The sequence below is a fragment of the Microcebus murinus genome, chromosome 4 (assembly GCF_040939455.1).
Source record: "Microcebus murinus isolate Inina chromosome 4, M.murinus_Inina_mat1.0, whole genome shotgun sequence".
Taxonomy (NCBI): Eukaryota; Metazoa; Chordata; class Mammalia; order Primates; family Cheirogaleidae; genus Microcebus; species Microcebus murinus.
Window position 1 is genome coordinate 40,107,628 of NC_134107.1, and position 144,179 is coordinate 40,251,806.

The 144,179-nt window shown below is 35.3% G+C and overlaps 1 long non-coding RNA gene across 2 annotated transcripts; it reads right to left on the reverse strand.

Moving 5' to 3' along the window:
- Nucleotides 1-6,807: 6,807 nt before the first annotated feature.
- On the reverse strand, nucleotides 6,808-75,099 carry LOC105854899 (uncharacterized). Of its 2 annotated transcripts, none has more exons than XR_012918836.1 (3): nucleotides 74,984-75,099; nucleotides 40,346-40,460; nucleotides 6,808-7,162 (listed from the first exon to the last, which is right to left on the reverse strand). It is a non-coding gene; the product is annotated as an uncharacterized LOC105854899 (long non-coding RNA). The 2 variants fall into 2 exon arrangements; XR_012918835.1 differs by lacking the exon at nucleotides 6,808-7,162 and adding an exon at nucleotides 17,744-18,003.
- Between the last annotated feature and the right edge of the window lie 69,080 nt (nucleotides 75,100-144,179).

Genomic DNA, 144,179 nt, shown 5'->3' on the forward strand with positions numbered 1-144,179 from the left:
TTATACAAGCTGGTACTCTTTAAATTTCCTCCAATTGTCTTGTATCATTGATGCTGATACTAAGATTTTTTTTTCACAATTTTGTTGATGGTGTATTAACAATTAAATTAAAATTTTCAGATACATAGAATTGTACTTTCTATCTATCTATATTATGCTTTCACGGAGAATACAAAATATCTAAACCCTTATCTAGAGAACCTGGACAGATTTCACACTATCTCAGCATTTAAACCTATTCATTAAGTAAGTTAGATGCACAATCTACTCCACTTAACTCTCTGCTTAATTTTCACTTTCATAGAAACTTCCCTCAAACCTTATATAACATAGCAAATTCTCCGAACTAGCTACAATCTCCTTATCTTTTGCTTCATTTTGTCACCATAGAACATAAAATAGTGTGTATGTGTGTGTATACATACATATATATGTATATATACATATACACACATACATTATATATATTTGTTTCCATATTTATTGTCTGTCATACCTCTGGAATGTAAGCCTTTGTTTTCCTTATTATCTGCTACATACTTAGAGTGTTAAAAAAAAGCTGGGCTTATAGTAGGTCCTCATTAAATGCTTAGTGAAATAATGAATGAATGTATATTCATGATTTCTTCTCTGAACAAAATTGTTCAACAGTGATACTAACTATATATTTGTAATGGCCCAGTCATCTTATTATTCATGTAAAATATAGACATCACAGGATTTAATGAGCATTTTCTTCTAAAGAAGTCCACTTCTCCCTTACCTGTGATATCATGGCTTACTTTGAATAATATAAATACAATTATTTGTCACATTCAATGCCTTTTCATAATTATTTTGATAACACAAAGTCATTGACTCTATTCTGAAAGAAATAAGCATTATACTCATTATGTTTTATTCCAATATAAATAACTTAACAAGTTAAGTTATTTATAATATTAAATATTATAATATATTAAAATATAATATTATAATAACAATATAATATAACTTAACAAGGACCATATAGCTGTTATACAGAATTTCATTTTAAAAGTTTACCTTGAGGACTAGGACAATGTTTACTGGAATAATAGTTCAAACATGGGTGGAAAAAATTATCTTTATTCTTTTTTATTCCTTTGTAACTGTAATAAAAATAATCCTTTCTTTATGTATAATAACAAGGGAAAATAGTAAAAGTGATTAACAGATAACTTTGTTGAGTGCTGAAAATTGGTATATGATGGAAATTATAAGATCATTTCTCCATACAGTGAAATATAAACCCTGTTTGGCACTGAACAGGAAATATAATACAATCTTAGGTATTGTATTTAATATTTAAAATATATATCAGAGGAGAAAACAAAACTTTTCAGTTAAAGAGAGGTTTCACAATGCAACAACAGAGCTCTTTCTCTCTCCTCTGTTGAATCCTGACCCAGAACCATGGGCCCTCAAGGTACAGTTAAAGGGAAGGCACTTTGGGTCAAGTTTGATCATGTGCCACACATACTTCTCCACTCCTGCTTTGGTGTGTTCATGATAGCTACTCATTCCTAATTTATATTTAGGTGTTGTGACTATTTCCGGGTTTTATTAAAAATGGGTAATATTTTTTTAAAATTTTGCTCATTTTTAAAAAATATTTATTTAGATGGCTTTTGATTCTTTCAGAGATGACAACTGAGACTGAAATTCCTTTTCTGTGCTCTGATATATTAAATATTTAACCAAAAGTTCATGGGTCTTATTTGATTTAAATTAACACTGAAAAAATGATTTGTCTACCAATACATTGAAAATGACTGTTTATTTTGATTAGGTTTGAACCTATATCTATATTTAATATAGATTGAAAGTTGTTGGTATATTTTCCCATTTAATCAAAATGCTCATGAAAATTAATACTTTTAAGCATTTTAAAACTCAGCTTTTGTTGTTTTTCCTGTGAATTTAGTTTTTTGTTATGTAACAAAATAGTAAGATGAGAGCAAGTATTTCAATTTGTTATAGATATATTCCAAATATTCTTTTCATTCACAGAAATATGATATCCAATTCAATGTAATTATCACTTCATGTTATGCTTTTGACAATGTTTCATAAGGAATTAGAAACATACAGATGTTAAGTTCAAAACCAATACCTTGGGTAGCTATATTGAAGAGTGTTTATCTAATTTCCCCTAAAAATTCTTCTCCAAAATGTTGCTCACACTATTAGATTCAAACATAAAAGCATCCAAGTATTAAATTTCAAAGGGCAAATGAAGTTATTCTTTTATTTAATGATTTATGGAAATAGCAATGCAAATATATATTACCAATGTTTTTAAAACAAGGTGAACAGAAGAGACTCTAGTCAAGACACATTAAATCTCCTTCCATTTCTCATGTTCTATAACCTAGCATTGTAAACACAAATATATACAGTGGCCAAGCAGGTAATGCAAGTGAATAAATTAGGTGAAGACAGGCATTCAATTACACAACTAAATGAGTTTATCTTTTATTTTCTATTTTCTGTGGGGTTCTGAATACACAGGAAAAAAATCTTTACTATAGAAATGCAATAGTACATGTTTCATTAAAAATAACATGTCTTACTTATTGTTATTTTTTCCTAATATCAGGAAAATAATAGTCAGTAGCGAGAACTATAGGAAACTAGAAAGAGGAATCCTATGTAAAGAGAGAATCCATTACTCTGCTCCATTTCAGTATTGTCACGCGGAATGGTGTTCCAGGGATTTAAATCTTCAGCTACTTCAGGAAAAGCTAAAATTCCTCAATTTTAGGCAAAATTCCCTGATATATTAACTGCTGGGAAAACTTAAATTATGTGTGCTAATGTTGTGTCAAACAATGCATATTTGGTCTGAGCAATTTAAACTCTGGATTTTTGAAACCAAAGTCCAAGGACTTCCCTTTATGGCTTTCATCAGAACAATTTTATTATTTAATTGAAAATTATGCATATAGATACCTAAAAGTATACAGAAAATTTTCTCAATAGTATAACATTTACAATTGGCTCACAAAGGAAAAGCAATTCAAAGTGAAAAGACATAAAAGGATACCACATTGTAGGTAGGCATTGATGGATGTGCAAGGGAAGGAAAAAACTAAAAAGATAAAAATTGAGAACCAAAAATAATACTTAAGAAACTATGCGTGTGTTTTTCTGGATAAAGTGAAAGTAAATTGGGAAAATGTCCTCAACAGAAAAATAAAGTTGGAGGACTTTGAATGATGTTGAGTATTCTAGCTGCCTAAACTGGAACAGTACTTAAAATAATGAGGATTTAAATTAATTAGTATTCTATGAGCAAATGCTCATAAATCTTCAAAGTTATGAACATTACATATAATATTATTAATAAAATATTTATTCAAAAAGCACTGGAGTTGAAGCTGTATGGAGTTTATCTGATGATTTTCCAGTCTGTCCACTTTCCTTGGTGAGTAGGAAATAATCTTTTACCAGATAAACAATTTAAACCACTTGATATTAAAAGAGAAAAATTATTAAAATTTTATCAAGAATAACTTTTTATTGGACTGTTTCACTGTATAATAATGTATATTTATAATAAAAATATATGACTTGAAAAAAAAAACAATATTCAAGAGTAAATTGGAGAGATAGAAGTGTGAAGATTAGGTGGTAATTTATAGAAAAGTAGGGAGTTTAGCTTTAAATTCAAGAGAAACCACTGAAGGGTTTTGATCACAGGAAAGATGCAATGTGTTTGAAATTCCAAAAGAGGCATCTTGTCTGTTGAGAATAGACACAGGAGAATACATTCAGGGAATAGAAAGAAAGAATTACGAGGATCAATTACGAGGCTATAGCAATATTCTAGGTAAAATATATGAGCAGATTGGACTAAGGATATAGCAGTGGAAATAAATATTCAGGTTCTATTCACATTTTAAAAGTTCTTCTCATAAGGTTAACTGTCACTTGAATTAATTCTGGGTTTAAAAGAGAATTCAAATGTAGCTCTGAATATAGGTGTATGTGAGGTGGAAAGGAAAAATAATAGATTGTGGGACTAGGGCCTGGAAATCATTTTGTGCATGAGGTTGATATGGTTATCACATTCAAGTGGAGATGTGAAATAGGTTTTCTAGGGAACAGGATTTCAGATAAGTCTTCCCAAACACATTAATTTTAGAGTCTTCAGCAGAGGTGGTATTTAAAACCATAAATAAGGTCATGTACAGCATTGACCAATATAGTTGCATGATGTGGCTTTTGAACATTGGGAATGTAACTTGTCAGAATTGAGATATACCCCAAGTATAAACAAAGTGAATTTTGAAGATTTGGTATGAAAGAAGAAAGCAAAATGTCTCATGAATAAGTTTATATTGATTGTTGAATGTTTTTAAAAATATATATTGTGTTAAATGTATAGTAAAATTTAAATCACCTATTCTTTTTATTTTTATAATAATGTGAAATTATACATGCAGCCCATATTTGTTGCTGGCTACATATTTTTATTGAACGGTACTAGTTTAGAATTTGGAGTTAGATAAGAGAAAATATCTTGATTAATGAAATACCCCTTTATTTAGAGGTAGAGTATTAATTTCCAAAACCAAGTGAATATGGTATTTCAAGGAGAGAGTGATCAAATATATAGCAATGCTAATGAGTTAAAGTAAGATTAGAGCTGAGAAATGGCCATTAGTTTTAGTGATGTGGAGGTCATTGCTGACTTCAGCAAGAGTTAGATGAGAAGAGCTGCAATGATGAAATCTAAATTGAAGTAAGTTCAAGAGAGGTGGAAGGTGCCTTCAGCTGGTGGCTAGGTTTATAGCAGCACAATTCACAATTGCAAAGCTATGGAAACAACCCAAGTGCCCATCAATTCATGAGTGGATTAATAAAATGTGGTATATGTATACCATGGAATACTACTCAGCTTTAGGAAACAATGGTGATATAGCACCTCTTGTATATTCCTGGATACAGCTGGAACCCATTCTACTAAGTGAAGTATCTCAAGAATGGAAAAACCAGCACCACATGTACTCACCAGCAAATTGGTATTAACGGATCAACACCTAAGTGGACATATAGGAGTAACATTTATGGGGTGTTGGGAGGGTGGAAGGGGGATGGAGGGGATGGGTATATACAACCACAACAAGTAAGATGTGCAATGTTTGGAGGGTGGACATGCGTGAAACTCTTACTCTAGGGGGCAGGGGAGCATGGACAATATAAGTAACCTTAACACTTGTACCCCCATAATACGCTAAAATAAAAATAAATAAATAAATAAATAAATAAATAAATAAATAAATAAATAAATAAATAAATAAAGGTGGAAGGAAAGGAATTGGAGTGTGGACAACTCTTAAAATGGGTCATGGATATCTGGCTTTAGCTGAACGAGTATGTGGGACTATCACAGGTGTTAAACTTTATGTTTGCATATTGATAATATAAATTGATAACCGGAAGGGAGAAGAGACAATTTCTATAGTGAGGCCATTGGTAAAAAGAGCAAGACATTGAGTTTTAATGGATTTAGCAACCTAATTTTGATATTTACCTATTTCAACTTGAAGAAATATTGAAGACAAGAAAGTTTTTGAATATTTGCGTTTAGAAAAATGAGCATGAACTTTGGAGTCCTAAACATCCATTGCTGGACTCTTAGTTTGGCCACTCTGTCACTGGGCAAAACGTGGGTAGGAAATTGAACAACTAAATAGGAGATAGGGGAAGGCCTAAGATAGATCAGATAGTTCATCCATAGTAACTGGAAAAAGAATATGTAGGAATAGAAGCAAATATATGCTAAATCTTGTAGTAAAGAATTGAATGTTCTCTTAATTTCATTGGCTGCTTAATATTACATTTTGTGCCTGAATTTTTTAACCAATTTGCTACTATTTACTCTTTTAAGAATGCTGTGTTCAATAGCCTTCTAGATCACCTTGGTCGTATTTCAGTTTTTAGGGGGAATGCTTTCAACTTTTCCCCATTCAGTATGATGTTGGCTGTGGTGTGTTTTATAATTTTGCCTAATTTATTGAGGGCTTTTATCATGAAAGGGTGCTAAAATTTATTGAACGTTTTCTCTGTATCCTTTGAGATGATCATGTGGTCTTTGTATTTGCTTCTGTTTAGGGGGTGAATTATGTTTATTGATTTGCATACATTGAACCATCGTTGCAGCCCTGGGATGAAACTCACTTGATTATGCTGAATTATCTTTTTGATGAGCTGTGGAATTTAGTTTCCTAGTATTTTCTTGAGAATTTTTTACTCTATTTTCATAAGGGATACTTTTGAGTGCCTTGGGCAAGGCAAAGGCATTACATGTAACCAAAATGTTTGTACCCCCATAATATCCTGAAATTAATAAAAAAAAAAAAAGCCTTTTTTAAATCCAAATACAAACATCCATCCTACTGAAGAACTAGGAAAGGAGCAGGGTGCAAAGAGCACATCAGTTGACTTCCTAAGATGGGCTTTATTTTACTACCCATTTCCCCTAAGGCTTTACACAAGTCATTTAACTTCCTTGAGCCTCAGTGTCTGTGTAGTTGTGAGGTTTATATAAAGAGGAAAAAAATGAGACTATGTATAGAAACATGCTTTGAAATTTGGAAAGTACTACATGAATGCTTCTATAATTATAATTACAATTATAATTTATCTTACTATTTATCTCCTTAAGCAAAATGAGCAGAAATATAAGTACCCAAAATATATAGGTGCTGCTTGGATGTATAAAATCAAACATATTGATTTAGTTCCCACCAAGTTAAAGTATGACATTAGGCACTTTATAGACTGGGAGTAGGGTGGTATGAAGCAGATAATATACAATTTGAAAGAGCAGAGATTTCTGATTTCCACTTCCTCTGCAGTACGCAGTTTCAAGAACAATAAGTCCATGCAATCCAAGGATCTGTTTGGGGGCAAGCAAAAAAAAAAAAAAAAGTAGGAGGTGATGAATTGGCTTAGTCAAAAATATGCCATAGAGCATATGAGCAGTCTGGAATTTATGGACACTTAAAATTGAGCAATGAATTTGGAAATGTTCCTAATTAAATTAGGAGAACAGCATTGGCTTCTCAGTAACCACCTCATGCCTTCTGATTGCTTCCAGAAGTCTTCGAGCAATAAATACTTCTATGAAAATCTGTGGTGAAAAAGAATTAGAAAGTATTAGTATAACGAGGGACTGCAAGGCCTCTATGAAAGTAGGTCTGCCCCAACCAAATTAGAGGTAACAAATGGCTGAGCATGAGAATAGAAAAAGTACTGTGGATTAGAGTTAGGCTTTGTCACTAATTAGCTAGGCAAGTTACCTATCTAAGGTAAATACTAACTGCTAGTTTTTTTCTTGTCATTTAAAAATTATAATTAAGAAACTGAATATTCCTGGAAATGATATAATAATAACACAATGTTAGTTGGGTTCTTGAGCTCTTTTGGGAGATGAAGATATTACTGTCTTACGAGAGAAATTTCAGTCTGAATCTTTGCTGACTGGCTGAGAGCAATCATTTTTGTTATTACTGCAACCTATATTTATTGAGAACATGCTACAATCCTGACAATTTTCCAGGGGTATTGAATTAGAATGGTAAACGAGGTAGAACTGCAATTTGACCTCAGGGTACTCTCAAGTTACTAAAGCAACTGGGGTAAAAATGTGGTTTAGGGATCTGTCTGCTTATCATCAGGTTTTAGGCTGGACCAAACAGTAAATTCTCCTAGCAGCATTGAACTTTTTTCATACAAGCATTTTAAGGAGAGGCTGAGGACATCCTAGGAGTGTGGCTTTAAGCTAGTGTTTGTTCAAGTCTCTTAGTATTTACAATGAGAGTGGGGGTCTAGAAGAAATCATTTGTGCTTAGACTTTGCAGTTTTTATAGGGAAAAGTTGAAGCTTAGTCAAGAAGAGGGCTCACAGGAGACTGACTATAGTTTGATCAAGAGAAAGTCTTTGGCAAGAACATACCTTCCTAGCTGGGATTTTTATCTAGCATTGGAGCTTCTAGAGCACCCATCTTGGGTAAGAAAAAGAACCGATAGCTCAAGATCTGGAATTTTCCTTGATTCACACACATGACTATCATAAAGGTAAAATCAATTTAAAAATGCATAATAGATGGATCTCTATGGAGGATGTCCCCTCCCTAAGCTGAGTAGATGACTACATTTGATGACTTTAATATATATTTTTACAAACATTAGTATATATGTGTTGTACTTACTGACATTTTAAAATGTCACATTTTCCCTTTTCAATCAGCCTTTTTTTTTTTTTTTTGCCTTATATGACACTAAGGGTGCTTGTTTACTTGAGGTCATTGCCCCTTGAGATGACTTGAGGAACAAATTCCAATGCAACTGTCATCAAATTTCAGTGCTCATTCAATTTCTTCAAGTTTCTCTTAAATTTTTTGGTCATGAACATTTGTAAAACTCCCTGGAAACATGTACAACAAATGGAAAAAATGTAATCTCTACACAGATTTAAATTTTAGCAAATAAAATCTATTTCTTAAACTATCTATAAAGTTCTTATCCAGAGGTATAATCATTTTACTAAGAAACTAGGATTCCTCCCTCCCAGCTTTGCTTGAAAATACAATTTATTATACTATCTTATATTCTACTGAATGATAATCTTGTTAAATTGCATCAAAACAGAGAGGCAGATATCCTTTAACAATCAAGGAGGGCCTAGGATTTCAGAGGTCCCTTACCAAAAGGCCTCCACTATCTCTAGGCAGTGCAAATTGCAGAACATTTGAGTTGGTTCATTCATGTCCCACAGATACAGTGTTAGTATTCTAGGACTGCTGCCACAAAGTACCACAGACTGGATGGCTTCCTACAATAGAAATTTATTCTCTGACAGTTCTGGAAAGCCAGAAGTCTGAAATCAAGGTGTCCTTCTGGTCTCATTTCCTCCAAAGGCTCTAAGGAAGACTTTTTCTTGTCTTGTCTAACTTCTCGTGGCTCCAGGCATTCCATGGCTTGTGGCTACATCACTCCAGTCTCTGCCTGTATCTTCACAATACCTTCACCTCTTCTCTGTGCCTCTCTTCTCTTGTCTCTTTTGTAATGACACTTGTCACTTGATCTAAGACCCACCTGGGTACTCCAGGATAATCTCATCTTGAGAGTCTTTGCATCTATAAAGAATCCTTTTCCAAATAAGATGAAATTCACAGGTTCTGAGACATGGACACATATTTTTGGGGGCTACCAGTCAACCCACTACACCATGGAAAAACCAACACTATCACAGGCCCATGTGACGCTATGACATTGAATATCATTTGGCAACATTTTACCATTTACTCTGATCTCTTATTTAACACTTAACTATTTTCCCATCCAAGAAGCTTGATCTGACCATATCACAAACCACATCTTCCCTCTTTACAGCCTGCATTCAGATATTTCCTTTGATTATGTCCAATAATGTGAAATTTCACCTACTTTTTACTGGTTCTCATCTAACTAATTATCACCATGCTCTGTTTCAGACTTTCTTTATCAGTTACCTTGTTAACTGCACTCATGAATCACAAATCTAAAATATTTTTTTCCACTGTGAAGAACTCGTCTGCTCCGCCTAGAACCTTGCCAGTTCGCCTGATTTTTCCTCCCATTTCAGGCTCAAAATTATGCGGACACCCTAACTCTAGTGTACCTCATCTTCAACCAAAATTGCATCAGAAGTTCACCAACTGGAATCATATTACTCCAAACTGCACCCCCCCAAATGGGTTGTCACAGTTTCTTACCTTTAGTATATTGAACAGCACACTTCCCAATGACTAAATATGTTTCCCAGGATAAGATACAAAGGAGAATCAAGTATTAGGCTTACCCTCTAATATCCTTCTAAGAATTTAATATCATGTGCCTACAAAAGAGCTGGCCCTGAGAAATCAACAAGAGTCTATGGGTACTGTATTATCCCACTCAGAATGATTATCCCACTCAGTAAAACAATTTTGAGAAAGAGAAAAACATGCTGGCTATGGTGATTAACATCCAAGACTTGGTTTCTGAGCTACTTGGTACATGCACTAAGAATTCTTTCATAAAAAAAAAAAAAAAAAGAATTCTTTCATAAATTGGAATAGTACCTTTTCCATTAACTACCCCACCTCTTCTTATTTATTATTTTTTTATTATTGTATAGATCTTCTGCCTATCACCGTAGGTGTTATTTTGTTGTTGATGTTGTTATCTTTACAGTATAAAGAAGATAAGATGTTTCTACTTACTTCATTAAAGTAGTAAAAGTTTTACATAGAAATAGTTTTCAATCTTAATAATTTCATTTAGGTTTATTTAAAAACATTGGATATGTACAACTTTGTGATGAAATTTGAAACCTAATTTTCTGTTGGATATGTTTTCTGTAAAAATGGATTTAATTTTCAGTGTTAGAATAATTTATGAATATCAAGCTACCAAAACAATTGAAAGAATGATTTTTCAAAAAAAAATTACTATGAAGAAACACATAATAGAATAGCAAATGGTAAAAAATCTGGGAGGTGATATGTTTCATGGGGTCCAAATAGAAAATAAATCCTCCATAATGTGGGCTATAGTACAGGTTTAACTGCGTTATTATAAAAGAAAACCACTGTGATTATTTGGTCTTTTTGGTCACTGGTTTCACTATGCCTGAACATTGCAGGGATCTTTTAGTTGCAGTAAGTTAACCTAAGTAAAACCACCTTAAGTAAAAAAGGGAATATTATGATTGTTATTATTAAAAAAACTATGTATGGACTTCAATGTATGGATAGTTGGATGCAGACGGTCAAAAAATTCTCTAAATATAGTTAAGGTTTCTTCATTCTTTGTCTTTCCTCTTTATTAGCTTCAGTAGCAGGAAGGTTCCTTCTCCAAGGAAGGGTTAAACACCTGCTAAAATTTCTGAATCACAATCCCTACAATTTAGCAACTTCTGTAGAAGGAAACTATCTTTATATCTACAATATTTCCTCTCAAAGTTCTAGAATTCACTCTCATGGATTTTACAATTCATTTTATTGGGAATATTGAAAATTAACTTATTCATTACTAAACAAACAACTGTGATAAACAGTGAGGATGTGTGTGTGTGCGTGTGTGTGCGTGTGTGCGTGTGTGTGTGTGTGTGTGTGTGTGTGTGTGTGTGTCTGCCAACAAAGTGTTTCTTCTTGACCAGACATTCTCTGAGCTCTCCGATCAACTGGCTCTCAATCTTGGACTTCTCTGTCCTTGCTAAGCCCAGTTTCAGCAAAAATCTTGTTAAGTCAGGATTCAGTGAGAACATGGTATCTTTTCACCCTTGATATCTTATCAAGTTCCTTATGTCTTAACTTTGATGCATGTCTTCAAATTGCCTTTATCAAGAATCATGTAAAGAGGAATGATCTTACCAGAATGGTGGAGTAGAAGCAATCTGGCTTCATTCTCCCCAACAAACATCTAGCACCAATATAATCATCAGAAATGTACCAGGACTCAAATATGAGGATGAGACAATACCTGGGGCCACAGAGAAGTGAAACTCTGAGCAGAGTATAAGAGAATTGGGCTCCTGTATCTGTGATATCACTCTCCCAATAAGCTAGGTAACACATGTACAGAAAGTTTTCCTCAGACTCATGGTTTCTACACTGGTCATGGTGAGATACAGGTGAATGGCCAGCTTTCTCACCATTTCAGGTTCCCTTGCCAAATAAATATCCCTTTCTCAACCCATAAGAAACATCATGAGTGTATATAGTGTGATATCATGAGTGCATGTAGTATATGTAGGAGGAAAAACACCTGAGGGCAGCCAGTTACAAAAGGAGATGCAGGACTTGTAACCACAGTGCATGAACCTCTGATCTTTATCTCAGCCAACTCTGATGCCAAGTCAGAGTGGCTGTTTTGCAGCATCATGCTATAAGAGACACATACTATGGGTCCCTGGGCACAAACCCCTAGTTAGCCTCCCCACAAAGCCTGGGTTACCCTCTTCAGGATCTCTTCCATCCGAGATGGGCAGAGCTCTGAACATTTACAACAGTTGAGGCAAACCTGGGTTTAAGATGCTATCTAACGCCAAAAAAAAAAAAAAAAAGGCAGTGACCTAGTTTAAAGTAAATTCAACAGATGAATAGAAAAGAACCTCTAAGAAAAAACAGAAAAACAAAAAAAGCCAGGCAGTGCAAACTTGAATCTATAATGAATCTTTGAATGTGAAGAAGTAAATGTATGTTGACAAGAAAAAACAGCAAATGGGGAAGCATTAAGTCCCAAAATGGACAAATCAAGGAAACATATTGATTAAAGGAATAAAAAAAAATCAGACAGAAAAATCCAAAACTGAAATGTATATTTGCTAAATTAAAAATGCATTAGAATCTCTTAACAACAGAATGCATCAAGCAGAGTAATGAATCAATAAACTCAAAGACAGGCTATTGGAAAATACATAGAAAGAGAAAGAAAAATAATCAAAAGTAAAAAAGAATGAATATAAGATTCAGAAAATTACCTCAAAAGAGCAAATCCAAGAATCATTGGTATTCAAGAGGGAGTTGAGCAAGGGGTAAAAACCTTAATTGAATTAATAATAACAAAAAACTTTTTAAAGCTAGAGAACACATAGGGACATATCCATACAACATACACATTTAAATAGAGCATAATGAGATCTCTACGTTTAATTCTGAAGTGGTATCTATATACATATGCACGATATCAAGAATAGGCTGGTAAATATATATAAGCTACTTGTGTTGTGACATTAGGCAAGCTATGTATAATCTACATGCTACTAAATTTCGCAGCGTAATGTTAAAATCTCCATTACACTTTGTCTATCATACATCTTATTGACTTTTATAAGTGCACTTAGAACAAATGGATAAATCATTTATCTTATTTTTTTAACTGCACAACTTCTATTTTTCTCTGTATTAATAGTGAAGACTCATCTTTGATTCTGTATTTTAAAAGTTTTTAGATAGGCATTGCCTAACATATATAGTTCATATGCTCTGTCTTTTTAAATTTTTCTTTTATTGTCTATTTGCTCAATAATTGCCAACTCATCATGCTTGATGGGGAATGGTATGTAAATAAAAAACTAATAAATAAGGGACTGGACTTGTTGTCTAGTAGTTCATGATTCTATAGTAGCCATCAAAGGAGGTTAACTTGGCCCCTAGTTTGATTTGATTTAAACTCAAGTTTTTATCCAAAAATGATCTTAAGAAATACTGCAACTTACTTTGAAATTTATATTCACATCTTTTACATTTGTTTATCTTTCTATTGTTTATTTTATCTAAAGAATTTATCAGTTGGTTTTTATTAGAAAAGAAGAGAAGATCTATGAATCACCATTTTAGTCTCCTGAAATTGGAGCCATAGCATTTAGAAGTGTTAACTAATTTGAAACACAGAATTACATCTCAAAGATGTGTTTTCTCTGTGAAGCAAATTCCAAACAGCAAAAACAGCAAAGGTGAAGGGAGCAGGTTCTTTAATTTTGTGAATGTCACTTTGCAAGTTAGTCTCTTTTTTGCAATACAAATGGTTAAGAGCTTTTTAAAACTGCTAATGCATTGAGTGCTTTGAAATGGAACCTGCCTATCCTGATACACCTATTTTTTATTCCCCTATCCTACATTTTCTTCTGTATGTAGAAAAGTTTAGCCATCAGAATCTATCATTCTTCTCTCCTCTCTTGTCAAGGACATGCCTCATGTGAGGCTAATGGTGTCATAAAGACAACTGCTACTGCTGTAAAATTTATTTTACTTAATTTTGGTCTTAGTATTCTCATGTGAAGTAGTCGTCCCCTGAAATGAATGGTTTTCAAATGTCAAGTTTTTTATTGGTTAGTAAACAAAAGTTTAGGATTTAAATCAGAAGGCCTGGCTCTGTTGGCCTTGCCAGATCCCCTTAACTATCTAGCAGAGAATATGAGAAAAAGGTATTAAATTCAGATCTAGCAGAAGGCAAATGACGGGGACAGACGCTTGCATTCCAATTGACCTTCTGGTGAAGAGATAAAACTTTTGATCCAACAAGCTGTACTTTTTTGGATTTATTTTCCAACAGTAGGTGGTGAATGTGCACAGAATTGCATTCTTCTTTCACTTGATTATGATGCTGCCCACTAGTGTACGTACTCAGAATGGCTGGGATTGAACTCATGGAAATGAAATTAGGAAAAACAACCAGCTTTAATGATGTTCAAACCTCCAGTCTCAGATTCCTTTGTGTTCTACACACTTGAGCTAAATATTCACATGTTTGGAAAGACATCATTTTGGAATGAAGCAGGAGTTTTAGCACAATAATATGATTATGGACAACTTAGCACACCATGATTTACAAAAATAAAGTGTGTCATCATGTTGTCTAATTAGTTTTGCTTAATTTCTTAAACTACAAAATAGAAATGTATTCTCTGTTCCATGTTTCTCAGAAAGTCTTTCAAGAATCAAAGGTATGGAGATCAAAATACACTTTGAGCTATAGTAATGGAGGATACCATCTTATTAATAAAATAGGTTAATAAAAATATTTTCTATGAATCTTGTGTTATATTAGGAGCAATTTCATAATATCCTGGAGTTTTAAAGTTTGAATGATTTTTTTAGATCATTTGTTATGGCTAATTTTGCCACTGAAGATTTTGGACAGTGTCAGTATGAATATTGTTCAAATTCACCCAGAAAATAAAAATAGAATTTAGTTCTTCAAATACCTAGCCCTGTTTACTCTCTAGAGTATTCCTATGTTATTTATAACAGCCTAAAAATATTATTTCTGTACCATTATATGGTAACTACACCCACCCACACACACTCCCCTTAATGAAAAAAGCAAGATTTTTACACAGGGTGATCCTGTTTCCTCTGCTATTTCTCATTGTCTTCTGCTACATAAGACTTGTCTCTAATCTTCATAGTAATTTTTAAAGTACTTCCTCTTTTTTTCCCTCAGTTATTTGTGTTTTACTTTTTTATTCTCTTGGAAAGAATGGTAATCAGTTAGATATTTACTTTTATACCTATAAATAGCCACAATTATTCACTGACTAGCTATGATCTATAGCATAAAGTGAATAAAGTAATAAATAAAAATAACTTTAGTAATATGTTACAACTATAGAGAGTCTTTATATCTTACAAATTATCTTTATGAATTTTATCATATCTAACTCTAATGACAACTGTGTGAGGTAAAGTTTATTGTTTACTTTCACCAAAAGTAAAGCTTGGAGACTTTGCGACTTAGCGCAGATCTCACACTTAGATAGTGGTAGTGACCAGATCCTAGTGCTTTAGAAACTAAAGTCGGAGCAATTTCTAGAGATCAAAACTGCTGTTTCTTTATTATCTTTGTGTGTTTTCACCTCTCTCCTCTGCAAATGCAATTCTTTTATGTAATTTGGACTTAAATGCTCAAATTAGTCAGTGAAACATAGAAAAATGCAGAATACTAAACTGTATTGAAGTAATATAAATCAAGCAGTAATGATCTTCTCCAAGCAATTTCAATATTAAATATTACATAATTTATATCTTGTTAATCCCAACATGATTTGGTTGCTGTAGACAGCTCTGCGATGTAGTGATTGCAACTTTATTCTATTAACTATGAACAGTTAATGATCCAAACTTCTAACTTTACTGACATAATGGTTCTCCAGAGATCCATTTTCTTCCACAAAGCCTGGCTTTCTTGTCAGACACTGAAACAAATTATTTTGTACTCCCTCTAATGTACCATCATTTTATCTTCTGACTGCAAGCTTTAATTTTTGAAATAGCCAGAATAAATTTGGACTTCAATATGCTAAAGAAAGTTGATTACGAAATATGATCACATGAGTGGTCTTCAAAAAGTTTCATGGAAAATGAATATTATTAAACAAAGGAATGGATTGAAAAAAATTCAAACCAAAATAAACTTTTCCTAACTTTTTATAACAGTTCTGAACAGGATCTAGTTTGAGGCACAAAGAAGGATAAGATATCAGTTTGAAAAGAACCTATCAAAGCAACATGAATTCTGCTAACGTTGAAACAAGAACAAACATCACATTTGTGAAAGCATCAGTGCCTCACAAAATGTTTATAAAGACAATGCTCCTAAAAATCAGCAAGTTTACAAATGAATGACTCATTTTAAGAAGGGACAAGATGAAGATGAAGCCTGCAGTGGCATACAATCCCCATGAATTTGTGAGGAAAAATTGTGACTTGTCTGTGCCCAAATTGAAGAGGACCAGTGATTAGCAATAAATAAATAAATAACCAACACCACAGATATCTCAATTGGTTCAGCTCATGCAATTCTGACTGAAAAATTTAAATTGAACCAATTTTTCACTCAATGGGTGCCAAAACCATTGCATCCAGATCCACTACAGGCAAGAGCAGAGCTTTCAATGAGAATTTTAAATAAGTGGTATCAAGATCTTAAAGGATTTCTTTGAAAAAATTGTAATGGGAGGTAAATCATAGCTATACCATTATGATTCTGAAAACAAAGAAGAAATAAAGTAATGGCTACGAAGAGGTCAAAGTTGTCCTGTCAAAGCAAAAGTGAACCAGTCCTGTGCAAAGGTCATAGCAATTGTCTTGGGATACTCAAGGCATTTTGCTTGTTGACTTTCTGGAGGGCCAAAGGACGGTAATATCTGCTTACCGTTAGAGTGTTTTGAGAAAGTTAGCCAAAGCTTTAGCAGAAAAACTCCCAGGAGAGCTTTACCAGAAAGTCGTTTGCACCACAAGAATGTTCCTGCTAATTCCTCTCCTAAAACGGGGCAATTTTATGAGAGTTATTAATGCAATGGGAAATCATTAAGCATCCACCTTACAGTCCTGCTTTGGCTCTGACTTCTTTTAGTTTCCTAATCTCAAAAAAATCTTGAAAGAGCATTTATTTATCTTTAGTTAATTATCTGCTCTGTATGCATTTGCTCCCACAGTCAATAAAATCTATAGCAAACAGGCTGAGTTTATCTACCTAAGTTCATTGTTTTCCTGGAATGATTATGAAATAAGTTAGCTATTTAGTTTTTTGGGGTTTTTGTGTTTTTTTTGGTTTGACTCCTAAATGCAAATTCACTAGAAGGACTTATCTTTATAAAACTTTTGGCATAGTTAAATCTCCAGGACCTCAGTTCTTTAGGGATTAACTAGGTGGCTAGTATCATTGCTTACAAAATTGTCTTGAGCTTGATGGAGCATATGTTGAGAAATAAAGTTTATATTTTTTATTTTTATCTTTTACTTCAATTTTTACACAAAGTTGTTGAAGTCCCCTTGTATATGTTCTAGGAGTAAGATATCATTAGTATTTCCAAGAATTATATAAATACCAAATTTGAAGCAAACTATAGTCTTTCAAAGTCATTTGTGTTTGTCTTTTAAAACAAATGTACTACCTTAGTGATATTCTCTAATACTCAGAAATATGTTGTTTCTTTGTTATGACATCATTATACCACTATGCTGTAACCTTTTGCAATTGACTTTTAAAATCAATATAGATTGTTTATAAAATGTCACATCATCTACTATTATAGGTTAATTTTGAAATAAACAAAACTGTATATGTGTGTGCTTATATGAGAGAGAGAAAGAGAGAAAGTTAAAGCAAGAGCAAAAGCTAAAATGTGAAGGGAAACCCAGGTTAATCCTAATTGGAATACTTAGCTTGCAACAGAGGTATTTATTAATTCTGATTGGTTAGATTTCACTTGTGGTAAAATCCAGCAGCCATTAAATTGGCACTAACTGATCAACGTTTATGTGCACATATGGAAGTAACATTCATCAGGTGTTGAGCAGGTGAGAGTAAGGAGGGAGGATGGGCAAATTCTTACCCAGTGGGTGTGGTGTGCACAGTCTGGGGGATGGGAACACCTGTAGTTCTGACTCTGGTGGTGCAACAGTAGTATACGCAATCAAAATGTTTGTACCTCAGTAATATTCTGAAATTAAAAAAAAAATAAAAATTCAGTGAGTGATAGATTGCTTAGCAACTGTAGTTTTCTATAATAGCTTTTTGCAATGATGTACTTTTCATGCATATTATACTTGTTACTAACCTCAAGCCTCTTTCCTTTCAGTAAGCCTGCTCCATACACTATGAATGCCTTTGTCTATTCATAGTTATTCCAATTTCAACCATCTACTTTCTTAATTATTTCTAGTTTCTTAATTTCATGTTGCCAACATAAAAAATAATCTAAGACTAATCTCATCAAATCCACAAATAAACCCCCTAAAATAGCTTAGGAACTCTATTGACCAACTCCTCTTAAACAACTGCTGGTAAATCATTACTGATTGTCTTGGTACAATTTGAGAACATGCTATTGAATTGTACTTTTTCTACCACTTATTAAATTTAAGATTCTTAATGCCATCATTATTTCTGGAGATAAACCCTATCACTGGCCTGATGTTCAGTCAAATGCAATGTAACGAGTGTATCTGAAGACAGAAAAAGCTTTCCAAATTTGAGTACTTTGGTTTTTTAAAAGAGACGTAAAAGTGCTTCTGAAAATTTCTGAAAAACTGTGGTTTTTAGCTAGGTTCCATCTTTGAAGCTAGGGGTTCTTTGGTTATTTTGAAGAATTTGCAGACAATCTTTTAGGTTATAATGTGATATAAAGAGTCCTTTAAATTCTCATTCATATTGAAGGTGAGTATAAAAGCAGAATGCATGAGGGAGAATGAATCAAGAGCTTCAGATAGAGAGAGCATATCTGTTCTCTGAAAACCACACTAACGAGCTATGGGAGCCTGGGTATGTCTATCCTGCCTCTGTTGGATGCCCTATCTCTGAACTCTATTTGGAGGCATGACATGAAGGAGTTTCCTAGAGTTAAAGATAAGAGAAATAAGCTGCATTTCCAGCTTCTACAGAGGACATCATAAGCATTTTCCCATATGAATAATGCTATAAATTATATTCAAGAGTGGAAGTAATTAACAGCAATGCAGGAAGTACATATAGAGTAGGATTATTTGAGCTGAGGCAAGCCTTCCCATTATATACATTATCATCATCTCTAAGATAAACATGTTTCCACCAGTGGGTAGAAGCTTCACCCACTGTGGAAAAGCTATTGTGTCAATGGAGGCAATATAAGTTGCTATTATCATCATCCTCTGTCATCCACATCACCATCATCATCATCATCTTCCTGATAAACACTTACTGGGCATGTGCTACATGCCCAGCACTGTTTGAAATACATTACATACATTACTTCATTTGATTGTTACAATATTCCTATGAGGTAAAAACTGTTTTATCTTCCTATTATAGAAGTTGCAACTGAAAGACAAAAATGCAAAATAACATGCGAAAGTTTTCATAATGATTAGTATATTCAGAATTCATCTGACTCATGAGGTTTAGTAACTTTTCCCTCCATGTAGTAGATTTAGAATCAGAAGAAGTAGGTTGACATATGAGATTTGCCATTCATTAGTTTGGGAACTATAGTTAAACAACAGACATAACAAGCCTCAGAATCTTCATCCATAAAATTGAGTAAATAATAATACCTATATCTTGAAGTTGTGATTTTTAAAGAAAAAGATAGTGCAAAATGCTGCACATAATGTCTGAGAATGAAAGTTAACCTTAAAGTACCAAAGTAATGACTTCAGTCCTTTGCATGTGTGTGTGTGTGTGTGTGTGTGTGTGTGTGTGTGTGTGCGTGCCTGCCTGTGTGTGTGCGTGTGTTTGTGCATGTGAATGGGCCGAAAAACAGTGTTAATTAAATTTGATGTTTCCTTAGAGATTAATTTAAGCACTGTGAAAATCTTGTTGACTGATCATCAGTCAAGGAGACTTTTAATTGAAGTGCCTAATTAATTTAGCTAATGGAATAAACAATGCCAGAAGACATAAGAAGTGAGGTGGTGAGGGCTCTAGATATTTGGTGCCCTTAATTTTGTTTCAGAACACCACAACTTTTTTATTTTTCATTTTTTGTCTTACTTCCCATTTTTTATTCTCCCATACTTCTTTCTTTGTCAGAAGGACGAGCATTTTTCCCTTTACACATCTGAAGCCTTTAAGGTAATAAGACTGAAAATATATTCCCTTTTGCAGATTTCCTCACAAGTGTTTGTAGGGATATTATTGTAAGGGGGCTTTGAGGTATCCTCCAGCCTCATACAGCATATTACATGAGCATCATTGACCCTGCGTTAAATTGTATTACTCTGCAATGTTTGCACACTGTCAACTTGACAGAGATTACAAAGTAAATCACATCTGTGAAACTATGTTACCATCAAAAATTGTCTGAAGGGCTCAGTCTCAGCACAAATTCAGGCAAGGGTTACTGAGTCTACTAGATCAGCATGAATGGAGGAGTTGGTATATTTTTAACTTTCCCATTTTCTATTAATTTAATCATTGATTCTGAGGAAGTTAGCACGTAGTTTGCTTTTCTGATCATATTCTCACATATCTGGGAATACTTTGATGCTAATGTGAGGCTGCACAGTGCTCAAAAATATTGTATCACTTTATTAGAAAAGGGTTTTAAAACTTCTAAATTGTTCTAAGGGTATAGGTTGGATGCTCACAAAATGTAGGAGAAATAAAAAGTAAATTGGTTTCTTCAAACTTCTCATCAGAAAATTTCCATTTTCAACTTTGTTTTCTCCTGAAACACCTCCCTTTACCCCTTCCTTAAAGTGATATCCTGTCAGTAGCATTTTTTAAATTAAATCTATTTTGTGGCTATGCTTTACCTTGAAATACTTCCTCTAAAGTCAATTATCTGCTCTATATGCATTTACTCCAGCAATCAATAAGATCTATAGTAAACAGGCTGAGTGGATCTACCTAAGTTCATTGTTTGAGGCTTGATTATGAAGTAAGTTAGTTTAATAGTTAGGTTATTTTTAGTTTGACTCAAATGAAAATTCATTAGAAGGATTTGCCTTTAAAAACTATTTCTCCCAGGAAGTTTATGTGACATAAGAGTATATTGTCCTGCAGAATCAATGTAAAATTCATCAAATTAAAGAGGTACTGGCGAAAGACTTTTTAGAAATAAACTTCTTAATCGTGGTTGATAAGTGATTAAGTTACATCTCTACTTTAGGAATAGGGTTGTATGCCTCCAAAGACCTCATATTCTGTGATTTTCAAACCACCCTGGTACATAACTAAAGACATCTTTTACTCAGAGCTTCCAGTTATGGTGTGTTTACAGATTATAATAGTTACTAGTTATTGGTTTATTATGATGATCCAGAAAGCATATATTATGATCTGAATTATGTCTCTACAAAATTTATGTGTTGAAGCCCTGATCCGCAGTGTCAATATATTTGAACACAGGGCCTTTGTGGAGACAATTAAGGTTAAATGAGGTCATAAGATGGGCCATAATTCGAAAGGACTGGTGTCTGTATAAGCAGGGGGAAAGATACCAGAAGTGCCTACACTCAGGGAAAAGACCATGTAAAGATACAGCCACAAAGTGGCTCTTTGCAAGTCAGGAAGATAGGTTCTATCAGAAATCAACCATTCAGGAACCCTAGTACTGTAAGAAAACAAATTTCTTTGTTTAGGTATTAAATACTGCCTACTGGCTGTTGTTCAGGCCACTTAATCTGTAGTATTTTGTAATCACATCCCTAGCACATTAATACACTATGTCAAGAAGTTTAGATACATTATTTCTTGTGATTGTTACAATGATACTGAAGAAGGTGTAATTACCTCAGTTTTGTGTAAATAAGGCTTAACGATGTTTAGTGTTCCAGGGTCACACAACCAATGGGGAGCAGACCTGGACAATTCTTACACTAACTTCCACCACTTCAGAAGGGGAGACTGGAAAAGCACATCCTTAGATGTTCACTAGTAGGAATTGACCAAGAGGCCTTTAACATTCCCCTCAGCTAGACTGAACTTTAGACAGGCTTCTTCCTGACTACAGCCCCCTGTCCTTTCTCTTTTTAGACCATTTACTTTAGAAAATTTGCAATTGTAAATATTTACTCTGTCCCTTTGAAATGCATATAAATCTTTCCCCAGGCTCTTGCCAGTTTTCTTTTCTTTTCTCTCTTTTTTGTTTGTTTGTTTGTTTGATTTTTGTGGGTTTTTTTTCCTTGAATTACCTGTGAATCACCTCTTTGAAATGTAAACATTGAAAAAGGTAGTGCTCTATCTAGTGATCACAGTGGATGGGTAGGAGCCTAACTTAGATGGGCACCAATTAACAAATACAATGACCTAGTTACACAGCAAAATAGTGACAAACTCAGGAATAACAATGTGCCATCCACATTCCATTGACCATCTCCCCCCAAAGGCATCCAGTACTTTTCACTAGTTCACTCCAGCATGTCACACTTTGTTTCAGCAAAACTGAGATCAGTTTTTCTTCCTTACTGTAAGTCTTGAGTAAAATCTTTCTTGCCTGTTTAACTTTGCCCAGGGAAATTTTTACTATAACAGAATCTAAAGGATCCAGAAACTATATGCCTAAGAAGAAATGTCAGCAAACTAACTTTTTACAAAATATCAAGAGATAGTAACACAATGGAAAAAGCCTGGGATGCAGAAACCCGGAGATTGTATTCAGAGGCTGCCAGAAGTAATTGTTCAAATATTTGGGTCATTGAAAAGTAGAGCAAGAAGCACCTGGTTTCCAAAATATGTGTCTCAGCTTGCATTCTGTTAAGATATGCCCAGAGGCATGAATTCAAGTGCAAATAGCTTGTTTAGGATCTGAAAGAAACACCAGTGGTGAGGAAGTGAGACTAGAAGGAAAGGCAGCCAAGAAAAATTACCTTTTCAACCCACCTACTAGTGGGGTTGAATTAACTGGAGATTAGTTCCTCATAGAAAACTTTTGGAAGCCAGTGTAAAGGACACCACACAAACTGTGAGGAACCTGGAGTATTTGTGCAAGAGCTATTGTTAGATGCTGTTTGAGAGCTGAGGGTGTTAATTCCCAGCCTCTCTTTCCCCCATGTAGTCAGGCAAAGCTATCTTGCCGGAGGGGCATGTAGGGGAACAAGAGAAAATCCTCTGGAAAAGGATGCAGGCGCTGGCCCTGGGAAAAACTTGCAGTAAAATTACAAGGGTAACAGGTTATGAATGGGACACTTACAGGGTCAAATTCATTGTGTTAATATGTTACTTCTAGAAAAGAATCCCATGGTTAAAACATTTTAGATAAAATTTGGATTAATCAAATATAAATTGATTTCTTCATTTCATGACTTCTCAGACATTTTAGGATATGAATGTGAATGTACATTTTATAGATTTAAGATTTATGCTTAAATTTCCAAACTATTTTGGTTAGTACAGCTAATAGGACTAATGTTACTCTTCATATCCTTTGGGATCACTAGTCTAATCCATTTGCTAATGTTATAAATGAGAAAAATTAGGTCTATATTGGTGCTATCTCAAAGTGCAGTGATGTCTTCAGAGAAGATGAGTATCTCTTTGAAGGATCAAGGCAGTGAGAGTCCAGTATGTGTGATAAGAATTTCCGATAATATATGATATTATTGATACCTTCTTAATTCCATTTATTTTCCTAATAGCGTTCACTGTAGTAATTGTGCTTTCTGAAACCAGAGTTTGAACTATCAAAATATAATTCCAGAGCAAATATTAATAGATCCTAGCAACTTTCTCTTTTACGATAAAATTTAACATGATCTTATACATTATATTTTCAAAACAAGCTATATGAAGCACTATGTAATATCCGTACGTTAATATTAGTTAACATATTGACATATTAACTAATACATTGATATTATGTTAGTATCATTATGCAAATTCTACCTCATCTCAAAAGAGAACTTATAACTCTATTTTTTTTATTTATTTATTTTTGTTTATTTTTTAAGGGTTTTTTTTTATTTTGGCATATTATGGGGGTACAGATTTTAAGGTTTCAATAAATGCCCATTTCCCCTCCTCCCTCCCCCCACAAGTCTGAGTCTTCAGCATGACCATCTTACAGATGGTGCACATCTCACTCATTATATATGTATATACCCGCCCCCCTCCCGCCTGCCCAATACCCTATCACTGCAGTACCTATGTGACCACTTAGGTGCTGTTCAGTTAATACCAATTTGCTGGTGAGTATATGTGGTGCTTGTTTTTCCATTCTTGGGAAACTTCACTTAATAGTATGGGTTCAAGCTCTAACCAGGAAAATATAAGATGTGCTATGTCACCATTGTTTCTTAGAGCTGAATAGTACTCCATGGTATACATATACCACATTTTATTAATCCATTCTTGAATTGATGGGCACTTGGGCTGTTTCCACAGCCTTGCAATTATGAATTGTGCTGCTATAAACATTCGAGTGCAGGTATCTTTTTTGTAGAGTGTCATTGGATCTTTTGGGTAGATGCCCAGCAATGGGATTGCTGGATCAAATGGTAGATTCACATGTATTGCTTTAAGGTATCTCCATATTGCTTTCCATAGAGGTTGAACTAATTTGAAGTCCCACCAGCAGTGTAGGAGTATAGAATTTTTTATTTCCATCTTGATTTCATCATTTATGAAGTAATCATTTAGTAGGAGGTTGTTTAATTTCCACGTTTTTGTGTAGAAATGTGAGTTTCTGTTAGGGTTGATTTCTACTTTTATTCCACTGAGATCTGAGAAGGTACATGGTATGATTTCTATTTTTTTTAATTTCTTGAGATTTACTTTGTGTAAATCTCTAGGATATGGTCAATCTTAGAGAATGTCCCGTGAGCTGATGAGAAGAACGTATATTCAGTGGATTTTGGGTAGAATGTCCTGTAGATGTCAGTCAGACCCAGTTGTTCCAGGGTTTTGTTTAAATCCATTATTTCTTTATTAATTTTCTGTTTGAAGGATCTGTCTTGTGCCGTCAGTAGGGTGTTGAAATCTCCGGTGATTATGGAGTTGCTATTAATCCTTTTGCTTAGATCCAATAAGGTTTGCTTTATGAAACTGGGTGCACCTAAGTTGGGTGCATATATATTTAAAATTGTTATCTCTTATTGTTGAAGTGTGCCCTTCACCATTATATAATGATCCTCTTTGTCTTTCACTACTTTTGTTGGTTTAAAAACTAAATTGTCTGAAATTAGAACTGCCACGCCAGCCTTCTTTTGGCTTCCACTTGCCTGGAATACTGATCTCCACCCTTTTACTTTTAGTCTATATGCATCCTTGCAGGTTAGATGTGTTTCCTGAAGACAGCATAGACTTGGCCTGTATTTTCTTATCCATTCAGCCAGCCTATGTCTCTTGAGTGGAGAGTTTAAGCCATTCACATTTATTGAGAGAACTGATAGGTAAGGTAGATTACTGTTCATTCTGTTGGGTTGGATGTTGTTGCTTTGATTTCTCTCTTGAACCATTGTATTATCTGGCCTTTAATCTTTGGGTTTTGGTTGTTTTTATATTCGTGAGTTTTTATTATGGTGTTCCGTGCGTAGCTCTGTTTTGAGTACTTATTGCAGGGCTGGTCTTGTCTTGGTGAATTCTCTGAGACTTTGCTTGTCTGAGAATGTCTATATTTCTCCTTCATATATGAAGCTTAGTTTTGCAGGGAAGAAGATTCTAGGCTGGGCATTGTTTTGTTTCAGAAGAGTGAGAATGGGGCCCCAGTCTCTCCTTGCTTGTAAAGTCTCATTAGAGAAGTCTGATGTTATTCGAATTGGCTTTCCCTTGTATGTCACTTGCCTCTTTCCTCTTACAGCTCTTAGAAGGGCCTCTTTAGTTGATATTTTGGTCAGTCTGATGACTGCATGTCGTGACGTCTTCCTGTTTGCGTTGAATCTCCCAGGGGTCCTCTGAGCTTCTTGAACTTGTATATCAAGATTTTGAGCAAGGCCTGGGAAATTTTCCTCTATTATATCTTCAAATAGCTTGTCCAACCCTTGGGTGTTGTCTTCTTCCTCTTCTGGTAACCCTATGACCCTCACATTAGGTTTCTTCACATAATCCCACATCTCTTGTAGGCTTTGCTCTTTTCTCTTGTTTCTCTGCTCTATCTCTGTGATGGTTTTATTTAGTTGGAGGGTGTTATCTTCAATCTCTGAGATTCTTTCTTCTGTTTGATCTACCCTGTTCTTGAGACTTTCCACTGTATTTTGTAGTTCCCTGAATTGATTCTTCATTTCCAGGAGTTCAGTTAAACTTTTCTTCATTGTGTCCATTTCTTTTTCCAGATCCTGGAGGCTTTTTGTGGTTTCTTTGTGTTGGTTATTGAGTTGTTGTTTCAGCTCGGTGAGTGTTCTTATGATCCACATACGGAATTCCTCTTCTGTCATTTTGGTTGCCTGATTTGGGTTGGTGTCCGTTTCTAGGGGGCTGGTGCTCCTCTTTGGGGGTGTGTTTTCTGTTTGGTTCTTCATATTTCCTGAGTTCCTTCGCTGATTTCTTCCCATGTTGATCAGTTGTTGTTTCTTTCCTTTAGGTTTTTGTTTGAATATTCACATGCCTTGTTTAGTTTCTGAGCCGTTAGGTGGTGTCTGTGGGTGAGATTCGACCACTCCCTGTATAATGAGTCAGTGGGTGCCGTGATAAGGCTGTGCAGGATGCCGTCCCTGTCAGTAGGTGGCACTTGCTTGGAGGAACAGGCTATGCTGTTGTTTTTGTGTCCTGTTATCAGCTCTTGTTCTGGGCGGAGCTGGGTTGGGTAAGCCTGCCCTCAGGCACCACCAATGCCATTAGCAGGGGTCAAAGTTCTGTTCTCTGCTTCCAGGAAAAGCTGTCAGGGCAGGGCTGGAATGGTCCCGCTCAGCCAGAAAGTCTGCGTGTGGGGGTGGGACTATCTGAGACCGGCAGTCTGGATCGGGCCTGGCTTCTTTCCACCCTCCCCAACTCCGCAGCTACTCCTGGGCCTCTGCCCGCAGGCCAGACCACACGTCACCAGGCCTCCCGGGTTGTGAGGCCTGTGGGGAGGTTCCCTGCGCAGAAACGCTGCCTGGGCTGGGCACACGGCCTCCCTTTGGTGGGAGGGTTGCCCTCTAAGACGCTGATCTGCCCCTGGAGGCACACACACCTCCGCAGGCTGTTCACAAATATCCCTTCTGTGCCCCGGGCAATGCTAGACCTGGGTGCAAGGGATCTGGTCTGCAGGTCCGACCTCTGGGTCCCAGAGTTCAAACTGTATCCCCACCAGGGAGGAGTTCCAGTCCCAATTCACCCACAGGGAGCCCAAGCTGTGTCTGTGTCTCTCAGCCTCTGAGTCAGCACTGTTCTCCTGGGAACACCATGCCAGCAGCACCTGGGAGGGCTGGCGGGTAGGGAGCTCACAGTCTGAGTTCCCCTTAGTCAGCTGTAGAGTCCCAATAGGGAAGGGTCCGTTCCCTGGAGGTGCCTCCGGTTGGTGGCTGTATTGTCTCTCTGGGCAGCCGCGGGTAGGGTCGGCGGAGGGGAGAGGAGGCAATATGGTGCCTGCCGCGCGGCTCGGGTCTGTGCCCATGGAGGTGCACAGCGATTTGGGAGTGTGGTGCCGTGTCTGCTACAAGCTCACCGCTAGCTGGCGGCAGCTGTCTCTGGGCTGGTGTCCACAGGTCTCTCCACCCGCTGGGGAGCCCACCAGCAGTCCCAAATGCAGGGGAGGGGAAAGGTGATTTATCCACCTACCCTTCCCGCTGGTCTCCGGGCTGCTCTGGCGGTCTCAGCTTCCAGTTCTGCTCCAAGGCCTCCTCCCGTGGAGTCTCCCGGGGTCTCAGGTACCCCTCCTTCCGGCCCTCATCTGCTGTATGCTCGCCTTCTTGCTTCTTTTTTCTAATTTCTGCTAGAATCTGTCTTTTCTGCAGAGACACTCTTTCTGGCAGTGTTTCTCGTCCGCCATCTTGATCCTCCTCCCGATATAACTCTATTTTTCATCCAGTATCCTTACAAATGGATCAAATACACCATTTTCTTTATGTAAATCAAGTCAGTGAACTGAAGCCATAAACACTTGGCATATGCTGAGTGATAGAAAGAGACAGATTCAGAATTTGTATTCAGTCAAGCTTCACGTTCTGACCTTCTGACCCTAGGCCTGACGTTGCTCCTTATAATCTTCTTGTTATCTAAAAATCCTTCATGCAATGCTTTTGCTCATTTTGGTTGGGGTTATGGTATGGCTAGTGTGCCCCAAACATGAGCTTCTTGCCTTTAATGTAGCTTAAATTATGAAAATGTTGGAATGCAAAGGAATGACTGCAATGAAAGGAAAACTACAATTCCAAGTGCTGTTGGTCAGTATGACAAAATGCGCTTCCTGCCTTATCTTTAAATTAGTTTACTGGGTTTGTTATTAGCACTATTGTATGGTTAGAGAAGCCTGAGTCTAAGATGTTCCCAAGGCTAGAAATCAGCTGTCTTTAAAAAAATTTAGTGAATAATGTCAATCCAAAATATTTAAGTGTAATGAAGCTTCTGGAAAGGAACTCATCCTAAGGGAAATGAAAACCATCTTTGACATGTTTCAACTACTTAAGAACCTTAGTCATCTGCTTAGAGGGGCCATTTTAGAAGGCTGTGTGGGTTTCTCACCAAGAGTCGTTCCCCGTACAGCCCTCTGTGGAATTATGTGTGAACTATTCAGGACATAGGAGAAGGCTTGGTAATAAAAACAATAACAGCAAAAATAGAAATACTTATTTTACCTAAAATTTAATTCAATCCATTGTGGAACAAACAGCACTGCTTTCACATCCCTCAGAAAGAACACATGACCAAAAATAATGGATAAAGATCATTTGGACTCTTCATGATAGGATTTTTTTTTTTGGGGGGGGGACACTTGGGATGTCCACTATACTGACACAGGAGTTACTCTGCAAAAATAAAGCTAAGGTCAGAAAAGATATAAAATTACTATAATCAAATGGTATCTAGGTAATTCCAGAAATATTTTAGAGAGTGATTATGCCAGAAGCTGGGTACCCAATATTCATATTGATGGAAGAGTCATGGAACACAAGTTATTGTAATGATAACCACAATTTAAAAATTAATGTGTATTTAGAGAACTTAGTTTATAAAACACTTTGATTATTTATAATCATCTTCAAGTCAGTTATGCTGTCTTTAGAAGGCAGCTAATGATTATATTGGTACTGTTGACACATCTCTGAGCCCAATTATCTCAAAATTATTTTTGCATGTGGTGGAAATAAATTTAAAATAAATATTCAGTGTATATCCACTAGAAGGTCACTAAAATATTACCTTGTGTTATAATGTTTCTGATGGGATATTTAATCTACTTGATTTTTAATGTTGGCAAATATAATACTCACAATAATCATACCTATTGTATGGTATTATCTCTAACTTGATAAAATTGAGGCCATTAAAATGTGTTTCTTTTTTAAGAATACCACGTTACAAATGGCAGAATGAAAACTCAAACTCAGGTTCAGACTCTCAATTTCAATATTCAGATCTCCCCTACAGGTGATAAAACTTACAATGTAAAATTCATACTTTATAAAGCTTGGATAATCTGAAGTTCTTCTTTAGAATTACTGCATAATGGGAATTTCAGGAATTAGTGTGCTTGGTCCATGCATTGGCTTGAAATTTAATGGTATTTAACACTTGAGTTAGTTTTCACCACTGCAAGTGTTCAGTAGAAAGGTAAAGATCCTCATTTGTCAACTGAGGATTGTTGAAGAGACATATTAAGAAAACAGGGAGAAAATACAACCTCAAAATTGTCATATAATATATTTTTTAGCTTGGGATGATATGAACATGATAAGCTAGACATAATGCCATGGAATAAACTACAGTGTCTTCCTTTTTTGTTTAGCATTTTTGGAAACACCTTTTACTTTTTAACAGCTTATTGAGGTATAATTTATACACAAAAATTACACATATTGAATTTGATGAGTTTGGACTTATGTAAACACCTGTGATACCATCACTGCAATCAAGGAAATAGACATATCCAACACCTCCCGGTTTCCTTGTGTCCCATTGTGGGTTTTTTGTTTGCTTGTGCGTTTTGTGTGTGTGTGGTTAAAACACTTAATATGAGACCTACCCTCAACAAATTTTGAGGTACAAAATGTCTGATTATTAACCATAGGCACCATATTGTATAGCATATCTCCAGAACTCATTCACCTGGCATAATTGAAATTTTGTAGGCATTGAGCAACAACTCTTCATCCCCCTCACCCCCCTCCATCCCAGCTCCTGGTAACCACTATTGCATTTTCTGCTTCTATGAGTTTAATTATTTTGCATCTCATATAATTGAAATAATGCATTATTTATTCTTTTATGACTTGCTTATTTCATTAGCAACTTAGCAAAGTATAGTATCCTTAAGGTGTCTGGTTTGCAGATGGTTGTTTTCTAGCAGGTATCTGGCAGAGAGAGAGAGAGAGAGAGAGAGAGAGAGAGAGAGAGAGAGAGAGAGAGAGAGAGAGAGGTGAGTGGTGTATTAAGGCACTAATCCCCTTCATGACCACTCATGACCTATTTACTTCCCAAAGGCCTCATATCCTAATACTATCACATTGGGGGTTCAAATTCCAACATATGAATTTGGGGGAATGGGCACAAATATTCAGATCATAACATTCTTCCCATCACACCATAACCATGAGGTACCTGAAATAGTCAAACTCAGCAAATCAGAGAGTGAAATGTTGGTTGCCAGGGGCTGAGGGGAGGGAAAAATGGTGAGTTGCAAATCAACAGGTATAAAATTTCAGTTATGGAAGATGAATAAATTCTAAAAATCTGCTATACAACACTATACTTACACTTAACAATACTGTGGTGTACATTTAAAAGAATTAAGAGAGTAGATCTTATGTTGTGTTTTTAACACAACGAAAAAATAGGACAAGGGGGCTTAGAATGGACTCCGCTAATCATCTCACCATCCTGAATCCCAGTCTTCAACACAGTCACTTTCAACTCATTTATTAATAGCTCTGTTTATCTTGCTATTTGCTGCCATTATTTCTAAATAATATGCATGCTACCATTACTGATTTTTTAAAATTTAGACGTTATGCATTGATTTCATAGTGTATTGAATGAGGATTTAGCTTTCTTATATACCCTTCCTCATAAACATCTTAAACCCCTTGAACTTTTTTCGCTCTACTTTTCAATATAATAGTTTTATGATTTTTTGGACAAATCATTATTTAATGTTTCCATTACGATAGCCTTGTAAATATTATTTACAGCAGAGCTACAGAGAAGACTCTGATTTTCTTATTTTTAACCTTTGAATTACATGCTTATTTATTGCTTTTCTTTTGATTTTTTTTTTCAAATTTCTTTTGGTTTTGATGTACCTATATCTAATGCATCTCAAAGTGTCAGAACTACTTGTAACAAGCTTTTGGACTTCACTTTACCATTGCATAGAACTACTTGTAACAAGCTTTTGGACTTCACTTTACCATTTATAGAGCATTTTATGCATCTTATCACATTTGTGGCTCACGATGAACACATTCATTATGCTGAGCAGATACATTTTGTAGATAAGGAAACTACAGCATAGATGGATGAAAGTAAATTGTCCAAGGTCTGTAACTAGCAAGATACAGAAGTGGTTTTGAGGCCAAATCCTTTGTCCTTTTCACTGTGACAAAGCAGATTATCAGCATAGTATTCTCCCTCTTCTGGTAGATTTTCTCATTTGCTACATGTGTCAGCACTGACCTCTAAGGCATCTTATCATTTTTGCTCAATACATTGGAGAATTCATGTTGTGCGCTAAATAATTCTCTGTGTATGATTCCGCTGGCAGCATGAGAGAATCAGTGAATAGGCCTACTTTGATTCTTGAGCATATACCTTAACACCCTGGAAATTGCAAAGGACAACTTGATTGGAATGGGGTGTCAGACTGTAATGACTCTTACTGTGTAAAATGCCTTCTCTAGGAATAGAAGGATTATTCATGAAGAACATGAGCTTTAGTGACTTTATGCTATCCTGTCAAATATTCAGAGAGCTGATTACAATTGGACTAGAATGAATAAAAGTAATTAAAGAAGCTACTGATATCTATCCAAGTCATTTTCTCCTTTAGAATTTGCATACATTAGCTTAGCAGGGAAGGCAAATTTTTGCCTCTGTCAATGAGAAAAACAGGTGTGCTGGAATTGGCTGGTTCAGCTCTGAGTAGTCCTGCTCTCCCCACAGCATGAATGGGTTCCTGAGATGTGCTTCTTCACATCTATTTAGATCTTGTTCATCCTTCAAGAGCCAGTGCTTGTTCCTAATCCACTTTATAGATTTAGCTAACCACAAGCAATACAGGCTAGGAGACCTAATAGATTAAACCATATTAAACTACTCATAGTCAACTTTTTAAACCTTAGACCCAGCAATATCATATGTTTCAAATAAATATACTTTTTCTGAACTCAAAATCCATTATCCTTTTTAAATTTGGGGGGTTAAAGGATCTGAGAATGTTTTGGAAAGACATGAAATAACCATCCTCTAATCTCTAAATTTAGCATATGAATAAAACTATCTATACATGTGTCTACATATGTACACATACATATTTGTGTGTCAATATATACATATATTTGAAAATACACATACTTAAGTCTGTGAAGTATTATAAATTAGTGAAAATGGGAAGAAAATCTGCATTTGTGTACTAAGACCCATATAAGGGCTCTAAACATATTCTTATATTTCAACCCCACAGCCCTGAGTGTTGGGCATCATTACATCTATTATAGAGAAAAAATGGGCTCAGAAAATCCAAATAACTTAATCAAATGATTGCAAATAATAAACAGTTGATGCATGTCTTAGCTCTAAATCTACCTCCCAAAAAATCTGTTTTTATCACATCTGACTAATACATATCTTATACTTCTTAAAATCATTTTCACATATAAACTTAATAGTGACTCAGATAATTTACCACGTATCTATTTCACGGGGCAGATAATTTATCACATACCTATTTGTATTCATCAGAAAAATTTTTTTTGTATAAATAACAGGACAAAACAATGCAATCCCCTATGCCTGCCATCAACAGGAAATCTGTGATTTTAGTTTTGCTATACAAACTGTGAAACACCAGTCAGAGTTCTGTTTATTTTATGAAAGTGTGAACACTGCAATATCTGGCAAAAATAAAACTAAATACAAAATATAATTTTTATCTTGAGGCAAGATGCTCAATAATTATTTCAGATTATGTTACTACCATCATAATGTTTCTGCCTGGGTATATGGCTGTCTACGTGCATGGGAGGGGGAATGTTTGTACTATAGGAGAGTAAGATCTTGGCTTTCCACATATAAGATCTTTCTGGCTGTCACCTGCTCAAAGAAATTAATAGATTTTTTTTATTCCATCTTTAATCTTTTTCACCTTTAAAAATTGTTGCTGTCCTTTTTAAATCCACGTAGGAGAAAATGCAGATGCAAGAATTTTAGACCTGCAAACAACCTAAGAACTCAATCACTTTGCCCATTATAGGTGATGATGAACTATAGTTTAGAGACTCAAGGGTCCTTTTTGCAAATCCCAGTAACTATCTTGGGGCTTCTTGATTATGCTAATGCTAGTAATTACTGTTACTGTAGCAGTGGATGCGGGAACTTGGGAGTTATGAAGGGCTTTCAATGCTCCCAGGACACTAATGCTAAATGCCCTGCTACTCAAATTTAATTGATTTGATTCTAAATATGGCTGTGACAACAAACAATGAAAATAATAACAGCTACGATGTATTTGCTCCCCCTTGTATAATGTATGTGCATTATAACATTCATTCTTACCACAATCGTACCATTATAATCCCCACTTTATAAATAAGAAAACTGAGACTGAGAGTGGTTATCTGCTCAAGGTCACAAGAAGTTACCAGTAACAGAGCCAGGATTTCTAGCTATCTGTTGATTGCAGTGACTTGTTCATTAATCACTGTATGATCCTGACCTTTTGAAGTATGTGGGCAAATCAAAAACCTACAGGTAAAAATTTCCATCATGACAGTTTATTTAAATACATGCAAACTAGAAAAAAAAGAGCAACTTAAATCCAAAGTGAGCAATAAGAAGAAAAAAAAATAAGAATTGGAGAAGAAATTGAAAATATAAGCCAATAGAGAAAATCAACACAACCAAAAATTGATTAATTGAAAAGAACCAATTATAAAAGTCAAGCTGTAAAATCAATAAGTCTCTTGCCAGGCTAATTAAGAAAAACACAGAGTGAGCACAAATTACTAATATCAGAGAAAAAGTAGAGGAATAACTACATATTCATGGATATTAAAGTGACAGAGAAATCCTATAAATACCCATTCATGATGAAAACTTTCAGTAAACTAGGAAAAGAGGGGAACTTTCTCAACTTGATAAAGAATATTTAATAGAAACTTACATTTAACATCATACTTAATGGTGACAAACTAGAAGTCCTCCTACTAAGGCCAACAAAAAGGCAATGATGTCTCTTCTCACCACTCCTTTTCAACATAATGTTGGATGTCCTAGCTATTTCACTAAGACAAGAATAGGAAATAAAAGATATTCTCAATAGTAAAATGAAGATGACAGAGTGTAGAATCAGGACAGAGTGTCTTAGTCCAGTTTTGTTGTTATAAAGGAATACCTGAAGCTGAATGATGTATAAAGGAAAAAAAAAAGTTTATTTGGCTCACAATTCTGTTGGATGGAAGACTGTGTATCTGGTGAAAGTCCAGGGTGCTTCCACTTATGTCAGAAGGTAAAGGGGATCAAGTATGTGCAGAGATCACATAGTGAGAGAGGAGGCACGAAGGGAGGGGGAGGAACCAGACTCTTTTCAACAACCAGCTCTCACAGAAACTGAGAACTCACTCAACCCCCTAAAGAGGATTAATCTATTCACATGGGATCCACCTGCATGATCCTATTAGAACCCACCTCTAACATTTAAAATCAAATTTCAATATGAGATTTAGAAGTATCAAACAACCATACCCAAACTGTAGAAGAGGGCAATGCAATTTATCCATCCTGAAAAAGAGTTAAAATAAAGTGAAAAATAAAATAGAGCCTTTAGAGACCTGTGGGACATTAGGAAAAGAGCCAATATTTATGTATTTCCAGTCCCAGAAGAAAAGAATTTTGGACTAAACAAAATGTAGGATAAATAATAGTCAAAAATTTCAAATTTGGCTAAAGACATAACATCACAGATTCAAGAGCTAACTTAACCTCAAGTAGGATGTATAAAATTAAATAAGTCCTTATCACTATACTTTATCATTAAGCTTCTAAAAACTAAAGACAGGAAAAAAAATTGAAAGCATATATTTTTTGTTATATATTCTGTTCCATTAAGATACATGTTTATCTCTCCACAAATACTATGGTGTTGATTCCTATAGCCATAAATTAAGTCTTGAAAGTGCAAACTGGTTCCTTCATTTTGTTCTTTCCTTTTTCAGAATTGTTTTAGCTCTTCTAGAGATTGTGCATTTCCATAAGAAATACAGCCTTAATATAGGATTTTTACAGAGATGAAAGCGCAATTCAATGGAAGAAGGATACTATTTTCAACAAATGGTGCTGGGGCAGCTGGATGCCCTTGGGGGACAGAGGAGGGAGGGAAAAACTGTGGTCACCTAAACCTCACAGCTTACATAATAATTTTTAAAGTATGTATGCTATATTATCTTTATAACTTATATTTTCAATTTTTTACACTTATATGAAGTTTTATAACCATATTTAGAATGACTTTGAAAACATTCTATTTTTTATAATTTTCATTTTACAATCTTTTAGATAAATATCTTACCTTCCCATTCACAAAATTTTTATTCTTTTTTATCCCTTAACCAAATGAAGTATATCTTTTAGCAATTATTTCAGAAAGGTAGGTTTTTTTTTCTAAAATACATAGCTGAAAATGACATATTAAATAAAAACATATTATGAATTTAAATATAGAAAATAAAGCATAAATATTTAGGAAAAAATTGTAGTAGGTCTTGCAGATCTGGAGTTAGGCAAAAAGTTCTTAGAATTGACACCTAAGTGTAATCTATAAAAGGAAAAATTGATAAACTATAATTCATGTACTAAAACTTTTGTTCTGAGAAGGGTTATGTGAATAGTATGAAAAGATAAGCTATTGACTGGGAGAAAATATTTTCACACCATGTTTTTTACAAAAAGTTAAAATCTAGAATATATAAAGAACTTTCAAATTCATCAGTAGAAAACCAACAATTCAAACATAAATGGATGAGAAAATATTTGAACAGACATTTAATCAAAGAATATATACACATAACAAATGAGCACAGAAAAGCTTTTTTAACATAATTAGCCATTTAGCCATTCTGGAAATGTTACTTAAAACCACAAGGAGCTATTACTGCATACCTACCAGAAGAGCTAAAATATAAAATGATGACAATGCCAAATACTGGAGAGAATATGGAAAACTGGATCAAGCATACATTGTTGTGGGAGTGAATCATAGAGTCTCTCAGGAAAACAGTCTGGCCATTTGTTTTGCTAACATATAATGCAGAAATTGAACTCTTAGACATTCACCCAAGGAAATAAAAATATATGTTCACTGCAAACCTGCATAAGAGTGTTCACAGCAGTTTTATTTGTAATACTGCCAAACAGAAACAACCTAGATAACCTTCAATAAATGAGTGATTAAACAAGCTGGAGTAGACCCTTAACATGGAATATTGTTCAACAACAAAAAGAAATGAAACAAACTATTGATACATTCAACAACTTACATAAAAATCTCCAAGACATTTTGCTGAGTGAAAACAGTCAGTCCCCAGAGTGAAAAATGTCAATCTCAAATGGATCACTGTATGATCCATTTCTACAACATTCTTATAAGGACAAAGTGATAGAAATAAAGAGCGGATTAATGGTCATCAGGAATGGGATCATGGAGGTGGGTGTCGTTGTAAAGGAGGAAAGTTTTGGTAATGGGAGTGTTTCATATCCATGGTGACTGTGTCAATGTTAATATCCTGGTTGTGATAGCATAGTAAGTATATTTCTGCATAATGGGGAAAACTGGGTAAAGGATACAAGGAATCTATCTGCATTAGACATTGCAAATATGTATAAATGTACTTTATCTCAAAATTTAAAATAATAATTTAAACATTTAGATGTTTTATAAAGATGATTAACACAAACTATTTTAATGCCTTTTTTGATATTGTTATTAACCATGACCTGGGGAGGTGAGTATCTTAGAATGAGCTAGTTGACGCTACATTCTGAGTCATTTGGATTAAATGATAAGGAGAACTAATCTTGTTAAGTAAAAGAAGTCCCTAGAAGAGATCCAGGGTTGCTTAACTCAATGGCTCATCAGTGTCATCAAAGACTCAGGACATATTTATCTTTTTTTTTTCTGTCATCTTCACGGTGTTACCTTGTTTCTCTTAGTCACAAGACGTTTGTTAAAGTACTGGGGCATCACAGATACAGTAACTTCTCTCAATGAAAGAAAATTGTTTCTTTCATTGTTTCTCTTTAATGCATGAGGAAATATGCCAAGGGCCTCTTCTAAAAGCCTTTCTGCCACATCATAGGGAAAAAAAAAAAGGATTGATATATTTGCTTGGAGTTCTCAATATTTCCCTGCATTTCCTGAGAGAGGTGTGATTCAAACAATATATAGTAGTGTCTACTACAAGTAAATAAAACTAACAGTAGGAGTTGTGAGTTCTAGTCCAAGATCAATTTCAAAATCTCTTCATGACATTGGCTATATCCTGTACATTCTCTGCCTTTCAGTTTTTTGTTTTTTTTTATTCTAACTAAAATAAAGAAGCTGGATATATCGCCACTCTAGGTGTGATTTATTCTGTGATAATGCTGCAGTTATGATTTTATATACCTGGTAACCTTAAACATACCACCCAAGACCCAGTTTGAATTTGTCATGCCATGTTATGACCCCAGTGACCATTGCAGAGAGAGTTAACTTCCCCCTCAGTACTATTTTAAGCCCCTGTTGTCAGACTTATCATGCTGAAGTATGGCATAAATGATGTACATTTGTGTCTTCCTGCATTAGACAGTGAATTAATTTAAGGAAAGGGTCACATTCCCCACTGCCTAGACTTGTGTCTGGTTAAGATTAGACAACTAATAAAGATATGGTATTTTTAGTTAAGTTACCTGGTAGTACACTGTTATCAGGTTACTTGCTGTATTGTTCAGTTAACAACTATTACCACTAATAAATAATTCTGAGATTTGGGAATAAATCAGTAGGAAAATAATAAATACTCCATAAAAAAATCACATTTTTGTACAGCATTTTCCCTAGATGTAATGGTACATTTCACAGAATGTTAACCCTTCATAACCTACTGTTCTCTTTAGCTTTTGACCAATGGTCAAAATCTAATGTACTTAACTTAATGTAGGAAGATCTTTCTATTAAGCACGACCTTTGCACATTTCTGGAAATTAAATTACAGCCACTCAGAAATCAATTTAAATGTTTAACTGAATTAAATGTTGCTTGTAAACATTAAGGGGAAGGACAATAGTGCATCATAAAAAAAAGCCCAATTTGTCATCTACATCCATTTCTAATTTAACATTATCATTACTAATTGTCCAAGTTAATTGCCAAAATCAGCAAGAAGACACTGAAAATCATGAATTATTGCTTCTATATAGTTTCTTTCTTAAAACAATTACAAAATGTGAGCAATCATAAAAAATGCAGTAAACATTCATTCTGGTATTTTTTTCCATATTTCTTAACTGAATACTTATTGTGTCTCAGCATTTAAGCCCATGTCATTTAATATGTTATTATATTTGTAAACAGGCTTTTTCGAAAGCAATTTATTTAGGATAGAGGAACATCATAATTAAAGAAAAAATACCAACAAAATGTGGGCTGCATTTTTATATTATTTATTTGTATTCAGTAATATTTCCTCTTGATAGAAAATAAAATTGCTCAATGCAAAACAACTACAGAATTATGGCATATATATGATCTATTCAATTTGAAATAAGCTAACCATTATCTAATAAATAACCTTACAATAAGCACAGTTTCTTTCTAATTTGGTTCACCTTAACAGATGAATACACAAATAGGTATACAGTAAATAACTCTTAGACACAGTCTTCCGCTAGCTTGAAATAGCATTTGTAATACTCAAGCAAATTACTATATTCAATGAAAACTTACTGAGTGCTTATTCTGTGTAAGAAACTATCTTAGTCCATTTGTGTTACTATAGGAATACCCGAGGCTGGACAATTTATCAAGAAAAGAGGTTTATTTTCCTCATGGTTCAGCAGGCTGTACAAAAAGCATGACATCAGCATTTGCTTCTGGTGAGGGCTTCAGGCTGTCAACTCACAGTGGAAGATGAAGGGGAGCTGGCATGTAGAGAACACATGGCAAGAGAAAGCAAAAAGAGAGAGCAGAGGGGGTACTAGATTCTTTTCAGCAATCGAGTCCTGTGAGAACTAAGAGTGAGAACTCACTCACTCTCATAAGAATGGCACCAAGCCATTCATAAGGGATCAAACACTAATACTCAAACACATCCATCAAGTCCCACCTCCAACATTGGAAATCAAATTTCAAATGAGACTTGTGGGGCCAAAAAGAAAACCGTATCAAAAGAAGAGCAAGAACTGTTCTGGGTTCTGGTCTGCATTTGTTAAAAGGAGGGTAAGAAGGGTTTCTGTCCTAATATAACATATTTTAGCAGAGGGCATTTTATGTTAAATTAATTAATTGTTTAATCTAAGTTAGGATAGTCTTTAAATCAATTTAAAATGTGTATACAGCACATACTATATGCCAGGTACTATTCCAAGTTCTTTGGATGCATTGGTGACCCAAATCTTGAAAGATTTCTGCTGTCATTAGATTATATTGTAATAGAAAATGACAAATTATGAACACATTTGAAGAGAGAGGGAAATGAATAAAATAATTGTTTTGAAGATAGTGGAAGAATTAATTTTCTGGACTATTGTGTAAGATTATTGGGCAATATTAAGTGTCTATTTGAGATTAATTGTCATGAAAGTAATGTGAGACCAGTCTGTAAGTTTGGAGGTTTTTCTAAAGAAAGTTTCCAAAGAAAAACTTAAAAAAAACTTCTAAAGAAAAAAGCCCCATTTATCTTCACAGTTAGCATAGGTATAGAGGGGAAATGAGGTTTAATTAATATAACATTGAGTTATTGCCAACATCCCTTCATACTCAGGTTGCAGAATTATAAAACCACGCCCTTAGGTTGCCTCATCTCAGGAAGAATTTATTTATTCACCTCTTGGACTTGGCCATATGAGTTACTTTTAGGAACTGGACAGCAGACATGATGTGATCAGAGACTTATATTACACTTTCTTGATTGGTCTTGCTCTTTAGTTCTTCTGCCTTTCCTATGGGAAGAACAGAACTTGGTTAATTGGTTGTTCAAAAAGGGTTAGAGATGCACATGGTAAATCTGGTAAGAAACTATGATTTAGGGCTAAATACAGATTCACTCAATCTACACCCACCCAGAAAATTCTAACTGATCCACTATATTCCAGTTCACTGATAAATATGAGGAAAAAAATTAAGAAGTAAGAAAATTCAGAATGGCTACAGAGAGGCAATTAAAAACATGGACCATGGAATTCACGTTAAGTAAAAAGACATTAGTCTAAGTTATGCCATTCAAAAAATAATTTTTGATAACTATAATCCTGAAGGACATGTCCAAATAGTTTTAAGAGAGGCCTCATTTTTAATGCAGTTTTCCTCTTTCCAAAGGAGTTTCTGGGTTGTTGGAAAGAAAAAAAAATTGTCTATATGTCATTATTAAGATATCCATAAAAGTTTCTATATGTAAGTAGCAAATGAAAAACACAAACCAGAAAATCATTCTAGAAGAACAAAGAGAAAGATAAAGCACAAAGAGAAAGATATCATTGAGATCTGGAATGATCAGCTGTAGTTTTCCATAGAAAGGGGTCCTCATAAAGGCAGAATTCAGGAGAGAAAGGAGCAAAGTACATACTTTCTGCCCCCTTCCTGGTTTTCTCAGGACACTAATCCATGTTCCTGATGGCTCAAGTCTGATGCCCTTTTCTCTTCTTTGTCCGCATGGCAAAAAGGAGTAGTATTTGATCCCATTTTGAGGTCCTTGAGGGCACATACTGTGCTTAATCCCTAACATAGATCTTAGCACATAACTGCAACTCAATTCCTTTTATTAAATCAATCAACTAATAAGTGAGAAAGAATGATGAAAGTTCTGTTTAATTTTTAATTTAATTCTTGTTGCTGGAAGGAATTTTTAAAAATTTACTTAATTTAAAATAACTAAATTGAAAATAACATATATGACTTGATCATCGCAGATGTGTTATAAAACTGTTCTTAAACTAAAGCAAAGTTCAAGAAATTAATGCAAGTAGACAAATAAACAGATTTCTCCTGCTGACATGAGAAAATAAAAATAAATTTTACTTAGGTACCTATACAAAATGCTTAAATAGTCAGCAAGTGTATTTTCTCTCTGCTTAACCATTCTACATGATAAATAAAATGTTAACTAACTCCAGCGTTACTCAAATAATTGGCAAATGTAACAGTAATAAGATGTTGAAGATCTTCCAGTCATCTAAATCTGTTTAAAATATAAAACTGGCCCTCAACTGTCAATGACAGCCATCCTCTATGAGAAAACTTGAGACAAGGTCATAATAATGAATTTCTTAAGTTGTGTTAGAATGTGGTTTAAAACCAAGCTCTTTATAACTTAATGAATTCTTCTAGGCTGACACAAGCAGTTTCTTTTTAATGACAGAAAAGCTTGGGAGCTGGGGAGAATGGGACATAAGAAAGACAAGGAGAAGAGGTCTTTAAAAAGCACTTATTGAAAAAAGCTCTAAAATTGGAAGCTGTACAGTTAATTAACTGGATGATGTTGGGAGAGATCATTTAACTACTTTAATTTTCATTACCCTTATATTAATAGTATAAAATATAGGGATTAGGGAGATGATTCCCAATGTCCTTAGAAGTTCTAAGATTATACAATTCTCTGATCCATTTTCAGAATTATAACTAAGTAAAAGCAGTGACAACATCCTACTTTCAAGGTCAAGTTAGGCAAAGTAGACTGTTCTAATTTAAAGACCCTTGTCCTTTAACATATTAAAAAATTTATGGAATATCCTGAAGGTTTGATTTTTAATGAAGATCACATGGTGATTTGTGATTTATATATGGGGCAGCCATAAAATTTCTTGTTGTACTGGTGCCATTTGTGCTAAGTAGAAATAATAAATCTATTGGCAAAACTTATTTATGATCACAAAAGCAAAGTGTTCATATCTTAAAAAGTCTGTTTAATAAAAATAACAATTTAATAAGGATTGAAAGAGAAAAGCGTGTACAACAGGGCATTAGAAGGCATTGCGTGTGCCTTTTCATCTTTCCAAGCTTTGAATGAAGATAACTGGGCAGATTTCAGAGAGAAAACAGACACAAAATGGAATATTGAAATAGGAATATTGCTTGCAACTGAGGACTGGTGTGATGATGCAGATGACTGGGAAAATGACAGTCGGGAGGCCTCCTCCACCGCTTATCCTGGATTTTGGAACTGATTTCAACTGTGCCAAAGACATAGGCTGGCTTGTCCAGTCCAAGACCTCAGCCTGCAGGGCACTGTCATGAATGCTGCTCATCCTGCACCTCCTGGGGTGCAGCCCACTATCGTGCCGCAGTTCCTGCTCTGCTCCAGCTGTGTCATAGATGAGGATAACTGGAGGGACTCTGTCAATCTCTAGGTCATGCCCACAGCCTTCTAAGGGAGTATCAACAGAGACAAGGAATTGATATGGAACAGTTGTTTTCCTAAACTTTGTCTAATGAAAGTGATCAAAAAAATAAGTGGATTAACAAAATGTGGTATATGTACACTATAGAGTACTACTCAGCCATAAAAAATGACTTAATACCTATTGCAATAATCTGGAATGGAACTGGAGACCATCCTCCTAAATGAAATATGGCAAGAATGGAAAAACAAATACCGTGTGTACTCACTATTAAATTGTAACTAACTGATCAGCACTCATGTGCATAGATGGAAGTAAAGCTCAACAGAAATCATGCAGGAGGGAAGGGGGAGGAGGGATAGGTAGTATCATCCCTAATAGGTGCAATGTACACTCTCTGGGTTATAGGCACACTTCAACTTGAGTGTAAAAGCAATTCAAGTAACCAAAACATTTGTACCCCTGTAATATTCCTAAATAAATAAATGTGAAAATAAAAAAAGTATGAGACCATAATTTAAGGTGATGATGTTTTACAAATTCATGAAGTGAATTTCTGCTTGTTAGGAGTAGGTTTTGAGGTATTCCTGCAGCATGGAGACACTCTTTTTGACCCGCTCTATGTCAGAAATCACTGAGCTCTCAGCCTGCAGCCACTGCAGAAGCAGAACATTTGAGTTTCAGCTTATGCTAGCACTGGTCAGCACACTCACAAGTGCTGATTTAGGTCTTTCTGTAGAATTTGAAACAATTCTAGTTTACACAGGTGAGAAGAGTTGCTGACCTCAAAATCATCCAATTCCCATGGAAGAATTTAGTATCACAAAATAAGACCAGGATACATTATTACATAGAGCATTTCCTTTTACTTATATAAATTCCAACAAATTCTAATGTTTAAATTTTTTGAGTACTTTGAGTTTATTTCCAATTCTATTTTAATGCAATACTAAAATCATCAATGATATTTTTCAACAGCAACATTTAGGAATAACTAAATAAAAGGAAGGAAATATTTGCTACTTAAGTGCCACTGTGTTGCAAATGATTCATGGATCATTTATTTATTTATTTTTTTTACAAAGTCTTCCCAAGATATTATTATTATTTTACAAAGAGAAATCTGAAATTCAGAGAAATGAAATAACTTTCCCAGACTTATCCATCAGTAAATTTAGAATCCTGAACTCAAACCCTGGACTTTCTAATTCAAAATAGATTGTGCATCATAGAGTAAGAAGTAAGATCGCACACTAAGTGTGAAACAAAACACAAGGTGAGATATGTTCTTCATGTCCTTGGCATAGACAATAAATATGAAAAAGTTTATGAAACATTTAACATTTATTGAGAGCTTTATTGTTTCAGGCCCTCTACAATAGCTTTCTTAGATTATTTCAATTAATATTTGTTCCAGTCTTATCAGGTTTGTGCTATTAACACATCCATTTTACATATGAGGAAACTTGACGTAGAAAACTGAAGTGACCACACCAAGATCACAGAGCAAGTCAGTTGCAGAAATAGGATTCACATCCAGTCAGTCTCACTTTAGAGTGAAAGTATTAATACTATGCTATACTGCATCTCTAGGCTTAAAGAAGAAAAACAAGTGAACTTTCTGCTTTATTGATAACTGTAGGAAATTATTTCAATATGCACAGTTCTACTTTATTCTTAAAAATCATATTCTTTAAAAAGACATGCTCCAAGAATTTATCAGAAAATTATCTTTCTTATCTGTTCAATTAGTTGCACTAATATTATCAACATTCAGCTTGTGAAGTTTAAGATGCAAAAAGTGCTAGCTTAGTATATAAAGATTATAAAGCCTCATGGCTTTTTTTTTCTTTGTTCCTTTCTCTTATAGGAAAATCCTGATCATATCTTGCTGTCCATGTCACAAAGTCACTGCTGAGTAATGTTGTATTTAAAATTATGTCATTGTAACTTTTCCTCTTATACTAAAGAATTCAGAACAGGAAAATATAATCAATTATGTCAGATTTGAATTAAATTATTTAGTTTTTTAAAATTAATTAAGCACATAGATTCTTTTAAAGCAATGCTTCTCAAACTTTTGAAACTCCTAATTTTTTGCTTAAGAAGTTTTTCTGAGCAAGTTATTCAGATTTTTTCTTTTTATCTTTCTCATATGAAAAATAATATTATAACATAAAACACAATTTTTTTCAAATTTATGCATATCTCCACCTCAGATTCCTCCCATTTTGACACATATTATTTTATCTCCCACACTTGTACTTGATGATCACTGCTGTAACAGCTGGGCAATTCTTTTAACAGTCTCACTGCCCCTGGCTCTTCTCCCATGTCATGCTGTCACTTCTCTGTTTTTTTCTCAGCTATGCCTATCACACCTGTTCATTATGAGAATAACGCTATTTGAGAATCTGCCTATAACTTAGAACAAAGAACAATAAATATCACATTTCATATATAAAGGGCCCATATCCTGGTTATGCAGTAAAAGAAAATCTGTGTTAGATTTGTGCCTGCATGGTGCTGGTTCAGAAATGGATTAAGAAATAGAAGTTGGAAGCGACCGTGTGGGCACAGAGAAGTAAAAGTACCAGGTTTCTTTAAGTCTACAGAAAGTAGCCACATGCCCTTATGTGTCAATTACAATATGACAAACTTCGATGGGATGTTATGTTGATGATAAACTCTCCACCCCATTAGTGAGGGAGGAATTCTCACCCTAGAGTACTGGGGGTGACCAAACATAGGACCTTGACCATGGACAGATGAGACTGACAGCACTTTATTAGCTACATATATGCACAGCCCAAGGTAGAAGGATACCACATACCATGCATGGTCACAGGGTAATTACTGTTGAGAATAGAACAATAAACAGAGACTGTGGGAGACAGGCTTTGTATAATATTAATAGTATCAAGAGGGTAAGGTCATCTCTGGTTCCCACATGAGGATGTAACTGACTTGTTTGAATAATTCTGTGGTTGATAGAGAATGAAACCCATTATTCAGGGATAAACCCATTATTCAGGGATAAACATAAATTGTTCCTGGTTCCTTTGTTTGAGAGGGTTGTTTTGCTAGGTGACTTTATCTGTGAGAGCAGAATATGGAGGGTAATTTGTGGTCAGGTCGTTCAAAGTGCTCTTTGTCTTACCAGATAGCAAGGTAACACATAATATCGGGCCTTAACTTGAGACCTTACACTAACGAGTTTAGCAACTTAAAGCCCAGAGACAGAGAGTAATAAACTAATATCACATAGCAAATAAGTGTCAAGGCTATGATATGAGGTCTTTGATTCCCAGCCCTACCTATTTTTGCGTTAATTCATAATTTATATACTACTTACTTTCTAAAAGGATTTGCAGTGACATGCATAGCATGAGCAATAAGATTATCAAAACAAATAGAGTGCTGACATTTGAGAAATTACATGGCATAGATTTTTCCCATGCATTATTCATTGGCCAAGATTTTACCAATATTTTCTGCTTTGGGATTTTTCAGGTTACTAGAGTGAATCTTCAGAGCTTATCTTCTAAAGAGATAGATAGCTTGGAGGAAATAGGGAATGATTAAGATGTATATGCAGAATATACCTCTCCTTTGCCCACCTTAAGTTTTTTTCTGTAGAGTTATAACTGGCTTAGGCAAACTAGTAAAATCAATTTTCTGTACATGAAATGTCTCTTAAAAATCACACACACACACACACACACACACTTTTTTAAAACTTGTTTTTAGTTAGACCAAGTTCAAGCTAAATTTGAATTCAAAAATAGTACAATGCAAAGACATGGAATTTGATCCTGAGAGTCTGAGTCCTCATAAATTACATCAAGGGACTAGAGTAAATGATGACCCAGAATTTCTTTCATTCGTTTGTGATAGTCCTATGAGTGTGAATTCCTCAGGCACTGTGCGTATGAAGCATACTGCAGCTGTGCTCTCCTCAGACCTTGGACCTGGCCTGTCTGATTGCTAATGCTTGTGTGATCTATATTTTATGTACATCCTTCTTTCATTTTTTGGGAATGTATTCTTTCCTTTGGCTTCTCCTCATCCCATTTCCTTTTTTTAATAATTTAAGAATAATAAAAAGATTATTTTTTTAACATTATAAGGATGCTAAGTGAATAAGTTGCATTTGTTATCCTCTTAATTGTTTGTAAAGACTAGTGATGGCTTCCAACCTATTCTAGGGCTCCTTGCGTCAGTCCCCTTTGTTTTCCTTTATGTCTTAATTTGCTGTAATCACTTAGTTTTCCTTTGAAGTAGCTACAGTCCCCTCTCCCCTCCTTATTTGACTTGTAACCTTTTCCTATTATCTTCCATATTCTCTCTCAAAGTGAAATGCCACATTTATCTCAACCCAAGAGTAAAAGGAACATATGGAATAAAGGTATAAAGAAGAGTGATCATGATTAACTATCAAATGCATCTTCCCAAAAAGTACTGTTAAGGCCCTTTCCAAACAAGGAGATGTTCTTCAACAAAAGAAGGAGTAAAGAGAATAAGCATTCTAATTTTTAAGGAGCCTACATGAAGGAGTCATTTATAGTATGATGGAAAATGTAAAGAATTTATGAAAATTCTGCCTGCAACTTTTATTTATACAGCAGAAATGATCATGGAGTTTGGAACCAGATAGTCTTCAATTCAAATCCAAACTTCATATATTTATCCATTGAGGTCTTGAGCAATTTATTTAATTTTTTTAAACTTTAATGTTTTTCACTGCTAGGGTAGCTTTACCTATTTCATAGTTTGTTTGAGACCTTAAGAAATATAGTTGAATAATTTCTAAGATATATCAGGTAGCCCAGAAAAGAGAAAGAAAGATAATCTAATTTGGTTATTTTTAAGCACATTTTCCTCCTTTCTCATAGCTCTAACACTCTGAGATTATTCTTCTTAAAATAATTCATAAATCAACTCTACATTTCTATTTTTAATTAAAAGGATACTTTTAGCAGCAAACTGAATTTTACCTCACAGTTTCTTCATGGCAGTGGTGATAATGGTGAGAAATGCAAAAGAGTATCTTTAGGTTTAATCCCGTTTACTAAAATCATTTAGCTAAACATATTCTTTTAGACAAGTTTAAGTTTTTTTGATGAATAAATGAGTTACCTGAATTAGATAACCAGGAATTCATTCATTGAATTAAAATTAAGATAGATGTAGTTTATTTACTCATCCAATCATGCAAAAGTCTCTTTGGAGTGCATATTCTACACTACACAGGAAATAAGCACCTGGGATATAGCAACAAGTATGAGTCCCTGGTCTCATAAAGCTACTGCTTAAAGCCCAGCCTCGTTTCATGTATGTGGCCCAGCCAATGTAGGTTAGGAGGAGGTATCATATGCAGAGACAGTTTTACCATGAAACTAAAGAAGCAAGTTTCCAGAGACCCAGGTCTTTACTAAAACCCCAAAAGATGCTTGAAGGAAAAATGTGTTTATATGGACATAGGGTTTTTTTTTGTCAAATTTACAAAAAATAAAATACTTTAACCATAATCAATTATGACTTCTCTATTTCTACTCCAACTTCCCTTATGCCACACTACTTGTAATAATTAGGGGAAATTTTGAATCTAGCTAAGAGGAAGATTTGATTTAGAGATACATTTTTTGGAGGATTTAGTAAGATGTCCTATAACTGCAGTCATACCCATGTATTATTATATTAGCTATCCCAATATAAAAATGGCTCCTAGGACTTGTCATGCTGGTAAGCCTAGCAAAGTGACATCAGGGTGAAATGTCAATGAGATATCACTTAGTTCCAGTGAACATAGCCTTTATCAAAAAGTCCCAAAACAATAAATGGATGTGGTGTGAACCGTCTGGGAGATGGACACACTTGAAGCTCTGACTTGGGTAGGGCAAAGGCAATATATGTAACCTAAGCATTTGTACCCCCATAGTATGCTGAAATAAGCAGATAGATAGATATAGATAGATGAAGCGTCAAGAGTTGCATTGCAATATTAATATGGTCTACAATGTGTGGCTTATAGAAACAGAATAGAAACAGTATTTGAAATATATAAAGCCAGAACTTTGGAAAAGGAAACAACAAACATCTGAATCAGTCTTTCACAATCTTCATTTGTTGAATTATAATTTTTCTGTAAGTAATATACTCAGAAAAGAGTTTTTAACAAGAACACTCTGGGATATAATATAAGGTAAATTATGTACAATTCCCTATGGACTTAAAGGTCTTCCATAACTATCAAAAGGCCACTAAATTAATTATAAATCTTATTTTGATAGAGAAATCTCTGAGCAATCTATCCCTACCCTGCCTCCCAAGCCTTACTCCTCACCTCTCTCTTCTGTGCATATATATGTCAGCCAAAATGTTTTTAACTACTTCTGAAGTGTTCCACATTTATGCATTTGTTTTTATTGGCCCTTCTTCCTGGAATTGACAACTATTTTTCCATAAGCTTTTTCCTACCAAAAATTTGTTTAGGTTGAATATCAATCCATCTTTTAAAAAACTAACCTCAAACTACCTCCTTTCTGAAATTGTCCTTAATCTGAATATGACCACACCCTCCTTTATATTAATTGTTTGTTAATTTTATTCCATTTTTATTCACAAAAGAAATATTACTAACAATATTCACTTAAATATTAAATATAATTATACCCAAAACAAATATTTTTGTCCTTCACATATATAAAAATACATTCATTTTATCCCAATATCACCAAAAGTTGGAACAATTTAATTGTTCCAGCATCAACTCAAAAGTTTAAAGTCCAGAGAGATATGGTTGACACTCAAGGTATAATTCAATGTGAGGCAAATTACTTTCTAGTTATGAGTCTATGAAATCATTTACATGCTTCTAAAATACAATGATACAACAGGCCTAAGATAGACATTTCCATGCCAAAAAGAAGAAATAGAAAATAAAAACAGGGTAATAAGTTTCAAGTAAGCCCAAAACCCAACAAGGCAAATGACATTAAATTTTAACATTGAGCATAATCTTGTTTGCCTCCATGTTCTATGTTTGGGAGATATTAGAGCAAAAGTTTTAATCCCAAGGCCCCAGGAAGCCCTATCCTCCTGGCTTTTCTGGGCACAGCCCATACTTTATCTCTAATGGGTTGGTATCTTGTGCCAGTGCCTCTCTTGGGCTGGCATTGCATGCTGAGGACTCTGCAGTTCTGAGATATCTTGTGTGGCCCTGACTCCATGACCTCAATAATCTTTGCCCTAGTGAGGGCCTTCTGTATTAGCCCCGACTCCACAACTCTACTGGCAATTGCACTACTGAAGGCTCTCTTTGATGCCCCTGCCCCTATGGCTCCACTAAGTATGGCCCTAGTGGGGACTCTGCAGTGGCCCCAACCTCATGGTTTCACCAGACATAGCCCTACAGAGGACTATCTGTGGTGGTTCTGCTTTTCAGGTGGTTTTCTGCCTGGGCCCCAAAGCTCTCCAAGAAATCCTTTGAAATCTAGGTGTAGGTAGCCATGCCTCCCCAGTTTGTATGCGCTTTGCACCTACAGAGTTGGCACCATGTGGAAGCTGCCAAGGTTTACTACTTGTGCCCTCCAAAACAGCAAGCAGCCTGAGCTACAGTTGGGCCTGCCTGAACTGCAGCTGGGGAAGCTAAGGAGAGCTGCACTGGAATTAAAGGGGCAGAGACTTAAGGCAGTTCTGTGTAGTAATGAGGTCCCATGGGTGCTCTGGGCCCCTCCTTTGAATTTGTTCTACTCTCAAGGCTTGGATACTATGAGCCAGTAATGGGAATGGCAGCACCAGTAATGTAAGAATGAAATGCCTTCATTATTCCATTGTCTTGATAAACAGTATCTGGCTTCTTTGTGTTCATACTAATCTTTTTTATTAAAAAGTCACTTGACCACACCATTAGTATTCTCTCTCAGACATACTTTTTGTTCTTTACAATCTGGCCAGACTGCAAATTTTCTAAATCTTTAAGTTCTGCTTCCTTTTTAATTATAAATTCTGTCTTTAATTCAGTCTTTCTTTTCACATTTTACTTTAAGCCATCAAGAAAAGCCAAGCAGCACCCTGAACACTTTGCTTATAGTTATGCTCCACCAAATACACTAGCTCTTAAATTCTTCCTTCCACAAAGCAGTAGGACATGAGAACACAATCCAGCCAAGTTCTTTGCTAAGTTCTTTGTAACAAGGATAGTACTTTTTCCAGTTCCAATGGGATGTTCCTCATTCCCATCTAAGATCTCATCAGAATGGCCCTTACTGTCCCTAATTATACCAGCAATCTGATCATCACCATGTAAGTAATCGCTAAGAAGATTTAGACTCTCTCTACGGTGTTCCTCATCTTCTGGGCCCTCACCAGAATAGCTCTTTACTTTCCAGCTTCTACCCATTATTCAGTTTTAAAGATTCTCTCACACTTTCTTGTATTTGTTAGAGGAATAGCTCACTTCTCCATACCAACTTCTGTCTTAGTTTCATTTGTGTTGCTGTAGAAAATACCTAGACTGTGTAATTTATAAAGAACAAAAGTATATTTCTTATAATTTTGGAGGCTAGGAAGTTCAAGGTCAAGGCCCCAGCAGCAGGTATGGTGTCTGGTGAGGGCTGCTGTCTGCTTCCAAGACAGTGCCTTTTTGCTGAAAGCTCTGGAGAGGATGAATTCTGGGTCTTCATGAGGTGAAAGGAATGGAAGGAGCAAATGTGCCCCTTCAAATCCTTTTATAAGGCACTAATCCATTTATGAAGGCAGAGCTTTCGGGGCCCAATCATCCCCTAAAGGCCTACCTCTTAATACTGTTGCCTTGGATATTAAATTTCAACATGAATTTTGTAGGGGACACAAATATTCAAACCATAACATAGATAGAACCTCCAGAAAAAAAAGTTATTCCTGCTGGAACTTTAATTTTAGCCCTGTGAGTCTCATGCTAGACTTCGGACCTCTAGAACTGAAAGGTAATACATTTTTATTATTTAAGTCTTTAGGGTAACTTGTTACAACAGCAATAGGAAACTATGAGAAGCATAAATAGTGACTTAGTTGCAGGAAAATGTACAGTAAAAGGCAAAACTGTATCTAAATATAGGGTTTCTACCTCAATCAGATTTCTTTCCATTTTGCCAGTGTAAATTATTTATTAATGTATATTTGTATTGTTCTTACTGTTGCAATCTTTTGAAGAAGATACTGGTTGAATTGAAACTCTATTTATTGGCATGATGGTATCCATTATTGTTGTTTTTAAGGAAATTTGATGAATCCTAAGATTTCTGAGAAAACTTCTTTGAGGTCTATCAGTTTTAGTATTTGAAGTGGTCATGGATGAGAATAAACAAAAGATCTTATTACTTATTACTACCTCCCATTCTCTCTCTTCTAACTACTGTAATAGCCATCCTACATTTATGGATTTCATTTGTTTGTACTCCTAGATAAGGGTTCTTTTAAATAATAAATTATATACATCAATATGAGTTGGAAAAATATTGAATTATTGAACTAAGCTACAGTTCTATTTCTTTTAAACATTGTTATGAATCACCTGCTGTCAGATCTTATTTGTTGTCAGATGCCTGCTTCCAGAAGATGTCTCCTAGTCATTGTCTTTCTATCGTCAATTTTTGGGCTGCTATCGGTCAGGGAACTACACAACCATTTTCATTGCCTAAGAGTTAAAGTTCTGATTAGCAGCCTACAGAGAAGGCATATGTTTACAAGATTTTACTTATGCTCAGAGAGTTTTCCATATATATATATATATTATTATATATATATATGTATATATATATAATAATTTCAATGATCATTTTTGTAATATTTTTTAATGTGTCTGCAACTTTGGAAGCAGGGAAGGTGTTCGTTTTATTTGGTTGTAGATATTGTGCCTGCCACAGGCAGAATAAATAAACACCTCTGTTGACCTGGGTTTTCTAGAGGGTTGATATAGCTAAAACATCAATTGTTAAATGTCGCGCCCCCTCGCCAGCAAGGAAGACGCGGCAACTGGAGTTCTTCTGACAGTGCTTTAATGGGGTTCCCTTTAGACTTACATGATGTGGAAGACCCAGCCTGGCAGCACGCAGGCTGCTATATACCCTAGAAGCACAACCCCTAAGCTGGGATAGGCCGCTCAGCTGTCGAGCCGCCAAAGCATTGGTCCATAGTAGGATCCTTCATTTGCATGCTTGCGCCACAGGGTAACCGACAATTGCGCGTGCGCTGAACTTGTTTACTGCTCTAGGCAAAGCCGGAAACAGGCGCCATCTTGTAATGGCGTTGACACCGTGCCCCACATCTCCCCCTGTTTTATTAATTTAATGAGAGCTGAGCAACCGTTCAGCACCGTCCTTCGACCGTGCGATCAAGGTTGCAGAGCCTCACTTTCACCAGCAACCACCTTACCTTGTGCAATGAGCAAAACTCGGAGGTGTGCAAAGGCTAGCTGTGGGATTGGGGACATGCCTTATCTGGTGCAATGGGAGAGATCCCTCAGAGTGCAAAGGCCATGTCTGCTAAAATACCCGGGGGTGGGAGCGGGTGCAACCCAAAACTAGGCTAACCTTTTAGCATGGTCAACCACACCTGTGTAGACTGTCCCAGTTCAAGCGCAGCAAATGCCTGTGCCAATACCACATGGTCCCTCCGTCTCTGGGCCTGCAGCCTACAGATGGCCCACAGCCCGCCGCCAGCCGCAGCAAGCAGCAAGACGGCCGTGGCTGCAAGACCGAAACAGAGTCATAGAGCTAGGAGCTTCAACAGGAACAGGAATGTATCTAGGCAAGCGGGTAACAATGGCAGAGGGGTGAGACGTGGCATTTTAACACAATGTATAATTGCACGCATTAGAGGAACAGTTCACATGTGTACCAGAGGGTTTTTCCGTGGATACCACCCAGATAAACGGGGGCCAAACACAGACAGGTGTCGGGGCAAAGGTCGCATTTCGCCCTCCCGCAATCACCCTCACAGAACCCTCAAAAGAGTTGCTAAGATTCCATGTGAAACTAGCATTCCCTGCCATACCCCCAGCCACTATGGACAGGGGAGCCAAGTCTGTGCAGCTTCCGTTAACCCCACACAAAACACAAAGTCCCCTTCAAGGAGAAGGATCTATTTCCCTCCAGTTTACTACTCTGCGTGTCCAACGGCAGGTACGCAGTGCCCAGGGAAACATTAGTAGAAGAGAGGCGGGGGAAAATTGATGCGTCATGTGTCACAGGCATCGGCAGGGGAAGTACTGACAGGATCCCCCAGCGTGGCTCCGCTGCCATTCTCGCGATCATCCATGCTGTCGTCAGGAGGAGTAGCCAGCACGTCTTCATGCTGCTCCAGAGGCTGCTGCACCGTTCTAGTCAGCCGCGTGGGCACCCAGATGGGATTGTCCTGGTCCTGTGGAAAAATACAAATAGCTCCCCTGGATCTCATTATTACTGGATCCGGGCCTTTCCATAGGTTAGACAACACATCTTTCCACTTCACTAATTCTTTCTGTGGCGGAGCAGGCGTGACATGCCTGTCTGCTGCCGAACGTCCCTTGACATCTAAATTTAAAAAATTTAAAGTAAAGAGAGCAAAGGAGAGGCGTCCTCTAGGTGATAGCCCTAGCTGTAGGGCATCTCCCCCCTTTTGTTTTTGTAAGTACATTTTGAGCGTGCCGTGAGCACGCTCCACGATGCCTTGCGCTTGAGGGTTGTAGGGAAGACCTGTACGGTGCTCCACACCCAAGCGAGTGCAAAACTGCTGAAAAGATTTTGAGGTATAAGCCGGGCCATTATCTGTCTTAATAACCCGGGGCTTGCCCCAGGCTGCCCAAGCTTCTAGGCAGTGAATGATAACGTAACTTGCCTTTTCTCCAGCCAGAGGCGTGGCATGAAGGACGCCTGAGCACGTGTCAACAGACACGTGAACATACTGAAGCTTCCCAAAAGATGGGACATGAGTTACATCCATTTGCCACAGATGTAGAGGACGCAAACCCCTAGGATTCACGCCCGTATGAACAACGGTGCGAAAAGGAGCACAATTTGGACATTGCAGTACAATCTCACGAGCATCTGCATGTGTGATGTTGAACTTAAGTCGTAAGGTTTCAGCTGGCACATGATAAAGTTTATGAAAGTCTATGGCGGCGGCGTGGCCATCAGACACCCAGAGGGCGCGAGTGGCGTGATCTGCCATAGCATTTCCCGCAGCCATAGGTCCAGGTAACAAGGAATGAGCTCTGATATGCTGAATGGAAAATGGGTTCCTTCTGTTCTGAATAGTATTCCTAATTTCTGTAAATACAGAAAAGACAGTACTCTTGGCAAGAATGTGAAAGGAGTTCTCTAACTGTTTAACTGCGTTGACCACATAAAAGGAGTCTGAGATGATGTTGATAGGTTCAGTGATGGTACTGAGAACCAGACCGACTACGGCACACTCTACTAGCTGAGGAGAAGAATAGTTAAACTGTTTGGTATACACCTTGTCCTGAATGACATAGCTCCCAATACCTGTCTTAGAGCCATCGGTATACACATCTAAGGCATCAACCAGAGGTTGCAGCGAAGTTACTCTTGGGAAAATAAGCTCGTTCCGCATTGCAAACTGCAGTAAGGCATGTCTGGGATAATGGTTATCAATGCTCCCCGGAAAGGTGCATCTCAATATGGCCCATGCATCAAGAGTGGCACATAAGGTGTTCACCTGATTGGCAGTATATGGGCAAATCAGGCTATCAGGGTGACGTCCAAAATGGGACACAGCCAAACTAATACCCTTTAAAGCTATTTCGGCCACACAGGTAGGATAATGGCCAATCACCTTTCCTGGAGAGGCTTGAGGATGCACCCATAAAAGGGGACCATCCTGCCAAAGCACTGCCGTAGGGAGCGTGGGAGAAGGGAGTACACAGAGGGAGAAAGGATCGTGGTGCTGAATGCGTACCAGTTGCGCCTTCTGAATGGCTTCTTCTACCTTATGAAGAGCCTTAAGGGCCTCAGGAGTCAAAGTTCTAGGGGACGTAATGTGTGAGTCTCCCTCTAGAATCTGAAATAATGGCTTCAGTTCTGCTGTGGTAAGACATAAAAAAGGTCGAAGCCAATTGATATCCCCTAGCAGTTTTTGAAAATCGTTTAAGGTCCTCAAAGCATCTCTTCGGATGGACAGTCTTTGAGGCACAATTTTGTCAGGGAGAATGCTACTACCAAGAAACGCGCCCACTTCTCCCTCTTGCACCTTCTCAGGGGCGACCAGCAAGCCCTTTTCCCTTAAGTGAGCCTGAAGGGACGCATAAGCCTGGCGAAGTACGCCATCATCACAATGACACAAGAGAATATCATCCATATAGTGTATAATTCTTACCTTTGAAAACTTCTGCCTAACCGGCTGGATAGCCAAGGCCACATAAAGTTGGCACATAATCACAAAAATAGGGGTATTCCAGGGAGATTGAGAGGGCTCAAGATGCCCAAGAGTAAGCTGCTCTTGCACTAGATTATGGGCCGCGAGTAACTTTTCAGAGGGTAAGGGCCACTGAGGTACCCACACTGGCTCCTCTGTTTTCCAGGGTATGGGCAGAGGATCCCCAGCGGCGAGCGGCCCCTAAGAAAAACCCAGCCCTTCCCAAGGCGGGGCATGCGGAGGCGGGCGGTACCGCCCATTCCTGTCTACTTCCTGAAAACCTTGTACCTCTTTCTTTTCTAGTTCCTCATCTGACTCTGGGCCCTCTCCGCACTCTGACTCAGAGTCAGCAGTGTCCGACAAGTGAAGATTGTCAAAATCTGGTAAGGGGTCACAATTAGGCAGATTGGGCTGCGCTTTCCCTCCCTGCATTTCCTTTTCTAGAGCTCTACATTTTCTTATTCCCGCGGTCCCTCCCCTACTGCTTCTCTCCGAACTTGCGTCTTGCAAGTCATCTAAGGCTTTTTGGCTAGCCGCTACGCGCGGGCCTGAAGTCTCATCATGCAGGCATTCCATGATAAGGTTGTAAACGAGGAGAGTGCCTGGCTTTAAAAATCCTGCGCCACGAAGGTCCCGCCCTAACTTCCCCCAAGAGGGAATAGTTAAAGAACCCGAGTGGAGGAACCAAGGAGCTACACGGTCCACCTCCTTCAAAAATTTTATGAGGGTCTTTTCCTTGCAGTGCACTCCTTGTGATGATAAAAGATCTCTTATAGGCCACATAAAGCGCCGCAGCGGAATATTACCCATATTTGAGAGCAGGGGAGTTTTGGCCGTCCCACACGTCAGTTCTGAACTCACCTCTGTCGAGGTCGTCTCCGCTGGTGCTTCAAAGTTGTTTCGGTTCCCGGGTTTCGGCACCACTTGTCGCGCCCCCTCGCCAGCAAGGAAGACGCGGCAACTGGAGTTCTTCTGACAGTGCTTTAATGAGGTTCCCTTTAGACTTACATGATGCGGAAGACCCAGCCCGGCAGCACGCAGGCTGCTATATACCCTAGAAGCACAACCCCTAAGCTGGGATAGGCCGCTCAGCTGTCGAGCCGCCAAAGCATTGGTCCATAGTAGGATCCTTCATTTGCATGCTTGTGCCACAGGGTAACCGACAATTGCGCATGTGCTGAACTTGTTTACTGCTCTAGGCAAAGCCGGAAACAGGCACCATCTTGTAATGGCGTTGACACCGCGCCCCACAGTTAAATGTATTCCTGATGTGCTTGTATGAGTTTCTGTGTGTATCAATATATACTCCACATGAGTAATATGACTTCCACAAGCTTTGTTCTTATTCCAATGATGTTGTTATTGTTCACATTTTTAGAATGTTTCCTAAAGGTCTGGTTTTGAAGTTGAAGCATATTTTTAAGATTTTCCCTAGCTATGGCATATCTTTATTGTTTGAGTGTACATATAATATTAGGATTGGGTCATTTACACGGGCAATGCGTTAAAAATGAGTGTGAAATATAGTGAGAAAAAATATTTTTCCTTTTTAGTTTACTATAACTTAGTGCTCAAGACAATCCCAGGGAGTCCTGTAATGAAAAATAAGTGTATGATATGACCTTCCGAAAGGGATTATTGGATATAGGCAATATTGATGTTTGTAAACATTGTAAAAGTATCATTTTATGTGAAACTTCCTTTGAGTGCTCTAGGTAGACTTTGAATAGAATATGAGATAAGACACTCTGTAGGCCCAATCTGTCTTTTCTCAAGGTCAAGGATTCATCTTTTAGGGTTTACTAAATGTATGTAGGCATGGCTGAAATGCATGGTAAGCACTAAAACATAAGGAGAAAATGAATGTAATCTGGGGAAGATGAGAAATGCCTGCTTATAATGTCAGTCTCTCCTATCTGATTGAATGTCCAATATTAGATGTATTTATTACTATCTCCTAAACCCCACAGTTAATACGTAACTCAACCCAGATATTTATAGAGTACCTACCCTGTGCCAAAGTGCTATCTCAACCAGATTCCATGCCAGAGACTTGAGATAAGTGCATGTGTGTGTCCAGGGTTCTTCAATTCATAACTAGCATATATAAAAAATGATTTACTGCCTAATTTCATAGGAAGTTCTAAAACAGACATCTAAGCTATGATGATAGATATTAGGACAGATCTTGTCTGAGAGGGGTGTTGGGGATTAACTGGAAAGGGGCTCAAGACAACTTTCTGGAGTAAAGAAAGTGTCATGTAACTATAGGAATGTGAGTAGTATGGGTATGTGCATTTCTCAAAACTCATTAAACTGTATACTTAAAATGTGACCACCTCTCTGTAGGTAAATTACCCTTCAACAAATGATTTTTATTTATGAAAGATAGATATAAAAACCAAACCAAAATGCAACTGAAGCATCATGAAGAAAGAGTCATTTTGACTGCATAACTGGAGAAGCCTTCATAATAGAACCAAGTTTTCAGGTGGTTACTAAAGGGAAAGATTTAGGTCGACATGGACAATAGAGGACATAGTGAGAACAAATATGACGTCTATAAAATGCAGGGAGTCCTCAGGGTATAGAGAGTTTGTTTTTGTTTGGCAGTAGGGTAAATATGTCGGTACAAGAATGATTTGGAAAGATTTCACTGAACGCTGTAAACACCAAGCTAAGCAGTGTGAAGAACCGTGGGACATTTGCACTCAGCAAGACTTTACCTGATCAGCTTTTGGCATGAATTAGTATATCTAACATTTCAAATTAATGACTAATATAAGAATAGGAGTTTGTAGATATTTTATGAAAGGAACTAAAAAGCCACATAGTCATGTTCATGGCGATGACTGTGTGAGTCTGTGTTTGTGTGTGCCTGTGCAGTGACCCGGTAGGTGAGAGCCAATATTTTCATAGCAGTTATTCTGAGCTAGGTCTGGTTCAAAGGATTATTTATTTATTTAATTATTTAGGCAAACACAAATTACTTGGCAAAGAATGAAAAACAAAAAGGGGAAATTAGAGCAAATTTTATTTGGGGACTCTGCTAACATCAGTGCATACACACACAGACTCTAAAGCTCCCTCAAGAGATAGGTCCTGAACCTATTTCTGAGAAGGTCCTGAACCTTCACACATCAGCACGCACTGCAAACAGGTCATGTATCACTATTTATTCTGAAAAGTCATATACAGAGGGAAGTAAGGAAATAATTTACTACCAAGATATGCTCTTTTCTGAGTGCTCCAAAAGGGTGGAAATGCATATATGGAGATTATTTTTAGCCTTCTGGCAATTTGCTCACTTCTCCTAGTCCTAAGAGAAACAAGTTAAATTGAAAGGGCTCTGGGAGAAGCATACACCTGTGTACCATTACAAAGAGCTTAGCATTGTGTTTTGTGCAGCTTCAGAAGAAGTAGATGGAAAGCTATTGAGTGCGGTCACAGCTGGTGAACCTTTTTAAGTTCCCCTTTACTTTATTTCAAGGTCGCTGCTTTGAAATAGAAGGTAAGAAACTCCAACTGCTTTTGAATGAATCCTTAAGTGTTGTAAGAATGACACAAATTTTTTGAAAACATCAGCCAAGCATACTATTCACATATTTATTTTTTGTGTTAAGTGAAGTAGAAAGTCATGTAGCAATCTCAAATGCATTGCACTATAATAGAAATAGATATGTCATTATATATGAATTCATATATATATATACATATATATATATATATATATATATCTGTGGCCACACAGAAGACAGTAAACTTAATATTGACATCTGAAATCTCTCCTTGAATTAGGAGCTATAATTATTATAAAGGTGAAACACTTGTAAGAAATTTGGAGGGACAAAAAATATATTTTTATTTGCCCCTATGAAATGCACATTAATTTTAATGGAGATTCAATAGTATCCTAGGATTTTGAGGTATTATAAAAATAAACCATAAACTGAAATTATCTGGAAGATGTGTCTGACAAGTGCTTGGCGAGAAGCTTCCTTTAAAATCCTCCAAAATATCTGCATTAGAGACTCCTGAGCTGTTGAACTTTCTAACTTGAACCTCTTTAATGCATCTGGGACATTCCAATAGGTTGTTTATCTACATTGCCTATATTATACCTAGCCATAAAAGTGTTAATCTCCTTTTAAAGGTTAATGACTGTAAATTGCTTACAGATTCCTTTGCATATAAAATCTGTTTTTTGAAATACTGAATTTAACTTAACTTGGGTTTAAAATAAATCTTTAGAAGTATCCAGATAGGAAGCAGCAAAAGCAAATAGATTGCAGTACTTATTAGCTATATTCTTTAAGTAAGTCAAAAGGCCTTACTAAATTTTATTCTTCATAATCATCTGTACCATGCCTGTTTTGCAGAAAATTTGAGAATTGTTTCATACTATAAATATATTTTGAGTACTGAATATGCCCCAGTTACAATTCTAGGTGCTGGGTATACAGTGGTGATTAGGACAAACAAAATTTCCTGCCTTCATGGAATGTACATTTCAGTAGATATTGATACTCATGTAGGACTTCTAACCTAGAAACTTAAAAAATAAATTTGTGTTGTTTTAAGCCATTAAGTTTGAGTTTGCTTGTAATAGCAGAAATAAGAAACTAATACAGTAATAAATTTTAAAGCAAAAGGCCCAAATAGATTTTAAAATATTTTAAAAAGTATTGTATTTCATAAAAGAAAAAGGAACATGAGTAAAAAGCTTGATGAATTTTAATAAACTGAACACCACTCTGCAACCAGCTTCTAGACCAATAGAATATTACCAGTAAAATAGCCCTGTTTTTAGCCCAGTGAGACTTCTGACATCCAGAACTATAAGGTAATGGATTTGTATTATTTTTCAGCCACAACTAAATTTTTGTTAATTTGTTATTACAGATACAGAAAACTAAAACTATGACATTTATAATGCTCCTCATATGTATACCCAGAGCATAACCCTAATGGTGCATTATAACTCTGTATTGAAATTATGTTTTATTTTTTTTATTTCAGAATATCACAGGAATACAATCATTTTGGTTATGTAAATTGCTTTTGTACCATTTGAGTCAGAGTTATAAGTGTGCCCATCCCCCAGATAGTGTGAAACTGTGTTTTAATTCTCTTCCACTATATTTTAAGCTTTGGTAAGCCATAACTACTGCTTGACTACTATTATAATCCAGTGCCAATCATATTACCTAGCACATAGTAGATGTGCAATAAGTGTAACAAAATAAATAAAGGAATTAATTATTGATTGACTCAACAAACAAATCTATATGTAGGGCATTAATGGGGAGAGAATAATTTTCTAGAGCATCATTGGTCTTACTTGGTTTAACTCTAGAGTATTCTGAAAGCTAGGAAAGTGTCCCCATGACTATTCCTAAAGCCATCTTGTTTCCAGGGGGCTAGAGTTGTCCTTGCCATCACTATGAGTTCCAGACTTAAGGCAATCATACTTAAGTTTATTATAGTTCTCACCAAGTACTGTGTAGAGCTGGTGCAGAAACTCTTCCTGTGTTGAAAAAAATCATAGAATTATAAAAGTTAGAGTAAGCAGACTTGGGGAAACTACGTGGAGTGGCTACCTCTGAATTGATGATTACATTACTTTGAAGGGGCACAAGTAGTGGTATGTCCAGTGTGGTCCAGTGTGGACGTGTGGTCTCAAGTGTGTGCTGGAGCACAGTGTTGTTTTTATAACATTCCTCATACTTGGCCTGCCACAGAGCACACTAGAAGTTCTTTGTAATCGCTTACAGCTTACCCAAACCAAACAGTAACAACAAAACTTGCATTTAAATTTGTTTAAAATGTTTTCTTTATTTCTCTCCTCTCTGCTTCTTTTACTATTACATCATCTTAATATTGATATTAATATCTTAACCCAACCAAGTTAGAGGGCTCTGAAAATGCTACAGTAGAGATATGAGTAGTGAAATTATAATAGTCAAGAAAATTAGATAAAGTGAATAATTTCTTAATTAATCATGAATTAATAATTAAAGTGATAGTCTGTATACTTATTACATATAGGATTTTCAAATCTCCATTGAGTCTCTGTTGTGGTTTTTCTTCTGAAAAATCTCAGGATGAAAATAACATTGGGGAAAGGAAATAGACTAATTGAAAATAGCTTCCATTCTTTAATGTAATGGATAATTTGAATACATTTGTTACTATTTTAAAATAGTCTCTCTTAATACAGACAGTCCCTGACTTACAGTGGTTTGACTTAAGTTTTTTTAACGTTATGATGATGAGAAAGCATCAGGCATTCATTATATTTCTCGGCTTACAATAGGGTTATGTCTGGATAACTTATAATGGATAAATCTATCATAACTTGAAAATATTGTAAGTCAAAAATGCACTTTTGACTTATGATATTTATTTTATGATGGGTGTATTGGAACAGAAGTCTTGGGTCATTTTTTATTTGCTAATTATATGTTATAGGATTCAATTAGCTCACAAGCATATTTCATTATATTTGGAAAGGGAGAGTGAGCAATATAGCATTACTACATGTTGTTCTTATTTAGAGGATAATTCAACAGCAAGTATTGTAATCCCATGAGGGAATAGTATGATTTCTCCCAACTGATAAAGGGAGGCAGGTTACGAATCTCAGAAACAAATTTTATGCTTGAATCACAGAAACTGTGGCATTGCTGTGCTTCTTTCATCTCTTTTTCAAAATATTGCATTGTGTTAAACTTTAAATTTTCTAAAAGTGGAATAAATATTTTTAATAATTATGGACTGAATATTGAATGTTCTCAATATTAATCTGTTCAGACATATTTCTGGAATAGCCTTATAATGGTCTATGCAGATATAAACTCAGAGGTCAAACAGAGATTGAACTCTTCTGCTTTCAATATGAGGTTATAAAAACTCAATCACAAAGAAACTAATAAATTTGCAACCCTTAATGGATTATACTAAGAAAACATAAAAAATACTAGGTCATTTCTGTCTTTAGGCTTCAGGTGGTTGTTAATCTTTAGCAAATCTCTCCATTTACCATCAAAGCAATATAGTTTAAGTTGAGGACTTTAAGAGCCACTTCACTTTTTGCGGGTAGTCAATTGAGAAGAGATGTAATTAATACAACCTTAAAGTATGATTTTTTTAAAGAACTATTTTTAAAAGAATAAGGTATTTAATTTTATTAAGCCAATTCTGTTAGCACCTGTGTGAGAGCTTAAAATTCAGCTTAATTATTGCAAGAATGAAAATAGATATTTCAGATGTCATCTCAAAACTAAAGAGTGGATTAAAAAAGGATCAATAATTACATTTTGTTCTTTAGTCATGATCATGAGGGATCTCTTCCTAAGGAAGATACACTTTAGCTCATTCTCAACTAAGGAGAAAACTTTAATTATTAAAGTATCATTCCAGGTACAGTAGACACCAGAAGAAAGGTGTCCTTATTCAACAAACATTTCACTGTACTATAGAAACCAGCACTGAGCTTATTTTCAAATGGACTCATTTTAGAACAAATGCTCACATCTTTTCACATCTAACACTATGAAATATTAGATGTGAAAAGCAGAATTTAAGAGTAATAATGATCTTTGAAAAGAAACAGTGGCAGAAAGAGGAAAATTTTAACAATAGTTAAAAGAACAATTTATATAAAAAGAAGAGATATTTCTGTGATATTCGACAAAAATTATTTTCTCTTATACAAAGATAGATGGTAGAAAGACTGATAAAATAGGGAACCTTATTCAATATTACAGTAGATAATAAAGACAAAGTTTTAAAAAGTACTTGATTGGAATAAATATAAAATTGAATAAAAAGAAATTTGGTATATATCTTAAAGTTTATTCCCACTGAATTTTGTATTTAAATTTCATCTTTAAGGATCCTGTCAAACTGCAATTTAGCCTGTTTGAATGCCATACATTTTGGACAACATATCTCTTTGCAGTTCCAGATTGGGCACTCTAAATCTTTAGGAAAATATGTCTAGTTTCCTCAACTCTATCCCATGTGTTGTGGTTTCTCTAGTTGCTGAGAATCTCAGTGGTGGCTGTCCTCTGCAGAAGGATAACAAAGTTTTCCTGGAGCTCTCCTTTCTAATAACAACTAGGTCAAAGTCAAAGGGAAAATGGGGAGGAGGGGAGCACAAGGGTGGAGCTTTGATTTGCTCTGCAGGAAGCTATTGGACTGGTCATTTAATTGTCTTTTTTGCTTCTGTTTTCTATGTCTTGGTCTTTCTGTTGTATTTTCTGAAAGGTTTTTTCAATGTGATTTCACAACACTTCTATTGAATATTCCAATTTATGCGAATGTGTGTGTGTTTATATATGTATATAATTTCCACGGGTTCTTCTGTGTTATGGAGATATAATTTTAAAGCAATCTACTCATTTTCATGAGTGCGGTATATTTTCTCAATTCTTTGAGAACAATTGTTTTATAGTTGTGCTCTAAGTTATATTTATGAACTTGGGTTATAGTCAAATTAATCTTATTTGGATTTCAGATCCACTCCCCAGCTGTATGATAAAGCTTGTAAAAGTCATCGAATCTCCTTGGGCCTAACCTTCTTCACCTAAAAATTTAATAAAGATAATGATTCCAATGTTTATTAAATTCATCTAAACAAAAAGCATGGTGTCTTGAACATCTATCTACCATGTTCAGAGTGTATGTATGTGTGTGTGTGTGTGTGTGTGTGTGTGTGTGTGTGTGTGTGTGCATGTTTGAAAATTAAAAGGGCTGGAGAGAATAGGGGGGTGATGGTAGAATAGGCAATAAACAAACATTAATAAGAATAACAAATAAATAAAATATTGGTAAGTGAAATGGGATTTCATTGTGTTGATCTTCTTATCATTCTTGATGAGGAGGGTTGCCTAAACCAGCTTTCTACTTTATGGCAAGAATAGAATATAAGGCCTACATTTTGCTGGCATTTTTCATTTAATAAAAAGGAAGGGGGTCATCTGCAAAAGCCCTGTTGCCATATAACATGAAATAGTCATTTCTCTGATCATGTTCATAGGTTTTACCCATACTTATGGGGAGGAGATTATATAAGAGTGTGCCTCCCTGGGGGCCATTTTTAAATTCCACCTAACGCAATTATTTCATGTATAGTTCAAAATCACAGGACAACTCCTAGATGTGAAGGACTCTCTGTAAACAAATCACAGGTTTCAGAATGAAAATGTAAAGACTTACCACATTTTTGTTATTTTAGGAGCTCTATTAATGCACATTTTGGTTTTGGCTGTTAATTACCATAACCTGTGTATGAAGATTTCAATTATATCTTACTTGTTTCAAATTAATCACTTACCACTTTGAATGCATCATTCCTAATAGTTTGTTTTGTTAATTTTGGTTTTTGGGTTTTCTTCATGGTTTTCTTACGTGCTCTCTCTGATCTCAATTTCCTGCCCATTAATGTAAGCTTGAATAGATTCCATGAATTACCAGTGCTAATGATTATGAAATCCAGGAAATCCAGTCTGATTTAATTTCCCCTATTTCCCCTAACTTTTTATTTTGAAAAATTTCAAACCTGCAAAAAATTTGAAAGGGTAATACAAAGAGCACCCTATAAGTACTCTATACATAAACATTTATCAGTTGCTAACATCTTCTTGTATTTGCTTGTTTACACTTCCACCCAATTGTATGTAAATATCTCTTTCTTTCTGTCTATTTCTGTCTCTGTCTCTATCTCTTTGTCTCTCTCTCTCTCTCTCTCTCTCTCTCTATATATATATATATATATATATATATATACATACACACACATATATGCATATAAGACATTTTTCTAATATCATTTCACAGTAAGTTATATATGGCTAAATACTTTGATTTATATATTCTAAAAACAAGAACATCCTCCTATATAACATAATACCATTTCACAACCTAAGAATTTACCATTATTCAATATACAGCCTGTAATATTATTCAAGTTAGTCTATTTTCAAATTTCCCAAATTATTTTAAAAAATACTTTATAGATTTTTTAAAATATTGAGGACCCAAACAAAGCAATATAAATTTATGAGTTAAACAATATTTTAAAAATTAAAATAAACAAAATAATCACTTATAGCTAGAAGTTTTAGTTTTTCAACAATGGGGATGGAGGATAAAATTAGTGGATTCAACTCTAGGATCAGTGAGACTATGACTCTGATGCTATGTGTGTCTCAGAGGGATATCCTAAGTAATTCAGAGGACTAGTGCATTTGCAAGAACATGGAGAATCTCAAACATATTTATTATTTTCTTAGGAAAGAAAGAGAAGTTATGTTCACAAGAACACATAAACCTATTGAATAAACATCAATCTGGAACAATAAATCAAGAAAGAATTACTTATAAAGAAAAAAATTATTAACTAACATACTGGGTTGTTAAAAAATATATTTATATTACTATACCATGGTTTTATATATTTGGTAGATTTAAAGCGTTTTTTAACCTTTTTATTTTGAAATAACTATAGATTCACAGGAACTAGTAAACATAGTACAGAGAGGTCCTGTGTAACATTCACCCTATTTACTCAATTAATTATATCTTATGTAAATAGAGTGCTATAATATCAAACCTAGGGAATTGATATGTAAATAAACTGTGTGTATGATTCTATGTCAATTTTTCATATGTGTATATTTGTATAACTCCAACTACCTTTAAAATACAGAAATATTCCATTACCACAAGAATATCTCTTATGCTATCTACCCCTTTACAGTCACACTCACCTCTCGCTCATCACTTTAAACTTATTTTTGCATTATTTATGACTGTAATGACACATATATTTTTAAATTTTAATCACTTTAGTTATTTAACAGTGAAAATTAAAACTTCCTATTTTTTTCCCACTTGCTCAATTAAAATATTAAAATTCAATATGAATTGCATAAAATAATCTTAGGACTACAAATATATACAAACTTTATACTGATAAATTGATGATTTGAAGTCATAAAGACCTAAATTCTCTTAAGTAATCTTCATGTAAATAGATTTTTGTCTTACTCTAATGAGCAAATTTTTAATTAAGGCAATAAAGTCATCAGATTTACAAGATACAGAAGTTAAAAAGCAAAATTGTCTACATAACTAACTGGGTAATATAAATGATGATTGAAGATTATCTAAATTTTACTTTACATGCCCTAGTACTTCTTGTATTTCTTAGCTTATCAGTCCTATTTCCATGTAAACATTATCAAATAAGCAATGCCTAGGAGAAAAAGCAGCACTTTTCCAAAAAGCACCTTCTCTCACACACACACAGAGACTTTAACTAATTTAAGCTTTTGTAAGTATAAAATACAAAATCAAAATTATTCTGTGATTTCAGGTACAAAATTTTCAGATGAAGATCAAGAAACGTATTGCAAGATATTTATAATTAACAGCTAAAACTAAAACATGTCACTCAATTGCAAAATTGTTCATTTGGTGTTAAAGTTTCAACAGTGTTTCACAGTAATGCAGCACAGAAAAAATAAAATTGCATGCTTTTTAAGCAACTCGGTACAAGAATGAAAACCCTATCAGATGACATAAAACAACACAAATGCAGATAATTATTAAATTTAAATTTTCATTGCATAGTGATAAATATACAGATATTAATAACAGTTAAAATTTCTGAAGAGAAACACTTAAAATAATTTTATTTGTTTTAAAAATCCAAAAAAATAAATCAACAAAACAAACTATGAGGAATGGTGCAAAGTGGTAAGTGATTAATTTATAACAAGTGAGATATAATTGGAATCCTTATATACAGGTTATGGTAATTAATAGCCAAAACCAAAATGTTCATTGATAGAGCTCCTAAAATAACAAAAATACGGCAAGTCTTTACATTTTCATTCTGAACCCCTGAGATATGTTTGCAGAGAGTTCTTCACATATAAGAGTTGTCCTATAATTTGTACATGAAATAATTGTGGTAGATGGAATTTAAAAACGGCCCCAAGGAGGCACACTCTTGAATAATCCCCTCCCCATGAGGGTGGGTGAAACCTTTGAACATGATGAATGTCATGACTATTTCATGTTATAGGGCAAAAGGGATTTTGCAGATGCAGTTAAAGTTCCAAATTCATTGACTTTAGAATAAGGGGCTAATCTGATATGGACCAGACCTAATCACACAATCCTTTTTAACCTGGATCTAGACGTTAGAGACAGGGAAGTAAGAGATTTAAGATGGAAGAGAAGGATTTGATTTGTCATTGCTTGCTTGACAATGGAGAGGGCCATGTGGCAAGGGATGAAGAAAGCCTCTAAGAACTGAGAGTGGCCCCCAGCTGACAGTCAGCAAGGAACTCGGGATCTCAACCCTACAACTGAAAGCGAATTTTTCTGCCAAAAGCAAAAATGAGCCCTAAAGTGAATTTTTCTCTGGACTCCCCAGATAAAAACTCGCCTTAGATGACACCTTCATTTGAGCCTTGTGATACTTTGAGCAGAGAACCCAGCCATGCAGTGTTGGCATACTTCCCTAATTTATTCTATTGAAATAATTTTGACTGCAATAATTGGAGGTACGTATGCAAAATATGTACAAGGGAACTGGAACATTTCATGAATTATACATTGAAAAGTCAAGACTGTAAGTTGGAGCCTCACCTCTGGCAATTTTATTTTGAATTGTACAATAAAATAAACAAATCACATATTTTTCAAAATTATATTCATATGTTTAGTATTCATGCTTTATGCTTTTAGATACATTGATGATAACAAGTGGCAACCATGAAAAGGTTTACATTTTCCCTCCTCCTGACACAGCCACTGGGTTGGCAATAATTTGAGGTATTATCAAGTCTCCACATGATTCAAATGTGCTACCGATAAAACATTTCTTTCAAGGAGTATTCAACCTCAGTTTAAAAACTAAGCCAAATGTGAACATACATGTTTTTAATTCTGAACTCACAATTTTCAAAACTCATATTCCATATAATTTGTATACTGTATTTCCTCTCAGCCCCAAATCTAAATATAAAAATTATTCCAAGGGAAGGGAAGCTGGAAATAAACTTGAGGAGGTGAGGCTACTATACAGAAAACAATACACAACAAGAAATTAGAGTAAGTAAATAGAAAAAGGAGGGCAAGGGAGTAGAGCAAGATGTCCAAATAGAAACATCCAATAATGTCCCTCTGTGCAAACACCAAATGCAACAACTACATACACAAAGAGGCCCCTTCAGAAGAACCAAAAATTAGGTGAATGGTCACTGTACCTGGTTTTATCATTGTGTCAAAGAAACAGGCACTGAAGAAGACAGAAAAGTCAGTCTTGCTGGGCACAGTGGCTCACATTTGTAATCCTAGCACTCTGGAAGGCCAAGGTACGAGGATCACTTGAGGTCAGGAGTTTGAGACTAGCCTGAGCAAAAGCGAGACCCCCATCTCTACAAAAAATGGAAAAACAGTCATGTGTGGTTGTGCATGCCTGTAGTCCCAGCTACCTGGGAAGCTGAGGCAGAAGAATCACTTGAGCCCAGGAGTCAGAGGTTGCAGTGAGCTATGATGATGCCACTGCACTCTAGCCAGGGCAACAGAGGGAGACTCTGTCTTAAAAAACAAAAACAAAAAGACAGTCTTATGTTGCCTACACCATCCCTCCCCAACCCCTAACAGTGCCAGGACAGCCTGCCTAGCAGAGAGAGCATCTGTGTGCCCAAGAGAGGGAGAATGAAGTGATTATGGGACTTTACATTGGAACTCAAGGCTGTCCTGTCAAAGCAGAACAAAACACAGGGAAGAATTCTGCCGGCCCTCATGGAGAGAGCATTTAGACCAGCCTAATGATAGGGAAATCCTTCACCCTGAAACCTGGGTTCTGGCTAGCTCCACTGAAAGGAGCCTAGGGCCTGTAATAAATTCATAAGGCTGTCAGGTCACACAGGCTTCAGTCCTTGGGCAATTCCTGTGGATGTGATGGCCCAGAGTCAGTTGACTTGGTGTGCATGGGACCCAGTGAGACACTAGCAGTGTTGGCCAAGCCAGTGTCCCTGTCATATCTCCCCTAACTATACACAATGCAGCTCAAGGGGAGTCTTATTCCACTTGGGGAAAGGAAAAGGTGAGTTCAGAGAATTTTGTTTTGCAACATGGGTACCAGCTCAGCCACAGTAAAATAAAGTACCAAGCAGACTCCTGAGGCCTCTGATTCCAGGCCTTAGGTTTTAGACAGCGTTCCTAGATCCACCCTAGGCCAGGAGGAAACATACTGCCTTGAAGGAAAGGACTCAGTTCTGGCAAAGTGCACTACCTGCTGACTAACGAGCCCTTGGGCTCTGAAAATTATCAGAGGTAGCCAGGCAACAGTCACCATTGTCTTTCGGTTAGATTTGGCTGGTTTCAGATGTGACCTTACATAGTCCCAGCTGTTGTGTCCGCAAGGGAGTGCCTATGTCATTCTTCTCCCAACTCCAGCAGCCAAGCACAAAGAGTGGAGGAAAAGAGTGAGAAACTGCCTGGTAATCCATGGAATCCTCTCATATCTTACCCAAGTCTACCAAGGTGGTACCACTAGGAGTGTGTAAATGTCACAGTGTTACTGGCTTAGGGAAGCCCCAGTGCTGATATGGTTACAATGACCAAAGACTTGGATCACAATAATCAATTCCCTTTGACTATCTGGAAAGCCTTCTCAAGAAGGACGGGTTCAAATAAGGCCAGGCTGTGAAGATTAGAATAAATACCTAACTCTTCAATGCTCAGATATCAAAGAATATCCACAAGCATCAAGAACACCTAGGAAAACATGACCTCACCAAATGAACTAAATAAGGTACCAGTGACCAATCCTGGAGTAATGGAAATATGTGACCTTTCAGACAATTTAAAATAGCTGTCCTAAAGAAGTTCAATGAACTTTAAGACAACACCGACAAGGAATTCAGAATCAAAACCTGTGAGATATAGACTGCACATGGTGTCCCACACCTGTATTCTGAATACTTTGGGAGGTTAAGATGGGAGGATTGCTTGAGGCCAGGAGTTCAAGACCAGCCTGGGCAAGAGTAAGACCCTGTTTCTCCAAAAAGAGAAAAATTAGCCAGGCATGGTGGTACATGCCTATAGTCCCAGCTACTGAGGAGGCTAAGGCAGGAGAATCACTTGAGCCTAGGAGTCTGAGGTTGCAGTGAGCTATGATGATGCCACTGCATGCTAGCCCAGATGGAAGAGAGAGACCCTGTCCCCCACCCCTGCCCCCTAAACAACTATGGGATACAACAGAAGCAGTACTGAGAGGAAAATTTATAGAAATTAGTGCCTACATTAAAAAAATATGGGACCATGTGAGGTACAAAGAGGCTCATGAGATTGCTGATTAGAGATGTGTCCTGGAATTGGTATGCCACGTGTAGAGAAAACAACAGCAAGTCTCAATGTAAATGCCAGATGGATTATCAGAACGTAGATGCCTAGAATTAAGAGTAATTGCAAAGATCCATTTGCAATTAAATGCTGAAATGAATGGTGTAACAATGGTGAATACCAAATACCAGGTAAATACCAAATACCTGGTGAATACCAGGTATACCAAAAAAGCCACCCACCTGGTCCAGAAAGCTCCATTAGGGGGGTAGGCTACTTTCTACACAACATCACTACATGAACTCATCTGGAAACCTTGACAATAAAATATTTGAAATCCAACAGACCCTGCTTTATGTTGTTTTGGAAATACACTTTCAAAATGTATTTAGTGTCTTGAGATATGAATAAAATAAAATATTAAATTAATTTTCCTTTTTATTTTTTAATGTGATTAATTGATTACTTTTTTACAATTACATATATGACTTGCATAATATTTTTGACAAACAATACTGCTTTTACAACACAACAGTTTTGTTTTTTGTATTAGGAAATCTGAATTTTTACTCATATTTAAGTGCTTGTAATTTACTATTCTACTGATAATTGTACATATGTATAAGTATAGATTTGTGTATGTTTTCATAGTAGCTTATGAAGAAATATCCTGTTCACCTAACTTCCCAAGATAGAATCCATGGCAATGCTACAGCCAAAGTTGTCTTTTAACCTACTTGCTTACTGCCTTCTTAATTATATTTTCACATAGAAGTGATTTTTTTTCGGGACTCAAGTCCAAGTCACTTTCAAGGATATTGAATTTCATCCAGAGAAGAACCAAATATATATATTTCAGTCTCACTCTGTTGCCCAGGCTACAGTGCTATGGTGCCAGCCTAGCTCACAGCAACCTCAAACTCCTGGGCTCAAGCAATCCTACTGCCTCAACCTCCCGAGTAGCTGGGACTACAGGTATGCGCCACCATGCCCGGCTAATTTTGTCAATATATTTTTTTAGTTGTCCAGCTAATTTCTTTTTTTTTTTTTTTTTTTTGTAGAAGTGGAGTCTCACTCTTGCTTAGGCTGGTCTTGAACCCCTGAGCTCAAAAGATCCTCCTGTCGTGGCCACCCAGAGTACTAGGATTAGAGGTGTGAGCCACCACACCTGGGCAAGAACCAAATATAATCAGATAATCCTTGAATACACTAAAATTTGAGACCCTGTAACTAGCATATTACATATAAAAGTTATCAGTAGGCTATGAAATTCTTTTTAGCTAGTGAAACAAACAATAATACAATCTGCCTAAGAGACATTATGCCATTCATATTTATGATTTACCTTCAGGGAATTGTGATGGGACATAAGGTTGGAAAGGAACATTGGTAGGTAACTATTGTCAACTACTTCTCATTTACCTTGGTTATATAGACACATTTCCTGAATAGATCAGTCTGCCAGGGAAAACACATATTCAGGCATATTCTTAGTGGATTTAGGCTGACAATTCATTTCTAAAGTCCATATAACCAGTTAACTATAAGCAAAGGGTCTGACTTTTAATGAAATTTCTCAATACCAATACAACAAAAATAATTCAGAAGTGAGTTTACCTGTGGATGAAAATGAATGAGAAGCCAATAAAATACATACTCTAATGTTTGCATAATTTTCTCTTCCAAATGACATTGAAGAAAGACTTGGAAGATAATTTTTGATACTATTTCTCATTGTTTTACTATTGTCACGTTTGCTTATTCATCAACTCTTTGGAATCCAGGAAAAAAACTAACCAACAGAATTGCTCCAACAATATCCTCCTGGCCCTTGAACACAGACTACTTTTAATAAATTACTTCATATTTCTATATTTCTGAGCCAACTTTCCCCTCATGTGTTGAGATGACATCAGAGGAATAGGAAATGCATACTGGCAGAAAATTGTGCTCTTCTATTCCCTAGAGAAAATATCGATCTGATTTATAAGCTTGAGGCAGAGATTTAGCCACTAATCAAGTATAAACACATACTATCTGCATCAGCCAAATCTAATTGCAAATTTTCAGCCTGTTTCTTTTCCCTGTTCCTGGATCATAGTCAATATTAATCTAATAGCCATAAAATTGAATCATCTAACATAGACCCTCCCCATAATATTATTCAATATTTATTATGGAGTCATTGTTTCAGAAATGATGATATTAGAAGAACATTTTGCTTCAAAGAAAATAACTTATTTTTAAATAAATCATACTTAGTTAATTGTTCAAATGTAATTATAAAAAAAATAGAAAGATAGTCAGAAGAACTTAGAAATGAAAAAATTGCATGTGCTATTTTCTCAGCCCATGTTTTGAGATTGTAATAGAACACTGATCTGATACTTAAAATATATCTGTGGCAGGCAAAATTTTAAGGTTATCTCTAATGACCTACACCTTTGTATAAGCCTTTTGCCTTGAGTGTGAGTAGGACTTGTGAATAGGAAGAGATATGACTCTTGTGGTTATGCTACATTATATGGTAAAAATGAAGGGATTTTTCAAATGTAACTAAGATCTCAAATTATTTGAATTTAATTAATCAGAAGGAAGATTATTGTTTGGCTAATGGCTACAAAAATAGATAGAAGGAATAAGTTCTAGTGTTTGATAGAACAGTAGGGTGATTATAGTTAACAATAATTTATTGTAATTTCAAAATACTAGAAGATTTGAAATGTTCTCAACCCAAAGAGATGATAAATATTTGAGGTGATGGATATCCTAATTAACCTGATTTGATCATTAGACATTGTATATATGCAGCAAAATATCACATGTGCCCAATAGATACATACAATTATGATGTATCAATAAAAAAAAAGGAAGATTATCCTGTATGGGCCCAGCCTAACTAGGTCTTTGAAAGAGGGCTTTGGCCTTTCCTGAACTTAGAGATTGAAAGCTCAGGAAACTCACCTCTCTCTTTTTCTATTGCTGGGTTTGAAGAAGAAAACCACCATGAGTTCAGTAGCTGCAAGAAAATGAATTCTGCCAACAACCACAAGAACTTTGAAGAGGACTCTGAACCTTAAATGAGACCACAGCCCCAGCACACACCTTGATTACACCCTTGGTAGACCCCAGTGCAGAGACCCAGCTAGGCCATACCTGGACTTCTATACCCACAGAAAGTGTGAGATATATATTTTTTAAAATCACTAAGTTTATCCTTATTTGTTATGTAGAAACAGAAAACCAACACAGTATCAGAGGGCTTTTTTTTTAAAGTAATCACCTAAAACCTGCAAATAAAAGACAAATATTTTACACAAGTTTTATTTGTCTAATAATCCTTTTTAAACATCTCATACCTTTGTTCCAAATCTGTGTGTTCTCTGAAGCTTAAAGACACAAAAGTTAGAAATAGCTTTTCCCTCAGATTCTCCACAAACGAGGCTCTCAGAGGTAAAGATCCCAACGACCGGTTTGATACAGTAGAGGTTGCCTAGCAACCATCTCACTTCACCTCACTGGAGCCATGAGTGCATCAGTTTCAAGGGCAACTAACTCACAGATCAATAATTAAGACAGAAAATGAAGATAAAAGCAGAAAATATTAGTGGAGTACCCCATGGAGTAAATAGAATCCAGATATTAAAAGCAAAAAAAAAATACTGCATAAGGCTTTTCATTTATTTTTCTCTGCTAAAACATATGTATGTACATAGAGAACTTAGGAAAAAAACCAAAAAACTTTATTATCACCAACCTCACAAATACTGTTGAGCTAAAGATAAGGAATGGTGACCGAGGAAAATCCATGTGTCCATACAGGACTGAATATAGCTTAAATTTATCTGACCCACCCAACTCCCATTTTGAATGTAGGAAAATAAGAAAAAAATAATAAAACAAAGGGAAGAAAAAAATTTTAAAGTTCAGAAAACAGAAAAGCAGAGATAGTACATGACTTAACCAAGATGCAACAGAGAGTTAGGATCATAGTTGTTGCTAGAACCCACAATTCTAGATAACAGTTTTGCACTCAAGTAAGTATGCTACAGTTGGAAGAACACAAGATTTGGAGTAAGATACTGAATAGGGATCTCAGCTTTGTCACTTTCCAATTATGCCATGCTGGGTAAGTTACTTGTTGAAACTTTGCGATTTAATTTACTCTTCAATAAAATGTGGATAATCCTTAAACAATTTTAATTAGCATTAACCAATTTGTGCAAATAAAATTAACTCCTCCTGGCACATATTAAAAATTTGTTATTTTTTTTTCTTTCTTAACTTTGAGAATTGAAATCTACTTTGTACATTTTTTTGTTTTGTTTTGTTTGGATTTTTTGTGGGTTTTTTTGTAGCTGTTAAAGTCCCTTGAGCTGAGTCGATCTAGATAAGTACTCCCTAGGGCAATATAAATAGTCTATGAAACAATAATCAGGTTTTGAGTACCAGTGACTATTTTGGAAATTCCAACTTCATCTATGAGAGAATTTGAGCATGGTAGAAAATAATATGCAATAAAATGTGAAATCGAGTGAAATTGAATGTAATTTCTCTTGGAAATTATGTAAAAAATTTTGTTAAAAATAATATCACAGACTCCATTTACTACATGATTAAAATGCATATCAAATATATTTTAATAATAAATTTTATCTAGTAATGACACATCAGAAAGAAATCTTCAGAGGCATAATTAGCAATGCTATTTTAATGAGAAACATCATATGATATCTTACAAATTTACTTTATCAAGTAAACCAAAACCCTTCATTTGCATATGGGATGTAAACATACTTTAAATCTTAGATCAAATTTGCATACTGTTTGCAAAAGAAACAATTTAGACAGATTCATAACCAAAATCAATTTAAAACTCAACCATTCACATTTCTTTAAGAGATACAAACTCCTCATAAAACAAGTACACTTTATTTTCCCAGAGGACTAAAATTGAAAATAGCATAAGCAGTATTATAAACATCTCATTAAATTAATCAAATTAAATGAACAATATTCGTGTCATAGAAAATGGAAAAGTTTTTGACATATGGGCATGTTAAATTCAATGTTTATTCAATTAATTAGTTTCTAGCTTGAATCATTAAACAAAATTATTTTTAAATGTTTATAGTTCAATCTATTATTATCTTATCTTAAACTCTATTTTAATAATTTTCTATTGTTCTTTTTCTTTCACTGGTCTTTCCCATCAATATTACAAATACTCATCTCTCCACCATATTAAACGCACTCATGAACTCTCTCTCTCTCTTTCCCTCTCTCTCTCTCTCTCTCTCTCTCTCACACACACACACACACACACACACACACTACTCTTTCTCTTGACCCTACATTCTCTAGCTACAACTGTATCTCTTCTTCATTGTAGAGTTGGAAAAAGTCTACAGTTGCTCACTTCCATTTCCTAAGCCCTTATTGGTACCTCAACCTCTTTTAATATGCTTTATGTAAGTCTATCCAACACATATTTCCAAGCATTTTTCATTACCATATAGTACTATTGATATTTTAGAAATTCTTTTTGAAACACGCTCTTATCTTGGACTCCTTAGCCCAATACACTGTTGTATTTTCCCTGATTACTTTAGCTGTCCTTTGTCTTCGCATCTTTATCTTTATCTGCTGTGGTAAGATGTTACTCAGAGCTCATTCAGAGACTTTTTTCTCTTCTCCTTACATTATCTCATCCTGGGCCATAGCTTTGATTACCATACTAGATCACCTATTCACTTATATCTTGAGGCTCGAACTCTGAGTTCTAAACTCAACTATTCAACTTTCATCCTGATATCTCCACATGGGTGCTGCATAGTAACACAGATAAATCAAGTAGCAAAATCCCCACCTGCCAAACCTGGCCCTCTTTTATTATTTCCTGTTGTACTGAGTGGTACTATACAAGTCAGAAAGTTAGCAATCAGCTTTAAAACCTCCCCTATCTAATCATCAAGTCTTACTGACTTTAACTCCTCATCCAAGTTCACATCACTTTTCACCTGGATCATGGTAATAGCCCAGTAACTTATACACTATAACCTACTCATGTTTTCTACACTGCTGCCAGAATGATACTTGTTTTCTCTAAATAAATTTTTAAATTCTTTAATTAATGAACATATGCTTAATTTTACTCAAATGCATAAATGTGATTTTATATATATTTTTGGTTTGTACTGGTTGGCTTATCTTCTCCTCCCCAATCTCATCTTCACATATACCTAATGTTTGCCTCTACTCCAAAGTAACCCATGTATTTTTCTATGCTCCATATGTACATACACATATGTGTAGATTTAGTCATTGTTTCATCAAAACACATTTTTTATTTTATTTAACTCAGGATATTATGGGGATACAAACATTTTAGTTACATGTTATGACTTTGCCACACCCAAACCATGGTTTGAAATGTGCCTTTTCCCCCCTACAATGCTCACCACATCCATTAGTTGAGAGTTTACCCACTCCCACCCCCCCCAATCCCTGAAGAATATTACTACCGTGTGAGCACCATAATGTTGATCAGTTAGTGCCAATTTGATGGCAAGTACATGTGGAGCCTATTATTCTATTCTTGTGATATCTTTTAATGTTTTTATTTATGTCACTTTCTCACTAAAGAAGAAATCCTAGATATCCCTACAATACTTTTCAGGCTGGAATGCTAGAGTCCCAGCTTGCCACTCCTGCCATATTTTTTTCAGTCAAAGCAACTCACAAATCCAGTACGGATTTAAGGAAAAGGAAACCAGACTCCATTTCTTGCTGGATGGAGTAGCAAGTATGTACAGGGGGGAAAGCATGATTGGTGAGCATTTTCTGAGATTCTATACCACATACACTAATCTATATTTTATTTCTGTCATCTCCCTTTATCTGACTACTGTCTTTAAAGTAATGGTCCAAGCAATGAAATGTGAAAAATGAACATACCAGAAATAAATAGAGAAATATAGTAATAAAATACTCTAAATAACTAGAAAACTAATATCTTAAAATGGAATTTGTAAAACCCATTTTTAAGGTGTCTTTATGTTTTTACAGGGCCACGGGAATAATCTAGGTGGAGGAACTTGCAAAGTGCCACAGGAAAGAAACAAAAAGAGAGGGTAGGAAGACTTACTACAAGTCAATAAAACAAAAAAACAAGATGCAAGAGAGAGCGTATTCATAATAAAAAGGGAAAACTATGGCTAGGACAAGATGTGGAGGGTGTTGAATGGCAGGCTGAAGATTTAAATTTGACATGTTTGCCCAAAGCCAGTCTTGAGCTTATTTTTTTAAAACACAATAGAACAACATAACTAAGGATGAATTGGGAAGAAGTTACTTTGACTCAGTCAGAGATATCCAGTTCTTGTCAAATATTTGATCTGTTATTGAACATACATTCCATGGTCTTGAAATGTGATGACAAGAGTTTTGGGTAAGCATGTTTGTGATACTGCCAAACTTAAATTTCTCCAGTGCATTAAAAAAGTGTTATACACAGAGAAAAGCTTTAAAATATTCTTCAGAGAATATGTGCAAACTCTGAAAAGATTCTTACTCTCAGTTTTATAAAATGAAAATCTATCTAAATAAAATTAGGTGCTGATGCCAAAAATCTAACAAATCTTGTTAGTAATATTTATTAATATGAATGATTAATGGCCTATTTCTTCACTGAAATATATAATTATATAGAATTATATTTCAGTGGAAAAATATAGAATAATAATTATATTGACATCTTTCCAGGATATTCATGAAGATCAAGACAAATGCATACTTAAAACAGTACCTGACATATAAAAAGGCAAAATTAAAGATTATAATAAAAATGCCTTGAAAACATACCCAGTTGTTATAAAAGAGACATTCATTCAGATCATTTTGGAGATGTTTGTAGTTATTTGTGTTTCTCCTTGTCATCCATAGTACAATGTTTCTGATTCTAGTTTATGAATTCACTTTTGGACTATCTTGCCTTCTCAAGGGTACTGTCTATATTCTTTAACTGTATTCTTGCTCTGGACTTTTCCTTAATCTTTTCATTACTAGAACTATTATTAAAACTATTAATTTGCAGCAGCAAATTAATTCTGAAATAATAGTGGCTTAACAGGTAAAGATTTCTGTCTTGTTTATGCATTGTACAATCTGGTCACACTGTCTTATAGCAATGTTATCCAGAAAATGTGGGCTCTAGGATGGCTGCATGCAGCAGAGAAAGAGAACCAGGAGTTTGTGTGGTGTGTTGAAGGGCCAAGCCTGGAGCACTTTTATCCACATTTAACCTACCAGAATCCCATCACATGGTCCAACGGCCAAGTGAGGGTGGAAATATATCAGAATACTAACAGATTCTGCAACTGTCACAGAGAACTGAGAACTGTGATGTGTGTGTGTGTGTGTGTGTGAGAGAGAGAGAGAGAGAGAGAGAGAGAGAGAGAGAGAGAGAAATACACAGTAATGCATTGCTTAATGACAGGAATAAGGTCTGAGAAATGCTATGTTAGGAAATTTTACCATTGTGTGAGCATCATTCTGTACTTACACAAACCTAGATGGTATACCCTACTTCACACGGAGGCATTATAGTATAGTCTACTGCTCCTTAGGGTACAAACCTGTATAGCATATTTTTGTATTGAATACTATAGGCAATCATAACACAATGGTATTTGTGTATCTAAACATAGAAAAGGCACAGTGAAAATAGGGTATCAAAGATAAGATTGGTACACCTGTGTAGGGCACTTACCATGAACAGAACTTGCAGGACTGGAAGTTGATCTGGTTGAGTCAGTGAGTGAGTGGAGAATGAATGTGAAGGCCTGCAACATTACTGTAGACTACTGCAGACTTTGTAAACACTGTGTACTTAAGGTACACTAAATTTATTGAAAAATATTTGTCTGTCTTTACTAGTAAATTAACCTTAGATTACTATAACTTTTTATATTATAAACTTTTAAATTTGTTTTAACTTTTTGACCCTTTTGTAAAAGTATTTAGCTTAAAATACAAAAACATTGTAAAGCTGCAGAAAAATAGTTTCCCTTCTTTATACCCTTATTCTATAAACTTTTTTTCTATTTTAAAAATCTTATTTATTTACCTTTTACATTTTTTTCTTAAAAACTAAGACTCGAACACACACATCAGCCTAGACCTACACAGGGTCAGAATCATCACAATTACTGTCTTTTATCTCCACATCTTGTCCTACTGAAAGGTCTTCAGGGGCAATAACATGAATAGAACTGTCATCTCCTGATGACAATAATGCCTTCTTTTGGATTACCTCCTGAAAGGCCTGCCTGAAGCTGTTTTACAGTTAATAATATTTTTAATAAGTAGATGGAGTACATTTTAAGATAATGATAAAAAGTGTAGTATGGTAAAAATAATAGTTGTTGATTATCATTATAAAGTATTATGTACTATACATAATTGTATGTACAATATTCTTATATGACTGCCAGTGCAGCAGGTTAGTTTACACCAGCATTACCACAAGCATGTGAGTAATATTAGGGCAGCTAGAGCACCACTAGAGGATAGGAACATATCAGCTCCACTATAAGCTTACAATCATCATTGACCAAAATGTTATGGGGCACATGACTGTATATATATCCTTATTGGCAATGCCTTAGAGACTGTTTTGCTTTTTAATAAAATTAATGTTTGTCTACTACTCAAAAAATGTAATCTCCTCAAAGGTAAATGAGGTGATATTATTAACCTTTTGGGTTTTACTTTTTCTCAGTCTTACAATCCATTCATTTCATGGCTTTTGAAATATAACACTAAAATTTTAATATTTTGTTAAGTCAGCTCTCAGCTATGTTTTGCTAAGTTTTTCTAGAGAAAAGGATATAAGATATGCTAATGCATGACTTTAAAAAATCTTTGGAAGTTAGATATACTTTATTCATGAACAGAACTATTCCAAAATTCAGCTACTCTAAATATAAAACAAGCAATATATTCATCAAACTAATCTAATCAAGAATATGTTTAAAATAGCATAATTCCAGATGCGTACAAATGAAGTAATTAAAATGCAAAATAAAAATGCAATTCTGAAATTATGTTAATATACATATGTGCATAAGTTGCTTTCTAAAATCTACATACATTTTTGCTTTCCCTTCCCTACCCATGCATTTTTCAAATCACTTCCAAAATGTAGGCAAAACCTTCCAAAAGCTAACCAGTGATCATAAAAAAATATACTAGAAAAGAAATAGAGCATGACTTTCTCTTTCAATAGAGACTTGGTTTCTCTTGGTTTCCCTGAAATTATATTGTTGAAATTCACGGAAGAGGCAGTTGAGATTGAAATGGTGACCAGAAGCCTAACTAAAACAGTCAGAGGGGTGAATTTAATTCCATATGAAGAGAGACAAAAAGGATGGACTAAATACTTTGGTTTTTAGTATGACTAGATGAAGACTGAGGGGTCAGGAAGGCTGACTGTGAAAGAAGTGAATACTATTAACTAAAATTTCTATATTACTTTTAAATTTACAGGCAGTTTCATTACCTTATATTAATCCATCCTCACAGCTACAGGGGTTTGATATTCTTCTGCCAGTTTTATAGATGAGACAGCTAGAGCTCAAGCAAAGTGAATTAAATTGAGAAAGAGAACATGGTTAATGATGGGGGATGGATTTGAATTGAATAGTTGTTTTTTTAAATCCAAAATTCTTTCAATTGCACAATTTGAGATTAAGACGATGCATATTCTTCTTAATTTGAGAGTTTGTTTCTGTAATTTATATTCTGAACTATTAATTCTATACCATATAGGAAAAGAGAATATTTATCATTATGATTAATCCATTTTTTTCTGAAAGGAATTTAGCATACAAAGAATACTTGAAACTTTGCAAGATGTCCAAATAACAAACAAGACTAACACATCTTTTCAACTTATTGTTTTTATATTTATTGATTTCATATTTTATTTTACAGGTTATTTTCAAACCCAAATAGTTTCACTGGTGGTGGTTTTAAAGTTATAAAATACCTTCATTGTCAAAAAAGTTTTCAAACGGGTAAGGCAGAAAAAGGGAATCTTCTTCAGATAGCGAGAGAGTATCACAGACATATTGGAAAAGCTGAATGACAGGAACTGAGCAGCAACTCAGAGACTGACAATGGCAGAACATTGTGGCCACCCCTAGAGCCAGAGAAATGAAGGGAGAAGATTATGTTCTTGAGCACTGGGATGCTGAGGCTGTTCTGGGACCTGGAGTCATGACAACCTGACATCCATGAGGTACAACAGTGGGAAAGGGACTGTCTATGGGACGGGAACACAAAGGAGACACACCACTGGCAGCAACACTACCAGGAATGAACACAGCCAGGGACACACACTCTGGCCTTTCCCCTCTACCCATCCTCCAATCGTCCACCAGGATCCACTCATTAGCTGAATCTTGCCAGTTGGCAAGAGAAACTCAGAAGTAAAATTTGCAGGGTTGAGCCTTCTGCTATTAACAAAAGAAGATGGAAGAGGAGAGAGGAGGAGGAGGAGGAAGAGAAGGAGGACGAGAAAGAAGGAGGAAGAGAGCAGAGGAAGGAAGGAGTGGGAAATAGATATCAGTGAAAATCAGACAAATAGTGTCAGCTATTATGGGACACAAAGACAAATACTTCTGAAATTAATATGCTTTAATTAACACTCTTCTAGATTTTTCTTTTCTCTACATTCTGTTCCTCTGATTCATACTCTTATTCTTTAGCTCTCTTACTCTTGCTCACATATACTTTTATATTTGTGTAAAATTAGGTCATTGAATAATCCAGACTTTGTAGGCAATAAGCAGAAAGCATTTTCATGCCTGTTCTGCATGTTGTGCTGAATGTCCCGTCCCTTTCCATCATTTCATGCTCCCTTGGGCAGGTCCCACTAGAAAGTCATTTTCCGTTATTTAATAAATCAATTGTAGATAATCAAATGTCTAGTGCAATCTAATAGCAAAACTGTGGTTTTATATCATATAAATCTTCTCTTTCTTCCCATTTGAGTCTACCTTGGTAACCTGGAAAAAATGGAGTGGAACTGGTTTATTTTTTGTGTATTCTACCTCACTCCCTCTTGTTAGCTACTAATCTTAGATTTCCAAGTTTATTACAGGGTAGCGATGGGAGTGGGAATTGCAGACAAAGGACAAGATATTACTTGGCTATTGTAGTTAAAATACATATAGGGTTCTCTGTCTGAAAGAAACAAAAATGATTTGCTTTTATGGAGAGTGTTGTTTGGTTTTTGAAAACACCCTTCCATTACCAGAACTCTCCATCTTCTGCTTCTTGACATTTTACATGCCTTCTTTGGGTGGTCACTTCTGACTCCAAAACAGTTCCAGATTTCTAGTCATCAGCTCAACATAGATTCTCTTATTGGGGTCATATCAATTCTCCTGTCAGTGGTCTAGGTGAGGTTCCTTTGAAGTCCACAAATCCACTTCTTGTTGATAGGGCTCACATCTGGACTGCAAGAAATGAGCCAGTGATAATGATTATTGCCTAATGAATCTAGAAAGGTGGGTAGAGGACAGATAAGACAATGTCTATAAGCCATGTTGAAGACTTTTGTATACTTTCTATGAGTAAATGTAATGGAGGTAAAGAGAATTGAATGAATTTGAAAGATATTTAGGAGGCATAATTATCAGAAATTGGGGATAAATTGGCTGTGAATGTTGAGAGATAATCAAATGTTAGGGGTTCTATCATTTATAAATTATTATTTATATGATGATTCTGAATTTTAATGTTATCAATAAATAGTTTAACATAGAAATTATCTATTTCTTTAAAACATTTTACCTATGAAATATTGGGAGGAGTTGTTGACAAATTTCTAAATTTCTTCCATGATTTAAACCTAATTTAATTTTCTAAACTTCACTGACTTTTCATAGAGATTTATAGATTTCATTAAGATGTACAAAGTTGTTAGTATGGAGTTATATAATTTACTATGTAATTGTTATTTTTTAAAATGTATTCTGCATTTGTTTCCATTTACTGAGCTTCATCACATATAATGTGAATTAGTGGTTTCCTACCTGGATGTTTACTATTATTTTAAAAAATCTGGTCATTAATTTCTTCATACATAATGTTTTCTTCTTCCTATTGCTCTCATTGTTGGTACTAGGGTTTTTTGTTTTAATTTTATTTTTTTAACTAATTGGGTAGAATATTGGAGTCAATTATTTTCATTTTTAATTGCTTAAAAATTGTGCTTAAGACATAATTTTACTAAGGATATATTTTGAAGTATTTCTTCATTCTTGACATGTTTAGAAATTTGGAATGAGGTTATCTCAAAATACTGTTTGAAATGTATTTATTTTCTACCTTGTATAGTAAAGTGTTTTCATTTTAATTATCTTCTTTGAACACACTCTCTCTACCTAGTATTAAGAAACTTCACTGTAGGCCGGGCGCGGTGGCTCACACCTGTAATCCTAGCACTCTGGGAGGCCGAGGCGGGCAGATTGCTCGAGGTCAGGAGATCGAAACCAGCCTAAGCAAGAGTGAGACCCCGTCTCTACTATAAATAGAAAGAAATTAATTGGCCAACTAATATATATAGAAAAAATTAGCCGGGCATGGTGGCACATGCCTGTAGTCCCAGCTACTCGGGAGGCTGAGGCAGGAGGATTGCTTGAACCCGGAGTTTGAGGTTGCTGTGAGCTAGGCTGACGCCACGGCCTGGGCAACAAGCGAGACTCTGTCTCAAAAAAAAAAAAAAAAAAAAAAGAAAGAAACTTCACTGTTGTTCTAATGCTTGCTAAAGGACAATTCTGCCTACAGAATTGAAGGTTAACCTGTAGCGGCCTGGGCACTAATGCCCCATCTTAATGTCTGGCCAGCATATTTGCTATCTTCTATGGTCAGTAGTTTCACATGTAGCTAAGGCCCCTAAAGGGTTACACTTTTGTTGATACTCTGGAACTTTTGCTTTTTTTAATGTCAAATATTTGCAGCCTTGCCTCTATAGAAACAGCAAGTCACATATAAAGTTAGATGGCTTAAACTGCAATTTCCTTTAAAACATACCATGTAAATTAAAATTTAAAGTATTTTCCCATTCTGTAGGTATGAAAAACCAACTAGCTGTACATGTGTAAAAGTAGCTACATTGGAAATATGGCTGCACAACAAAAGAAAACTTTGTGCTTAGTAAAACACCAACAAAGCTTAGATGGACCTGCCCAGCTATCCCAGAATTCTTTATTTTTATTAGTTTTTCAAAAATGCACTATTTCTTAAGGAATTTGGCTGATATCTCAGTCATTGGGTTCTTTTACCTTACACCCTGCATACTGCAGTCCCCTTTACCACCAAGGCCCCACGGGAACAGAAGGCACTTTACAGTGAATGGTATGCATGACAGCAAACTAATGTGCACTCAATTCTCAAGTCAGTCCTCCTCGGGGAATGATAGAAGAGAGAAGAGGGCTGTGTGCATCCAGTTTCTCCTCCCAAACTAACAAATCTGTAAAGTCTCTATTGAAACAGAAGACTAAGGAGTTGTAGGGCAGGGGATTGATAGAAGCAAGGAGTATTATGTTAATGGATGTCACTCGAGGAGAAACTTGAGGAATATGGAAGAAAGATCCCTCCCAAGAAAAATTTAAAAACAGCAACAAAATTGTTTAAAGTTTTACTACATAATACACCAAAAATATATCAAAGTTAACATTTTGTAACACCTTCTAATAGACTATAAATGTTCAATATATGAAGTGTAAAAAGCAACATCTAATCTGTCACTCTCTAATATAATACATCTTGTTTTATTTATTCATAACCCTTCTCAGTAACTGATAGTTTCACCATAGAATGTTATTCAGGGAGGATTCATGGGCAATATATTTTTGAGTAACTTGTTCACTTGAGAATGACTATTTATCATCTCCTTCTGTGGTCATAAACAGAGAAAAGAGAAAATTGAAGTGATAAAAATACCCAAGAATTATGATTAGGGATAATGAAGAAAATTTCGTAGAGCCGAAGAAGCACATTTTTCAGATAAAAGACATCAACGAATGCTGAACAGATGGAGACAAAAACCTCAACAAACAGGGATGGTCATATGACATTTCAGAACGTCAAAGATAAGGAGAGAACCCATAAGGTTTTACAGAAACCAAACCTAAAAGGTTTTAGAGAAATTCAAAAGAATACAAACTAGATTGGTCAGATTTCTCACTAGCAATACCACATGCTAGGCAACACGGAAGGACTGGCTTTCAGATTTTGATGGATGATGACTGAAACCCAGGCTTGATGCTCACATGCTGTTTACAACACATATTCATACAATGCTCACCATGTTCTAAACCCTAAGAGCTTTACATGTACTAACTTACTTTATCCAGTGTGTTAGACACAATTAAAATTCTCTCTCTCAGGCGAGAAATTAAAAGCACAGAGAGGATAAGTGAATTTCCCAGGGTCACATCAGTGCTGGTATTTCAGCACAAGACAGTTCTTATTGCTAATAACTTTTCCATGGATACTTTAACACCTGTATCAAATGTGAGGGCAAAACGGAGACAGTTTCACTATGTAGGAACTCAGAGTTTATCTTTTATATTCTTTATAGAAAAAAAAAATGACCCAATACTCCAACCAACCAACCAAAGACACACACACACAAAGAAAAAAAAAAAAAACAAACTAAAAAGAAAGGCATTAGTTGCCTAAAGTTTTCAATTTGGAAGTGTATGAAGAAAAGTGTCATCATTTTAGTTGTAGCCTAAAGCTCAACTGGGCTAGATTAGAGCTTGAGGTCACAGAACTCCAGGAAGAACAATTCATTTTATTATTTATTAGATAAAGTAATTGTAATTGTAGTATAATATTTAATACACATAAGAGAAAGTAATCTTAGATCTATTATAAGGACATTTGCTATTTTATAAAGAAGAAAAAAGAAAGATAAAAAGAAATTCCAGAAGAAATAAAACAAAAAAGTATGTAAGAAAATCCAGATGCAAAAAACTGGGATTACAGGCATATACCACCACACCTGGCTAATTCTTGGTTTATAAATTTGTGTAGAGACAGGATCTCCCTCTTTGTTCAGGCTGGTCTCAAACTCCTGGCCTCCAGTGATCCTCCCACCTCGGCCTCCCAAAATGTTTTGATTATAGGCATGAGCCACCATGCCTGGCCTAACTTTCTTATATTTCTAAGAAGTATTGGCCATAGTGCATGTATATTAAGGTTATAGCAACTTTTTAAGTGGACCAAACAGGCTAACAAACAAGCAAAAAAACTTCATACATATATTATGAATGATCAAACTTATATATCAAACCTACCAAAATCATTTTCTTACTATAGCCATTTTACTGAGGACAATCCCATTCATTAACTAATCAAGTTAATGAAATGTTCGAAGCTCTTCAGGACATAAGAAAGCACCCTTAACATTAGAAACACATGCTTATGTATTCTTTTTAGAGAACTGATTATATTATTTTGTCCACATACACTAATATTTTCACATTTTTAAATTCCTTATATATTTTGCATATGTTATATCCATTTAATATGTCATCCTTCTTTCAATTCTGGAAAATATTTCTTTGGAATAATTATAGGTTGAAAAGGTAGCATAAGCTTTCCTGGAAACCAGAATCTGGCATTTATACCTCTCTGGATTCTCAAGATGACATACTGATTAAAATTAGCCATGTTTGATTTTGAAGAAATCAATTGTTAACAAGTCCAACTTACTTTGGACTTACCTAAACATTTTTTAAAGTGTTAAATTATCTTTGAAGTTTTTGAAATATCCCATTTGCATTTCTACTCCTCATAAGTTCTTAAAATATGAGTAACCAGCCTATTTAAGAATTCCTACAGATGGAATTCAGGCATTAAAGTTTAAATATCCCTAAGAACTCTATTTTAGCATTCTTTTGTTAATAAACCACATACCCAACAAGCAACATCTGTAGATTTCACAGGTGTTGACTGCAGATGCTGATAAATAGGTGTAATTCTGTAATGCAGTTTGTCACCTATTATACTGAGCTAAAATTAAGCAAAAAAATGAATGAATCCTATTGGTCACTGGATAGCAAAATAACATGAATTGCTTCTTTCAATGATGAATGGCCTCATCTAAGCACCAGGAGTAAGAGTCTCTACCACTATTTAAACAGTATAGATGATGTAGCAAGTGCTGGGAAATTGCTACTAGGACTAAAAGGAGAAAATTGAATAATTTCACCTAAGTGACAAATGTAAAATTAGTTTTGCAAAGAATTGTGCAAAACTGTTAAGCCATTAAATTTCTTTTCAGCATAGATTTGGACTACATAGCCTCATAATTAATTTTATCACTGCTTTTTCCTCTTGCTTGCTACACTATCTATAATAATATCTACCTACAGCAGGCACACAGGAAATTCATGAGGAAACAAACAAAGGACAAAGGGAAAGAGATGCAAAGCTAGGTAGATGTGCTTATTCACTATGTATCTCATTTGGGGTACAAAATTTATTGTGTTTCATTTATGACATTTAGAAACAAGGCCAGGTGTGATGGCTCATGCCTGTAATCCCAGCACTTTGGGATACCAAGGCAAGGAGATTGCTTGAGGCCAGGTGTTCAAGAAAAGTCTGAGCAACATAGAGAGACCCTTTCTCTACATAAAAATTAAAAAAAATTAGCTGTCAGTGGTGGCACATGCATATAGTACAAGCTACTCCGAAGACTGATGTGGGAGGATTGCAAGAGCCCAGGAGTTTGAGGTTGCAAGAAACTATGATCATACTATTATATTCTACCTTAGGAAACAGGGCAAAATTCTGCCTCTATAAAAATAAATAAATAAAATTTAGAAACAAACATTAAAGTAGTATATTCTGACATCTTGAAGCAATTTATTTTTTTAAATTATTTTTAATTATTTTTTTTTATTTCAGGGGTACAAATGTTTAGGTTACATATACTGCCTTTGCCCCACCTGAGTCAGAGCTTCAAGCATGTCCATCCCCCAGACAGTGTGCACCACACCCATTAGGTGTGTATATACTCATCCCCCCTCCCATCTGCCCGAAACCTGATGAATGTTACTAGTATATGTGCACTTAGGTGTTGATCAGTTAATACAATTTGATGGTGAATACATGTGGTGCTTGTTTTTCCATTTTTGTGATATTTCACTTAGTAGAATGGGCTCCAATTCTATCCAGCATAATATAAGAGGTGCTAGATCACCATTGTTTTTTGTGGCTGAGTAGATCTCCATGGTATACATATACTACATTTTCTTTTCTTTTTTTTATTTTAGCATATTATGGGGGTGCAAGTGTTAAGGTTATGTATATTGCCTATGCCCCCCTCCCCCCTCAAGTAAGAGCTTCAAGTGTGTCCATCCCCCAAATGTTGCACATCTTACTCGTTGTGATTGTATATACCCATCCCCTCCTTCCCCCTCCCACCTGCCCAACACCTGATAAATGTTATTCCTATATGTCTACTTAGGTGTTGATCTGTTAATATCAATTTGCTGGTGAGTACAAATATCTGCACTCGAATACCACATTTTCTTAGTCCACTCATGTATTGATGGACACTTGGGTTGTTTCTGCATCTTTGCAATTGTGAATTGTGCTGCTATAAACATTCTAGTGCAGGTGTCTTTTTAAATATCTTTTTTCACCTTTTTTTTTTGCTGTATAATTTTGGAGTGCCTTATTACCGAACAGCAATTTCATTTTTTAGAGGCAGAATAGAAAGATAATTTAGTCTTTTCTCCAGCCTATTTTATTGAAATTTATTTTTAATATAATAGTTTCAAAAAGTTTAATTCAGTCTCCAAATTCTTATTGACAAAACAACTATGTAACTTTCTATGTAGTTTCTTACTCTAGTGCTATGTCTTGCCAGAGACAAGTACTAGGGGAATTCCAACCACCTTATATCTCACCTGAGTTAGCCCCATTCAGCCCATACAGGTCTCCATTCTATTGATTGTGGGATATGAAGAGTGCAGTGAAAATGACCATACATTTGGTATATTTATGTTTCCAAAAAAAGGAGTAGAGCTTCAACTTTTCCTAGCTTACTCCTTGGTTCAAAGATAGGGTCCAAAAGTTTGATGAGATCCACCCAGGATAGGAGGTCACTGGGGGCTGGAGGAAGGCAGAAGGTTTTTGAAGTATAGGCAGCCCTAAATTTTACCCACAGCCACAGGATTACCACCAGGGGCACAATCCCAAACTAGGGCAGGGCTCCATGATGCTAGCCTATAACTGGAGCTACTGCTATCTTTCCTACACCTAGAATAGAACATGTGAAGCCTTGGAATTAGTCATGGCAAGAATGGGACTTTAAAGCCAAAGCTTCATTAACTACATTTCTGCATTCTGGAGTTTTGATGATAGAGCACTAGTTCCTATGGTCAATGCAAGAAGATTCAAGTAAAATATAACGTCTGTCCTGGGGAGGTGATAGTCTCAATGGAATAATTTGACTTGTACTCTTGCCACATGCATATATAATAGCAAAATTTTATTTTGTCCAGAAATCAATTCATAAATGTTAAATAAATGCCACAAACAATCAATGTCATAGGGAGGCAGGGTCGATGAATTCACATTGGGCTGTCAGAGAAGGCTTCTTGGGAGAGATGAGGCTTGACTAAGGCTTTGAACCACAAATAGAATGTGTGTAAACATAGCCAGGTGAGAAATTGTTAGAACTATAAAGAACAATGTGAACAACAATGTGAAAGCAGGACTCCAAAGTGCAAAGTGATATTCTAAGTAGCTACACAGACGATATTAAGAAAAATGGCTATGTAGATGCTGCCAGTATTTGTAAAAAAATAGTCCCCTCTGTTCTGCAGTCATACATGACATAGAGTCTGTTAAAATTTCATTTTCAGGCCAAGTAGAAACATACACAAAAAGTGATCCCTTCTTCTTAATAGTAGATCGAACAGGCACTATGATTTATAGAAGCAAAAGAAAGAAGTGCAAAGTCAAGCATCCCTGTAATAAATATTCCCAGATAGGTTGGTTATAAAAGTTGTCAGTTTTTTTCTGGTGGGTGGGATTTGTAGTCTCAATCTCCTAGAACAGCCTGAAAAGGAACGCAACTCTACACATCCTTTATAGGACTTGAAAAATAATGAAGCAGGGAAAAAATATGCTACTCCCTGTGTGCCTCACTGGATTGCAAAGTAAAACCCTGGTGTTGCATTAACCACGTTATCTTCATTTTCAAGCTGTTCAGACACAGTGGACTGGATGATATGGATTTGCATATTCAATCTTATTGAAACAGGAATAATAGTTAGCTATTCAAATAGGTAGTGACAATTTTTCCTCAAAACATAATATTACAATAGAGAACAAGAGAATGTAAGAGGCTTTCTGGAAAAGAAATAGCATAGTTAATTCTAATATAAGATTAGTGCTCTAAAGACTCCAAAATTCTAGCATTCAAATTCAATCACATTATCCACATCTTTGCTAACAAGAATGGTTTTCTTTCTCCATTCATCAAATTTAAATCTCTGAACTCAAGTAGAAAATGTGGTTTATGTTGTAGGAAAGAATCTTATATTTGTCTAAATAAACTTCCTGAAACTTTTCCTGGAGAGATAAAACATCCAAGATGGGACTGTTCCTCAGGTCTATTTAATACATGTGTGTGAATTACACAATGGTTATGATTTTGATCTGCTACTCCACTCCACTTACTATGACTTGTCTAGCCTCAAAGGAAAGAGGTCTGTACATGTTACCGAAATAACTCATTAAAATTTTACTTTCCAGTGCAAATAAAAATGTCAGCAGTTAACATTACATTTTAACTTTTCTGATGACTATTTTTTCTTAAATACACATCTATTAAAAAAAGCACTCTTTACATATAAACTTTATTCTTATAAAAAGTATAGCTAGCATTTATTGTTTACCATGTCAGATACTTTGCTAGGTATTTTACATGTGTTTTTTTTTTAGTATTCATAAAAAACTTATGAGCTATACATTATTACTATCTTCATTTTATTGGTATACTGAGGTGTAGAGAGTTTTAGAAAAACAAATACAGTCATTCTGGCTACAGGGACTCTGTTCTTAATAACGAAGCTACTGCTTCCCTTAATGTATAGAGGAAGGGCATTTCACAGAAGCACAGGATATATTAATTAAATTGAAATTCTAGGGTAGATGAGAGCCCCTTTATTCACAGAAATCTGTTCTTTAATGAAAAATAAATATGTGTGTATATATATATGTGTGTGTGTTTGTGTATATATATGTGTGTGTGTATTTATATATATCTTCTAACCATATCTTTCTCCCACAGATTCACTTCTTAAAGAAAAATAAGCTTTATCTAATCTATATTTACTAATGTGTGCAGATAATTTGATATTAGGAAACCTAGGATTCTATGATTGCAGAAATAAAGAGGCCCAGGATACTAAGAAGTTTCATAAGTAAGTTCTAAGAAGGACAAGAACTCCCTGAAACTACTGGCAAAATTTTGAGTGTATGTGGATACATGTGCTTTTCTGATTCTGAGGTTCATGGCTTTAATCATATCTTCCAAGGCTCAGTGACAGCCCAAAGAAGTAATCACCACTGTCCTGGAGGAATTGGATGAAGAAAGTCTGCTTTTGGACTAGATCACTAGGACTCCCAGCCAAGGTGAGACCTCTGTCCATACATACCTCAAATATCTCACTAAAAATCAGGGTTCACATGGGAGTGGAGATTCAACTCTATCATGTTGAAAAGTTTAAATTTTCCCAGATCCCATGTCATATAAATTAGGATACCAGAACTTGGTCTAGCCATTTCTCCAGCTTTATCCACCATGAAAACCCAAACTAACCAAAAATCCATGTATTCTGGAATGATGTAGTGACAGAAAACAAAAAAACAACAACAACAAAAAAAAACAGTGACATCAACAGAGCTTGCTTTTTTCCCTTTTGTAAATGTTATGTCAGAGATCAGTTCAGGGTCAAATTATCCCTTGCTGGATGGTCAGTGTTAAAGACAAGTTGAAGACATTAGCCTGTTATGTGTGCTGTTTAAAATTATATATATTACATATATATATATATATATATAATTTTTTCATTTTTAGGGACAAAGGTAACAAGCAAAATGTGTTTAAAATTTTGATATTAGAAAATTTTTCCTTCACCATTATTCTTATATTTATTTTAGTATGTTGGTCAGAGTGTGGGTAAATAATTTTTCAGAGAAAAATTTCTTGAGGATTAGTTCATAATCTTAACCTGTAGCAATTGGATGGTGATGTAAAACAGGCTGCCCAGGTTCCACTTCCTCCTCTTGCCTCTTTATGTCAAAGTGAACCGAGAATGACAGGAGCAGAAGTAGGAGGCTTAGCATAGAAATATTCTAATTTCTTTCGAAGTATATCTATTACTCTCATTGTTGTGGTGTTTCAGTAGAAGGATTAAATCCAAAACTTGAAAGCATTATTTGGGGTACTTGAAAGACAGGGAACATTGTACATGACAAATGGTCCTAGACACGATTTTCTGTAGCTTGCCAATTCTAATTATATCTATCATGCAACACTTTAATAAATGAGACCTTTTGAAGAGATTTGACAATACACAATATTGCGTTTCCTCAAAAGAAAAAGAACCCTTATCTTCCCTAATTTATAGCTATGTGAAACAGTGAACCTGCATATAAAACAGCTACTGTTTAAAAGTCTTCGATAGCTCTCTTTAATCTTCTGGAAATTGTCCAAACTCATAACTGACATAAAAGGGCCTAGTTACCACACATTAGAAGGTTTTGTCCAACTCTGCTCTGGCTGCACACTACCCAGGGCATGAACGCACTATGTGGTCAAGGGCAGGAGCCAGCCTGGAACCTTTCTAGATCACCAGTCTCGGTGCATTTCTAATAGTAGTAACTTTACCCTTTGAGGAATCCCTGTTCCTCTTTTATCAAATTAATAGCATGTGGTGGCTTTGCTACTAAATTTGTCCCAATTATTGATATTGCAGTGGGTATCCTCTACTCTAAAAATAAATTATATTGTAGAAAAAATATTTCTCCCTATAATAAAACTAAGAGTTAGCAGTCAATAACAATTTTTAAGCAAATCCATGCTATCATGTTTTTCATATATCTCAATTTAATTAATTTTTAAATTGTCACATCTACATCATGCATACACCTTTCATGATCAATTCTTATTCTTAAAGTTATTCACTTGTTTATACTCAGGAAAACTATTAAGTCATATGAGAATAGCTTGTAAAATAAAGAATTGATTTTATATAATAGGAGTTTGCGACTTTAAAATAATCTTATCATTCCCCTGTAATGTGTCTTTCTTGGTATCTGTATAATCAAATGCATTTCTTCTTCCCTCTGATAATGCAACTACATTTCTTACCATCTCTTGCACTTAGCGAATGGAATGAGGGAAAGGAGGTGAACCATTTTCAGACAAAGCCTATAAAAATCTTCCATTTTTGATGTTCTTTCCCTTGTACTGATGTGATGCTAACACAAACTGTTAACTTACAGGTTATTTAAGAAGGTCAAAGGTACAAACACAAGTTGGAAGAATCCTGAGTCTCAGAATCACACACTAATAGCCAGAAAGCCACCAGTTTATCAGGAACCCTTGTGGATTTTATGTGAACAAGAAATCAACTTCAACAATATTTGATAAACTATCTATTTGGAGGTTGGTTTATTAAAGAAGTTAACATTAACTTAACAAACACACAACCTTTACTTAAATTGAAAATACAAATATCTTACCAGTATACAAACAGAAACTTTCTAGAACTTGAAAGGCACAGAATTCTATATGTCTCAAAGAGACTTTATTGGAGACATCTTTTTGCCTTATAAATAAATATACATAATTTATATAATTTTATAATTTAATCAAAGTATTTTGAGACAGACACAAATTATCAAACACTCAAAAGAATTAGATGTAGATTTATTGGAAACAAAAGAGGACGTTGCAGAAAAAGTGGGAGAACTTGGTATTAATATTGTACTGGGTACTATGGTAGGTTTAGAAGCTTGCTTGAAACCATTATATTTTATATATATACATATATACTTTTTCATTTTATTTTAATAGATTTAGGGGGTACATATTGAATTCCATTACATGTATATAGTGCATAGTAGTGAAGTCCAGGCTTTTAGTGTACCCATCACCCAAATAGTATTAAAAATATATTTCGAGATGATATTTTTTACTCAAAATATATAAATGAGAATAGTGATACTTAACATATTTCTATGCTACATAAGAATGTCATGTTACTTCCCTCCCCCCCAAGTTTATAGTACCACAATTCACAATTGCAAAGATGTGGAAACAACCCAAGTGCCCATCAATACATGAATGGATTAATAAAAATGTGGTATGTGTATACCATGGAGTACTACTCAGTTATAAAAAATTGGTGAACTAATACCTCTTGTACTATTCCGGATGGAGCTGGAGCCCATTCTTCTATGTGAAGTATCACAAGAATGGAAAACCAAGTCCCACATGTACTCACCATTAAATTGGTACTAACTGATCAACACTTATGTGCACATATGGAAGTTATATTCATTGGGTGTCAGGCAGGTGGGAGAGGAATGGATTAATAAAATAGATTAATAAAATGTGATATATATATATACACACACACACACCACCATGGAGTACTATTTAGCTATAAAAAACAATGGTGATATAGCACCTCTTGTATTTTCCTGGATAGAGCTGGAACCCATTCTACTAAGTGAAGTATCCCAAGAATGGAAAAATAAGCACCACATGTACTCACCAGCAAATTGGTATTAATTGATCAACACCTAAGTGGACATATAGTAATAACATTTATTGGGCATCGGGCAGGTTGGAGGGGGAAGGAGGGAATGGGTACATACATACAGAATGAGTGCAATGTGCACCATTTGGGGGATGGACACACTTAAAGTTCTGATTCAGAGGGGCGGATAACCAGGGGAAAGGCAACACACGTAACCTAAACATTTGTACCCCCATAATATGCTGAAATAAAAAAAAAAGAAATTCTGTTCAAGTCTTAAATGTGGGAGATGTTTTAAATTTGAGAGGGCTAAAATGTTTAAACTGAAAATTATACACTTATATTATTGATGAATTTAGCTGAAAGGTTAACTTTTCACAGAGTACCTGATTAAAATTCAAGTCAACTTGGTTGTAAGAAACAGACTCTCTGCCTCATATGTATCTTTATTACATTGAGAGAACTTCCTATCTCTAAATGCTGTGCATTCACCCTTCGACTGATGACTCTCAAACACTATATGTGCCTTCTAGTTTGGGCACAATAATTGGCTGAAAGACCAATTGTTCTATGAATAATTAGAAAATGTTTTATATGTAAAGGCAAGCTCAAATTTATATAAATAAGCAATAAATATTTTTAAAATCTAATAACCTAGTGTTGAATCATTTAAACACATTAGCAACCATTGTACTTCTAAGTAATTCAATTCCAAAATTAAGTTTTTAAAGCCAAAATATAGGTTTAAGTGGCTGTATTACATGCAATACATAATGTAATACAATACATTACATACTGTAATGTATTACATTATGTAATACATAATGTATTATGAATGATCTCCACATAATGAATTATGAATGAATTTTAATATTAAGGTGTCAATAATCTGACTATAGTATTTCCAAGTTTTTGTATAGCTTTATAGGTCATTTCATGAATGTACCCCTCTCATTTTCATGTAAATAGGCAATGATAGAAGCTATAGGGGACAACTACTGTTTTCCATTACCTAAATTCAAGAATTACATCTACTATTTCTTGGTATTAAGTAACATTAAAAACTGTCTTTTTTCTTCATTTTTAAGTAATAAAGAAAAATTGGAGATTAGATCATCGTCAACTTTTATGTTCATGCCTAAGGCAATTTCCAAAAAGAACACATGTGTACTTTAGTTTGCCATTTTCATCTTTTGTAAACCATTTTTGTGAAGATAAATTTAATTCATCATGTATCTGTCATTCTGGGTAAAAGATTGCTTCAGAGAGAAACAAAGTGACTTCATGCATTTGACTGATGATATCTTATTAGCCGTGTGCTAGCTCTGAAATTAAATACCCAGCACTTCTGCACCATAAAAGCATATAACAAATGTTTATCCTCTAAATGAATGGATTAGTTTACAATGGCAAATATGAGATAGGACTTTCCAACTTCTTAGCCTAATGGTTATTAAAAAAATTAAAATTTATTAAAAGGGTAAAATTTATGTCTTCAAACTTACAGAGCCAAGACAAACCTCCCTTTGGCATCACTGACCACCAAAAAAAAAAAGTGAAATACACTAAATAAAGCACAGCAAAAATGTAAAATGTCTCTAGTTTTTAGTCTTATGATGTATATGTTTATGGCTACATTTAATTTACTTTTTTATACTCTATTATTATTTAATAATCTGGTACACTTTGTGCCACACATTCACATAGCACTTTTTAGACATTACTTACTTATTTTTTACAATTTCTTATGACAAAAATATTATTAAAATCCCCACTTTTACAAATAAGGAGACTTATTTATTTTATTTATTTAGCAAACACCTACCAAGTATTTCTTGTGTCCCAGGCACTCTTTTACACATTTCATAAATATCACTTAATTCTCACTCACTTAATTCTCCCAGCAATTGAGTTAGATATTATTATTATCCCTACTTACAGATAAGGAAACTCAAGGAAATACGGAATAAATAATAATCCCAAAGTCAACACAGCTGTTAAGTAGTGAAGCTGACATATAAACCCAGGCACTCTGGTTTTATACTAAACAACACACAACTAATAATTGATGAGAAAAAAATATTAAAACAGGTCTATCTCCAGTATCACCCTGAGAACTAGGCATGTATGAAGCATGTACCCTAATCTGGAACATGCACATCAGAACTTTTTCCCTCCTCCTGATGTGCATTGATCTATAGAGCACAATGTATACAGGGATAAGGGAAGAGCACACCTAGAAACCCATCTCAGCTGCCCCTCAGCTTCCAATGTTTGCAACCCTAAACTTGAGTGGTCAAGAACAGCTTTGCAGGAATGTAACCTGATGTGCATGTGCAGGTTGAAACAGCCATTCAGGCCTTTCTTGGTAGAGGAAAGAAAAGGGACTTAGGAAAGAAGACAGGGGAATACAGCCTTGGGGACCAACATCTAAGGTTGAGTGACCAAAATGTCTCTGTAGTGCCATATTTTAATACAGAACTCTATGGTGATCAAACATTATGGTGATCAAACTAAGAATCTGAGTTTCTAGGTCATTATGAAGGTGTACTTATCAAGATAAAAGCAAAGAAAATTTCTTTAATAATTTATGACTCATAAGAATTTTATAATATATCACTTTCAAATATTTACACATATGTTATTTGTATATCCATTGGTCCTATTTCCATAGGACTTCAAAAATGTTGGTAGTAGACCTGTCTATTTAATTCCAAAAATGCCCATTACTAATACTTATGTTGTGCTACCTTTGTTTTTGTTTTTGTTTTGAAGGTTGTAGAAAATATGTGGATCAAAATAGCAGAGCACTTGATTCTAATATTTCTGAAGTGAAAGGAAGAAATATCTTCTCTCAAATGTATTGCATTTGTTTTTTATCTAGCAAGTATTTATAAATAGTAATTTCACAATAGATGTTTATGGAATTGATGACATGCAGGGGAATACTTGAGGTTAAGAATGGAGATCCAAGAATTGTATATAAAGAAATATTAGGCACTGATGATATGAATTAACTGATAATGCATCAAAAAGTGATATTTTAGGAATTCACTCCAGCATGTCTGCCTCTCTTCTGGTACTATCACTTGTTTAAACCTTCATCAAGGGTAAAGAAATTTCGAAAGATGTATTAGGCACAGAATTTCCAGTTACTTCACTCTTTTTAAAGTGTTGATTTTAACAGTTAAATTGACCTTCCTACAAGTTTTTCTGTTACAACAATGTATGTATTAAGTTTTGTTAGATATTCCATCATATTAACAATTCATCTTATTCAATGTCTTATAGTTAAAAATTGTTATGTCATTTATCTGAAAAATGCTTCCAATTTCCAAGAAAATATAACTTCAGAAAATAATCAATATTACATTAATTTTGAGGTTAACAGGAGCATATAAAGAATAGAAGGAAAGAATATCAACAGTAGCCAGAAAGAATAAGGAAGAAAAAGCAATCTTACAAGGTCAAATTTTTTGCCAAATTAGAACCCAAAGCAAAAAAATTAATCTTTTTTTTAAATGTTAGTGTAATGCTGGTTTGAAAAATGAGTTCTAAAAGGCCTATTCACACATAACTAAAAATGATGAACTATTGTATGTGGCCAAACTATAAATGAGAGCCATAATATTTGGGACAGAATAAAGCCAATACAGAAAAAGTTAAGGAACTTTTCATTTTCCATTAAAAAGTTTTATATTTGATTGTTTTAATAGCTTTTCTAGTAGATGATCATTATTTTATGAAGTTTTAATGTAAATCTGATCAGATCTCACTTTCATAAAAACATTCTCAATTCGATAAGTGTAGAGGCCAACTACAATGCTTAATCAGATTTCAGCTTTTTCTGCCTTTAAATAGTGTGTTATCAGCATGCCAATATTGCATGTACAGTTCAACTGTCTAATTGGAGACCTCTGCATGTGTAGGAAGAATATCTCTTTACCTAAATATGAGGGTTTTTTGTGAATCATCCTTTTATAATAAGTTAAAAGTTATTCGCTTAACAATAACAATGAATATTTATTGCCCTTCAGCAGAGAAACCTAATGGAAGAAGAAAATCAACAAAGCTGCCTGCAGAACAACAACCAAAAAAAAAATCTCCTCTATCTGGGGAAAGAGAAATGCAATCCATCATTTGGACAACTTGCCATGGTGTCTCCATGCTGTCATCGGAATTCATCCCCCAAAATTTATGTGTTGGACACTGTTTGTTTGTTTTTATTTTGTTTTTTGGTCTATCATTATTTCTTTATTTTCTGGTTTTCCTTTCTGATTTTTTTTCTGTCATTCTTATTTTCTTTTCAAAATATTACAGGGGTACAGGTGTTTTTAGTTACATGTATAGATTTTGTTATGTTTGAGTCATGTTATAAGTGTGCCCATTGAGATCAAGGGGTTGACTTTTACTAAGAATTTAGGTAGTAATTCCTAGAATTGGGTTCCCCCATTTTCATACTTTATATCTCTGGTCCCCAACCCCTGGCTCATGGCCGGTAGGTACCAGTCCATGGCCTGTTAGGAAACGGGCCTCCCATAACCACCTGAGCTCCACATCACTGTCCCCCACCCACACCACCCAACACCACTCCACCCCCCAGTCACTGAAAAAATTGTCTTCCATGAAACTTGTCCCTGATGTCAAAAAGGTTGGGAACCACTGCTTTATATGGGTGTCTCAGCACTGTCATGGTGATTTCAAGTGTGGAGAAATTTTAAAACCACAAGGTAAATGGTATTGTAATTATCCAAAGTTTATATAAGGTGACAGAGAGAGCTGACAACCCAGTTGAAGCTGGTTCTTGCCTGTGGTTATCAGCCCCTCTAGATAGCTTCTGCTTGAGGGTTATTTACTTTAACACCTGCACCCAATCTGCAAGCCCCTGCATCTGATCTCAGCCCTGGCTCCTAGTTTCCTACTCTAATGTCATTGCTGCAAGTATGTAAAATGTATATGTATGTGGATAGTGAACAGAAGTTCACATAGGACAATAAAAATAATTTTATTTGGATGGAAAAAATAACTTTACTTTTTGTCTCTAAACATCTCTAATTTTCTATAGTATCTTTAATAATAAAAGAAAATGCTCCATAGAACAAACTTTAAAAATTGGCAAGTGAGTTAAAAGCACACACACACACACACACACACCCAATAGTATGTACACTATTGACAAAGTGGTTCACTTGAGGTTATTTCTGTATTAGTGTAATTATAATTATTATCTTGGTAAGGGTATATTTTTAAATAAATCTTCAAGAGTGCATTAATAGAAAACCAATATGTAAAGCATAATTATATTAAAAAATAAATAAGTTGGAATGATAAGATTTGGACAAATTTAACTTAAAGAATGATTTTCCCACAATGGCTTGCAGCCAATAATATGACAGCAAAACAAAATATGCCAAGAAATCTTAGCTAGCTAGAGATATGAAAAGCAATCTTAGCTACTTTTATCCAAAGTCTGTCACAGCATTCTATAAACTGAGAAGAATATTAAACAATATCTTTTCAAAGAATTTTGTGAAGCAGCTCTTATGTATGCAGAAGTGGAATATGATGTTTGTTAATCACTCAAGTGTTCTGAAATAAAAAGATTAAAATTCAGAGAAGGAGAAAATGCAATTAAATACTTGTACAACTGCATGAAGAAAGGATCTGAGAACTGAATAAAAGCTTGAAATCCTCTCTAAATATCTAGTTATGCTCAATTATTTCCTCCCCTCTTGCTATTTCTGCAGTTGCTGAAGAAACAGCTTATCACCATGGTTCTGGTGACTGTGTCTTAATCATTTATACCCCCTGAGGTTGCACCAGTCATATAAATAAGAAAATTCTGGAGTTTTCAATGAAATTAGGTCACAAAGAGAAGCAGATTTATAATCTAGATCTCCTAGCCTTACGCCCCCAATTAAATGAGAAAGCTGAAGACAAAGAAAGATAAATATTGTGCTCTACGTTTTCCATTTATGTGAGGTTTAACTCTATCACAGAAGAGAGAATGGAAATAATTACTAAGCGTTCACCAGAGTCCTGAATTTCTACTTCATTGTTTTTCAATTTCAAAGGCAGAGAACGGAGCTCAATTATTTCACTTACCAAAGCTGTTTTGGAGATTGACAAGGTAGATAGAATTGTCTACCTCTTTCTTAATTATGTCTCTTTCCTTTCTTCTTTTTCATCTGTCTTTGTCTGAATATACAAGGATGAGAATACATAAAATCAATAAAATTCATGTAATATGACTACTAATTAAGTCTTAAATTACAGCGAGGCATTTGTGAGCAGAGTGCTAATAAATGAATTTCCTGTATACCTGAGATTTTAGTGGAAAGGGCCAAAATGGTAGCATCTTTTCTAATATTTTGATAGCAAGCTATGGGTACAACTGGCATGAGGCATAAGATATATGTTACAACATGTCCTTTCTATGGTAAAAGCATATCCTATCTATAGAATACAGTCATGTGTGTGGGTAAAAAGCAAATTAAAAGACAAAATATTTTTAAAATTATAGAGGATCATTTCTCTTCCCATATGTCTGGATATTCCTAGCAGATGAATATAGCAACTGAGTCCACAATGTATACTAACTGTGTACATTTGATAAATCCTTGGCAGATGCAGCATAAATAAATATGGCTTTCTTTAATCACTAATACCTTAATGTTGTGGATATATGGGTTTTTCTTATTATTGTAAAAATTTAGGAAAGAACACAATTGATTATGCATATTCACATCTGATCCATTAGAAGAATAATACTGGAAGTACTCTACAGGTCAATTAGTTCAACTCCTTTTTCTATAAATAGAAAATCAGAAGCTCAAAATATTTTGGCTATTTCCTAGTCACCAAGGATTAAATATCTACATTAACTATTGTTTGAGGGTGAGACACTGAAACAAGTTGCTCTAAAGCAAACATATTCTAGAATGCATGATGTAGGTCTATTAATACCTTAGCATAAATTAATCAAATGAGCTACAGTTAAGCAGAAAAACTGTAATTGGAAAGAACATGGAATATATAAGCATTCTGATGACAAAAGCAAAATAAGCATAGATATCTGAAGTATGTGTCACTGACAAGAGGGCTCTCCTAAGAAGGCTGTAGCCATGGATGTTGCTTCCTATGGCACAGAGATGCCAAGCACAAAGAAAGGAACATCACCCAAAAGAAAGAATGAGGGGGAAAATAGTCAGTTAAGAAAAACATCGCAATTACTACACGGAAATTGGTTCAAGGCACCTCTAACACTTGTGTGACAAATTTTGGGAAAGGCAAAGGAAACAATTTCCCTATTATTAATGTGTTTAGATTTTTGTGAACCCTCCTATTTTCTATGAAGTTTGTATGTACAGTAAAGGGTTTCAAGAACTCAGCATGAGCCTGAATCTAAAAGACAACATTTCCAGTGTTGTGTTTGTCTGTTTATTTTTAGTAATGGGCATCATTAAAATTGGGGAGGGACCTTAAATCAAAATTTAGTTTATGACTTCTGATCCTCAGGAGATTTGTGTAGACCTACTTCTTCCCACACTTCTTCTCTAGGCACAACTATAAACTCCGAAAATAATGTGAGAGAAAGATAAAAAGAGAATTCTGAAAGGCAATAAGGAAAAGGTGAACTGGAGGGGGCTCCAGAATTGACACAGAGGTGAAGCATCTTATTTTCCCATCCCCAAACATACAGGAGATGATGACACAGACTGAGGGTTTTTTGACTCCTAATCTGGCAACAGAAAGAAGCGTAAGTAGGCTCTTTTCTCCCCCAGATCAAATGGGAATCACCAACAACAAGCTGCCAGGACAAGCACTCTTATCTCTGCTGGGCCTGAAACCAAAAATATAATCCATTAAAAAAAAAAATTGACAAATTGAACATCTTTGCCCTGTGAAAGATTACATTAAAAGGATGAACAGATAAGCTTCAGACTAGTAGAATACATTTGCAAACCACATATCTGATAAAAAGACTAATACTAGACTATATTTTAAAAACTCTTAAAACTCAACAGTAAAAAAAAAAAATTAGGAAATGGGCAAAGTTCATAAATAGACATTTCACCAAAGATAATACATAGGTATCAAATAAGTACATGAAACATATTTCACATCATTAGCTGCCTGATAAAATGGAATTGAAAACCACAATGAGATATACTCACCTATCAGAAAGGCTACAAGTATGGAAAGTGTCAAATATTGGCAAAGATATGGAGAAACTAGATTACTCATACAATACTGGTGGGAATATAAAAATCAAACAGTCACTCAGTAAAACAGTTTGACAGTTTATTATAAAATAAACATGCAATGACCATGACTCAAATATATTATTGGGCTTTTATCCCAGAGAAATAAAAACATGTAGCAGGGACCAAAGTAATACTGCCCCTCTGCCCTCTGAAAGTTTGCTGAAAAATCAACTGACAAAAGGCAGAATAATAAAAGAAAAATCATACAAATTTACTCATGTGCATGAGAGTCTTATCAAAATATAGGATCTCAGCAGCACAATTCATAATTGCAAAGTTGTGGAAACAACCCAAGTGCCCATCAATACATGAGTGGATTAATAAAATGTGGTATATGTATACCATGGAGTACTATTCAGCTTTAAGAAACAATGGTGATATAGCACCTCTTCTATTTTCCTGGATAGAGCTGGAACCCATTCTACTAAGTGAAGTATCTCGAGAATGGAAAAACAAGCACCACATGTACTCACCAGCAAATTGGTATTAATGGATCAACACCTAAGTGGACATATAGGAATAACATTTATTGGGTGTCGGGCAGGTGGGAAGAGGGAGGAGGGGATGGGTATATACAAACATAATGAGTGAGATGTGCAACGTTTGGGAGATGGTCACGCTTGAAGCTCTGACTCGAGGGGGGTGGGGGGTATGGGCAATATATGTAACCTTAACATTTGTATCCACATAATATGCTGAAATAAAAAAATATATAAATAACATCTCAAAGAAATGGAAGATGGTTGACACTTTGACACTATAGAATCTCAATAAATGATACCCCAAAACCAAGTCCTCAGAGTCAGTTCCCTCTAATCTTCTTCTGCCCTCCTGTCTCTCAGCCCTCTTTCTCCCCTGAGGCTACCCATAGAAACTAGAATCCTAAGGCCAGTCATAAAACACCTTTTCCCCAAACTCAGCTATAAAACTTAAAAATATTACTCTAACTTCCCCCCCACTTTTCTTTGTAAAAATTGGCCATAAAGAAATTATCTGACCTGTATTATTTGAATGTAAAGTAATAAGACCTCTCATTCCAGAAGTGGTCGCCATACCCAGAAGGAAGGAATATTACACAGAGAGGTCAAGAACAATCTGAACAGACTTGCCTGGCTGGGTTTCCCCATTCAGTCATTAGATCAGACCCTTTCAGTCAAATCATATTTCTACATGGTTGTCCAAGCTTAGTTGAACCTAAACATAAAAATGTATACTTTCCCCTGCCCTGTATCTTTGAGTCTTCATTATGAAACCTCATGTGTCACATAAAACTGAAATCAACTAAATTCGTATGCCTTTCTTTTACTAACCTTTTGTTAGTGATTTTTCTGCAAATCTTCAGAGGGCAAAGGGAAAGTTTTTTCCTTGGCTCCTATAATACCATCTTGAGATTACAGAAAAAATAGGGACTTAGATCCTGGCAAAACATGTTATCACGGCAACACAGGTTATGGTGTGACAAGACAGGTAGTGGGAGGAAGAGAAGAGGAGGCCTGGCAAGTGAAGGAGCTCATGAAATTTCACCCCAAAATATAACTCCTTGGTATGAAGAGTATTTTGAACTAATGGCCATTAGAGATCTGTAGGTCCCTGTAATGGGCTTTCCCTCTTTCTGCATAACCAGATGGAACCCTTAACCACTTCCGTAGGGCGCTCACTGGCCGAGAAACCTTACCCACATCATAGCCAGTACTCATAGTCCGTGGGATAGTTTGTGCTGTGCATTGACGACAAATCCATTTTGCTCTTGTGTGATGAGGAAAGCTTTGAAGCACTGAAAGCTTGTTTTACTTTACAGGCAGCTTTACTTGTAATGTAAATCAGAATAGGTAACATATACATACATGTTTTCATTACATTATTTTTAAATGTTCACGATTTTATTTTGATAAATGAAAAATTAGAAAAGTCATATCACGGCTGTCGGCTAAAGTCCCTGTGCACGTTCGTCTGTGGCTATCAACTATAGTCGATGCTGGTACTGAAGTGGTTAAAAGAACAATTGCCTTCCCTTCCCTTCTCTGTTATCTCACTATATTGCAGGAAAGAACATCAAGAATACAAACCTGCCTGGGCGCGGTGGCTCATGCCTATAATCCTAGCACTCTGGGAGGTGGAGGCAGGAGGATCACTGGAGGTCAGGAGTTCGAAACCAGCCTGAGCAAGAGTGAGAACCTGTCTCTACTAAAAAAAATAGAAAGAAATTAGTTGGCCAGCTAAAAATATGTAAAAAACATTAGCCGGGCATGGTGGTGCATGCCTGTAGTCCCAAATACCCAGGAAGCTGAGGCAGGATTGCTTGAGCCCAGGAGTTTGAGGTTGCTGTGAGCTAAGCAGACACCATGGCACTCTAGTCCAGGCAACAGAGGGAGACTCTGTCTCAAAATAAGAAAGAAAGAAAGAAAGAAAGAAAGAAAGAAAGAAAGAAAGAAAGAAAGAAAGAAAGAAAGAAAGAAAGAAAGAAAGAAAGAAAGGAAGGAAGAATACAAACCAAATCTGGCCCAAATCATTTTAATCATACCTGTCTCTCTGGTTAACTTATAAGTCAGTCTGTTTCCCCTGTCCATTCATTCTCCCTAGCAACCATTTACTGACCCTAAACATGAATTACCTGTATTCCTCATCTCCGCTTCCCTACTAAAGAAAGGATATAAAAATATCTGGATTCCACTGGGATATTGGGTAATCACTCTGTGATTCTCCCTGTGTGCACAGTAAATAAAGTTCTTCCTCTTATTAATCTGCCTTAATTGTGAGTTGATCTTTCCCCTCACCCCCACATGAACAAAAGCAGTTTTCTTAGATAGCTAAAATCTCACAGGTAGCAGTCTTCAGAGAGAATAGATGTTTCTTTCAGTTTTTTTTTTTTTTACCAAGACTATTAACATTTTTATTTTATTTTATCTGGGTGAAAAAAATATCAAAAATTTCTATTATAAATAATTTATTTTATTTTTCTCAATGTCATTTTTTTAACTCAATTCCTTTATTCATTAAATTTTTTTTTTTTAATTTCAGGATAACTTTAAAGCTGTCAGACTCTCACTTTATCTTTCCTAGATGTGGACAAGGGAGGACCTCAGAGAAAGCCTGACTGCATCAATGCAGGTTTTCTCTACAGATGCAAATCTGTGCCAGGCCATTGTACATTCTTCAAATCCATTAATTTCCCCCAAATATTTATCATCCCATTAATATCATCCACACTTCCCCGTCTACTTTTCTCCTATGAAGTAGGGTAGATAGCCATCTGTGCGCCACTGAGTTGTGGGAAATCACTCTGTGACTTTCCCTCGGGCACCTAATAAATTTGTATGCATTTTCTGATATTAATCCACCTTTAATGAGTTGATTCTCCAGTGAACCTTCAGAGGGTGAAGAATGTGTTTTCCCTTAGCCCCTTAGCTGCATAACTATTAAGTTAGGATTTGAATTCAGGCAGACAAGGCTCAGAGCTCACAACATGTAGACAATACTCCATATTGCCATCTTTCAATTGGTCCAGGTATTTTTTTTTCCTCTCCTTAGTGTTGTGAGTAAATAATTCCATCAATCACTTCAGCATTATCTAGACAAGTATACGGGCCGTGAGTCAAAGAACTGAAAGATAAGTGTCCAGGAGCAAGTGGTGAGAAATTCAAATAGCTCACATACCTATAGAGCATTCCAGTATACAGACACAAGCTCAGCCTGTGGAGCCAGAAAAATCTGGGTTCAAATATTATCTTCACTCTCAGAAGCTGTATAATCTGCATTAGTCAGGACTATTTATGTGACAATATTTAGAAACTCAAGTTTTCAATAAAGGGAATTTACTGGAGAGATACTGATGCTTCAGAGAAGGGCAAAGAAACTAGGCCTGACTCAGAGACTTTGAGGGACTAGAATAGGGGATTTGATACCATTAGGAGACTCTTTTCTCTCCATTTTTTGTTTGTTTATCTCTTTCTTTTCATTCCACTGTGTAGCATGGACAGAGCACCCAGTAGTTCACAGGCTTAGAATTTACAGCCAAAAAGAAAACAGAAGCCTTCCTTGTTACCCTCAACAAAAATATACAGCAAAATAATTTCAAATTCCCCACCCTTTTCCTTCTAGTCAATCAATTATTGTGAGAAAGGGGTCTACCCCTATTTCTAAAAGGGAAATATATCATTTGAAGGATGGGAATAATGGGAATTTGCCAAGTAGACAAACACAATAGCTACTAAGAAGTCTTTTTCTTTAAAAATTTGAAGTCATTTCATTCTATCTACCTCATAAATTACATTATATATAAATCAACTAACTCAATGAAATGTTGAACAGATATTAGATCTCCATGCCCCTTCGTCCTTTCTTCAGAAGTCCAAGGTGGCTGTTGATAAAGGACAAAATAACTCTAGGTGAGACAGAGTAGAGAAGTAGACCTGTGTCTTGTTTTTCTGCTCTTTCAGGGTTTTAACCAAGTATCTTGTACTAAGTGTACAAGCGAGAGTAGACCAAGAAGCCACTCTTTTCTGAAGCTGTTTTTTTCTTTTCAGCCTTCCATCTGAGTTTTTATAGCACATTTATGTGGACAATTAGAGTTCCATTATACTAGTTAAAGTTAATTATTTGCATGCCTTTCCCCTTCTATAGAAAGTGAACATCTCTAAGATAGAAAGCATGGTTTATTTATCCTTGCACCCTTAGTAGCATGGCTGGCACATGAGAAGCACCCTCTACAACAAATGAATGAATGAGTTCAGGTGTCATGAGTTTATGACTGTGGTTCGATTTTTGTTGAATTGAATATATACTGAAATAATATTGAGACGTTACCATTTGCCAAGCGTAGGCCTAGGTGTTTTGTAACTATCATCTCAAAGGAACTTTACAAAAATACTTTAGGATATTTTTTTATTCCTCCCCTCCTCCTGCTTCTGTGCTTTGAGGATATAGAAATTGAGCATTAAAAGGTCAAATGACATTTTCCCAAAACCACCTAATTAGAATGAGGATTCTAGTCTTTTTTAATATTATTTGTCTGCATGTCATCCACTTCACAAAGAGAAATATATATATATATATATATATATATATATATGTATACATATATATATACACACACACACATACATTTATATGTGTTATATATATGTAAATGACAGTGTATGCAGCTGTGGACTTTGTTGTTGAACCCCATCTGTGCTTCATTGATCTGAGAGCAGTTGTCAGGATTAGGTGATTTTTTTCTCTGCCTGGCAGGAGCTGCTAGATATTTGAGGGCTTCACGGTGGTTTTTGTGCTATTGCTATGCCTCTTACTTATTATCTTGCGACTTTTTTACTGAAATACTTGTCTGTATTAAAGCATTTTTTTTTCTGATCCTGTTATCTTCTTCCCAAGAAGCATGTCTAAACTTGTACCATGTAGGCTGTCTTGTAGCATTTAGCTCAGGATCCTTGCAACTCAACAGTCAATTATCTCAGCTGTGGAGGAAGAAATGCCAACCTTAATAGCAAAATCTGCTGGTCACTGTGACATAAAACCTGAGAGTCTCTCTCAACCAAAAGTTGGGATGTTCTCTTTTCTCCAGAGACTTTCTTTCTCTTGGTAACAGACTTTCAAAAACTAGTTGCAGGAGAGCAAGAGAGATAAATCTAGACTCCATGTGTTTATATTTGTATTGTGAAATATGTCTCTTTAATGATGGGGATATATGAATCCCTCATCCAGGACACACCTTCCCAGATAGTAGATATCTGGATAGGAAAAGTGTTCATCAGAAGATTACTTGGTAAGTATAGACTCAGAATGAATTAAGGGTAATATTTAACTAAGGTCAAAGAGCACCAGTCAACTCCTCCTAGACTGTCAAGAGTATTCACTCTAAAGAATGTTCACAGATTTCATTGTTGTGTTTTGTTTCCCCAGTGTTTACTTTGCAGTGTTGAATTTATTGTCAAAATTTATCCTCCACATTATTTTTGTAAGAAGCTCACTACCCTTCTTTTCACTGTTCCTTCTCAAGTCAGACAATGGCATGATAACACTACATGCTATTCTACAGTGGACTTCACAATAGCTTTTGAATGACAGAGTGACTTTTTGACCATTGTGCATAGTAAGATATAATTTTACAGCATGACACAGTTTCATATATACATTTATGTGTGTCTGTGTATATGTATGTTTATATTAATATGTCTTACATATGTGTATATAAATTGACTTCTTGATCCATAATAGGTCATGATCCTCAGTTTCAAAACAACTCTTTAGGAGAAAAACCTAGAATTACTTCCCACTGAATGTTAATTTTATTAGATTCTGTGGCAAACCAAGTAACAATGTATCAGTCCAATGTTGTCAAATTCCAAAATACCTCTGGATGATAAAAGCAGTATTAGCAGAAACAGTAGTCACCTTAAGACATAATTCCTATGACTTACAGGAAGAACAGTGGGTAGCAGTTAGACCTGAGATCAAATCCCTCCCTTTAACATGCAGTCGGTCCTCCCTAATGGTGGGTTCTACATCTACAGGTTCAACCAAGTGCAGATAGAAAATATTTAGAAAATAAAATGGATGGCTGCATCTGTTCTGAACATACACAGACTTTTTTTCTTATTGTTAGTCCCTAAATAATACAGTATAATAAAAATTTACATAGCATTTATATTATATTTATTATTATAAGTAATCTAGAGATGATTTAAAATATACAGGAGGAAATACATAATTGACATGGCAATGCTACACTCTGTTATATAAGGGACTTGAGCACCCTGGATTTTAGTACCCATGTGGGGGTGAGGAGAGTCCTGGAATCAATCCTCCCATGGAAACTGAGGGACAAATGTATAGAATTTCTGATTCAAACCTTCATAATCTAACACAGTATAATAATAGTACTTTATATATCTAGGATGGGGTTTATCAAACTCAAAACTATTAACATTTTGGACTGGATAAAAAAATTATTTGCTATGGAGGACAGTCCTGTTGATTGTAGGATGATTAGCAACCTCCCTGACCTTCATCCCCTAGATGCTAGTAAGTCTCCCTGACCACTCCCACCAAGTTTTATTACACAAATATTTCCAGACATTGCCAAATATCTCCTAAAAGGCAAAATTGCCAAACATATGTCTTTTGCAACACTGCAAGTCCTCAGATTGCTGGAATATCTCTATTCCTTTTATTTCTGCTTGCCAGCACATTAATTCTTTCCTGAGCTCATCAGTTTCTTGTAATACTTTGCCATATGCAATTAACATCCCCCACCCCACATTCTTTATTTCAATCTATTCACTGGAGCTCTAAATTCATCAGGCATGCAGTTTTATTCCTAAGTTTTACAAAACGTGAGACTCATTCTCATTATAGCTCTGGGTTATATTAACAATGCAATACTCATAGTATTTATGCAGTAAAACTATTTAACTATAAAACCAGCAAAGGCTTCCTTAACCCTTTCCTGCTAAAATCTTAAAAATTATTGAAGTCTGCTGTGTAGCATAGGCAGAAAGAGTTTGAGCTTTTAAGCTAATAAAACCTGCATTCAGAATCTATATCTGCTAAATATTAATTGTGGAACTGGTTATTTAGACTTCTAATTTTCAGATTTTTTAGGTAAAACTGTTATAATAATTTTTATTTTTCAGTACTGTAGGGAGCAAGGCTCTTGGCCCCCTAAAGTTGACCAAAAAATCTCTGACATGAGGCAGATTGATTAATTGGAGAAAAACATGACTTTATTTAATATATACACAGGGGCCCCATAGGAATTACCCTCAAGTCACTCTGTAAACTTAGGTGTAAGTAAGCTCAATTGTTAGAAATTTAAAATTTTCCAGGTTCATTTGCATTTCATGATGTATCAAAATCTTAATCAATCATCCTTAGTGAGGCAAAATTCACTCCCCTAGGAAGTTCAGAATATAAGCGTTTTTGGACCTGAAACATTTTAAAAACTATAAATTATTCAGATTACCCTTAATATATCACCCTTCTTAATTAACTCATTTTCTTCAATCCTGGTCTGATTGAATGCAACCACAGCTAAATAGCAGAATGGAAATGCCTAATTCAGATAGGAAACTTAAGCAAAAAGAAAGAAAGAGAGAGAGAATGAGGGAGGGGGAAGGAATGAAAGAAGGAAGAGAGAGAGGGAAGAGGAAGAGAAGAAGGAAAGATGTAAAGAGCGGGAGTGTAGCAAGGGAATCACATACTGGGAATACAATAGCATGTATTAAAGGTCAACCAAAAAAGTATAATGACAGGTGTGGGGCTGAGGCCCCCCAGAAATTACTTAGCACAGCACAATCTCTGATTGGCATGTTCACCTTGAAATGTGAATATACAGTCATATATAATATATACATTATATAATATGCATATATTATATATTTTTATATATAGTGAATATATATATATATACACACACACACATAAAACAGTTTCTTAAGCTATGCAGTCAGCCTCTGTATCTGTGTGTTTTGCATCCATGGATTCAACCAATCACAGATGGAAAATATTAGAAAAAAGAAATTCCAAATTTCCAAAAATCAAAACTTGAATTTGCCCTGCACCAAGTACTATGTCAAATCCACATGAATAAAGTGATGTGTAGGCACTATGTTAGAGATTATAAATAATCAGTGATGATTTAAAGTAGGTGAGAATATGTGCACAGGTTATAAGCAAATATTATGCTGTTTTATATAAGGAACTTGAGCATCTGCAGATTTTGGTATTAGCTGGGGAGTCCTGGAACAAATCCCCCATGGATACTGAGAAGCCACTTCTTTATTTTCTTTATCTTCCTCTCCTGGCCCTCCCTAAATATTAAATTCAGATGAACCTTTCATTCACTTTTCTGTTTATCACTAGATTTGACATCCCTTCATTGACTTGATTCTTAAAAGTCTGAGGCAGTTTAATTTTCACAATCCCAATTCTTCCTAATACTTTGAATCTGCAATGATGAGTCTGATATTTTGCCATTGGTGTATCCCTCTTCCCCCTCTCACATTCCCTTCTCTCCACTAGTGTTGATGTCTTCAGGAGAAAGCACACTGTCATCCTCTGCCTTTACCTTGCTTTCCTTTAACCTCCTTGTAAGGTGAGTTATGGATTCAACTGTCTATATTACTTGACCATTTTGTCCAGTTTGGCATAGCTCTTTCATGGTTTTTCTTCTAAACAGAAGCAAGTATGCACTTGAACAGCCTCAATCAATCACTTTGTTGTTAATTCAAAAAAACCGACCTGAGCTTTGGGTGGTAATTTTTAAGCTGGCAACTATCTGGAGGATGTTGCTTTCAGCTAGGCTTAGTGAGAGTGATTGGCAGCAAGTTGAGCTCTTGAATATTTCTCTCCTTAATAGGGGAGAAGGAGCATCTGAGAATTTTGCCACTGTTTCCAACATCTAATTTTTTTTAAAAGCTGCTACTTATCAATTCCTGTACCACAAAGAATCAAAATTAAAAATTAACAAAAGGTGCAGTTAAAGTCAATTAAACACCACTCACCTCATCTTCATACAATGTCAACTCTGTGATTGTGAATTAGTGCTCTAAGATACCTTTGAATTGGACAGTTCCATAGAACAAGCCAATTGTTCTAAACAAGATTAACTATCATTTTCTAAGATGAATATAATATACCATTGTTACCTGGAAGTAACAGATTATCTAATAAAAATTGGCAAAACCACAGATAGGATGGACTTTCAGAATCAGATTCAAAACCTCAATTATGTCAACATGGATCAAGTTTGTTTTTTTCTCTCTGTTCTGCCTTCATCAGTGTCAGATTATTTTAAGGGTTGCTGTTCTCTTTGGGTACCATGATGTGTGCCTTTAGAGTCTGAAGCAACATAATTCATTCTCTATATCCCAATGGACTGTAAGATTCCCTTCTATATCCATTTAACAGAAATCTCTGACTTCACCATAATTGACTGGCCTAAGTGGCTATTCCTGAGACAGTCAATGTGGCTAGAAATTGCCACAATGATTTACACAGGCCTGGATTGCTAAACCTCCCCTGAAAACAATAACGATAGTAAGGTGGAAGGGATTTTGCTGACTGGATAGGTCAATGAGAACCCAATCTCTTGATACACAGACAGAGTCAGTTCCATCTACTGTTACACATGCTATAAAATGATGAACGGTAGATGGGTAGGCAACTAATTGCTTATAACATATAAATGCATAGAGAAGGTACTTATCAACATTTGTATCTGATGAATGAATGGATGTATTAAATTGAAAGTGGTATCAGTTCTGCCACTTTGTAGCATTATAAGCAATCACTTCACAACTCAACTTCTATTTTCTCATCTCCAAAGTGAAACATTGCTTTCTTTGTAGCATTTTTCTGAGCATCGTAGGAGATAATATATCCAAAAGGCCTTTATCAATGGAATAAGAATTACTTTTAAAAGCATCCTTTTTAAAAGAATGGAGGTACTATTTTGTAAAATTAAGTATATTGTACCTTTATATTTTATTAAAATTGAAATATTCTGATGACAAATAATCTCATTTTAACGACAAACCTTAAAATCTGAATAACTAGAAGATAATGCAATAAAATAGAACATATTATCTAAATTAGATTTGAAAAGAAATTTTCTTCCTTAGTGCTGAGTGCTGCAAAATATTAAGAAATAGTATCTCTCTGGCAAACACTGATTTACAATTAGGAATGGCTAATTCTGGAAAAGCACATAACATTCAAATATATGAATACTTTAGAAAAAACTCAGAAAAGCTTATGTACTATATTAATAGCTTCCACTTATATTTTTGCAAATGTCTTTTTGTAACCCTCTTAGCTTTTTCACTTACTCTTATTGAATTTTCCCATTTTCAGATGTTGATTAAAATAAAATTTTAATACACATTCATCAAAATTGGTCATAACAGTCAGATACTTTATGCAGATGCTTATCTAGAAAAAAACCTAAATAGATTACTTTTATTGTAACAAAAATATATGCCATATATCTGATAGCATTGTCATTAGGACAAGTAAAGGCCATGGCAAATCATAAATACTCAAATAAATGGTACTTTCTGTTTTGATTTATTCAATTAACACACATACTAGAGAAGGCTTTTGCTATACAGACAGAAATTAAGACAAAATGGGCCTAGAAGATTTACCCCTCATACTACTGTCCTTTTGAATATTAAAAATAAATTCAGTTACACACACACATATATTTATATATACACACAAGTTTTACTTTACCTTTCTACTATGAGATTCCATGCTCAAGAGGGGCCACATGAATCTATGGGAGATTTGAAAAGTGATAAGAAAAAACACCTCCCATCAAGGGAGGCTCACACTCTGATTAGGAAGATATACTTTTCTATAAAAACACAAAAATGGGCTACACATCTACTCGCCCTCAAATTGGTACTAACTGACTAAAACTATGGTGCTCAAAAAACGGTAGTATTGAACAGGATTTGTGGGGGGAGATCCATATCTTACGGAAGTGCCGAGCATTGTAGGGGGGAAGGGATTACCTCTATCCCTTTTTAGGGACAGGTAAAGATATACATTGTAACCAAAATGTCTGAAAAAAAATCTGTAATAGGGGAATGGGCAGGTGGAAGGGGGAGGAGGGGAAGGGTATGTACTTACACAGTGGGTATGGTGCACACCACCTGGAGGCTGGACACGCTAGAAGCTCTGGCATAGTGGGGTGGGGGAGGGGAGGCAGGGGCAAGATATATAACCCTAACAAAATCTGTACCCCGATAATATGAAGTCATAAAAAAGGAAAATAAAATAAAATAAAATAAAGGCTTTCAACTAAAACACACACACACAAATACAAGCCAACACTAAAATATAGGTATAGAATTGAGAGAGATTAATTTTAACAGAACAATTTAGTACATTACTACCGTTTTTTAACAATACAAAGCCAGCTGGTTGAAAGCTTTCTGTGATTGACCCACCTATGTGCTGAAGACTGTGTGGTTTATTTACAGAGAGAATCAATACAGGACCAGTGTGTTTTTCTAAGGAAGAGCTTCAGTGAGTCTTACTCTTGAAGGAGGATTCTTTGTGATACATTTGACTACAGTTTCGGTTCAAAACTGAAAATAAAAACTTGATAAATAAAATATTTTAAAATCAAAAGAAAAGAACACAGGCAGATTTGTGCTTCAGTGAATCCAGCCTCAAGCTTAGCCTCATGAATATCATAACAAATTATTAACAGTAATTGTATTAATTAATCGATTAACACTAATTGTGCTTGGAAGATTTTCTACACAGGAGTTGAAGTTGGTTTTTTTTTTTTTCCCTTCTTTTTAAATCAACTTGAAACATTGATGAGGCTTCGTTTCCTTATCTCTACAATAAGTGGTAATGCTAACCCCTAATTCACTGGGTTCATTGTTGTGAGGAAAAAATGAAGCGATGTGTGAGGAACTGTTTTATGAACATTAATTTAATCTGAATATTAATATTTTTCCAAAATCCCCCCAAATACACCACATCTTAAAGATTCCTGGGTTATACATTTCAGTAGGTGAAAGTGGTTCTGTTTTCAAGGATTGTTATGCAAAATATTGTTTTGAAGAAATTTGTCATTTCATCTGTATAAATTATTTTCCAAGTTACAGATGATTGAGTTCTTCATTCTCAAGGAAAATTTAGAAAACATGACAAATAAAATCCTTCCCCTTCCCAGTCCCACCACTCCCAGTTAATTATTGTTATTTTCTTGAGTGATTTCTTCTTATTTAGGTCTCCCTGCTGAGTCTCACCTGAGGAAGTCTCACCTGAGGATCCCTGCAGGTGAAAAATCTCTCCTCAGTAGCTTCAAACCCTCGCAGGCTGCTGGTGGGAGCAGAGAGGCGGAAGCCAGAGGAGGATCAGAAATGTTCAAAACAGCAGATGTTTTTTTTATCATTTGGAACACTCTTTATAGTCCACATGGACATGTTAAGAAGCTTGCAGTGGCACTATGGGCTCAAGGTTTATTTCTACATGCTGCTACTCCTGCTATGCCTCCACCGGCATTAGGGGATCATTATGCATTTCTAATTAGAACAGTATGTTAAGGGCTCTCTCCAGAGCACCATTCTTCCCAACACTGTTTAATCACATGAGGGACACCAGCCTAAGGCTCTAAGCATCTTTCTATGTGAATCTGGTCTTACCTCCCACCAAGTATGAGCACTCCGTTACCCTTAGACAGATTTCTCCTAGCCCCTTTCTGCCTCTCCGCTTTACTTGGAAGAAAAGGAGTAAAATATCAGCCCCAGTGACAAGAAGGCTCCGGGGGATCACTGGACGCCCCCTCCTAGTCCCTGGGCCGCCTCCAGTGAAAACAGCAGCATGCCCTGAGGTCTCAGGAGCAGTGGCTCAGAACAACCAGCCAGGGCTCGCATCACAGGGGTTACTACTTCCCAAGATCCTTCCTGCTCCCGGCCTTGGAGAGGCGACTGTGCTTTAGTCCATCTCTATCTGCCTTAGGAGAGGGGTCTCTCAACCGGCCAGTGACAGAGCCAGGCACCGAGAAGGGACAGGACCTGGAGGAGAGACAGCAGGCAGCTAGGGCAGCAGGCTGCAGCAAGAAACTCAGCCGCGTGCACCACGTTCCTGCTGCCCCTGCTGCCCGCTCTGACCCTCAGCACCGGGCAGTCCAGGTGCGTGACCTGTGCCAAAGGGCGCTGCCAGTGCCGGGTTAGTCCTACTGCGCGTCACCACCAGTGGGGGCCAAGGACAGGCATTTTCAACGCGTGCACCTCCTAAGATCCAGGCCCTTGGGGGAACAGAGCCGGGTTTTATTGGTCCCAGTTTCTTGTGGGTAAGTGTCTTTACTCCAGTCAGAGACCAAAACTTTCTTTTTCGAAGATATGTTGCCCTCCAGCCCTGGTAGACAGAGAACAACAGAGTTAAGAAAGGGAATGACCACTAGGCATTGTCCTCACGATAGAGCTGTCTATCACAGCGAGGGTTCACTCTGAGTGCCACTCCACCACCCTCTGTCCCAAGTGTAGGATTTTAGGATACATGCAGCCAGAGAAAGTCAATTGGCCTGGGTGATGCTAACGCCCACTCAGGATGTCCTTGGACTCCAGTAATGACGATTTTAAGGTCTCTGATATGTGAGGGAAAGTGAGCATTTCCATTTCAGTGTCTTCCGAATTGGAGTTATTAAATAGCACATAAGGTGATTAAAAGTTTGACATCGATTTTACAGTATTGATGTAGATGTTCACAGAAAAAAAATTAAAATATTGATTTTTCTTCTTGGATGAGACGTTATTAAGGAATAATTTACATACAATTAAATGGACACATTTTGTGCATACAGTTAGTTGAGATTTGACTATTGAATACACCATGTAAACATCAACCCAGTCAATATTTAGAGCATTTCCATCCCCTTCAGTAAGTTTCCTTTGTCAACACTCCTCTTCCTAAAGAAAAACTAAAAAGTGTATCCTTCATCAGAGATTCACTTTGTCTATTCTAGAACTTCCTATAAATTGACTTGTAAAGTATGTAGTCTTTTATATTTGACATCTTTCTGTTGTAAACCAGCGGATCAAGGGGACTTAGACACCGGAATCCAAACAGCCAAATTAGTTCATTTCTACCTGCTCAGCGGTTGTCACCACTCCATGCAATGAGGGAGAAGCAGCTCTGAACAAAGCCTTTGTGGTTTTCTTATACCTTTGGGGCTGGCAGCTATGCAAGCGAGCAATCACAGAAGCAGAACTTTGCGGTTAGTCGTTAATCAAGTGAACAATGGAAAGGTACCTTGAGGGACAAGAGACTTTTCCTGGAACAGGACCTCTCTATTCTTTTGGGGAACAGACCTCCTCAACTCCCCCTTCCCTCTCCTGGGAACTTCCTCTGGGAACTTTTACTAATAGTTAGAGCAAGACTGACTCCATTTTAGATTTACAGGAGCCATCCTTAGTCTATCTACTTCATTTCCTTAACATATGTTTAGAATTACTCATGATGTTGAATACATCAGTAGTTTTTTTCTTATTTATAATGGAATAATATTCCATTGTATTAATATACCACAATTTATTTATTTAGTCACCCATTGATGGACATTTGGTTGTTTATTGTTATTGCCTATTATGAATAAAGTTGCTATGAACATTTTTGTACAAGTTTATTTGAGACGTCAGGTTTTCAATTCCCTTATGTAAACGTGTCAGAGTGAAATTCCTGGGTTGTAGGGTAGGTTTATATGAAACTTTATTAGAAACTGTCAAACTATTTTCCAATGTTATACCATTTTATACTTCGGTTCTAATTCCTCCACATCCTCTACAATGCCAGATTTTCCTTCCTCACCACCCAATCTACCCTAGCAATTTTATTAGGTACAAAATGGAATTTTCTCATTGTACCTTTGCCTGCATTACCCCATGACTAATGATGATGAACGTTTACTATGTGATTACATATCATGCCAATATCTTCCTTTTGAAGTGTATATTTGAGTATTTTTCCAATTGTGCTCAATTGTTTCTTTTTATTATGAATAATCAGAATTATTTATATATTGTGGATACAAATCATTTATCAGATATATGATTTTTAAATATCTTTGACTACTTAAAATGCTTTTTGAAGAGCAGAATGTTTTAATTATGAGTAAATCCAATGTATCATTTTTCTCTTTTTATGGTTAATGCTATTTGTTCCATTTTCAAAAAATAATTGGCATCTATTACAAGTCATAAAGATATTCTTTAAGGTTTTCTTCTGAAAACTTCAGATATTTAGCCTTTACTTTTAAGTGTACAATTCATCTCAAATTAATTTCTGTACATGGTTTTATGTAGGGTTCATGTTATTTTTTCCCATGTAGATATCAAGTTGTTTCATCACCATTTGCTGAAAGAAAACTAACTTTCACCCTTGATTTAATTTTACTACTTCATTGAAAATAAATTAGCTGTCATTAATTTAATAGCTATTAATACTTGTGGGCATATTTCTGATATATTCCATATTCTGTTCTATTGATCTACTTGTCTATTTTCATGGAAAAGCTATAGGTCGTCTTACTTAATCAAAATGTAGAATGTCTTTAGATCAGAAAATGTAAATCCCTACCTTTCATTCTTTCTTATGAAGACATTTTGGCTAGTCTAGGTTTTTGTATTTCCATATAAATCTTAGAATTAACTTCTTGATTTTTATAAAATATCATTCTTAAATTTTTATTTGGATGATGTAGAATATGTACATAAATATGGGGGGATTGACGACAATTATGAATCCTGCACTCAATTGTTAGCTGGCCAATTCTTGTAAAAGGTGTTCAGGTGGCAAAGTGCCTGAAAGTTGCTATGCACTTGATACTCTCAAATAAGAAAAGTTAGTTTAATACATTATTATAATTTGTTTTCTACTTGTTCATTGGTCTCATCATTAGTTGAAACCTACTACAACACACCAAAAGTTTAGAAAATTGAGAAAAAACTAAAATTCATATTTCAAAAATTAATGATAGAACAAAGTTTCAGAGTACTGATATAATAAAGACTGACTCTATGAGTCTGGGAAAGACTTTAACCTCTGTAATTGCTGAGCCCTCCCTCATCTCTTGCATTTATGATCCCTAAAATTTCATGATTCTGGAATGTTTTTTTCTTTAAGATTCTTCCTTTTAATATGCTGAAGTCTGCTGCTGAGTTTAGAAAGGTTTCAATTTAGGAAAAAATATAACAAATGAGAGAAAGCAAGACCATATATGAAAGATGAAGATTCCAGTGAGGTTTAGTAGGTAATAAAAGTGCACTGCTCTGGGAAATAAGTGACAAAGACACATGCCATCTACTTCATCATTTTCTTATCTGCCACATTTGCCTTTATATGTTTAACAACACAGATATATTATACATCTAGATTTACATATACATCTGGGTATGCATGTATATATGTATATATTTCTGAATACATGGAGTTTGGACTATACATAGTAATTATGAACAGATGGTCCTCAAAATTTAGTCCTACTGACAGCGTATTTAGTAACACTCAGATTCCTCATGAGCATATTGTCAAGCAGATGCCATCCATAGTCAATGATTCAACTATATCCAACAAATTCTGAAATGAATGAAAAAGTAAAACTTCCATGTAATTGATAATTTTCAATTGATTACTATTAAGATTATTTTAATGAATTATAAATATATTACTATAAAAAAAGAAAATTGGGGTTGGTTTTGTTCTTTCATTTAAAATCTTTTTGTTTCTCTTTCATTGGTCATTTTAGATTTGTCAATAGAAAATTGAAACTCTATTCAAGAACAAAAAGACCTGGGATGGTGGCATCAACCATCTGCATATTCCATAAAATCAGAAGGAGAAAACCTGGAACAGTGGTTTCCAACTGGGATGAACTCAGAATACCCTAGAAATCTTTAAAAGTAAATATATTTTCCCAGACATCAACTGTGACTTACTAAATATAAATTTCATTTGTAGAACTCAGTAATATGTATTTCTTAAGATTATCCTCATCTGATGACAATTACGGAAGTCAGTTTTGGAAACCAATATTTTGGGGATCATTTTATCTCAATTGGTGTTTAATAAACTATTGTAAATAGTAATATTTACAATATAAACTCTTATACATTGTAATACATATTTATAATATAAACTATTGCAAATTGTAATAAACTTCTGTTTAATAAACTATTCACAGGTATATATGAATATAAACACACTCAAATGTACACCTGTTACAATGACAAATGCCATTGTTAATAAATAAAAAATTATAGATAATACATTGTCCAAATAATAGACAATAAATTTGGGGCTCAATGGGTCATAAAGTAAAGTTAAGTTAAAACTGTTAAGAAGAAGAGGTATAGCACCTTATTAAGCCTGTATTGAAAAAGCAAACATGTTGACTAGAATATGAAATAATATTGCTTAATGAGTATATGAGGAAGAGGAATATGAAGTGCAAAGAATTCTACAATGACACAAGCTGAAGGTCAACCAAATGAATATTGTGCTCATTGTGAATGCTTTCATAGACACTGGGAGACATCATCATACTATGAGTACTGATTACATTGTAATTATGTCTGACTTGAATATGGTTTATGAGTGCTTTATTGTCAAATATGCATCTTAAAGATTTGTTTTTGGAAAGCATGTTGTGAATACAAATTGTCCTTCTAGTATTAGGTCATAAAACTGAGGTCCAGAGTATTTGAGTTCTGTCCAAGACATAGAGAGAAACCAAAACTAAAACCCAGAACTTTCTACAATGTTCTTTCTGTTCTACCATGTGACTGACCACTCTCTCTGATATATCTCTTATGTAATCAATCAATATGCATGTAGTTGGTACCTACAATATAGCCAGAAATATTCTAATTATTGTGGTATACAACATAATTTAGAAACAAATTATCAGACTCTATAGAATAACTGGATACAACAAAGTTAAAAATTAACTTTCACTGGTTGGCTTCAACTCAGTTGATGTATGAAATGTCAGCTGGCCTAAAAATGATTCCAGGTCATTTCTGAACCTCAAATCAGAGGTATTAATAGATTCTCACCATTAAAACTGTTTTCTTTCCAACAGTGCAGGTATAACAGTTCTTTTTGTCCTTTTAGTTAGAGGGTAAAATGATATTTTCAGTACATTTGTGAGCTATTTCCTAAAATTATTTCCTGTAACATAGTTCACAGATACATGCTTATATTTCTGACTTGTAAGTTGCATGTTGCTGTGGTGTGGGATTGTTTAACAGGTAGTCTACTATCTGGTAAAGATGACAGTCACAAATATATTCATGTTCCATTTTATTAAAAAAAGGCTTATTTAGTTTATATGTATATATTTCTCTTTAGACAAACAGATGGTGCTGTTATAAAAAGGGAGAGGTGAAAGGATTGGATCTCTCACCAATTTGACAAGGCTGAAGGACTAAATGGTTGTGAACCTTTTGGGTTTTGTCCCTCCCTTCAGGATCTTTATTCACTTCCGGTGTTATGCTTGTGTTATGCTTGTGAATATGTTACCTTACATGGCAAAAAGGACCTTATAGATGGAATTAATTTTGGTTCTCACCCAACTTTAAAAAAGAGAAATTTTCCTGGATTAGCTAAAGGAACCCAGTGTACTCATATGACTCTTAAAAGTGCAAGAAAAAGTCAGAGCAATGAAAAAGAAGAGATGTGAAAGGAGAGGTGCTTCAGAGAGTCAAATTTAAAGTGTGAGAGGGGTTTGATCTGCTGTTGCTAGCTTCGAATGGTTCCATGTGCCTGGGAATGTGCTAACCTCTAGAAGTTGGGAGAGGCTCCAGGCTGATAAGCAGTAAGGAAACAGGGACCTCAACTCTACAACCATTGAGACCGAATTCTGCCACGAACTTGAAATAAGCCTGGAAACAGACTCTTCTCTAGAGCTTCCAGAAGGAAATGCAGCCCTGATTTTACCCCAGGGAAACCCAGAGCAGAGAGTCAAGTGAGCCATACTGTGCCCAGACTAGTGACCTACAGAACTGTAAGATGATACATTTGTGTTACTTCAAACTCTCAATGTATGGTAATTTGCAATACCAATAAGAAAAAATTAATACAGACCTCATAAGTTTCTTTTTAGAATTCAAACATTTTAAATGTTATGGAAACTTTATCTCCTACACTAGGAGTTAGCAAACTACAGCCCATGGGCTACACCTAGCCCACTGCCTCTTTTTGTACAACTTGAGAGTCAATAGTGATTTATATTTTTATTTTTATTTTTTTTTTTTTTTTGAGACAGAGTCTCGCTTTCTTGCCTAGGTTAGAGTGAGTGCCATGGCGTCAGCCTAGCTCACAGCAACCTCAGACTCCTGGGCTTAAGCAATCCTTCTGCCTCAGCCTCCCGAGTTGCTGGGACTACAGGCACGAGCCACCATGCCCGGCTAATTTATATATATATATATTAGTTGGCCAATTAATTTCTTTCTATTTTTTATAGTAGAGACGGGGTCTCGCTCAGGCTGGTTTTGAACTCCTGACCTTGAGCAATCCGCCCGCCTCGGCCTCCCAGAGTGCTAGGATTACAAGCGTGAGCCACCGCGCCCGGCCTGATTTATATTTTTAAATAGCTTTAAAAAAGAAAATTAATATTTTGTGAAACGTGGAAATTACATGAAATTCACATGTGAGTATCCAAAACAAAGTTTTATTAGAAAGCAATCACATCCATTTATGTGTAGTCTATAACTATACTATTCAGCCTTAAAAAAGAAGTAAATTCTGTCATTTGTGATAATATGGATGAACGTGGAAGACATGATGCCCAGTGAAACAAGCTAAGCACAGAAAAACATAACATGTGATCTCACCTACATGTGAAGAGGTATTTTTTTCTCTCTCTTCAGACTTTATTAATGATGATGATAAGAATATCAATTACAAGAGGTATTGAGTTCATAATTAATTTAATTAGAAAATAAGTAACCTTGTCGCTTTAAAATAGTATCCTCAAATTCCAGAATATTTAATTTGAAAAATTTGGATGGAAGGATGTTGAGGTTTTAATCTACATTATCAGAAGGTAAACTACTGTGAAGTACAGCTGTCAAAGTTTGATGAAATATTACTAAGAGTTACACATTACACAACAGTTACCTAATTTTAAACTCACCAGTGAAATATATTTTGAAATGGTATTATCAACTAGAAGGGGCTCAGAATTGATAATGAGTGAAAACAATATTAATTACTATGATTGCATCTGATTATCACTCTGAAGCACTCCTTGCCAAAGCATTTGGGTGAGAATTCTGTGTTGTTCTGTCCAGGGTAAACACAAAGATATGAGGTTTCTTGCAAGAAACGGTTTACATGTAATGATAAATTTCCATAAGCTCATGAGTAATATCACTAAGGATTAATGTTACCATGGGAAAGGGATAAAGGATATATGGTCTGGTCCTCACATAAGGTTTCCAGTTAGTGTTGTCAGTTATCCCTTCTTTGGAGTGGGAACATGGTGAAGAATGGACTTTATCAAGTAATGAGAACTATGTCAGACTGTGTTTGAAGAGAGAAAATATTTCAGAGAGAGACCTAATGGATCTATCAGTTAAGAAAGAAAGATATCTGCTCATGAGAGATAACTCAAGGCCATATTATTTTGGTATGAATCACATTCAGCTTGGTGTGGACTTCAAATGTATAGGTCCAGAATCTCGATATTTGTTAAGGTTCCCTGAGGATAATAAAGGTGAGCAGAGAGAAGGACAAGAGTTCATATAACAAAGCTCACCAAAATTCACAGCACAAATTAGAAGTGAGTTTAATCACTGATAATGAGAGGTAAAAATACAGTATAGGTTGGTAAGTGTATTGCCTCTCAGTATGAAAATCTTCATTGTTACTTATAGTCAGAACATCATAATCATCATCATTAACACTCCCTCTAATTTATTGGAACTGTTATGTTGTGTCTAAAGTCTACGCTATTTACAAGTGTTATTTTTATTCTCAGAAAAACCTCATGAGATAGGTTTTGTGATATTTATTTTACAGAAGTGGAAATTACTGCTTAGAGAATTAAGAATTTTTAGGAAGTAACACAGCTGTTCAGTGCACAGTCAGGATCATACGTTACAACAAATTCTGAGGGTGTGACATATAAATATAAGACAGAAGAGTGGAAGCAATCTTGGGAATTGTTTGTCCTGGACATGGTGATATTTAATGATCTATTCTATTAAATGGAGAACATCTGTGTACCTCTTGAACAATTTGTATTGCATCCCTGCTGTGGCAGGAAGAAATTACTGTTCAACCAGGTTGTATTTGAACTGGGCATTCCAAACCATTTTGTTTCTGAAATGCATTGAAAGCATCATTGAATATATTCTCCTTATGAACTGTAAGTTGTCTAGGCCCTTCAAAAACCAACAAAGTTGGTAGCTATGGCAACCCACTGCACATGTTTTACAGTCCTTTTGACAAGAGCTGCAATGAAATTGGGAGGGCGGAGATGCCAGCCCAGCCTATACTATAGTTGCTGAGAAGGCAAGGGGTGCTTCATAGTGATAATCAGATACAATCATAGTCATGAATATTATTTTCACTCATTCTAATCCTGCTCCCCTTCTAGTTGATAATAATACCATTTCAAAACATATTTCTATCTTTTTTTTTTCTTTTTGAGACAAAGTCTCCCTCTGTCACCCCAGGTAGAGTACAGTGGTGTCATCATAGCTCACTGCAACCTCACAATCCTAGGCTCAAGTAACCCTACTGCATCAGCCCCCAGAGTAGCTGGCACTACAGGTGTTTGCCATGATGCCCAGCTAATTTTTTTATTTTTAGTAAGGACAGGGTCTTTCTCTTGCTCAAGTTTTTCTGAACTCCTGAGCTCAAACAATCCTCCCGCCTCAGCTTCCCAGACTGCTAGGATTACAGGCATGAGCTGCCACACCTGGCCATACAACAGTTTTCACTAGTGAGTTTAAAAGTAGGCAACTGTTGTGTGAGATTAAACTCTTGGTAATAATTCATTGAATTTTGACAGCTATACTTCACCCCTTCTGATAATACACTTCTAAAAATAGAAAGTATATAGTAATGCCATAGATATACATCTAAATTCTTAAATATCCTTAATTATCAATTAATATTATAATTATATATCACTACCATTTTCTGTAATAATTCAAGAAAATAAATTGTTCTGCAGAAAAATAATTAAACTTGGGACAAAACTAGATGATATATGTTACATATTTTTTAAAGAAAAAGGAAAGCAAATTAGAATCCCAAAAGAAACCTGATTTGAATAGATAATTACTCAGCAATAACCAACCAAGATTGTCCTAACAGGTGAAAACAGAACTAGCCAATGTTATTTTAACAGAGTAATAAAAGCAGAATGTTTATAAAAATCAAAGACATTTAACCACTTCGGTATGACGCTCACTGGCCATGAAACCTTGCCCACAGCCGGCACTCATAGTATGCAGGATAGTTTGTGCTGTGCATTGATGACAAATCCGTTTTGCTCTTGTGTGATGAGGAAAACTTTAAAACACTGAAAGCTTGTTTTACTTCACAGGCAGCTTTACTTGTAATGTAAATCAGAATAGGTAACATATACATATATGTTTTCATTATGTTATTTTTAAATGGTCACAATTTTATTTTGATAAATGAAAAATTAGAAAAGTCATATCACAGCTGTCGGCTAAAGTCGACGCTGGGCTGTGCGTGTTCATCTGTGGCTCTCGACTATAGTCAACGCTCGTACTGACTGAAGTGGTTAAGAAAATGCTATGGGAGGAAACCATTGAACTATTTTGATATCCTTGATGTCTCACAGAGACATCATCTTCACTATACATGTCCTTAAATTAATAACAAATTTTATTTCATTATATTTATGTCAAAACTTAAAATTTTAACTTAGATATTCATATGACTTTATGAGTTTAACTCTAAAAACAAGCCTTTTATCAGGCTTTGGTCTCAGATTGCTGAATTTTTTACTTTCTTAAAAGAAGGAAATTCTGATTCGTTAATCTAATTATATAACACAAAAAGTTATGGATATAGCTCTGGGGCATTTTGTTTGGGATAAGTGCTAGATATGTGAATCAGGTGGAAGGTCCTCAATTAGGCTTAAAATCCTTTCAGACCAGAGTAATCTGTTCAGTTTATCAATAGCCTGGAACTTGTGTTAATTATATACATGATTGTATAAATATGCCTGGTCTTCTGTATTCCAGGTGACCTCTAAACTCATTATAATTTATAGGATTTTCTCTTTTGCTTTTATATAGTAAACTGAGGGAGTGTTGGAGCTATGTACACTCCTTTATAATCATCCTTTGTTTTTTTTTCATAGTATTTACAGACTTGAAGCCACTTTTAATAATCATAGTAATATTTAAACAAGATTTATATGGTTGAACCATCTTAGATTTGTGACTTGGAGGAGTAAATGAAGACATTCAAATTATGACCTCTGCCTAATCTCAATTATTCAAAGAATTGAGTAACTCACTTCTCAAAAAAAAAAAAAAAAATCATGCTGAGGATTACTCAGAATGGCAAAGAGATGCCCTAAAATTCACTTTAATGGGCCGGGCGCTGTGGCTCACGCCTGTAATCCTAGCTCTTGGGAGGCCGAGGCGGGCGGATTGCTCAAGGTCAGGAGTTCAAAACCAGCCTGAGCAAGAGCGAGACCCCGTCTCTACTATAAATAGAAGGAAATTAATTGGCCAACTGATATATATATAAAAAATTAGCCGGGCATGGTGGCGCATGCCTGTAGTCCCAGCTACTCGGGAGGCTGAGGCAGAAGGATCACTTGAGCCCAGGAGTTTGAGGTTGCTGTGAGCTAGGCTGACGCCACGGCACTCACTCTAGCCTGGACAACAAAGTGAGACTCTGTCTCAAAAAAAAAAAAAAAAAAAATTCACTTTAATGACACCCTCCATTACTTATTTTTCTTTCTCTCTCCATACACACACACACACACACACACACACACACACACGTTCTTAGTTTATTATTTTCTTCAATCGTACAGTAATACTATTCTGAAGGGTCTTCCCTCCAAATCCTCTAATTCATACTCCCCCCTTCAATAGAAAGTTTATCTCATTGTCTCTAAGAAGTTTTCTTTGACAGTTATTCCATGTAAATTTCCATTAATCTAAATGTCAATCAGCATTTTATAGACAGTGAGAATCTCTATGGCATACACTCACTTATATTTAACCCACTAATCTCTTTTTACTTGAAGAAAAATAAAGTTTTCAATATTTTATTTCCTTATGGACTAAATCATGCTGTGTCCTATTATCTAAAAATCAGGGCAACTTAGAAAATAAGTCTGTCTTTTTAAAGTGACATATTGTGTTAACAGAGTATAAAATTTATATATATATATATATTCATTTGGTTGATTTAGAAAATATAGAAAAAGTAAAAAACAGAAAAGCTTTTTGCAACCTTACCACTCAGAAACCCTATTAGCGATTATTTTAAACTCTTCCTCCAAATGGGATCATTTTAAACAACTTTCAGTAATGCCTTTTGAATAAATGAATAATATTAATTCACTTACATGGTTGTAAAAGATATCAATATAAATCAAGCTCTGAAGTTAAGGTAAATAAAGAACCATTGGATTGTGAAATTTATAATTCACATTTAATAGTCCATGGTACTGCAGAGGTTGGTAATGGGACTCAGTCTCTCAGGTTAGCACCTTTGAATGGACAATTTGGTTCCAAATCAGAATCCTGATTACTAGTAATCTGGGGCCAATGAGCCTTAGAGAAAACAATATTATCTTAATTGAGGTTTTACCTAATCTCTCTGGGCACATTTTCAATGAACTTTGTTTTCAGTATATAACTCCTTCATAATTTTATAATATACCAACCCTGACATTATTAACATGTCTTCACCATGGATCTTTGAAGCAGTAGGGGACAGGGTCCTTGATCTACATGAAAATGTTAGTTAGACATGTTTTTGTTTAAAACATTTTTTGATGTAATCCCATTGTGTGAAACTTTCTTTTGGAAATCTCCAGGTCATATGAGTCATACAGTAAAGAACTGAGCTGATGTTCCTTATCATTTATTTCATGAATCAGTCAGAAATTAATTTACACAAAACAAGGATGTTCCATAGATGCTAATATGTGATAAGACTCTGTTTCTCAAATTAATTACCATGAACACTGAAAGTGCTTCAAGAATATAGCTGACCAGTTCTATAATTTTCTGCCTGCCAATAAAAATGGTCAATGCATTTTTATTAGAAAAAATAACATCAATGCATTTTAAAAGTAAAATACAAGCCTATACATTAAAATTTAAGTTATAACCTCTGATGTCTTGTGCTAGTCACCCAAGGTAATATAATGTGATTAATGTACTCAGAATGGTTTGGTTATAAGGATGGCATGTCCTCTTGAGAATTTAAGCTTTGGTAAAATAGAACAGCAGTGAGCACTTTCCTTACAGATAAAACCTTTTCTTTGGAAAAATTCGACTCTATAATTTCTAATTGAAAAAGTGACTAGTTAAAAAGTTTAGTTAGAAAGTTATTTTTTCTTTCCAACTTCAGGCTTAAATCTATTATGTAAAGTTTAAATATAATAATTATAGATCAAATAATAAATCTTTTCCTAGGTTCCACTGCAAACTAAAGATGTGGCACCTTCACTGAGGAAAGAAACTTGTCTTCAAAAAGTATGCATTCTAAGTCTATTCTGTTAATTTATAAGACTAAATTTGCAACATGAATAATCTATAGTTTATAATGCTTGGGGAATAAATTACATGTCATGGTGCAGGCAGAATTAATGAGTCCTTAAAAAGATTAGATTTTTGCGAAAGTATTCTCTGGAAAACCCTGTATTTGATTTTGTGATGCAAGTTAGTGGAGTACCAATGAAGTAAAAATGTGAGTTAAGTAGTGTCTAATACACAAGGCCAGACCTATTTTTTCCTACAAATTTGTTTTTGTGATAGTCTATAAATGCCCTTTTTCTTTCTATGCATATTTTAATGAATCCCTATAACCAAAGTAACATGCACATTTCCAAATGCTAAAAATGCAATTCAATATTTTTAACTTTACACAATTCTTTTTAATCAGAGGATGAACATCACACCGAGGGAATGATCTTTTACTGTTCGTTCATGTGTTCATCTGTTTCTCCTTATGCTTCTTAAAGCAATCATTCTTCTATGAAGCACTCTTCTTCCTGCAGGGCTCTAAAACTAATAAATTAGCACAATTAATCGGTTGTAAAACTCTTGACACAAAGGAGGAAAATGTACCCAAGCACATATTACTTTTCATATTAACAAAGCATTTTTAACTGAAACCTGAATAAAGTGTTTCACAGCCTAGAATTCTTTGATATTTGCACAGTCTGTTAATACAGAAAAGTTATTATATTTGATGGAAAAAAACGAGTTTTCAATTTTATTTTATTGGATGTAATTTCATCCTTTCAAACAGAAAATACGCAAAACTGAAATTAAATTTAAGAAATATCAACTCTATCCTTTCTTTAATTATTTTGATATTTTGTCTGTATTCCCTCTTTGACTATGCGCCAATTGAGCTTTATAAACATTTTATGCTACTTGCATTTTTAGTCAAATTCTTTCAACATGACTAATTATTTGTAGTATTTAAAAATAGTTATAAATAGTAATTTAATGTTTAGAAGTTCATAGTTAACTTCACTTTTATATTTTAGAACTTGCTAAAATTGTTACTGGGTCTTAATTTTATTATTTTAATTACATGGAGATGGAAGTTTCAGATCACCAAGACAGCGGACAAGCAAGCAAAGCTTTCTGCTGTCTCCGTGTTCTTCAACAAATCCAAGGCCCAGAAATATTCAGCGATTACCCTGGTAATCCCAACCCCCATCTGTTCATTGATTTAATTGATTTTCTCCCTCCCCCAGTGAGCATTAAGCTCCATGAAGGCAGAGATCATATCTGCTTTTAGTACCTCTTTATGCCAAAGTTATATTAGCTTGTTCAATATCAGGAATCATTAGGTATAAGGCGTATACAATTATACTTAATTATATACAAATTTTAATATATATTTGCTGCAAATTCGCCACTATGTTTCATTGGGGTCGCATAATTTTCTATCAAATAAAGCAATGCAAGAATAATATTTATGAAATTGGCCTAGAATAAAAACACTAGGTGGTCATTTTTTAATATATATAGTTTTTCAAAGACTATTTAAATAAATCCCATGTACTATTTGGGCAACCTCAAAGACGGTTTTCTTGTCAACGCATACAATGCCTTGCTTATATTACTAACATGATATTTTAGCAGACTCCTAATGAAATCTCTACTTTATCTTTGTGGTTTTAATAATCTTCCAAATATTCAGGGAAAGAAACTGTTTAATTTTTATCTCTCTGAGTTTAAAATAAAACACTTTTAACAGATTATATTGTCCTTTTGTTGCTGAGGCCTTCATATAAAATGTTTAACCATACCTGGAATTTTAAAATGCTTAGTAAAAATAACTTTTTCTCTGTTCTCTGACTGCAAATTATACATTTGCCAAAGGAAACCTGCAAAGAAAGCCCAGTTTAGTTTCAAAGATTTCAACAAATGTATAGTATTCTCTGAAATGGTACAGATGATACTGAAGTAGACATGGATTTGAATGACATGGATTGGAAGTTACAGAACTGGAATTCAAAACTAACTCTCTGACTGTGTCCCTAACCACTGTTAGAGGAATCTCTTAGCAGTTTAGAATTTCAGAGAAATCAAAGCAGACAGTGAAATATTCAAATAGAATATCAAAAGAAAATTTATAAATATGCTTTTCTTAGGGGGCAAGGATTGTCTTTCAATGGGGGATAACAAGATCGATTATAATGATCTAACATTAGAATACTCAATGAAAAATTAATTGTCTAATCATATATTTATAGAACATCTGAAATATGTGGACACCACTCTAGATTCTGAGGAGAAAACAGTGAAGAAAAGAGGTCTTGTCCTGAAACTTACATGCGAATGAACTTAAAGAATTTCTTGTTGAGAAGTTTTAGAAAGGTGGGGCAAGATGGCTGACTAAAGACATTGGTCACCAGATCATCTCAGAAAGAAGGAAATAGTTTGGATGAATAAAACAAACAAAAAAAAACATAACATAACTCAAGTGTAATTCTGAAAGAAAAGTACCAGAACCTACTGGAGATGCCATGGGAGGAATAAGATTTCAGCAGAGATCAGTCTTCCCTCCCCCACCAAAACTTGGAGCTCCATGCCAAAGGTAGGTGGGGGTTTTGTTTCTCCTCCCCTCTCACCTCAGTGGAACTTCAGGCTCTGGAGCTGCTGAAGAGCTTCTCTGCCCTGACCAGCCCCCAAACTACTGCTGCCTGTGAACTAGGAGCTTCTTGAGAACTAAAGCACCAGGCTGCCAGCCTCCTCTCATTGCTCTCCATCTCCACAGACCAAACTGAGATGGCAGCAACCACACTGTTTTTCTACCCATTATTTGACTTTGTCCTTCACATCCTTCACTGAGAGCTTCAGCCCTTCAGTTTTCATGTCACTTGTCCCCACACAAACATTTCCTAACTCCTACTCAGACTACAGTGGGTCCAGGGGTAACTTTGTGATCCCAGAGTTTGGATATTCCAGGTGGGCTGTCTTCAGGGGAGAGGGACAAAGGGGACCAGGGTGCCAGATCTCCTCCATTCAGACTCTTCTCCTCCCACTTCGCTCCCCTGCCCACTGCTGCCAAGTGCAGTTCTGACGTGAGTCATCACTAGTGCCACACGAAATGATTGAGATAGGACTCACAGGAGCTGCTGCTTCCCCTCTGCTGGTGTTACCACCACACCAAGGCTTCCACAGAGAGTGGGGCTCACACCTTTCCTCTTAAAGACATGCAGCAGACCAAGAGATGCTCAGACTATGAGCTCCCTGCCTGCCGACCCTCCCTAGTGCTGCTCACCTGGCTGCCCCATCATTGCAGGTCATAGCCTGAAGCAAAAGGACATTAAACCTGCTTGAACACTCACTCCATGGGCAACTCAAGACCAGCATGCTTCTTCCTGGCATGGTGAGGGATTGAACTTGGGGGACCAGGGCACAGTCCCACAGGCCAAATCCTATATAGGAATAAATTACTGATGTTTTAAGTCACTGAGTTTTAGAATTTTTGTGTTAACCAAATAGTTGACAAACTTATCAGCAGAAAATGTTAAATACCTGTCTTCATCAAAATTTATCTAAACAGTGAAATTTTGCATCAACTGTCTAACAGTGACAATTCTTCTCCACATGAAAATTTGTCAGAGTCAGTAATAATACATTTTATGTTTTTTTCAGTACTCATATTAAAACTGTGCTCTTTAGAATCTGAGAAGAAAAGACATTTCCAACCTAACAAAAGCAGTTTATGTTTGAGCAGGAAAGTTTAGGAGTGTGGAGAAAGTAAGGCATAAAAAATATAACAAGATATGTAACCCTAACAATATTTGTACCCACAGAATTTGGGAAAAAATAAATAAATAATCAATAAATAAATGGAGAGAAAGAAGTGCTTTTGTTTTAATAGCATGTATTAAAAAGAGGTTTAAAGTTGGAAAATATTCTAGCAATTACCTGGATGACCTCAGTTAAATCACTGAACATCTTTGGTTTCTATTATCGTTGTGTATAATATGAATGCATTAGAACAGACATTCTCCTGCACCTTTTGACATTTTAAGATTTTCACGGATTTGCAGAATGGTAAATATAAAGTAACAAAATGGGCACCTATTGTCAAGGTGAAGCTATCAGAGGTAGATGATTCCAGTAAAAAGATCCATGTCCTTGGTCAGAAACCAAAATTAAGGAAAATCCAGCAGCTTTGTTTTTCAATGAAAGCTATAGAGTGATTTCTATCTAACGTAGAAAGAGTGAGGGTGTGCTTATAAGCTTGTATGCTTTATCTTTCTATTCACAGCACCTAGCATAAGGGAGGTGCTCAATAAATGTTTACTAACTGAATTAGTGAAAATTCCACCAAACTGAGAAAATATGTAATCCTTAGTGACAAAGAAATATGTGGTGGTAAGCAATAAAAGCAAAGTTTGGTGTGATTTTGAGGTAAAAAATCTCCCGTAACATCTGCTGAAGGAATTCATATTGTCATTGTACATCGCTCTGACTATATAACTGAAAATCACTGCCTTTTGGTTCACCCTCTAATTGTCATTATAAGCCTCTCCTGCTTTATACTTTGGAGCAATGAGACACAATTAAAGGTTTAGCCCTTTTGATAGAATGAGGTCAATGTTCTCATTCTTTTCAATGTTTCTATAATTTATCTTAAGTTTTCCATCAAGTGAGTGGGGTGGGAAGGTAATCCCCTTTGTCTGAGCTTTACTTCAATATTCGAACATTTTTGTTCAAATGAGAATTTTTACCAAGTCTTTGTAGCTCAATGTCTTTTTATTTCATACTATTGAGGGTTCGGGACTAATTTTCTTTTTCCCTGAGTCTGTATGTCCTTTCATCTCTGATTTCATTCAATCTCCTTTGACCTTTGCTTAAAAATGTACAAGTTCCTGCACAATTATTTTCCTGCTAAAGTTGGTCAAACTTAACTAATATATGTAAAACTCTTACTCTTTCCGACAATCTCCCTAGAGCTATGGCTCTGAGTGCCTATTGCCTACAATCCACATAAGCAAATACGTCTGTTTTAGCAAATATTTACCATGGCATAATTGGGCTCTCCCATCTGCCACTTTGCTCCTCATCACATACATGTCAAGATTTTAAAAAATCCAAATATTTTCACTTTGTTGTTAAAATGGAATTTCACTCCAAAGTACGAAATTTTGTAGTTGTTACAGTAATGCTAGTTAACTAAAGTAACAAACTACTAAATCTCATGGCATAACACAATAGATGTTTATTTCTTGCTAATATAAAATCCAAAATGGAAAAATGGATGTCACTGATTGATAGGCGGCTCTATTCTCAGTCATGATTCATGAAACTAGGTTTTATGTGTTTTTTTCCTGTGTCTCTGCCAACTTCAACACATGGATTTCAGAGTTATAGTTTTTACCTGTGTCAAGAGTGATGTGGAAAGAATGTGGAGAATTACATGTATAAAATATTCATAAGCCAGGCTTGGAAGTACCTGCATCATTTCTACCACTCATATTTCATTGGCTAGAATTTGTCCATATAGTTCTGTTTTATTGCAAGGGAAGCTGAATGAAGAGAGAATGGAATTTGGGGCATACATAATCATATCTGTTGTAGAAGTATACAATTAAGCTGCCTAATCAAGTTTATATCATGAAAATGATAATGATATACACATAGACACCTAATTTTGGTTGCTTTAATTTACATCTCTCTCCTAGTGCCTACTGCAATGGTTGGGACATAGCAGACACTAAATACTAGTTGAATAAAGGAATAGATGAATAATATTTCACATAGACTGTACTGGGATAAGTATTATAATAGTAGTACAAAAGAGACAAAGAAAAAGGGTAAGATAGATTAGTTACCACTCAGGATTGTGCATGTGCAAATGTAGAAATGGGTGTTAGTGGAAAAATAATTCTATAGCCCTAGGAAGAGGATCCGTTTTCTGTATGTTCTTATTTCATGTAAAATCATCTAAGATCTTAATGAAACCTTGTGAATTAGTCAAGTCAGCTCCAATGTACATTTTCACAACATTTTAGACTATAATTAACACCATATTTTACTTGCTTCATTTAACATAAAAACGATAAGAATAAATTCAGTGTTGTACTAGGGTCAACTTTGACATTCATTCTAAAAGATGATTTTAGCATTTTTAATTAAAGATATTCACCTTATAATTTGTTATCTGTCATGGTATTGGCAGTAAGCTTCTCTTCTATCTGGATCTAATACAGAATAATGAATTAAGCATGGGCTCTGGAGTCAAGAGACTTTAGGTCATTTTTCCATTCCACATTAATTCCATTGCCCAAAGAAAGTCATCTAATAAGGCTGAATCTCCCTTTGCCCATGTATAAAATAAAGTTTAATTATAATAGTTCCTGTTATCACTACCCCAGAGAGGTTTCTTAAAATAATTAAATTAAATTTTAAAATACAAAATAATCATTTAAGTTAAAAAATAGAATATATACTAATTATTAGAAGCAATTCACACTAGCTAGTAGTAATAATATGATTTCTTGAAATATTTGAACTCTCTTTAGGAATTCTCATTCTAGATTTTGTGAAGTGGGTATGTTTACGTATTCTTAGATATATTGGGATACTAAAGTCTCTAAGTGAATCTAGTATCATTAGTATGCTTAGCCAATTTGGGCCTTTCTTTGTCAATTTCTAGTATGTATCAATTTCTGACAACTTAGACATTGTAAACAAGGATGTATTCAGGTATTGTGGGGCCTAAAGTTCATACAGTTTGGGAACTATTTTAAGAAAGAGAATAGAAAATTATGAAAACAAAATTCAGTATGTAAGTTAGTGTACATTTGGAAAGAGACAATAATTTAAAACACATTAAAAATCATAGAAAGCTAATTAATAAAGTAAAAAAATCAACATATTTTTATTAATGGCCTGCATAATATACCTCTATAATATATGTATATTATCTGTATGCTATTTGATTGACTCCTGAGATGAATAAATTTTGCTTTGTTTTTTTCTATGGAAATGGCAAAAAAATAGTATTTTATCTAGCATAGTTGATTGAAATTATTTTTGCATAATTGATATTTATAAAAGCATAATTCACATTATATAACTGAAATATTTAGACTTTTTTAAAAGTTTAGATATGTTGTCATATTTGTGAAAACGTTTTGTAGTGTCTTAAGTATATGAGATATACAATCTGGAAGAACTATCCACAAACTAACTCTTTGCTCTCTATATATCAGTTTCTATTCTACCATGCACGTGCTTTCAGTGGGTAGAATGTACTCATCTTGAGCACCTCCATTTTAAATCACCAGTTCAATTGATACACAGTAGTAAAAGTATTCCTGGAAGCCATTCATATACCGGAATGGGAATTCCTACCTATGTATAGATATGATGTTGAGCTACATAATTATATTTCACTAAACTCAATTTAAAGGTATCTTTCATTCTCTTTCTCTTAGCCAGATCACAAAATTCCCTGCAGTTGCTCCATTGCTCCTCAAGGGGAAAGTGCAATAAAATGTGAAGTGGAGACAGTGGTCTAAACTGCTTGTGGTTAAAATATTTTACAAAAATGTATGGGATGGTACAGCCACTTCGGAAAACAGTTTGGCAGTTTCTTACAAAACTAAAGATGCAATTATCATACCACCTAACAATTATGCTCTTGGGCATTTATACCAGAGAAACTAAAGCTATGTTCACCTAAAAATTTGTGTATGAATGTATATTTCAGCTTTATTAGTAACAGCTAACAACTGGAAACAATCCAAATGTCCTTCAATGGGTGAAACAAACAAGTGTATTAATAACATGGAATATTATTGTAAGTTACAGATAAAATATTTTTCTTTTTGCAGAGTTGGGGCTTTCTGAATAGATTTGGCTAAAAACTTGAGATTCTGGGCGAAAAGCAAGCCTTGAGAACTTAATTTACAACTGTCAACATACCGCAAAAATCTCAGAGAGATTTGCCTATTTCCAGAGATAGAGTTAGGTACCTTTTGAAATGTTTACATTTCAAAATAAAAAAAGAATCCAGACCTTGGAGACATATCTAGATCGTAAAGCCAGGGACAGGAAAGAGGTTATCTGACCCTTGGAGAGATGTATTTATATTACAAAGGCTAGAGAGAGAACTCACAAAATTTTCTTAATACTCTATATACTATTAACTCTTGGTCAAGGAGTGATCAAAAAAGGCCCACTCACAGAAGGTTGGCAGCAGTCACACATCTTTAAAGAGGTCTACAAAAATAACATAAATTGTAATTTATTCACATAATTTAAAAAGCTAAAAATGAAGTTAATCTTCTATTCAAACTACTGGAAGATGCAGATGGTAGGGGTAGAAAGCAGAGCAAAGCACATACTTCCCAAGAGTAAATGAAAGATGTGATCAAAACAAAGATCACACCAGCATCAGTAATCAAAGAGCTTGGTGAGTCCAAGGAATTCCCAGAGCCCAGGGGTGCAAAGGATGGAGCAGCAGCAGGGCTTACATGTGCAGTGTCTACTGACTTCATGCCTGTAGGACTTTCAAAACAGGAAAAAAAGTTACCCAAGTGATTATCTTCTCTAGTTCTCTTGCACTTCTGGAGAAACTAAGATCCTACAATAGAGAGTGATTTATGCAGGGACACATTTTATAGTCACCTCATGAAACCATAACCTTTATGGCTCTAACATTATCTTTTTCAATTGTCATAATGTTTTCTATTTTTAATTCTAATTTGAGGTGGGAGTAGTTAAAATTATACAGACAGATGTTACACACACACACACACACACACACACAGGAAAGGGAAGAAAGGGCGTTTCATTTATGGAAAATGGTTCATTCCAGTTTGTCACAGTTAGTTAGGATGACATTATAGGCAAGGATGTGCAAGGATAGGGGTATATCCTGTACATTGACCTCACACGCCCTCCACCTTCTCAATGCAATCCAGCCCTTTGGAGCATAACCCCTATAACCTCCTACCAGGAGTCTGAGATACCCTTAGGAGTATTAAGTTGGTATCATATAGAACATGAAATACGATTGTTAAAATCTTCTATACCATGTAGGTCCTCAAATGGAATTTCTATATTTCTATTTTAATAATCATTTTGTTCATGGAAAATTTATAGAATGTCACTCCATATCCTTTTTGGAAGCAGCACAATATAATTTGTGAATGAATAATAAGAATAGCAATAGAGAGGCTATCAGATCCAAAGTCAGAGATTTTACCTGTTATTTGCTGTGACATTGGATTACTAGTTAAGGTCTATGGGTTTCAAGTTCCTAAAATCAGGAAAATGAAATTAGTGATATCTAATGTCCCTTTGATCTTGAAATTCTGTAATCTAGATTTTTAAAATAATACTTGGTAATCTTCTGTAGATTTACAGGAATCTAGTAGCTCCTCTCTTATCACCCACTCCTACACTCTCCCTTCTACCTTCTCTTTCCTTCAGCCTTCATTTCTAATCCTCTCTCCTAATCCTTCTTGAGCGGGGAGAACAAAGATAGCACTGAATTTCTTTTACTATGTGGCCAGAAATGAGTCCTTTGTGAATGAAACTTGTAATAATTGTTTGTCTATGGCCCTTACTTTAATAGCTTTTTGGGTCAGTGAGGAGACGGATCACAATTGCTACCTGGCCAAATAGTACTCTATATTTTTATACCAGCCTTAAAGGCCTTTGGGGGAATCTATTTCCATTTATTGAAGCTATTTAAATAGAGGCCCTTTCTCACCTTTGACAACTCTGTCACAATAACAAGAAAATATGTTGTATCTAAACATTGGGAAATAATAGATACAAACCTAGGAAACCATGAATGAGATTTATTATTAGTAGTACCCAGGGCAGTTTTATATCTCCACAAATATGAGACTAACCTATCAAAAAAAGAAGAAGAAAAACTGAAAATTAGTCTTACCCTCATAGCTTGTAAGATGAAGTTGAAAGTTAGATCATTCCTTTACTGCAGATTTAGTAATTCAATAAAAAGTTACTGTGATAAGAAAGGTTCAGCCATCGTGCTATGTGATAGAGCCTGTCTGGTAAAGAAGCCATTATGTTACAAAGCAAAGCTCACGATGAAGAGAGACTGAGTCCTACAATGTCGCTTGAAGATTTGGATAAGACTTTTCTTAAAGCTCAAAGTATTCCTGGACTATTCCATTGTATATATCTAATAATGCCCATTTTGGATTTGATCATTTTGAGTTATTTGTATCATTTGCAATTTTTAAAAAAAGTGCTGAAGAAATCAAGGGTATAATGTGAACCGGTATATATCTATATCTATATAGATATAGATATAGATAGATAGATAGATAGATAGATAGATAGATAGATAGATAGATAGATAGATCACACCACTGTCATTCTCATGCCAGAACAGACAGAGAATAGACTAGAGTAGATGGAGTAGGAACAGGAAGATCAATAAAAACTGCCTTACAGGAAAAAATATATATAATGAGAACCTAAGCTAAAGCATCTGCTCTGTGAATGAGAAAAGTTTAGTGAAAACAGGAGAATTTTTCTTTTTTATTTCTTCTTACAGCTATATCTTTCCAACCAGAGCTTGGCACAGAGATTATACTCAACACATGTTTAACGAATGAATAAACATGGAGAAGTATTCAAAAAATAAAATGATGAGGGGATAGGTAGGGATGGTCAAGGAAGGTGAGGAGAAACCTGCTGAGTGGAATGCTTGTGAAGTAATGAGGGCAATGAACTGGGTGATAGTGGTATTACTGAAACATGAGAATGAAGAGTAGTCGATGGTTAGGTGATAGGGTTGCATAGTATAGCACATAAAAAATTCAGCTTTCCACACTTTGAGAGCCTTGATTTTGGGTTTTTGATGTCCTTCATTACTCTTCTATGTCTTCCACATAAAGCATAATAAAGTGGAATCCCATATCCACCTATTTAAAATCTTACCTAATTTTCCAGGATTCTTAGGAAATGTCCGGACAGGTGGGTAGTATTTTAACATGCAAATATATGATCTCCTATGAATGCTCCAGTTGGAGCAGATGCCCTTCTATTTTAATTCCAATGAAACTTCTTTTTTTCCATGGAATTGCATAATAACTCAAATTTCTCACAGCTCTTGGATTGGATGCCTTAGTATCTTTTCTACCCTGCCCAATTCCTCCTGAATTCCTTTGTTTTGATCAAACACTTATATATCTCTTTCATTTTTATAAATAAATTCTAGCTGTAAAAATGTATCCAGAGTCCAAATACTTTTCAGCACCTCCACTGCTACTATCCTTATACAAGTCAACATCATCTCTTTCCTGGCTTGTTGCATTAGCTTCCTAACTACTCTTCTCTTGTGTCTTTGCCATCCTCAGTCCATAGTCAACACACAACCCAGAATGACCCTTATAAATGCTAGTTGACTCATGCTATGATCTTCTCAAAATACTGCAGTATTTTCCCATTTCACTCAATGTAAATCCCAAATCTTTGCAATAGGTTACAAAGCACTGGGTAAACTGGTCCACAATCACCTCTCTTATTTTTACCTCCTATCAGTCTCTTTCATAATTACTCTCTGACTCCAGACATATTATGATACATAACTTTTTTACATCTTATTCCTATTTCCAGGAATAGGAATACTTATATCCACGTGGCTCACTATCTTGCCTACTTTAGTTTTTTTTTTTTTCTCAACTGTTATCTTCCAAGTCCCTCTCTTATTACTCTATTTAAAACTGCAATGCTCTCTCCATTATATACACAACTCCCTACTCTTTTCTATCATTTAATTTTTCCCATTGTACATACCACCTTCTAAAATACTACATTTTATGTTCTACCCAAAACACTCTCTCAAACTTCAAACTTACATATTTAACTATCTACTTAACCTCCCCCCTTTGATGTCTAACAAACATCTGAAACCAAGCTCCTTATCTTCACTCAAAAATGTGTACCTTATCACAGCTGTCATTTCAATTGCTGACAACATTTCTGAAAAATTATTTAGGCTAAAACATTGAAGTCATACTTAACTTTTCTCTCTTGTGCATGCCATGAATATGGTTCTATAGGAAATCTTGTTGGCTTTATCTCTAGTCTATGCAGAATCTTCCCACCACCCAGTACCTCCTGCATGAACATCCTGGTCCAAGACACTCTCATGACAGACTTTGATTAATTTCATTATGTCTTCTTTCTTCTATCCTTGACCTTCTCTAGCCCATTCTCAATACAGCAGTCGAAATTGGTTGTAAAACATAAGTCTAATCCTACCATTATTGATGAACCTATTTCATTGAGAGTAAATTTCAAGGTGTTATTCCAAGATTAACAAGGCTGTGATCTGGCCTCCTAATGCCCCTCTGACCTTATCTCTGTACTTTCCCCCTCCTTAATTCTAGCACTGGTCTTTCTCTTTGCTATTCTCAGAATCTGCCAAGCACATTCAACTATTAGGGAGTTCATTTTTTCTTCCCCTAGGTACCTGCTTGGCTAATTCTATTATGTCCTTTAAGTCTTTGTTCAAATGCCTACCTTGGTATATATTTAATATTTAAAACTGCCCTCCCCTTAAGATATACTAAATATTTTTTTTCTAATAGAACTACTTGTGTTCTGATATTGTAATATATTTAACTAGATAGAAGCCCATGAACATTAGGATCTTTGTTGGTCTTGTTTATTGTTATAATCTAAGTTCCTCAACCAAAGTATCCATATTACTGCTTGTTGATCCTTTCTTTATTTGTTTGTGAATTATCTGTCTCTTCCCACCAAAAGTTGACACATTACATGCCATTCAGGAGTGCTATTCATATGTATTATGATTGTGCAGTGAACAGCCTATTGGGCTAAATGTGAAAGGCTTCCACCTTAAATTAAAATGTAAACTCTGTGAGGATAAGGATTCTTGTCCATTTTTTTGCTGCTATAGCCTCATATCCTAGAACAATTTTCAGCACAAGTAGTTGCTTAATAAATAATTGTTGTATAAATGAATGATGGAGCAAAAAGATCTATTATAAATTATTAGAAGGAGAAAACTGCTCTGAGTTTGATGGCATAGACTTTTTAAATGTGAGATTACCAATCACTAATGTAGTGAAATAGATACCAGAAAAGCCATTTATGTTTCCTGTCAAATAATAGTCACAATCAATAGAGCTCATTAAAGAAGTTTATGATTCACATTAA